General features: G+C 44.2%; 6 protein-coding genes across 26 annotated transcripts in view; 2 read left to right on the top strand and 4 right to left on the bottom strand.

Moving 5' to 3' along the window:
* Positions 1–21,213, top strand: part of LOC119171402 (aminopeptidase Ey-like) — a 43,351-nt gene extending 22,138 nt beyond the window's left edge. The window contains exons 16-21 of the mRNA XM_075893080.1: positions 8,959–9,035; positions 9,114–9,227; positions 13,269–13,436; positions 15,165–15,299; positions 18,068–18,140; positions 19,398–21,213. Coding sequence (XP_075749195.1) covers positions 8,959–9,035; positions 9,114–9,227; positions 13,269–13,436; positions 15,165–15,299; positions 18,068–18,140; positions 19,398–21,197 — 2,367 coding nt within the window. The 3' untranslated portion in view covers positions 21,198–21,213. The remainder of the gene's footprint in view (positions 1–8,958; positions 9,036–9,113; positions 9,228–13,268; positions 13,437–15,164; positions 15,300–18,067; positions 18,141–19,397) is intronic.
* A 3,373-nt stretch (positions 21,214–24,586) lies between these two features.
* LOC142814362 (uncharacterized) lies at positions 24,587–28,487 on the bottom strand. The gene is made up of 4 exons (XM_075893071.1): positions 28,453–28,487; positions 26,684–26,827; positions 24,856–24,928; positions 24,587–24,766 (listed from the first exon to the last, which is right to left on the bottom strand). The coding sequence occupies exons 1-4, from the start codon at positions 28,485–28,487 to the stop codon at positions 24,596–24,598; spliced, it is 423 nt and encodes a 140-aa protein (XP_075749186.1). The 3' UTR covers positions 24,587–24,595.
* Positions 28,488–30,946: 2,459 nt separating this feature from the next.
* Positions 30,947–35,586, bottom strand: LOC142814361 (aminopeptidase N-like). Its single transcript, XM_075893070.1, has 10 exons — positions 35,458–35,586; positions 34,836–34,901; positions 34,676–34,741; positions 33,275–33,438; positions 32,561–32,655; positions 32,287–32,417; positions 31,610–31,665; positions 31,367–31,514; positions 31,018–31,097; positions 30,947–30,962 (listed from the first exon to the last, which is right to left on the bottom strand). Exons 1-10 carry the CDS (start codon positions 35,497–35,499, stop codon positions 30,947–30,949), a joined length of 864 nt encoding a protein of 287 aa, XP_075749185.1. The 5' UTR covers positions 35,500–35,586.
* Positions 35,587–36,996: 1,410 nt separating this feature from the next.
* LOC142814360 (aminopeptidase N-like) lies at positions 36,997–41,007 on the bottom strand. Its single transcript, XM_075893069.1, has 6 exons — positions 39,988–41,007; positions 39,107–39,262; positions 38,470–38,572; positions 37,814–37,937; positions 37,489–37,646; positions 36,997–37,146 (listed from the first exon to the last, which is right to left on the bottom strand). The coding sequence occupies exons 1-6, from the start codon at positions 40,938–40,940 to the stop codon at positions 36,997–36,999; spliced, it is 1,644 nt and encodes a 547-aa protein (XP_075749184.1). The 5' UTR covers positions 40,941–41,007.
* A 13,031-nt stretch (positions 41,008–54,038) lies between these two features.
* On the top strand, positions 54,039–125,372 carry l(1)G0196 (inositol hexakisphosphate and diphosphoinositol-pentakisphosphate kinase). 21 transcript variants are annotated; one of them, XM_037422940.2, is made up of 33 exons: positions 54,039–54,479; positions 54,606–54,723; positions 60,349–60,525; positions 60,829–60,974; positions 61,426–61,511; positions 62,352–62,506; positions 63,250–63,351; positions 63,539–63,700; positions 65,057–65,280; positions 67,646–67,732; positions 67,810–67,885; positions 69,525–69,634; positions 70,434–70,519; positions 71,582–71,704; positions 76,498–76,542; positions 79,168–79,289; positions 82,334–82,446; positions 86,648–86,723; positions 87,062–87,203; positions 93,236–93,459; positions 94,945–95,087; positions 95,693–95,807; positions 95,891–95,998; positions 97,084–97,203; positions 98,215–98,352; positions 99,325–99,463; positions 100,276–100,341; positions 101,512–101,622; positions 120,360–120,461; positions 120,561–120,617; positions 121,551–121,640; positions 124,195–124,392; positions 124,940–125,372. In XM_037422940.2, the coding sequence occupies exons 2-33, from the start codon at positions 54,619–54,621 to the stop codon at positions 125,143–125,145; spliced, it is 3,954 nt and encodes a 1,317-aa protein (XP_037278837.2). In that variant the 5' UTR covers positions 54,039–54,479; positions 54,606–54,618; the 3' UTR covers positions 125,146–125,372. The 21 variants fall into 21 exon arrangements, with proteins under 21 accessions (XP_037278837.2, XP_037278841.2, XP_037278839.2 ...); XM_037422944.2 differs by lacking the exons at positions 54,039–54,479; positions 54,606–54,723 and adding an exon at positions 55,204–55,460 and having other exon boundaries at positions 71,582–71,683; positions 79,189–79,289; XM_037422942.2 differs by lacking the exons at positions 54,039–54,479; positions 54,606–54,723 and adding an exon at positions 55,204–55,460 and having other exon boundaries at positions 71,582–71,683.
* Positions 125,373–127,120: 1,748 nt separating this feature from the next.
* LOC119172003 (uncharacterized) lies at positions 127,121–134,397 on the bottom strand. The gene is made up of 3 exons (XM_075892811.1): positions 134,258–134,397; positions 129,418–129,530; positions 127,121–127,410 (listed from the first exon to the last, which is right to left on the bottom strand). The coding sequence occupies exons 2-3, from the start codon at positions 129,455–129,457 to the stop codon at positions 127,175–127,177; spliced, it is 276 nt and encodes a 91-aa protein (XP_075748926.1). The 5' UTR covers positions 129,458–129,530; positions 134,258–134,397; the 3' UTR covers positions 127,121–127,174.
* Between the last annotated feature and the right edge of the window lie 9,782 nt (positions 134,398–144,179).

Below are 144,179 nucleotides of genomic sequence, written 5' to 3'. Positions count from 1 at the left end.
CCGCGACAGCAGATGTCGGACAGGCTATACTCAGCGTAAGCTTTTTGTGGCAGCACAGCCAAGGCTACGAGGCCCTAGCACGCCCTTTTAAATGCGAAGCATTTCTTAGCAAACTTCGGCAACTTTGAGCGTATCTATCTATCTATCTATCTATCTATCTATCTATCTATCTATCTATCTATCTATCTATCTATCTATCTATCTATCTATCTATCTATCTAGCCACCTAAGATTTTTAGCTCTCCTGGCCCAGTGTTACTAGTTCTAGTAACGTTGTCCTGGCCGTTATGATGATGGTATCGATACCGAACTTGGTATGGCATAACAAGTATGAAGAACATATTCGACTAGTCGTAACATGAAAATCGTGACATGTATGTCATGAATGTTATGATTTACATTTCACGGTCCTGCAGCTCTCGCGGTGGTTTCGTTCACATGACATGTTGCAAAAGTGGTATGGTATGACATGAGTACATGGCGAACACAAGAGACAGACCATAACACGAAAATAATGACATGTTGTCATGTAACATGACTACATGCCACGCTCATGATGCGCTCACGGCCGTTTCGCTAGCGTCACATATACCAAATTTGGTATTACGGGATGTGAATGGATGACGAAGGTTTGTGACTGGTGCAAACATGATAATCATGAGATGCGTGTCATTTAACAACATGACTACATGCCACACTCATCATGCGCTGGCGGCCGTTTCGCTATCTTCACTTATACCAAATTTTGTATTATGGAACGTGAATGGATGACGAAGGCATGATACTGGGGCAAGCATGATAAACATGAGATGCGTGTCATGTAACAGCACGACTGCATGCTACGCTCATTATGCGTTTGCGGCCGTTTCGCTAGCTTCAATGTACCAAACTTGGTATTACGCGACGTGAACGGACGCCATAGATAAATAACACATCCAAATATGATAATCACGACATGTGTGTCATGTAACAACATGACTACATTCCACACTCATGAGGCGCTCACAGCCGTTTCGCTAGCGTCACATATACCAAATTCGGTATTACGGTACGCGAATGGATGACGAAAGTATGTGACTGGTGCAAACATGATAATCATGAGATGCGTGTCATTTAACAACATGACTACATGCCACACTCATCATGCGCTGGCGGCCGTTTCGCTATCTTCACTTATACCAAATTTTGTATTACGGAACGTGAATGGATGACGAAGGCATGATACCGGAACAAACATGATAAATATGAGATGCGTGTCATGTAACAGCATGACTGCATGCTACGGTCATTATGCGCTTGCGGCCGTTTCGCTAGCTTCAATGTACCAAACTTGGTATTACGCGACGTGAACGGACGCCATAGATAAATAACACATCCAAATATGATAATCACGACATGCGTGTCATGTAACAACGTGACTACATTCCACACTCATGAGGCGCTCACAGCCGTTTCGCTAGCGTCACATATACCAAATTCGGTATTACGGTACGCGAATGGATGACGAAAGTATGTGACTGGTGCAAACATGATAATCATGAGATGCGTGTCATTTAACAACATGACTACATGCCACACTCATCATGCGCTGGCGGCCGTTTCGCTATCTTCACTTATACCAAATTTTGTATTACGGAACGTGAATGGATGACGAAGGCATGATACTGGGGCAAGCATGATAAACATGAGATGCGTGTCATGTAACAGCACGACTGCATGCTACGCTCATTATGCGTTTGCGGCCGTTTCGCTAGCTTCAATGTACCAAACTTGGTATTACGCGGCGTGAACGGACGCCATAGATAAATAACACATCCAAATATGATAATCACGACATGCGTGTCATGTAACAACATGACTACATTCCACACTCATGAGGCGCTCACAGCCGTTTCGCTAGCGTCACATATACCAAATTCGGTATTACGGTACGCGAATGGATGACGAAAGTATGTGACTGGTGCAAACATGATAATCATGAGATGCGTGTCATTTAACAACATGACTACATGCCACACTCATCATGCGCTGGCGCCCGTTTCGCTATCTTCACTTATACCAAATTTTGTATTACGGAACATGAATGGAAGACGAAGGCATGATACTGGGGCAAGCATGATAAACATGAGATGCGTGTCATGTAACAGCACGACTGCATGCTACGCTCATTATGCGTTTGCGGCCGTTTCGCTAGCTTCAATGTACCAAACTTGGTATTACGCGACGCGAACGGATGACATAGATAAATAACACATCCAAATATGATAATCTTGACATGCGTGTCATGTAACAACATGACTACATTCCGCACTCGTGAGGCGCTCACGGCCGTTTTTCTAGCTTCACATATGCCAAATTTGGTATTACGTGACGCGAATGGATGAGCAAGGTATAGTGCAAACATGATTATCATGAGATGCGTGTCATGTGAGAACATGACTACATGACACAGTCTAAGCGCCAATACATTTCAACGTGATGCGGTGCGCGTGCTCGCCGGCGTTCGTTTCGTCGCGTCACGCCACCCCGGCGCCACCGTTGGCACGCCAGGTGCCGGTCCTGCCATATACTCGCAGGCGCACGTCGCGCTGCGTTGCTTTGATGCATGCGCGTTTCAGGACGTTTGGCGTCCCTCCGTCACGAAAATAGGGAGACGCATTGTTGTCTGGGTAACGCATCGCCGCGGAATTCAGCACGTCGAATTTCGCGCTGGTTGCCGTCGGGCTACGCCCAACCGACGCTGGTCGCGCCTGGCGTCATACTGTAGAGTGCTCGCGTTTTGCTAACGTAGCTTCGCTGGGCCTAGCGCCCGCGCGCGTCAACGCTACATTGGAGTATATCGGGCCCCTCTTGATGCGCTCGAGGCTGCTTTTCTAGCTCCACATGTACTAAATTTGGTATCACGAGACGTGAATAGATGACGAAGGTAAACGACACATCAAAACATGATAATCGTGACACGGAAGTCATGTACGGCATAGCTTACCTCCATCCGTAACGTTGTGCTGAATTTAAAGTGGCATATCAACATTTGTCATTCGTGCTTCACATATCATCGATTCCCAACGTACGTGGGATCTGCCAATTTTTGTCTCGGAGGAATCTAGAGGTATGCCAACTTGCCGTCACGTGCCCATCAAAAACTGTATCATTCATAAAATGCAAGGAACTCCTTAACGCATGATAAGTATTGTCAATATGTGTATTTACTCGAGTTCGAAAATGTTACAGTAAAGGTTAACATGAAAACGAGAGCAACATTACCACAAGGCACCTATTGTTCTCAATTTCTGAAGTTGTAGCTAAACCTTGAATTTAAATCTGGAGGCAAACCAGACAAAATATGTAGGGTTTTAAATATGCCTTTTTGGTCGCGGCGCGTGAAATCCTCGGCTTTAATGAAAAATGCATGGTTCTAGATAGAGTGGTGCAGTGTAGTATGTAGGTACGGTCTACGGGACGGCTCAGTGCTCTCCCCTAGTTACGTAGTACTCGAAATTGTTAAACATTATGTTCTATACACAGTTCTTGGTTTTAGCAGGGACGGCACACAACTCTCCCATAGTAGAGCACGTATAGTGCTCTAAATCGTTAAATACTTTTTCTAAACACATCCATAGGCAGTATAGTATGTTTAGGGACGGTCTATGGGACGGCTTTATGCTCTCCCATATTAGAATACTGAGTACTCTAAATCGTTAACCGCTTATTCTAAACGCACCACTGCCCAAGTGTGAGGCTCAAGGGATGGCGCTCAGCTATCCCATAGTAGAACACCTAGTACTCTCAATCGTTAACCTCTTTTTCTGAACACACGATTACTGTTACAGTGAAGCTACTGATAATTCAGATGGATTTCTGCTTTCCCATAGTACAGTACAAAGAGTTCTAAAGTGTTGAACACTTTTTATAAACAAACGGGTAGCTGATGTCCCAAGTACATCCACATTAGGACACTAGAGAGCAAAATGATTTCAAATGCGAAGTATTTCTTAGCGATCTTCGGCGAGTTTGAGCGTATCTATCTATCTATCTATCTATCTATCTATCTATCTATCTATCTATCTATCTATCTATCTATCTATCTGTCTATCTATCTATCTATCTATCTATCTATCTATCTATCTATCTATCTATCTATCTATCTATCTATTTATTGATCTATCTATCTATCTATCTATCTATCTATCTATCTATCTATCTATCAAGACGCCAACAACATTTAGCTCTCATTGCCGTTTCGATAATGGTATCGATACCAAAATTGGTAAGGAATAACGTGACGGTATCGCAAGCATAACTGACTAGTCCTAAAGATAAAATCATTACATGTATGTCATGAATCTCATGATGTACATTTCACGGACTTGTTGCTCTTGTGGTGGTTTCATTCACATTACATATTGCAAAACTGGTACGGTATGACATGACGGCATGCATGGTGAACATAAGTGACAGACCCTAACGTGGAAATCTTGACATGCATGTCATATAAATCATGACTGCACGCCACGCTCATGGTGCGCTCGCGGTCGCTTCGCTAGCTTCACATATACCTGATTCGGTATTACGGTACGTGAATGGATGACAAAGGTGTATGGCTGGTGCGAACATGATAATCACAAAATGCGTGTCATGTAAAAACATGACTACATGCCACGCTCGTAATGCGCTCGCGGCCGTTTCGCTAGCTTCACGTATAGCAAACTTTGTATTGCGTGATGCGAACGGTCGTCAAAGGTAAATGACACATCCAAACATGATAATCATGACATTCATTTCATGTAAAACATGACTACACTCACGCTCATTGTATGCTCACGGTCGTTTCACTAGCTTCACATACACCGAAATTTGTGTTACGTGAAGTGAATGGGCGAAGTCCAAACACGATAATCATGACATGCGTGTCATGTAAAACATGACACGCATGTCATGCCCCGGTAAAACATGACTACATACTACGCTCATAATGTGCTCGCGGCCGTTTTGCTATAGCTCCACATATACCAAATTTAGTATTGCGTGACGTGAATAGACGATGAAGGTAAATGACACGTCCAAACAAGATAATCATGACATCCTTGTCATGTAAAACATGAATACACGCTACGCTCAATAGCAGGCTCCCAGCCGTTTCGCTAGCTTCACATATACCGAATTTGGTATTACGTGATGTGAATGGATGACGAAGGTAAATGACACGAAGATGATAATCATGACGTGCAAGTCAGGCCCAGAATAATTTACGTCCGCCTCATGACATTGTGCCGATTTCAAAGTGACATATCAACTTTATTCCTTCGTGCTTCGCATATCATTGTTTTCACTGTACGTTGGATTTGCCTTTTTTTTTTACTACGCTTCTGCATGTAGTCCACGAACGCTAACTTTTGTATACTGCGTAGCATAATAGGAAATAAAAACAGATAAGATGTGAAGTAATATGTTCAATATTATTCGCATTCTTAATAGAAAGGATCACCCTTGTAGGTTTTTCGTTCTTTGCTGTTTCTAGTTTTCTGGTTGTTTGGTGCCATTTCACCTCTTCCCTGCCCCGGTAAACAGCGATGGCGTCACTCGGTTGCAGCAAGTTCACGTCGAAGCTTGTGAGCGAGCATGAATGCATGTTCATTAGGTGATCTGTATTCATCGAGCAGGGAGAAACGAAGACAGTAGCACGTCGTGAAATATTCTGCTTTCTGCATATGCAATCGCTAAGAATTTGTGTGCGAGTGATATCGCCAGTGAAAGTGGGACTATAATCGCTATAGCCACCTCGAAAGTGACACCAGCGACCTGCCAGTCTTCAGCAACACCGGCGCTGCCTGGAAGAAAACGTGCGATTGGAAACTGTGCGTAAAACTAATGACTTTTTCTAAATTGCGTTGCATACGTCGTCGGTGTTTCTTCTTATTAACATTGCTGATACGATAACACTGAAGATCGCGTACCGTAACACCGCTCCCGTCAGCGTCTACAGAGGGAGCCATTCCTTGCGCTCTGCCTGGGTAACAGACGCGTTCATCTATATAACCATTTTGACTGTGCAAAAACAGCATTCGTGGCCGAGTAAAGATTGCGTTTCACCCACTTGGATTATTAACGTCAGACGCCTTCTCGTGAGCGGTCGGTGACAAGATTTCTGTTCCCCGTCATTGCCTTCGTGTCAATTAAAAAATATATATAACGTGAGGGTCTCCAGGAAGTCATTGCATCTCTAAAGAAGGAAAACAATGATGCCGACCAAGTATATATGCACTAAAATTCAGGAAACGGTCTTGCCCCGCCGCGGTGGTCTAGTGGCTAAGGTACTCGGCTGCTGACCCGCAGGTCGCAGGCTCGAATCCCGGCTGCAATTCCGATGGAGGCGGAACTGTTGTAGGCCCGTGTGCTCATATTTGGGTGTGCGTTAAAGAACCCCAGGTGGTCAAAATTTCCGGATCATTCCACTACGGCGTCTCTCATAATCATATGGTGGTTTTGGGACGCTAAAACCCACACATCAATCAATCAATCAAGAAATGGTCTTGGCTTTGCGTTGTTCCAATCGCCCAGTACCTGCTTGGCCGTACCCCCCCCCCTTTTTTTTCTGAAATAAATCTCAACCCTTCAAAGAATCAGTAAAATTCGTGTTCTTTCCCTTAAAAATAAACAATTTATTTATTTCCTCCGAGATAAATGTAATATTTATTGCATGGTGATCGTGCGAACAAGTTCATGTTGTATACGCCTGCGAAACCGAAATCACGTGAAAACAGACTACTTGGCATAGTAACACCTGTGCACAAGCTCCGCCCATGTAGCTTTGGCTCTGCTGCCACAGAAATTGTCGCCGAGTATAGTCACTGCACGAGGTAATAAAACGGAGGCAGCTCTACCCCCCCCCCCCCTGCTATAGTGCCCTGACTGTCCACCGCAGCGCCCTCGGCGCGAACAAAGTGGAATAAACATGGTTTCATTCATTCACGAGGGTCACACTCTCGGGTGGTTTTACAAACGCGTATTTTATGTCCCGCCTTCCTCTTCCAGTTCTCTTGGTCGGCGGTGTGCTGCCGCCCTGTGGTAGTGGTAAATGAAATAATGCATCATAACCGCTACCTCCACTATTGGGCCTTAGAACGAGTATCTCCTCAAAGGGAATCGTGAGGAAATGCAAATGCATTGCGTAGCGTTCATAACGAAGTTTCGCACGTGAGAACCCAGCGTTAGAAGAATATTGTTTTTTTTCCTTACACCGTGCAGCCAATAGCAGCGTTCGCCGCACGTGGCGTTTTTCTGTCAAGAGAAACGTGGTATACGTTTTTAGCTCTAGTAGCTAGCATGCACGGTTGAAAAATACTATGAATGAACAAATCAAACAGCGTCCTCGGCGTTTCACAGCGGCGTCTCGAGCGCAGATTTCCGGATGTTCTTGAGAGGCGCCACCCAGCTAACGATCGAGAGTGAGGCGCGAGTGAACGGGGAAGTCTGCGCAAGGAGGAGAGAGCGAACGTTGAGAGAAGGAGTGGCGAAGAACTGCACCTACCCTCCCCTATGCTCTCTCGCAACACATGCTCCAGTTCGTAGGGGCGAGAATAAGCGCGCGCGCCCACAGCTGTTGCTATGGGAGAGTGCGGTGGACGGATCCCGACGGACGCCTGACATAGCCCGGCTAAGAAATGCATTCGCATTTAAAATAATTTTGAGACGCGCGCCTGCTTCGCCTGGTTGTTACACCTCGTTCTCCGCTCAAGGCCTCACCATACACTAACAAAAAGAAGTATTTGGTGAGTAGTTCTGCCACACAACAATAGGGAGCTTTCGAAGAAGACCCCAAAAGTTTGGGGCCTCAAAGCCCTTTCCGTATGGATGCTTTGGGTCAAGCATGATCGATGAGTTTTCGAATAGGGTCTGCGGCGCTTTGGACACACTCCCTATTCGCTGTCACTCTAGTTTTGGCCGAGAGTAGTCACTTCAGTGGGTGCCGCCACGTTTTTCAGACATAAAACTTTTGGGGCAGGCTTTGGGGTTCCCGCTAAGTTTGAAAAATAGCGTCCCCAACCCAAACGCGGTTTGCGTTTCGCGCATGCGCAGTGGTCTTGACGCTATTTCTTCGGGGCCCCACACTTCGGGGGCCCCTATTCGAAAACTCCCTAGTTATCGTCATCTGACTTGCTCGCGTTTCTTTTCTTAAAAACGTGGCTCTCGTCACTTTACTGTCGAGAATACAATGTCACACTGATAACGCGCGCGCCGTTCGTCACCACGAGCTACCTGAACCGTGGTGGTAACGTGAGGAAAGCAGGTGAAGTAGATGACAATTATTGTTGCATGGCGGAAGTATTCCTCAAATACTCAGGTTATATATATATATATATATATATATATATATATATATATATATATATATATATATATATATATATATATATATATATATATATATATATATATATATATATATATATATATATATATATATAGTGTACGCACCAGTTGCAGCGCGTGTAATTTTGACACGGTCCAATGGGCACGTGTGGTCAGACGACACGATACGCGTTGCATTTCCCGCTAGTCCGGCCGAGCTGTATAATTCTTTAACAAGCGGTGGACTGGTGATTTTAGCTCAAGTTCTGGGTTGAGTCGGCGACGATTTTCTGGCTTCACACCTTTTTTTTTTTGTTTGAGCTATCCCGGCTAACTACTAAAGCTGCCGCAAGGGTTTGTTTATTCATTGATGATGGACGTTAGTCGTCGTGATGGAAATGTACCACGATGCGTCAACGGGGGGGGGGGGGCACCCACGCTAAACGGTGCCATAGCTGTCAAACACTAACAGACATTGTGCAAGCCCTCTTACATCAATGTACAGTAGCCATTCAAATACTTTTGTAAGGACACGTCTCTCTTTCGTGTTATACTGATTCCTATGACTGAGGGATCTACTATGATTTCTCTCTCTCTTTATTGTTCCAGCTGTTCATCATTAGGATTCTCATACATCACATCCACAGCTTCAAGTGGTCCAACACACAAGAAGACAGCGCGAAAAGGTGTGCAATTTGGCAAGCAGTTCGTGGCACCGATGACACGAGATACCTTGAATAACAGCGCTGAAAACCGTGTCGCAGGCAACTGAGGATAATACACTACGCGTGGGCCTGCAGATACAAGTACGGGCCCTGTCTCATCGAGGCAAGGCACGCCTTTGAGAGTTACAAGTCGCCCGAGTCGACCGCGAAACCGTAAGTGCTTTTTAGATCTCCTTTTTTAATCCAATACTGCTATGAAGACACGCATTTTTTAAGCTAAGGACCAAGGAATGTTTTTTCGCAAATGTTCAAAACAATTTGAAATGAAAAAAATGCTCACTTAATACTCTTAATTTACTACTCATAATAACGGATTGTTTATATTGTAGACTTAGGTGAGAAAGCTTATGTGCTGTGATAGGTTCCTTTTAGAAATTTGCTTCATATCAAAGAAAGAAAGAAAGAAAGAAAGAAGCAAAGAAAGAAAGAAAGAAAGAAAGAAAGAAAGAAAGAAAGAAAGAAAGAAAGAAAGAAAGAAAGAAAGAAAGAAAGAAAGAAAGAAAGAAAGAAAGAAAGAAAGAAAGAAAGAAAGAAAGAAACTTATGATAACTTTGCTGGCAGGAAATAAAGTGCCTAAGCGGCACACATATAACAGGACAGGCGCTGACACTTAACTGGCGTTCTTATCAAGAATGTCAAAAAATGCGAAAAAAACGAAAATGATCTTTGGCGAACAAACTCAAGACATTCTTCTGCGAATCTATTTAAAAGTACGCTTAAGAGCTTTTTTTTTTCTCACATAGAGGTGCTTTATGTCGGGATCCATCCACCACGACTCCACTGAAGTATTTCCGTCTCAGACATGACGTTGTAAAATAAGTGTTATAACCCCGATATCAACAAAGCGAATGTGAGTAGGGGCGTGACTTGCCTTTTCGATCTTAGTGAAGAAACCTAAATCTAGAAAGGTTTCGAGCTTTGCAATCCTTATGACTTAAGTGAACCTTAGCCAAAAGTCCGCTCTGAAGGGGTTTAAGGACGTACCTCGTACTTATCGTGGACGTTTCCCTGTACTTAAAGGGGCCCTGCAACACTTTTTGAGCACGGTCAGAAAACGGTGCCGATCGGTAGAAGAGGCTCCCGAGAACACGCGAGTCCAATGTTATAGCGCAGCACGTGGTCTGAAATTCACAATAAGTTATCAAAGTCAGGTAAAAACTGCTTTCTCTTCCCTCGGAAAATGACCGGAGACGCTCGAAAATCACACGTAAATTACCCATCTATCAGCCATTGGCTATTTGAACATGGCGCGCTCGCCTATTACAGAGATCACCGCGAATGGCCGTCACTTGTCCACGCGCGCGCGCGCGATCTTACTAAAAAAGTCGCGTATTCGAAGAGAAAAAATGTGCTAAAGGTCACGAGGCGCGAGTGACCTTTTTTTTTTTTTGTTTGTCCGTCCCATCCCTCTCTGCTTAGCTTCCAGCGCTCTCGTCCGGACGGGAGAAGGGAGAATGCGATTGCAGCGTGTGACAAATTTTTGTAACTCTGTTCGTACTGGACGGATTCTTGAAATCTTTGTGGCATTGAATTTGTGGAGTAATACGCTTTTGCAGCAAATTATTTCAATGGTTACTCAAAAAATTGTTTTAGGGCCCCTTTAAGTAAGGCTCGGTTTAAGTTGTCATGACCTAGCTTAAGGCTACTTTAAACAACATGGCAGGGGTGAACAACTTTGCGTATTCCGTTATTATGTCGACCCCAAAGAAGAAATATTGAACGCCACAGCATGCGCATACAGCCGCATGCTGTGACTGACTGTGGATTCCTTCTATGAGGCACTGTGCCCCCCGCAATAATGCCTAAGATGGCGCTGCGTATAGTCTTCAAAATAAATAAATAAATACACGTCACCGCCGTGGCAAGTCCTCGACGATCGACAGAACCTGTTTGAGACCTACGACAAGCAGGAATTTTTGGGGGCCATCACCACTTCACAAAAAGTGCCGTGAAGAATCTGTCTGCTGAGATGTTTCTGCAGGAAAATATCCGCGGTCGTGGGCTCACTGCGCCCCGTCTCATGCATCTGCTCATCGAATCACGCTTTCATTGAGTTGGCACGTTTCAACTTGGGAGCGACGGCCTTGTCATTGTCTCGTAGCCGACTGTGTCACAAGTATACAGTCCAGTGGATATCTGCTAGGGTTGCAAACTTTTTCCTGTACCGGTTAATCTTCCCGAAGTGACGCGAACACTTTTCTAGTTGTTTGGTCAGCCTTACATGGACGCACTTTGTGTCGGATGTTGAATTTTATCGCGAGTTCCTTCCACGTTTTTCATTTTCTCTGAAGGCACACGGCGTCTGTCTTGGTACTTGTTTACAAAATCGGTCGGGACGCAGCCACTTTTTGTCAGGGAAGTTCACTTCAGTGCACCGTTACACAATAAATGCAACTTCGTAAATAAATAAATCTTAAAAAAGGAAAAGGACGACGAACCCAGAAGGGATCCCGATAACACCACCAAACACAGCAAAAACATACAAAACGACAAAATAACAAAAGTAACCTGATCTCCCCCACTGCGTCGACGGGTGTTGCAGAAAAGTGGACCAACAAAAAACGTGTATTTACTAGAAACTGCTGGTGCCTAAAGAAATTTCTGCTGTTTACGTTCGGCTGCTTCTGTGCATACTGTTGTTGGTTTCTTGCAGGAAAGGTAATTTATTGCTACTCGAGGTACTGTTTTTGCAGCAGAAATTCACCTACCCTCGCCCCCAAGCGATATGCTTGAGCTTGACGAGTCAAGTACGACTTTTAAACGCACACTTATGACAGGATAAGAGAGGTTTCACAAACTCGCCTTGTACTTTTCTCGTTCTTTCGTAAGTAGCCTTACCGCAGTAAGTTAAGGCCGGTTCATCAGTACAGCGGTAAGATTGTAAAGAAAGAACTGAAAAAGAAAGGTTTTGTCGGGGGTTGCCGAACCAGGGACCTCTCGATTCGCAGTGCCAGGCGCAAACCACAAGACCACGAAGCGTACGTTGTGAAGTTTGCTGGCTGCAAGAGAACTGGATACAGCATATATCGTGTGACGGTCCTCAGAGCTCCGTAACTTCGGTGCGTTTTTGGCATCAGTAGCCAGATGGCGCGAAAGTCTCGCGTTGGTAGTGCTCTCAAACTCGTCTTAGAGCCGCCTCCACGGAGCGTGGTCTCTCCTGCGCACGCGCTTATCAGACTCGTGATTCGGAAGAGATTGAACGTCACTTCACTTACTGCCGCGGCCACGTTTACGAAAGGAGCACGCTGCTCACGCACGAAGAAGTAGTAATTGCGGTCGTTGTTCGGGCTTGTCCTGTGTATACTTGTGCATTCGTTTTGTGCGTCTATCTTTGTTTGAACAGCGCACTTCAAGGGCCCAGATGTGACGGTTGTTAGTTCGCGTACGTCCTGTGTATGTTCATTATGCACGTGCTTTCTGCTTAAGGTGCGTGCTGCAAGTTTCGAGCTTGTTAATTGTCGTTCTTCACGCAATTTTACAATTTGTTGATGTAGCATTCGTTCCTTCACCCTTCTGGTGAAACAATGCACAATAACGCTAAACTACCTGTGTTACAACACGTTTCACTTCCGTGTCATGCAGACTCTCAAAAAGAGGAACCCGCCATGTTTTTTTTTAATGCTTCAACGTCTTTTTCATGTTCTATACCCTTTTGCTTGGCACGCTGGAAGGCAGCACGCGTCAGGCCACCACCCTTCTTGGCTCACCTCGGCATGCTGTTTTTCGAGGAAACGGCATATGCAAAGTGGGGCGTGATAGGACCTTATCGCACTTGAAATATATACGATATATAACAGACGCGTTGTTACTATAGGCGTGCGCACAGGGAGGGGGGGGGGGGGTCGCGATGGACTGCAATCGAAACAACAAAATGTCATGGAGGCCTCCGCAATTTTCTCCAGTTGCACTCTATCGAAACAAATCCCGGAGGCAGTAATACGAAAACTTGAGATAAGAAGCGATCCAGAACAAAATATAGAAAAATGAGTAAATAACGGGTGTTGTTTGCCTATAAGGCACAAAGCGTCATATTACTCGGCTTTAGGGCGGAAAAAGAAAGGTCACGTTACAGGTATTTTAGGGAACTATTTCTTAGGGCAAGATGTTATTGTTACGCCTGATGTATGCAGCTGGGTATACGGTGTTTTGATGTCATTGCGTTTGTCGTATTGATTGTGCTGAACATTACGCCAGGATCCTCCCGGAGCACCAGTTCACCGTGTTCTGCACCGTCATTGAGGATGGCGACGAGGCAGCGTGGATCGCCCTGCGCACGCGCCTCGACCAAGTGAGCAATGGCGTGGAACGGCGAAACATCATCCTTGCACTCGGATGCACCAGGGACACAAATAGGCTTACCAGGTAAGCGTACAGCGGACACAGCGTCCTTTCTTCATTTTCAATGTGTCAGTTTCACTGTGTGAGTAATGCTCGTACGGTTGAATCACGCTTATCTAAAGCGGTCACAGTGCCGCTTCAGCGGCCATTTTGTTTACAAAAAATGCAGATACAGACGCCGTAATGGTACCAAATGGTGAACCAACGAGAGGCGCATCAAAAGTGGCGAAAGTAAGGCTCGGCGGAGGAATCAAGCCGTTTTGCGAGATGTATTTTCGTGAGTGTATCTGCTGAATATGACCGAAGGTACTCGTTCCTTTTGAGTTTGAACTTTCATGATGGACAAAACTGCAGCTGATCAAGAAACTGCCCGATGTGAACGCCAGCGATAACGAACGCGGGAACGGGCATTTGTCGTCGCCGAGCAATACCACATCTCGGGTGGTTGTATGTCAAGCTTGAAAGGAAACTTGTAGCTAACGTAGCTAAAGCAATGTAGCAGCTGCGGATGGCGTCAGCCTCCACAGACACACTCTCAACCGTGCTAGACAAGTTTGATTCAGACTGTACTTTATAGTTCCACCTTGTTCGGGTCGTATCACATCGGCATGGTATAGGCTAACATACTTCTACCAGAGGCCACGCCACGCTTAGTGGCCAGATTTGTAATGACACGGCGTGGTGCGGGGATCTCGAAAACCTGACTATGCAGCTGAATACGCATATAAATTGAGCTCACCAAAAAAACGGGAATCAATTTGATATATTGGGTAATTCGACATAGAACTTTTCACGAACACATTGTATTTACGGTGCGTAAGTTGGCTTCACACCACTGAATGTTTTACTCGGTGCAGTCGTAGATGGGTTGACATTAAAGTATATTCGTGATCAAAAATAGTTCGATGTAAAGGCCACTTTGATTTACCTTAGTTCAATATTGTTGATTTCGACTGTACTACATTTGTTGTACTTAGAGTTATGACGTCGAGTTTCATTGCTTCGAAAATTCGTACGTCTTTTCGCCTGTCTTACTTTTCTTTCAAAGTCATGAGTGGTGTTTTTGCTAGCCTTCATTAACACGAAATACGAATTTGGCGCGTCGATACTAACAAATAATCTGAGTACAAAAACATAACCAAAACATAACCTCAGGTCCCTATGTGGCACACTCGCTGTTTTTGTGGGTTTTCATGTAGTCAAAAATGTTCAAAAAGTGTCTAATGTTTTGTCATTTGGGGAATATACTTTCACAATGATTCACAAGTAGGGGAGTTTATTAAACCAACAACAAATTTGAACTTTTCGTGTACCACGACCACTAGAACGGGTACTAAATTTCGCGTTATTGAATAATATAAGTGGCAGCACTAGTGGCCTGTTCCTTTGCTGTTTAAAAGCGTCTTCATGACAAGCAGAATGAGCGAAGGAATTTGTTATGCTGAACATCAATAAACACAACTTATTGTGCCACTTTGTTTTTTTCTTTCTTTTTGTGATTGCTGCAGTCAATTATCACAAGGCTCTTTCACTATACTAAGCTGAAGCTCAACTTCTTCCACAACAGAAAAAGAATTTCCGCGTGAGAAACTGCATGAGACATTCGATGTGACGTTATATTCGACCGATGGTAACGCGCAATACGTTAACAGTAAAGTAAAGCTAGTAAAGTGAAGCCTACCGTAAGTTCGATAAGACGTTGGCGTGTATATGCGAACGCAATATATTTATGATTTCGTTCGTTAATTGCAGATACTTTGAAGAGTTCTCAGTGCCCGCTATGAAGATGGTGCCACTATTGTTCACCGAGGTTGCGAAGCGCGGTAACTTCTGGAGACTGCGCACTGCCGATTACGTCATCGCCAACTGGCAAGGCCTCAAGTCAACGTGAGCATGTTTTCAGTGCACGTTACTGGAAGCGATAACCTGCATGCGTATACTACAAAACTTGGACAGCAGAAATAGCACGTGGTCACATCTGCTCGCTACTTACAGCTTCGTCTGCACCTTTCAAGAAAGAAAGAAAGGTATCTGCTGTTTCAAGCACGAAAGTTCTTAGCATGGTTAGAAAACGCCGCCGGTCGGTATAGGCGAGGCTCCAGAGAACACGCGACCCAGATATCGCAGCACAACACACGGCCTGAAATTCATAATTCTCACTCCCGTATTCAAGAACACCCCTTCACTCAACGTTACATCTTCACTTGAGAAAGCCGATGGGAGCGTCATCTCTAGGCAGAACAAGTCACTGCATATCAGTGATAATTTGCTGCTATTCTGGAGTAGCGCAGCGCCATTTTCAGCCGAACAGCGGCGCAGTGCACAACTTTGTCAAGAGAAGGGTTAAAGTCGAGTCGAAGAGTGTTTGTGAATACGGGGGTTAGTCAGCTAGAAATCGTTTCCTCGTCTTTGTGCAAATGGTACCATATACCCAAATGACCGCGCCATATATCCATATTTACGACCGCATGATTTAGGCATCGCTGGCAGCATAGGTACCGAGGCCGCCGCAGGAGGTCAGCACGCGTCCGCGCGCGCCGTCGCCATCACCCTGAAAGTAAGTAACGCGTAAACAAAGAGAGAGAGAGAGAGGTGCTCAAGGTCATTAGTGCGTGTGACGTAACTTTCTTTTCTCGGGCCATCTCTCCCGGCTTAGCTTCCAACCACGGTGTACTTCCAACGCGCTCCTCGGTCGAGAGAAAGCAATCACAGCGCACGACGAATCTAACTCCTGTCGTGCGAGTACTTGACAGATTCTAATCATTCTTGCTGTCGTTGACTCGTGAGGCAATAAACTCTATTAACATAGCCATTTGATGGCGCTCTTTGACCAAGTATGGCACTTGCGCCATTAAAACCCATATATCATCAACATAGCCATTCGATGGTTAATTGGAAAAATGTTGCAGGACCCCTTTGAACCTAGTTTGCCTGGTATGCCCTTCATCTATAGGTGCGAAAAAGTGGAAGCAGCAAGTGGCCCGAGAAAGATGGTGGAAGCCACTTATCGTGCTGTGCTTCAGTGTTTGTACTAATGACCTGGAAGCTGCCTTCAATGGCGATCGCATGTAGGTTGATGCGAGATGCCATGTACGCTTCTCTGGGTAAACGTTAAGAAATGTTAAACAGGCTGCCACGCTGAAAATGATTCCAACGGCGGAACCAAAACGATTGCGGTGTGCCGCAATTTCTGATCGTCGATTGCCTGAACAAAATTAAATTCATAATTGAAAAGAAACTTCTTGAGTATTTTGCAGGAGACGTACACTCGTGTTCGATATACAAGCCGCCAAAAGGCAGGGGGCATTGATCGGTGATTATAATTAGTGATTTTACTATGCCGTTTTCTATTACCTTCATTAAGAGCTCACTGCAAATCTGTAAAAATGTAAGGGCCGAAGGAAAGAATGCCACCAGAGCAATGTGAAGTGTTACCCTGAGCGCATTTAGCTGAAAATGTGGTTAAATTGGCATCCTTCGCTACAATATACTGGTTTTAAGGCGGACATAAGGCGTTATAACGGGAATCATATCCCGATACTCCTAATGTTGGTGCGGAGGCTTCAACCCCCCCCCTTTTTTTTTTACTGCGTCTGATGGAGTCTTCGAAATTGCGTGCCATGGCTTCGCAGTGTCGTGAGAATGAAGCACCAAAGGAAGGGTAGGGCCACTGCCGAAAGTGGTGACGGTGAGGTTTGACGGGTGAACCAACGAGTGGCGCGCCAGGAAGAGTGAGAGTGAGGACTTGCAAAAAGAGCGAACCAATGAGAGGCGCGTCAGGAGGACTGAAAGTTAGGCTGAGTGGAGGAATCTCGCTATTTTGCGAGAAGTTGGTTCGTGAGTGTAACGGCGAAGTATAAAGAAGGGTGCCGATTCTCTCCCGAGTTTGCACTTTCATGGCGCTCAAGACTGCACCCAGGGAACGATCTGTCCGGCGTGCGCGTCAGCGAGAGCAGACGCGGGAACGGGTGTGTCGTCACCGAGCCCACCGCGATCTTCAAGCGAGAGACCGAATCTATGCAACAACGTAGGGAGGACTTGAAAAACACGGAATTGCAATCGAAGGGAAGTGTAAACTTAAGGGTTCAATATTCTTTGTTGGACACAATATTAAGGAGAACTAACAGACAGTAGTGCCGGGGAAAGATTAGGGGTGTTATCAGAATGAATTGTTAGTTAAGTGTGAAGAAATAAAAGTAGACTAAAAGATAACTTGCCGCCGGCGGCATCCGAACCTGCCATAGTGTGATGACTGATGAAGCTTCGCTTTTTTGGCAGTGTTCTCAAAACGCATATGGCAAGACTTTTTTTTTTTACTTACAAAATCTCGCGTTTGGCTTCGGATTCACCAAAAAGCATGCGATAACCTGCGCATAGCATATTGTGTGTAAATAATATCCAGAGAGAAGGCACAGCTGGTCATATCGGAGGCCATGCACTGATGAAGCATTGGGAAAAAAAATAGTGTATTTTAAAAAAGTTGTTAACTCATCAGCGAGTTGTTCATTCACAACATATATTGTTGGGCTGGTTTGCTCGTGTCCTATAGTTGTTAGTGAAGTTGGTCAACAACGCCTTGTCGCCTCACAAAACGCGATTATGGTTAATGGCCCCACGCATTAATTGTTTTGGATGTGCACTCATTTCACACGCAGGTACCCACGCCTCTTCCCGGGTATAATCGCGTCTGTTTTCAAGTACGTTTCCAGCTATGAAGAACTCTCAGAGGTACACACTATTTTTAGAGTTACCCTTGGTTACTGAGCCGAAGGTTGCGGTTGCAATACCGGGCGCTGCAAATGCGTTTCGGGGGTGAAATGACAACCAAGTGCTGTGCGCTATCGGTGCACGTTCAAGAACAGATGGTCAGAATTTCCGGAACCCTCTGCTACGGCGCGCCTCGTAATCGCACCACGGTTTCGAAACGTACAACCTCCGCGAATATTTTGTTTTGTAGTAAAGACCCCAAACGCGCATGAAGAAGGGAGTAAATACAAGAGTTCTTTTGTAAGATTGAAGCCCAATACGTTGAAGGTAAAACAAAGGTGAGACGTATGTCAGCAAACCTAAAGCATCAGCGAACTGGGAGCGCGGGGGTAAACAAAGACACAAAGCAAAGAGGAGGCACACAGCAAGAGCGCTCGTGCTGTGTGCCTCCTCTTTGCTTTGTGTCTGTGTTTACCCCCGCGCTCCCAGTTCGCTGAACCATCGTGAATTACCAACTAGCCTGCCTTTTCGTTATATTGCAATTTAAAAGCAATAGATAATAATAATGAACAACGTAATATGTAAGTGTATTATTATTACACACATAACAAGTATAACAGGTATAAGATCTATATTCGATCTTATATATAGTCAAACTTAAAACAAAAGATAATAATAATTAACAACGTAATATGTAAATATATTAATATTGTTACACACGTTACAAGTATAACAAGCATAATGTAAATATTCCACCTTATCATTACAAATTTAACTATATGAGGAGCAAGAAGTCTTATTGCGGTACTCTTAATATTCACCGGTTCTTGTAGTTCCAAGTTTTGTTGTTATTTTTTCATATATAATCCAATAATCTAGTAATCTCTAAGAACTGCACGTTGAAACACGTCCACTGGCCTAGTAAGCGGCTGCATAAATGATTTTCAACAAATACTTTTTTTTTGCAATCTTTGCAAAAACGCCCGGCATGAGCGCCCGTAAAACATCTAAGCGAAAATATTACGCCTTGTAACGGTATAAATCATCGTGCACGCGCTTGTTGCTTTGCTCGAAATATCTGCTAGATGGGTACGCTTTCTTCCGTGCCTTTATCTGTTCATAGCGCGCGAAGCAATCTCCTCGCACCCGCTGAAGCAGGACTTTTTTTCTTTATCATTTTTTTTCGCAACAAAGGGCAACATACTTGCTACCTGCGTTGTCATTTCTCGGCAATGTGCCAACGGCAACGCTTTCTTTTTCTGCTTTTCTGAATTTCAGGTAAGCAATCTGGTAAAGCGCCACCGCTGGTCCTTGCTACGTTACAGTGGGACTTTCGACAAAATTCACGAGATAGCCAAGAGGAACATGAAGTGGGTGGCTTCGTACTACGACGAAGTGGCCCGCTGGCTTAAGCGTGACGTTGCGGAATTTATACTGGACGACCAAGTGTTGCACGGCAACGGCACGCTCAGCGGTAACGACACCAGGAACGAGGAGGACTCTGACAATCTCGAGGTCGGAAATAGCGATGACTTCGAAACGAGGGACATTCCCGAGCATGGCGTCAGTGACGGCGACATCGCCGAGAGAAACAGCTCCTACTCTCAAGAACTCCGAGACAGGCCATTCAACCGTGACCACAACGAGCGTGTTTCAAAGTTGTCGGAAACTACGACAGGGATGAATTACGGCAACGAGTCACTTGTCAAACGCAACGCTGACAGTCACGAGGCTTCCGACAATGCTGACATTATAGGAACGAGGTGGAGCCTCAATCGAAGCATCGAGGCGAGCTATCTCGAAGCTGTCCAAATCCAAAATGATGTGCGGAACGGCGCTAATGAAAGTGATGCCCCGGTGTCTCCAGTAGCCGAAGAAAGTTCGTTAAACAAAATCGAGCCCTCTGAATCATACTCGCAAGGTTACGCCAAGCAAAGTCGAGAAAGTAATGCCACAAAAAGCGTAATGACAAGCGCTAACGTCACAAGTTCAGCTGTTTCATCTCAAGAAAGTGCTACTGAACGCCTGACCAGAAAAAAAAAGCTGGATAATGCATCATTTGAGACAGCGGAGCAGAAACGACCTGAAGATGTCTATACAGACACTACCAGAACCATACAGGATTTTGAGCACGTATTCATCACCAAAAATTACCGCGACAGTCTTGATGGTCTTGGAGCAAGTGAACCAACTATGTCGAGTGTAAACGTCAGCCTGAATACGAGAAATGGTGGCGTGGCAGAGAAAGCCGAAATTGTTTTTCCATGCGAGTACAGAGACGAAGGTGCCGCCATTAATGAACGTGTCGGAGAGGGCACCAGGATGGACAAGGAAACTGCAGAAGACGTATCGAAGAAAGTTGAGCGCATCGAAATTTCGGCAAATTCTCAAGACGAGGACTACTCAGACACTACCGTAATCATAAAAGATTTTGAACACCTATTCATCACCAAACATTTCCGCGACAGTCGTAATGATTTAAAAGCGACTGGACCAGCTGTGCCGAGCGTGAACGACAACGTCAGTCAGAATACGAGAAATAGGGGCACGGCAGAGGGGGCCGTACGCTATTTCACCAGCAAATACAAAGACGAAGGTGCCGCCGTGAACGGCGGTGCCGGAAAGGACATCAGGATAGCTAAAGCAACTGCAGTAGATTTGTCGAAAGAAGCCGATTACGTTCAAATATCGGAAAGCTCTCGGAACAGAAGCGAAGGCAGCGGTGACAACACGCGGAGAAACGTGGCTAGAAATGTTTCTGCGAGCATGAAAGCTGCCGATGTTCCAGCTGTAAAATCCAACGCCTTTTTGCCGGAGCACTTGAACGAAGACCTTGGAAACACCGTGCATTATCCAGACTACATAGACACGTCCGTGATTATAACGAGGTTCGAGGATATCTTCCTCACTAGGCACTACATCGGCAGCCTCGGAAATTCCGCGCCTGTTGATAATGTACCAGCGAGTAAAAAGCTCAGTGGCAGTAGCGAAGCAAGCGTGGCAAGAAAAGCCAGAAGACATGTCGGTGCCGGTAACAGAGACGAAAGAGTATCGCAGATCAAAATAAAAACGCCGTAGCTGTCACGTATAGTTTATGCCTCATTCGCCTGAGTATAGTTTGGTATGATGGCGCAAGGATTTTCGACGTTTCCTTGCGGAGCATAAGCCACACAATATATCGTCAATGAACGAATTAACGTTGACAAAACCTCATTTATGAAAAGACTGCTATTACAACCTGTAATTTAAACCATTTCTGGACAACTTTTATATCGTATAACATCTAATAGCACAGGCTGGTATTGAGTAATTTGTTAATGATGTGTATATTGTGTAACCATCGTGTAACTAAAAAAAGCAAAACAGCATTTCTCAAAAGTGTGGTACTAGAACCTAAAACTTGAACAGTTTCTAAACGAATTGTATATTGTATAACGTCAAGTAGCAGAGGGTGGTATCGAATAATTTGCTAACAAAATGTATATTATATAATTATCATGTAACTAAGAAACTACGTATAATTGTATATTGTATAACGTCAAGTAGCAGAGGGTGGTATCGAATAATTTGCTAACAAAATGTATATTATATAATTATCATGTAACTAAGAAACTACGTATATTTTTAACAAATTTTACTTCGCACAATATTTATATTTTTTATGGATTGCATATTATGTAATTACGCGTTTTTAGTGTCTCAAAATGCCCCCCCCCCGCCCCCGACGCGGTGGTCTAGTGTATAAGGTACTGATCCACAGGTCACGGGATCGAATCCCGGCTGCGGCGGCTGCATTTCCGATGGAGGCGGAAATGCTGTAGACCCGTGTGCTCAGATATGTGTGCACGTTAAAAAACCCAAGGTGGTCGAAATTTCCGGAACCCTCTACTACGGCGTCTCTCATAATCATATGGTGGTTTTGGAACGTTAAACCCCACGTATCATGTCTCGAAATACTGAATTATACATAAATCGCAACCTAACTAAGCGCTCTGAACATTTAATAAGTAATCATGAAATAACGTTACGATCAGATGAAATGAATTAATAACGATTAATCAAATTACCTGCAAGCAAGATCAAATTGTCTTTCAAATCATACTAGCTGAGCGCACGATCGGGAATATGCAGCTAACGCAATAAAACAGTAATTAAAGAACTGTCGTTTACATTATCAATCCTGCTTCTGTGTATTATTTTTATTGTTCACCGTATTCCTTGTTTCGCATTTTTAGTGTTCGTTTACCAGTTCATAGATTCAAATCGTATGTATCCCCTTCGTGCGTTTTTCTTGGCTGCCCATGGGCCCTTGACGCGTTTAATAGTTAAATAGATACGAAATGCTGGTCTTGACTTCTTCTACCTCTGCCTTTCTCAAACTGCCCGCGAGCACTATATATATATATATATATATATATATATATATATATATATATATATATATATATATATATAAAATAAGGGAAAGAAGTGTATACCTAAGGGCTCGTTTTTCCGTGTTTTAACACAATATTAATGAGATATAACAGACAGTTGGTAATTTTTTCATCCACTTTTCTTTCTTCTTATTTGCATTCCATTGGCATTACTGCCTGTATATATATATATATATATATATATATATATATATATATATATATATATATATATATATATATATATATATATATATATATATATATATATATATATATATATGTGTGTGTGTGTGTGTGTCTTGTTTTCGATTAACATACGAGGAAACCTAACATGCAATTCCTCTAGTGTTGTATACCTACTATAGTGCAACATGTGTGGTATGCAGTACATCGGACAAACAGAAACACCATTTAGGATCCGCTTCAATAATCACAGAGCCCATGCGAAATCAGCCCCAAGTCTACCTCTATCAAAACATCTCAATCTTCCCGACCATGCATTCGACAAACTATCAGTAACGCTCTTAGAGACGGGATTTAAATCAAATCGAGAACGTGAACAACGAGAGTCATACCTTATCCACCGATTTAACACCCCCGATAGAGGAATAAATGAGAATCCTGGTACACTTGCAGCAATCAAAGCATTAGAAAACAATAACGGCAACAATGAAAACAGTAACTGAGTTCACGGCACTGCAGCTGCGAAGGGCACTGGACAACCCAAAACAATTCGAAGTGTAACTACTCTTCCTAAATGCAGCTGTCGTTTGTTTTCTGTTTTATTTTACTACACCATCAATCGTGCCATGCATGACATGCCCAACAGCAACCCTGTGCACAGCCGAGAGGCCCCCACTACACGCGTAATCCAGAAGCGGGCAAGGAATTCGCATTGCACCCGCTTGCACAGCCAACCGCAATACGGGGCACCCCTCTTTTTACGACGAAATGTTGACAGGGCGTGGAGTAGTTAAAGGCTTAGAACTTCCCAAAATGCCCGCTTACCAGCCTCTGCCACAATACGCGGCACCCCTCCTTCTACGACGAATTGTTTACGGGACTCCGAGTAGTTAAAGGCTTAAACTTCCTAAAAAAGCTCTTTTTTGCCCCACACCGAACTGCCAGTGCCAGGAGGGACCGTCTGATCGGGAGGAATGCGTTAGTGAACGGAAACATATACAAACTGCTGACATCAGAAAGGTGAAAGGAAGAAGGGGGAGAGAGATGAGGGGGGAGGTGGAGGGAGGAGGGGGAAGTGGAAGGAATAGTGGAAGGGGGCACCCGATGGGCGTCCACCGTATATTATTTTTCTCTTCTTCTTCTCTTTTTTTCTTTTTCTTTCCTTTTTTCCTTTTTTTCCTTTTTTTTCTTTTCTGTCTTTTTTTTCCTCTTTCCTTGCCCTCTGATTTGAGATTGTATAAAGCTGAGCACCGACAAACTGTATATTTAATCCTGATGAAGGCCGGACTCTAGGCCGAAACGTCGAAATAAACCACGTTGTGACCGCTCACGGAAGATCTACTGGACTATATATATATATATATATATATATATATATATATATATATATATATATATATATATATATATATATATATATATATATATATATATATATATATATATATTGCAGGCTTTAGAGGGACAAATGGGCAGCCAAGAACGTATGAAGAGGATACATAGTATATATGTGTACATATATAATGACCTATCGTTAATAGCGTTTCTTCGCGTTTAATTTTTAGTGTTTACCAGTTCATACATTCACTGTATAGATCCTCTTCGTACATTGCTCTTGACTGCATTCTCTGTACTTTTTGTTTCTACTGTTCTCCTCCTGCCTGCAGGCCCTCAAACCCGGCAGTAGTTCATTTTCAATTGTATATGTATACAGTCAGTGATTTGTATTGTGTAAATAAGCGTTTCGAGACCGTTTTAAGACTTTGCTTCCCATTTTAACCAAACTGGGCGTTATAGACACGAAATAAATAAAGCCGACAACTTCGCCGCAAGCGCCACCTCTTGCCTCCACACGATCTGCAGATATCGTGATTTTTAAATTTCGAGATTTTTTATTTCTCGCTCATCATCAGCTAGAAATTTGCTGATTTGCTTGTACTGTGACGCCACCCAAGCCCTGTTCGCAGCGGCGTTCTTGTCAAGCTGCTGGAATGCCCAGGTAACCTCGGCCGAAGTCCCGTTGAAGTTGTAGAACAAGTTGCGAACCTTTAAGTGGAAGCGAACATAAACGATACATTTTTTTCGGAACTGGTTAAGCCTGTTTGAAGGGTTCCGAAAAATGTGACGAAACTTACTTGGTCGAGCTCCTGATCATTCACCATTCTGGCTGCAATGCGTACCAAGATTTCCACGAACTTCGCCCGCCACCTGCGGGGTCATGGCGGTAAAAATTAACGTATCTTGGTTGACAGTACAAATAACTCAAGCCATAGCAAAGGGGAAAAAAAGGTAAACTCAAGGGCTCGTTTCCTTTGTTAGAAACAAAACGCCCCTGTACTTGTTATCCCCTGTACTTGTTACCCCTGTATTCTGTAATATCCCCTGTACTTGTTAGAAACAAGTACGGGGGTAATATTATAAGTAATTGTAGCGTAAATTTGAAGGAAGAAAAGTGGATGAACTTGTAGTTTGTTTTTCTTGTGTCCCTGGTCGCGTTGTGTTATACAATAATGTAGTAATAAATTAGAAGTTTCGATAGTGTTGTATGAAGCAATACACTAATCCTCGTGTTGTCGCTTCAAATGTTTCTACGCTCATGTGTTTGGAAGAGCATATGAGGGGTTTGAGAGTGGTGCTATTTATTTGCGCCAAAAGTTTAAAAGCTTGCATAAAACACCGATGACAAAAGCATGGCAAACCGATGAAATGCTTGTGTTAAGTTCATCATCATCATCATTACCAGCCTGACTACCCCCACTGTAGGGCAAAGGCATATCTTATGAACCGTCAATCAAACCGGTCCTGTGCTTTGTGCTGCCACGCTATGCCGGCGAACTTTTTAATCTCATCGGCCCACCTAACTTTCTGTCACCCCTTCATGCGTTTGCCCTCTCTGGTAATCGAGTCAGTTACCCTTAATAACCAGTGGTTATCCTGCCTATACGTGCTACATGTCCGGCTCATGTCCATTTCTTCTTCTCAATTTCAATCATGATACCATTAACCCTGGTTTGTTCCCTGACCCACTCTGCTCCCTTCTTGTCTCTTAAGGTTACACCTATCATTTTCCTGTTCATCGCTCGCTGAGTCGTCCTCAGTTTAAGCTGAACCCTCTTTGTAAGTCTCCATGTTTCTGCTCCGTAGCTAAGTACCGGCAAGATACAGCTGTTATATACCTTCCTCTTGAGGGTTAGTGGTATATTACCATTCATGCTTTGAAAGTGCTTGCTGAATGTGATCCATCTTATACTTATTCTAGTTATTTCATTGCCATGGTTCGGCTCCGCGGTTGCTACCTGTCCTAAGTAGACATATTTTTTACGGCATACAGCGTCTCTCCATCTATCACGAAGCACTGTTTTCTGCCGAGACTTTTGCAAATTACTGTAGTTTTGTGCATAATAATTTTCAGGCCTACTCTTCGGTTTTTCGTGTCCAGTTCAATAATCTTGAGCTATAATTCGTCGCCTGAGTTACAAATGTCATCAGCGATTCGTAGATCATTAAGATACTCTCCATTAACTTTTATCCCTAACTCTTCGCAATCAAGGGCCCTGAAAACCTTCTGTAAAAACGCGGTTAATAGCATTGGAGAGATCGCGTCTCCCTGCTTTACACGCTACTTTATTGTTATTCAGTCGCTTTATTTATGGATAACTATGGGGGCTGTGGATCTCTACTGTAGATTTTTTCCAGTATGTTTATGTAGGGTTCGTCGATACCGTCATACCGTAGTGCCTGCATCACTTCTGATGTCTTGACTGAATGAAACGCCTTCTTGAAATCTATGAAGGCTATGCATCGTGGTTGATTGCATTTCACGCATTTCTCTATCGCCTGATTGATAGTATGAATGTGGTCTCTTGTGGAGTAGCCAGTACAGAATCTTGCTTGGTCTTTTGGTGGATTTACCTCTATAGTGCCTTAATTTTATTAACTATTAAATTTGTGAATATTTCTTACATGAAGAACATTGACGGCCAGTTCTTGCGGATGAAGTCCAACGTGAGATTCCTTCCTTGGACGCTACGCTCAGCGACGAACGTGAATATGCGGACGCAGTCAAGCACATTCAGCAGTTTCTCGTTCAAGGTTTTCCTGAGGAGCCTGCGCACGAATGGAGACAAGCGCGGTTGTGTTTAAACTTAGAGACATGCAAGTTTAGCGCACTGAATGGCGAGAGTAGCCTATGCATTACATTTTTTAATATTTATATAAATAGCGAAGATTATCTTCAGCGTAGTAACCTGTTGCTTATGTCGAGCAATACCCTACATAGCTTACGCTGTTTTTGAACTAGTGCGCAGTTTATACTCTAGTTCCTAAGCACGCACCTAACTCAATATTCATGGATTTTTTTTTGCATTTTGCCCCCAAATATCTCCGAAAGGCCATGCATGCGTGCGAAGCATTTCATATTCTGAATGTGGCGTTTGAGGTATTGAACCTTCATCATTGCGCTTAGCAGCACAACATGCCAAACAAAGTCACCACGGTGTGTAAAAAGCAAAAGTGCCATCGTAGGAGCAAAAGTGTAACTGAAACTAGCCGTTTACGTTCCTCGAAAGAGAGAGAGAGAGAGACCAGCTGCTCCATAGAATTATCTTCATATTGGTGCGTAAGGCCTACTCCCGTTTTCTTGGACAGTGCGGGAAATCCCCGTTTCTTGAATACGATCGATCGAGCGAAAAATCGATTCGCTGCACTCCCGTATTCAAGGCGCCCATAATGATGCAGGTCAGCGGCTGTGTTAGCCCACTATCCCAACGAACGTTTTCTTTTTCTTTTTTTATGAAGAAAAGCGCCAGTCTGAAAGCCAACTGAAACACGTAAAAGATTACTTGCGCTCGGTCTGGACCCTCCCCTAGCTGAAGTGCTACAAAAGCCTACAAAAGTTTCTGTATGACAACGTTTTTTCTGTCAATTAAATACACTCTTAGGGATAAAAAGAAAAGAGTGTGTGTGACGCCTACGGATAGTCCTGACGTGCTACGTATACGACTCTGATTGAAGAGGCACGTTATCTCTTTTGGGTAGCACGACTCTCTGAAGAGAGTATAATGACAACCCAAAAAAGAGTTGATGTGCCTCTTTAAAGAGAGTCATTACGTGGTATCTCTGGGTGCTCAAAAAATAGTCGTATGATTTTTTGCTCTTTCTTAGATGGAATAGGTTGAACATCGACTACACAATGGTCCCAACTTCGAGGGCTGGTAAAAACATTCAGCTTTTTCATTCGTTTTGCTCATCGAGAATCGACTTTCTAGAGCTGATTCAAAGGATGTTTCCTGGCTTATATGCTGTTTTCATATTTCCACTGTCATGAGTCACAGATAAAAATTGCCCTCTGCGAGATTTTCAAAAACTTGCTTTTACGAGCAATCGTAGCATATAGGTGCTTTTGTGAAGGTGAGACTTTTTTTTTCGTACCGACCGTTACATACTTGTCCACAACACCGCAGCATAGCGAGCTTCGTGAACGTGTTACAGTGTGTGCCCCCCCCCCCCCCAAAAAAAAAAAGTGGTTAAACATTATTATGTTCAATGTCACATTTTCGTTCCGATCTCTTTCGTTGTAGGATTGGAACGAAAAGAAAACTACGCAGTATAGGCGAGACGATACTTTATTCGAGAGCTGAAAGGAGAACAATAATGACGATAGTTATAGCGCGAGAACGGAACGACGGCAAAAACTATCGTCATGTCATACCAACTAGCCCAAACTTCCACACTTGAATGGAGAAGCTGTAGCCGTGTCGAATCCCATGATAACTGCCTCTAGCAGGTTGACTGTGAATGATTAGATTAATAGAACGGTTACCGTGACAGGAAAGCGCATTCCAAATGGTATAAAATAGAATGACATGATTAGATTAGATTAGGATATTTGCGGTCGTAATATGCAATCGTCTGCCGCGAAACATCGGTAAGCGGAGATCGATGGGACAAAACTTTGATATACAATGGACATGAAATAGTTCAATGGTGATCGGGCTAACACCCTAGCACTCTCTCTACATCAGTGTTTGCGTGCAAGCTGTAATTTACTGAGCTGTCTCAAGACGGAAACGCGCCCTTACGTTCGGATGATCCTCTGATTGGTGGAGCAGCTCAGAGCCCAGATGATCTCGGTGCGCTCGAGTCCCGGTTCATGCGCGTGCTGCACGAAGCGTTCCCAGACGAACTTCCAGTCCGAGTAGTCGCCCCGCTGCACTGCCGTGCAGTACACAAAGCCGCGCTGGTTGCGAGGTATCCTGCGGCATTGGTACCCACAGACACCCGTTGAGTGCACTTAGGTGTGCATGGCTGAATGCTTCGATGCGAAACTGATTGATTGATATGTGGGGCTTAACGTCCCAAAACCACCACATGATTATGGGAGACGCCGTAGTGGAAGGCTCTGGAAATCTCGACCACCTGGGTTTCCTTAACGCGCACCCAAATATGAGCACACGGTCAATGATAAACTGCACCTAGCGCTCTGAACACATCTGAACTTCGTGTAATGACTCACAAACATAGAAAAAAAAAGCCTTAAATATTTGCTTAATGTATTGCCATTGCGCATTTGTCAATTAGTATATCAACTAAGTGTGTTAAATAAGCCCTACAAATTTTCATAATAATAAACGGAAACCTGGTCTTCATCATATTGTTATGTAAAATGAGACGGGACGTGACAATTTGCCAGTGTATTTACACTGTGTAAATGCACGTATTGCTACGTAGCGACAGCTACGTAGCAATATTATGCAACTCGACAACGAACACAATGTTAGCACGTTAGATGTAGGAAAGATGCATGTGTCGTTAAGCGTAATGCAATTGTAAGGTGCAGAGTTTTAAAGTTACAAAATAAATACAATCTAATTCGTGACATGGTACAGTTTTCTGATTATGACCTCGGTCACAAGCGTTTACGACGCAGTAGAGAAACGACATATGCTGCTTATGTAAGCCAGTGATTAAAAATAAACCAGATGATAGACACGTTCGCGCCTTAATTTACAAATGGCTGGCAGCACTTAAAAAAAGGGGGGCGCGTGGTGGGGGTGGATACGAAACCAATTTGCGGAGTGAATGAGCTTGCGCTTTACTCAACTTGTTGGGCTGCCCACTGGTACTTTTTAACGCCTTGAAGTAGTTGACTGCAGCTGATGCGCACGGGACGTAGTCGTAACGACAGGCGAGCGCGTAGATGTCTCTGCGCAGTAGCCTGCGAAAAAGATGAAGACTCGCATTCGTACCCATTTCTAGACTTAAAATCTCGAGCACTAGTATCAGAGTGTTCAAGATGAACCTTATTTGAAGACGTACATTTTTTTTTATTTAAGTATACTGCAGACCTTCTCGGTCCAAGCAGGAGTGGTACATAGGATATACAAACAATGATGTCACGTACAGAAAGACACCGACACAATCCAAAAAAAAAAACTATTGAATTCCAAGTATCCAAAACAACAGTGTCATAATGCAACGTTCAGAATCATGCTAAAAGGACAAACCAGTCAAAGGGAAAGAAACTGCTCACAATAAATCCATATTCGTACATTTGCGTCTATTGTTCAAAACTAATAGTTTTAATCTTTTCAATAAAGGATTCTACGGTGTCACAGTTCACAGCTATTAATGGAAGTTGATTCCAATATGTAATTGATGACGGAAAAACAGAGTTTTTGTGAATGTTGTTGTGACTTGTGGGCAGTCGTATTGTCTTATTGTGGTTAGTTCTCGTGGAATGCCTGAAAAGTTCAAGAAGATAGTCTGATCTGGATATTGTATATTTCCCATAATAAAGATACATATATATGATACATATAGTACATATATATGATAGAGTAAGTGAGCAGAGTAAGAGTAAGTTGAGCGGGCCGTAAATGTGGGTCAGTGTCTATTTCACTTTTTTTATGTACGCTTGAATATCCATTGATCTGGCTACAGACGTATGTTAATATTCAGTGGCGTTTGCCTCGTTGAAGGAAGCAAGACACAGACGTGAACGTGACGTTTACATGGCTATAGAGCGTGCACATCGAATAGAATGTGCGATACTGCAATCTATGAGCAAACGACAAACTTTAATTTTACTGCATCACATTTTATTGCTGGGCTTGAGTTTCTTATTGTTGCACGCTTAATTAAGCCTGGTGACAAAGATACGAGCACAACTATTTTTACATGATAGCAGTGGTACTCTTATTATCTGTTAGTTAGCGAACACTGTTTCTAGTGATACAGGAAGCTGTTAAGAAAAAAAGAATTGAAGTGATTGTTCAAGTAAAAGAAATGCAACTTGCGTTTTCTGAACATCGTCTGTAGGCTTCTCCTCCCAGTTTAGTGCCGTGTAAGCCGGGGTGATGAGACGTACGACAAACGCCTAAATTCAAAAGAAAAAACATAAGAATGTTAATGTATAGAGATACGATGAGCAACTCAGATAAGCGAGGATCTAGTATAAATAAATATGTGAATAAAACTACGAAGAATCTATCATACGACTGTAGTGTACGTTCAGGAATTTTGTGAACTCAGAAAGCGTAGACTTTTATGCTCCACAACGCAGGAATGTTTGAATATAGGCATCGTCAGGTACTGACGTTGAAAGTGTCTCGAGCATTAAATACTCGCTGGTACACACAGACCCACCTTCCAGGACGGGAATATGTTGGTGCCCGACAGAAGATTCTCGATGCCTTTCCAGGCATTGAAGACTGCTTTCCACGGCAGAAACTCTCTTTCCTTTGTCAGATAGCGACTGGCAGAGAAGGCTAGGCTCATCTGAAGTGCACCCGACCTGAAATCGAACGCGAACGCAAAAATCAAGAAATCGCTTTCAAGTTGACGAGTTTTTACGGATAAATACAGAGCACCAGACAGTGTCAAACTTACCGGGCCAGGTCGTAGATGTCGCTGAGCATTTGCGCCCTATTTTGGTGTGGTATGGCCTGCAGTGAATATTATACGCCGTGAAAATAAATAGACTCGAAATAACTTTGGAACACAAAGTATATGCTTAATCGTACGAAAAGCGCTTTCTTGTGGCCAACGTACTAGAAAATCCGAAAAATACGCATCTGAGTAGGTTCAGCCACGGCACAAAGGAAGATGACAGTAAATTTTCATTCAACTTGAGTGCACCTGATGACATGACGTCGTAAGTAAACACATTCGGTCATTGGTAATAACCGATCAACTCAACGACAATATTGTAAAACGTACGCAGTTCTTGGGCAGTTTGTAAACATGGAGCATTTGTTTATAATTTTTACAAAGTCTGACGAGAAACGAACAATGACTGCAAGTTTAGTGGGCGATCCTGTTTAAATTCCATGAATTTATTTTATCCCTCGCTTCTATTTGGTGCCAAACTTGTGAAACCACATCCTACCACTCTAGAACCTCGCCAATCGCATATCGCGTTCCTTCGAAGTGGCGGCAAGAAAGCAACACACTTCGATGCAACCTGAGTAACAGAATGTTGGCTATGATTAAAAGGGAGCCACGCGAGGAAACATGAACTGGTGACCACACAAGACAATATAACATAAAAGCGATGATTCACTAACCGTGTGGTCCTTCTTCAGTTGTTCGATAAGCATCATCCAGTTTCTTTTGTCATAGTTGACGCGGTAGAAGCCCTTGGCTTTCAGGTTGAGCAACAGCCATGACGTGTTAGAAGGAACATCAGTCAACTTGCCTGCGAGAAACGGCAGCCACCGTGATTCGTTAGATTGTGATGCGTCCTTCGCGGTCGTTTTTGCGACTATTGTGAAGTGTTTCTCAAGACCATGCGCCCTTTTTGTACAAGTGGTACCCCGTAGAGAAAGAATGTCTGTTTACCATCAGGCTTTGAAAGCCACACGACCGGAGAGTGGTCCTTGAATTGCGAGAATGGGCCGCCGTTGGAAAACGTGATCGGAATGTGCCACACATTGCTGAAATAGAAAATTATAATAATGAAGCGACAACAAACTTTAGTTTATGCAAATTGAGGGAGCATCACTACATTGAGACTGAGTGAATAGCGGGAATTCGCACTTCAAAACTCTGCATCGAATTTGAAAACATCGCGCTGAAAAGTTTTTGGCTTGCCAAGTCATTTCTGGTTACTTATTGAGTGATTCAAAAGTTAATTACAGAAAAAAAGGCAAAGAATACGTGAAATAGTTAACAATTTGTTGGGTTTTACGTCCGGAACCCATGATATAATTATGAGAGACGCCATAGATGACGACTCCGAAAATTTCGATCATCTAGTATTTTTCATACTGCGCCTAAAACCTTAATACACAGGCATCTAACATTTTACACCCATGGAATAGTACGGGCGCCGCAGCGTATACATTTGATTGGACTGTCATCGGGTAAGCAGCATTTTCATTTACCACTCTGTTGTCAATGCTCAAATGGAAATCAATGAATCAAATCAATTCAGTGTCCGTGGAGCCCTATAAGCACTAGGCCACCATTGCGACGCGGACTGATTGACGTGTATGCTCACGCGTTCACTTGTCGCGTTATCGCATTATAACCGAGTCGGTCACGGTCACTGACCTGCTTTCCAAACGTGGTTCGTTGAAGAAGTAGCGGCACTGGGAGACCTTTGCAGTGCCCGAAGCGTAGAATCGTTTGACTGTCACCAAAGGGTAGCCATCTTGCCTCGTCCACGAATGCATCACCGAGGTCAGGTCCATGGGACTGCCCGACATGTTTTCGGCCTGTCGGAACATCACGCGCACATGTATATTCAGGCGACGGTGCTTTTACCAGTTTCCTCGAGGGCAGGTTTCAATCGAGCATGTGATTTATACTTCATGCTATAAGCTACGCTAACGCTACACTCACCTCCTTTCCACACTCTATCTCAAAAAAAGGTCAATCGGCATGAACAAAGTGTGAACTTTCTCACGTGCAACGTATTGGCATGTCACAGCGGTATATTTCTGAAAACTTTCCGCTCTCAGATATTGATGGTAAAGGCCAAAAAAAAAAGAAACTCGCTTATTTTTCTTTCAAAAAAACACGTGATATATACATATTCGCATTAATAAGACAGAATTCTAGCGAAGGAAATTTGGTTTGGTAGTAGCAGAGAGCGTCCAATATGAAGATAATTTGGCAGAAGTTTAATCATTTTCCAACCACGTTCTATATTTATTTAGCTGAAGCACACGGATACAGATGAAAAAAAAAACGTCTGTAATGTTAAACCGATTCCATTTTCTGCGGGTTCTTTAAAGGCTTCTATGTGGCGTATGCGACGACATTTTAACATTACTGACACTTACTTTTTGTCGACATCTGCATGCCTGTAATCACTGCAGCCGGGATAACGAAAACTTCGGAGACAAGAGACAAGGTATTTCAATTCACAGTAGCGCAAACAGTGAGCGGCAACACCCACATAAACTTCATGTGGCTGAATGTCAAAACAAGTTTTTTGCTGCAGTCCGCCATCGCCGACAGAAAATGCATTATATATATTATTATAAGTACTTGTGCCCAGCAGGTATTGCACCGCGAATGCTACTGAAAAAGATGTAGATAAGTTAGGTTTATTTGGACTAGCCTGCTGAAAGATGAAGTCCATTTTGAACCATAGCTTACTGCGATGCTTCCTGCTATGTGTAAATGTGGGTGGCAACGCTGCAAAACCTGACTGCGAAGCTGACGCTGTTTTGTTCTTGCTGTTGTTCGCCTTGGTTATGGCAACGCATTTCTACACAATTCAAGGTGCCTAAGGTGTTTTGTCATTGACACGATCATGTACATCCGTAAAATTATCATATTAAAGGAAATATTAACGGAAAAACAGCCACACGTGCAGTTTTTTTTTTTACACTAGCCACAAGAGACGCCTTACGAGCGTTCGCACAAACAATCATTGAGGGCCAGCTCGAGAACAATGAAGAATACGAAGCAGGCTGAAAACATTTTCGCAGTGCCGTGAAGTACCTTCTCCAATGCCCTCCACACGTCGTCCTCGTGTATGCGTTCATACCTGTACGACTGGAGGAACTCCTGCAACAACAGTACACTAGCATTGATGTATCACAGGGGCACACAGTTGTCACTAATACATAAAGTAGCGCGAGTTTTCGCAGTGAGTACTCACGCTCAGTCCTTTACGGAAGCTGTTGTTGCTCAAGAACGCCTCTACCATCCGCACCAGAGCGAGTCCCTGGAAGTAATGACAGCATACTCGCAGAACATTTCACCACGGGATGACACTCCAAATAGTTGAAGGGCCCCAAAACTTTTCTTAAAGAGTGGTCTTTTTTTTTCGCCTTCACTACACATTCTTCAAGCTTTGTCTTGTCCTCGCCACTTATTTAATTCTAAAACACGTGTACGATGGGGGCAAAGATTTAGCTATATCAGGATTTTGTGCTTTTCGTCTACACGCTGTTATTTTACCTTGCGTGGCCTGAAAACGCATAAAAAGAAGTGAAATCGGTGGATCGCTCACGAGTCATGCGATACGGTGAAGAATGGGCGTGATACCGCATGGCTAAGCAAAGTAGGAGGCGATTCACAGCCCATTCCCCTCAAATGTGGACCACTTGAAGACTTGTTTTCTAATAACGTCACGTGAACAGGTTGCTGGCGTCACTAATTCTGTCAAAAAGACGTAAAAGATGAGGAGATAATAACGCGCTTCTTTATGGTATCTTCAGGGGTCGTTTATGGGTCCTTTAGTGATGTGTGTTCAGTAAACCACTTGTGATGTTAAGTACCTTCTTGAGATCGACGTTGATCAGAGGGTTTTCGCCGAGCATATCGATCGATTCCTCGTCCGACAGGGCGTAGTGAGTACCCAGGCTGTCCGAGTACAACGCGTCGTGAACGTCGTAGATGAGCTCCAAGTCAGCCTGGTTTGGAGGAAGGACGTTAAAAAAAACACAACCTCCCGCTCAAGAGAACCATGTGTAGATGCGAAGCAACGGGCGCTAACGCCTACACTGGCGGCGGTGTTGCACAGGAGAGAAAGCTGGGGAAACGAAAAGCAAGCAGTGATGAGCAGTGTTTCTTATTAAAACATGCTAATCGCTGCTTATGGGCACTGAGAGACAGAAGACTTCGACTGGACAGGGGGACCCTCAGTCAGATTTTAGTCAACGCACACGTTACGCATTTTTATTGTTCAACAACGCACAGGAGAAATCCTACACCAGCACTACCTTTGAGGTCAAGGTGCAGTGCATATGGACCTTTTTTATGGAGATCAGGTTTTTCTCTTTTTTGGGCTGTTGCACAAGAGTATAAAAGCCGACGTCACAGCCTTGGCAGTGCATTTTTGGGGGGTCAGATGCACTAACAACAGCTCAGAGAGGACTATGGTGGCGCCCAGAGAGCCTTGAGTGAAAATGTGCATACGGGGTGGCCAACGAACGGTTTTGCAACGCGAGCAGTCGGTGTTTTAGGTGCGGAGCATCTCTTGCTCGCGCGTATGTCACGCGTCAACCGGCGTCCGCACTCGCACTACGCATGCGCGACTCTACTGCTCCACTCTCTCCGCATTACTCTCTCCACTTCCCTCCTACCACCTGCTTACGCTCGCTCCCCCATTGCGCATGCGCGTTCTCTCCACTCTCTCTCTCCTATCCTACGCTCCCCTTCTCCTGCTTCGCAACGCCGACGCAGGGAGCGTGAGCTCACGAGTTTTTTCATTGAAAAAAAAAACCCCGACTGGTCCCGCTGCACAACCGTTCACTGGCCACCTAGTATATATAGACACTGGATGTTGACCTCCAAGGTAGTGGTGGTGAAAGATTTCTCCGCGGAAGTTTCCAACTAAACGTTTACGGAATGTGTGGCAACGAACCAAGTTAACAACGTAAGAACACGCAAGGTTCATCGCAAGGCAACACCGCAAACCGCTTAAGGAGAGTTGCGCATGCATAATGTGAGTGCGGAAGCCGCCGTCGCCGCGGGACATGAACCCGAGCAAGAGATGCTCCGCATCTAAAACAAAATGTCGCATTGTCATACTGTACTTTGTTGTTGCTATTGTTGCGTCCTCGAAACGATTACACGATATAGAAAATAACGCATCGGTGGTGTCGCCTTCATGGTACCTCACGTTGAGAATACTTGTCCTGTCAAGTATTTGTTCTGTAAAGCTGGCTTTTTTGCGCAACACAACTGTTTAAGGTGCGGCCATTGCGCGGTATTCAAGGAGAAACCACGATCGCAGTATATAAGCATAAGCGGGAATGACACCTATTACTCGCGAGGGCACTCTATAAGCCAACTGACGTACACTTCAATGGCAACTATACTTGCTGAGTAGGATAGAACTGATTACTCACGGAATCCCAGTAGGAGTCAATTTTCTTCAGTGCCGAGTACTTGTTGAACCCGGCCAGTGCTCGACTCAGCCAGATGTTATTCCATCCAGACAGCGTCACGTGGTTCCCAAACCACTTGTGTTGGCAAAATACAAAAACAGTGATAAAAATTCTCATGTTAAAGAAACTTGAGTGCGCAAAATATATAGCCGTTTTACTGCAAACATCCAAGTCTTAGTGGGTCAAATTTTGTCCTGTGTTTGCTCAGTTACCCATTCTTTCGGTCCCCTCTACTGATCCAGCACATTGCATGTAACGGCGAATTTTCAGTGCAAGCGTGATATATCAACGAGTTTTTTTTTTTACTATTCGAAGTTGTCAATCAACAGCAGACACCCACATTTGAACATCAACCAAGTACAGCACGGCGAGTGTGCACTAATATGGATGAAAAACAATGTGAATGCAAAAGCTCACCTGCGCCGATATGGCGTAGGCCAAAGCCGACAACCTATGCAAAGCATCCTTGGCCATCGTTTTTCGTGGATTCTGAAGGATGAACGTCGGCTCCTTCATGAAAATCAGCCCAAAGTAGCCGGACGTGTCGATTGAGCAGTTGGAAAGGATTACTATATCTGAAATGGCGAACGCCAAGTTTTGACTGTCCGATTTTCTTTTCAGTCAAGTAATCCGGCGAAAAGCACGCTAACTAAAAGCAGCGAGGTCACGGCTCTTACAAGAACTACTGCATATATACTTATTCAAATCGCGTCAATTCGTTTCACTAGGTGTTTGTGCTTACCAAGTTTCGGCATTGGATACTTCGTTTCGTAATAATCTTCGTAATGCTCGAGTAATTTTGGCACAACGTCCAGAGCCAGTTTTTGTGCCAGGGCTGTAGCCGACGCACGAGTCCAAACCCTCATCTGAAGACAAGTGAACGAAACATTACCGATCTTTACAATATATGCAAACTATACATGCGCTAACATGAAGTGCAGGAGTGAATATTTGAGGTAAGGCTGACCTGGGGAATGCGAATCACCGTATTTCATAATGAACGAAAGAAGCGAATTTTCTTGCAGGAACTAGTTTACATGTGAAACTCAACATGATTAATCGAACAGACAATAAGGGCCAGGGGAAGCGTAGATTACAGTAATTATTGTGTATATCTATAGTGTACTAGTAGGGAGGTAAACTGGAACCGATTGATGTGGACGAAAAATCACCCTTTCCGTAAATGGCACCTGAACCCACTACCTTCGATTTGTGACGTGAATTGAAATTAGTTGAAGGGGACGAAAAAGCACTCTTTCTAACGGTGGTGTCTGAAACCACAACATTCGAATGTTTTGGGTTCCGATTCTACTGACGCTGACGGTAATCGCTGCGGCTATCCTCGAGGATTTCGAGCTAATCACATGACCAAGCACGTGGTTACGTATTGATGCTCACCGTGCCCTTGCCGAAGGATGGAAAGTCGTTCAGTGTCAGTGCGATAAGCAGTGTTGGTATCCTCGGCGTCCTGGCAAAGGTGTCGGCCACGAGGTCCGGAGTCCTAACAAACGTGAAGAAGCAAAATTTACGGAATCGTACAGTATAGTAATGGCATACAAATGGGACTAATCAGTATACGATACGCGAACCCTAATCGCAGCGACGCCGACACACGCTTCCTGCATTAGGAACTTTGGATTTTTTTTTTTTGGCGCAATACAACATAAGGGGCCTCGGAGAGTTATTCACCTTTACGCATCTGCCTCAGAACCCATGGACGATTCCTTAGCTTGCCACGTTGGTACAGCCAATATAATAAACAAAGCACGACATAAAAAAAGAAAGCTAAAAGAGCTCTTTCAGTGCACTACTATGTAGACTAGAATGAACATTTTTCTGAGAGTGTATAGTACGGCTTTTCTCCTTTTTGTTCTTTTTCTATGGGCCTGCGTTCACTATGGTAAGCTTAATTAAATTATGAAACAACGCGTGTGCTGCACTCGGTTGGGCAACGTACTCTCCAGAACCTGACGTGCTGGTCCACGCGAAAGTTTACAAACTTTCAGCCCAGAAATGCATGCATGGCACTTAGTACCTTCTTTCCGTCCTATAAACTGGCATGTTGGACAAGACGTTGACTTCCTTCCTGTGCACGACGACGATATCGAAACTGGCCGTCACTGAAGGGTCGTCGAAACAAGGAAACACCCTTCGTGCGTACTTGGGACGCATATTAGTGAGAAGAGCCCACCTGCACATGTGAAGTCCTATATCGGTACTGCATGTGAAGTCCTATATCGGTACTTGATTGGCTTATCGACGTCACCACCGTCGAATATTTACTACATCACCGTATAGTCACTGTAAAAAGAAATTAAATCACTCGGAGAATGGATGTGGCAATGTGTACAGAATTATTACGTGGGACGTCTTGTGTTCGTCCAGGAATAGCAAAAAAAAAAAAGACGGCTCTCTGTGTATCTCTTCAAGACGACCTAAGCAAGCTGTATAGTTAAGGCCGTAATAGCTTTCGTTAATTTGCACTACTCAACTTTTTAAAAACACACTACGCTATTATTACCCCTGTAGTCGTCACTGTATTTGTTACAGTAAAAAAATTGCTATAGCCATCACAAGCTCATTTCTGTTTGGCAATGAAGTCCGGCGTCTAAAACAGAGCGTACATTATGCAATGAAATCAAGAAACGGCTCTCCAAACACTATGTTGGTCATAGTGCTTAATTTTGGAAGAAGGAAAAAAAGCGACAGCTTCTGTTCATTTTTTTTCCCTCTTTTTCGCATTCACTTCAAGCAGGTTGAGTAAACTGTTGTGAAAACCGCGTAGCAAGTAATTTATTTATAACTCAAAAGAGAAAATGATAATAAAACTAAATTGTTACTATTAAAACTTACAAATGAAGCTGCGAGCTTCGTCCCATCTAAAATTTTTTTCACCGCTAATTTTAGGGCACTCACTTGTGTCGCTTTCCGGGAACATCGACGTAGCCGACCCGGTACAGTCCTTTGGGCTCCGTACCCACCGTACCCGAAAAGCGTAGGGTCAAGTTGTAGCGTTCGTTTCTGTGCAGCTGCTCTCTCAATCGGATGTGGTACAGGTCTTCGATCACGTTGCGAGACGTGTTTTCGACGCGCAGCGGCTTCTGCACGCTCCTAAAGGTGGCTACGATATTGAGCACGTCCACTGCCAATCCAGGAGCGGCGTGTAGCGCAATCCTGTCCGTGCGCTTGCGGCACACGAAAGTGAGAGTGACGGTTCCATTGAACGAGAAGTTGGTCGCTTCGTCCATGCTGGGCTCGATCTCCAGAACGTAGTGGATGGGTGTGGAACCTTCCAGTTCAACGCGGCGGGTCCCGCGCACCGTCGGTGTACTTGGAAGGCCCGTGGTCTCGGCACTCGTCGCGTCCGTGGTGTTTTTTTCGGACACCTTCGCGCCCTGCTGAACACCGGCGTTCGCTGAATCGGGCGGAAGCAGCAGGTGAGCGTTGTCGGCGCGCTTCATGTTGCGCAGCGACCCGATCGACGACTCCTGGTCGGAGGTTTCTTCGTCTCCCGATAGAAGCCTCGGTAAGACGTTTCCGACGGTCGTGTTCGTCGTCGTCGCCGTCGCCAATCCGGAGTGACTGTTCGTTCTGAAGTACCACCACGTGAGCGCGCCTCGGGCGCGGCCGACGCTACGTCGAGGCACGGCGCTGGTGGACAGCGAGCGGTGCGGAGAGCCGGAGACGGACGCGGCGCCGAAGCCCATCGTGACGACCACGCTGATCACGAAACACGAGGCCAGGCAGATCAGCTGCCAGGGCTGGTGTTTGACGACCAAGGTTTGGGCGCTGTCGCTGTCAGTAGAACGAAAGCGCTTGCTGCCCGAGTCGCTCGACTCGACAGCTGCTCGACGCACAGACGACGCCATCTTTGCGGGAGCCTGCACTTGTCGACATGTATGAACTCATCAGCACATCAAAAGTCTGATTTCATGTTTCAGCCAAAGACCTATGATGTAGGAATGACTGTGCCACCACAGCAATATGACATCTTTTTGTTATGTTGACACGTAGGATTGCAAGATCCCCACGAGATTGCAGGGTGACTACGATTCATTCACAGCGCATTATAATGAGTTATGATGCAAAGTTTTAACAGACAATTTCACAAAAGGCTTCCTAATGCACGGCTGAAAAGAACGGTTGCTTTATTCTTCTCATACACGGAGTGTCGCGATTTCACTTTCAACTTGGCCATGCTTAAATTTGCTTAGCCGTGCACAACACCTTCGATTTCAGCCCCCCCCCCCCTCTTTAATAATTACACCAATTTAGCAAAATAAGTATGCTTACCTTGCGTTGATCGTGCGCCCTTAAGCTCTCCTTCTTCTTCTGGACGATCTGCACGTGCCTCGAGCTAGACTGTCGGAAAATGATACCCGCCTCGTTTGTGTAAGCTGATATTACGCGATATTGGCGCTGCTATATGCACACGGAAACTTCTCACTCAAGTGTGTTTTGAACATTGCATTCGCGAATGACCAAAGACGAGCTTTTAACTCTAAGTCCGTATCCTATAGGAAGTGGTCCACTGACTTGTTGTGCATGGTCACCGTACCGAAACGTGCTCCTTGTGGACAATGCACATACATATGTGGTTCGTATCATCATCCGACCATCTCTTTCTGCTTAGACTGCCTCTGTCAGTAGTGGCAGACTATCATGAACTCTCGATATACCTCTTGTACAGCCACGTACAAGCGTGTATACACCCGTGAACATGTACAGGGTTGCCCTTCAGAAGGTCGAAGGTTCGTCGCAACGATCTCCCCACCCCTTTCCCATTAAGACAAAGTATTACTTGACTATTAGGACAAGTGGGGCAGACCTGGCGCTCCGACTTCGGCTACAAAGATGGGCGGCTGTCCCCCCTATCCCCGCCGTGCGCACATCTATGCATGAACCACAGTTGCAATAAAAGTAAGTGTACTCCAGAAGAATAAGCAATATATTGTTGACTATTCAAATCAGGACACCAATCCAAGGGCTCGGATGGTGCTCTTAAAGTCGCTTTGTATGGGAAGTTTCAACAAATAGGGGAAGCACCTTCTTTTTGAACTGTGGCGTCACTGACACGTGGAGTGACGTGGAACGTGACATTTTTGGAGATGTCGTGCACACTTACTACAACCCAGAGAATATTATGGTAGAGCCCAGGTAGGCTTCGTTGAAAATGTGCATAACCGTTAAACAATTACACGGTACGTAACTGTTCAACCGTTATAAAGAGCGGTTATACAGGCACTTTATAATAATTATTGGGAATTACGTCACCAAACTAACATATGATTTTGAGAGACGCCGTAGTGGAGGGCCCCGGAAATTTTGACCACTTGAAAGATTTTTAGCGTGCACCTTAATCTAAGCACACGAGCTGCCCGTATATACCCGTAGTGGGCATACACAGGGTGCCCCACGTAATTTTAGCCAGAGTTTAAAAATATGCCGGAACACGAAATCACGACGCGACCAAGTGCATGTTGCTCACCGTTGCCTGGAGTTAGTTCGACTATTTTTTGTGTTCTCAAATATTGTTTAATTATATATGTTTACTTATTCATCGTGAGCTTATTTACAGCGCAACACCAGAAAAAACACAGGACAGAGAAGGAGCAAAAGAGAAAGAAAAGATGGCGCTGCTCCTTCCCTGTCCTGTGCTTTTTCTGGTGTTGCGCTGTAAATAAGTTCACGATGGATCCTAACCAACTGGCCCAACTTACCATCTTACTATGTTTAATTAACTAACTTTTCAAGAAACGAAGATAGATAAAAAATTCAATGAGAAAGTTGTAGATCGGTTTGCAAAACATCCGATTAGACAGTTTTGAACTTTATATGTGTTAGGTATTAGTGTTTTTCTGCTAATCACAAATTCCCGTGAAAAACAAAAAAAATACCTCGCTAAAGTTACGTGGGACACCCTGTACACATGGTACTTTAGAAACCCGCCCTCAACCACTGGATCAACCATAGCGGTAGCTCCCCGACAGCGGGACAGGGGTATAGTTTGTGTTAGAGTTACAGGGTACTTTTATATATGGTAACTCAGTTTGTGCCACTATAGCAGTGGCTGATTCAGAGGGAAAGGAGGTAGGTGCGATCGCCTCCCCCCCCCCCTTTCAAAGCCTATCAGCACCCTCGCCCCCTCTATTTTGTGCTTACCGTCCATCTGTTATAACCAATATGACAAATAAGTGGCACCCCTTTTAACAGTCTTTATGCTCCGATAAAGTCTTTGTGCTAGTAAAAAGAAAAAAAGTACGGACCATGTTTGTTAATTTGTTACGTCTTCTGGGTTTCTTCAAACCCCTCTACTAGAGGCGTGCGGAAATTTTGACAGTTTCTATTATGAGCTGCAACAATTAATGAACGTCCACGTGAGATGGCCACGAATATTGTTTTCTTGCAAGCAATTATTCGCAGATTGCAGATTTTGCAATGTGAGAACTAATTACACTAACAGGACTGCACTGGGCCAAGAAAAAAAAATAAAACGAAACGCGCACCTGCCTTTTCCGTTTCTTCCACACACAATACGAAGTAGGTGCGGAAGAAAAATCGAGGCTTGTATTGTACCCGTCACTTGTATTCGTGCGCATGTTAATTGGTATCGTTGAGCATGTAATCAAAGCACAGTGAAACTTCGATGTAACAAAGTCGTAAATTTGCCAATTTAGTTTGTTATTTAGGAACTTTGTTAAAACGAAATTCGACCATTTTAGGAATGCTTATCTCCAAAAACTTCTTTTTTGCACTGGAAGTGCCAGAAGAATATTCACACAATACGGCAGCACAAAAAAATAATAATAAAATGAAGAAGCTGGCACTACCGTGCAAGGCTTGACACTACGAAGCTGATCGATTCATTGGCGTTTTATTACTATTAATAATTGAATAATAATATCATTATTATTATTAATTTTAATCACGTTCATTTTGTAGTCAAGATAATGGCTATATTGTCTGGTCTGAACGACAGAAAAGCAATTATTGCACTGTTTTCGTTCTACGCACGTTATTTTTCTCATAAATATTCAATACTGAAAATGCCTCACTAACTCTAATAATAAACTCTTGGCCTATCATTCTGAGTGGTTACGAGCCATAGTTGAGACATCATGATCATCATATCATCATCAATGGCGCTTCTTGTCTGGTGCTATAGGTTTTAACTTGGCTGATGTTAGGCTGGAACTTGACAATTCCTATTGCCAGGCTCGAACTTGTCAATAGGTCTAAACGTGGCCGATGCTAGGCCTAAGCTTGGTTTATGCCAGGCTTTTTCTTAGCCTATTACGGCCATTGGATTCACCAACTTCACTGTATCTGATCTTTTGAGGCCAGTTCAAGCGTTTTATTTATTTATTTATTTATTTATTTATTTATTTATTTATTTATTTATTTATTTATTTATTTATTTGTTTGTTTGTTTGTTTGTTTGTTTGTTTATTTATTTATTTATTTATTACGAAACAGCTATAGTTGATAGGCGACACCAATTTTGAAGTTTGTGTGGTCCCTACGCAGCTGCAGCGCGGCGCGAGGAAGTCATACTAACCTCCTTAGCGCGCCGGCTCCTCCATCCATAGAGGTTCCTAAATATACACAAGGGGGAACTCCAGCGCTGGTGTCTATGCGTTATGCAACGGATGGCACTTCAGCCAGCATGGAAATTATACATGGAGGAAAGAACCCTGGCGTCCAGAAGCCAACCTCCTGTGAAACCACACGCTTCTCGCATTCATGCTCATTTCCCATGATGCTACTGTTTAATTTCCTTTTTGGTGGGCTCGTGAACAAAAAATGGCAGCATATCCACGGAGTGAATGATGGAGAGTGGGGCGAAGCACTCGTCCGTCCATGCGTCCGTCTGTGTGACCGTCCATGCGTCCATTCGTGCGCCCGTCCCTGCGTTCGTTCATGCATCCGCCCTTGCGTCCGTTCATGCGTCCATCCATGCATCTGTCTGTGTGTCCGTTCGTCCATCTATTCAACACTCCAAGTCCCACCATCTCGCATCTTTTTATCATATATTCCCCATATAGAAGCACCGCCATTCAGTGGACATTCTAAGGACTCCCACCATCTCGCATCTTTTTATCATATATTCCCCATATAGAAGCACCGCCATTCAGTGGACATTCCAAGGACTAAACGAGAGGTGGCACACGCACACTTTCTTACGGCTTGCGCTTCGGGTCTACTTCCCACCTTCAACCACGTTGAGTTCATGGTATATACTAGTTCACTGTATTCATGGCACTGCGGCCCAATGCTCGCTAAACTTTTCTAAAACCAAGGAGGTTACGCCCAGCGAGTATAACGTAGCAACCTTTTCCTGTTCGATAGTACTCAATGTACATGCCAGTGGCTGCTAATGTGAAATGAGAGACAGGAGGATTCAGCTTTTAGTTTCTTACGGCTTGCGCTTCGTATCTGCTTCCCCCTTTAACCACCTCGAATTCATTCATGGTATATACTAGTTCATTGTATTCGTGGCCCTGCGGCTCAACGCTCGCTAAACCTTTCTAAAACTAAGAAGGTTACACCCAGCGAGTATAATGTAGCAACCCTTTCTTGTCCGATAGTGCTCAATGTACATGCCAATGGCTGCTAATGGGGATCGCAGCGTGCGCGTTGACTAAAAGCCGAATGCTCCTGTCTCTCATTCCCCATTAGCAGCCATTGGCATGTACATTGAGCACTATTTTTTATTGTTAAACAACGCACAGAAGAAATCTCTCACCGGCACCACCTCGGAGGTCAAATGTTATACTTATTTCGGGTATGTGCCACTGGTGGTTACGTACTGCGAGAAACGCCCAAGCCACGCCATAAGGAGCTTCGCCCCTAAAACGAAAATTGATGTATGCGCGCGCGCCTGGCACCCTTAAGCCAACCTCAGCGAAGCGAACCAGGTGGTGCACAGCTGTGGTGGTTGCTATAGCAACAACACAGTCAGTTTTTTTTTCTTTTTTTTTGGGGGGGGGGCTATAGCCGTTTTCATGATTTGGCTAACAGCGGTTAATATAATACCCATAACCCGACTTGCTTCAACTTAAAATCCGGCAGCTGCTGCTTGATGCTGACGAAGAAGTCCTCCTCACAACGCCCGAATGTCACGCATTAACCCGAAAGAAATGCAGGTCCGAATGGAATGGAATGGAAAAACTTTATTTCGGTCCTGCAGGACGCGCTTAGCGCGTAGCGGGCGTCCCCCACGTAGGGACCGACAGGGAGTACCTGGCGGCCGCTTCGTGGGCCTGCTGGACGGCCCATCGCTGGTCGGCGAGAAGTGAGCTCCTGAGGGACCTCTCCCACTTGCTTGAGGTAGAGTCGGGAGGAGTTGTTCTACACTCCCAGAGCATATGTTCGAGTGTCGCTGTGTGTCCACATGATGGGCATGTGTCGCTGGGGTATGCATCGGGATAATAAACGTGAAGCGTGGCAAGGTTTGGGTACGTGTGTGTCTGTAATAGGCGTAGGGTTAATGCCTGCGGTCGGTTAAGTTTCGGATGTGGGGGTGGAAAAATGCGGCGTTCCAAGTAAAAGTGCTTTGTAATTTCATTGTACGTAATTGGTGCATCCCGATTGGTATCCAACCCAGCAAGATGAGGTTGCCCTGTGGCAGTGCGGTCGGTAAGTGCGCGCGCTGCATCATGGGCGATCTCGTTGAGGTTGGGTAGGGCACCCGGCACCTGGCCGAGATGGGCGGGGAACCAGATGACAGTGTGGTGCTTCAGGGCACTCGGGTCCGCATTGCGCAGGATACGTAACGCCTGGTCGGAGATGACTCCGCGTTCGAAGGCTTTGATGGCCGGCCTGGAGTCGCTGTAGATGAATTCCCGTTTGCTGTCGAGCATAGCTATAGCTATAGCTACTTGCTCCGCTACTTCGGGGTTTCGGGCGAGGATTGTGGCTGAGGTAAGAGTCTGCTGCGCGGATGATACCGCGACCGCAGCGAAGGCTTGGTTGTTGCGATAGGCAGCGGCGTCCACGAACGAGACGTTGTCCGCTTCCATGTCTATGCGCTTGAGAATGGCGGTCGCCCGCGCAAGGCGCCTGCCTCTGTTGTATTCGGGGTGTACATTTCGTGGTATGGGAGCGATCGTAATAAGGTCGCGGATTTCACGGGGAATTAGAGTCAACTCTGGGGGGTCCCTGGCCCTCGAGGAGAAGAAGCCGAGCTCACGCAGAATATGGCGGCCCGCCTTGGTTGTAGTGAGTCGGGTCAATTGCACACGTTCCTGAGCTTCGGCGATCTCTTCTAGCGTGTTATGTACGCCAAGCTCGAGGAGTTTGTACGTTGGAGTGGTGATAGGGAGGCCAAGGGCTCGTTTGACCACCTTGCGAATAAGCGCATTGAGTTGATCGCGCTCAGCACGTAGCCACTTGTGTATAGCGGCAACGTACGTAAAATGGCACAAAACAAACGCGTGTACGAGACGCAGCAGGTTGTCTTCTTTGAGGCCATGGTGCCTGTTGGCTACTCTACGTACGAGTCGTATGGCATTCTCGGTCTTAGTCCTGAGCTTGTGTACTGTTTGGGTGTTGGTTCCGCGGGACTCGATGATCATGCCGAGGACCTTGATGGTGTCTACCCTGGGTACAGTACGACCACCTCTGGTGTGGAGGGTGATATTGCGTTCCGCCGGAGGTTTCCATCCTTTGGGCTTGGCACCCCGGCGTTTGGGCAAATATATCAACAGCTCCGACTTCGCAGGTGAGCACCTGAGACCGGTGTGGTCGAGGTAAGACTCGGTGGTGTCGATAGCCTCTTGCAGGGCGGACTCAATGAAGCCATCCGACCCTGTGGAGCACCATATGGTTACATCATCCGCATAGATAGTGTGATTTAGCCCGTCTATTTTTGAAAGTCGTTCGGAAAGCCCGATCATCACGAGGTTGAAGAGCGTGGGTGAGAGGACGGATCCCTGAGGAGTGCCCCGCTGTCCGAGCTCCACTTCTTCCGACACTAGGTCTCCTACGCGGAGGACGGCTCTGCGCCGAGTGAGAAAAGAGCGGATAAAGTAGTAAAATCGAAGACCTAGGCCGAGGGCTGCGATCGCTTTCAAGATTGACGAGTGCGTTATGGTATCGAAGGCCTTTTCTAAATCGAGACCGAGTATTGCACGAGTGTCCCGAGTGTTTCCGCCATCTAGAATTTGATGCTTTAGGAGTAACATGGCGTCTTGAGTGGATAACCCTGGTCGGAAGCCAATCATGTGGTGCGGGATGTAGTCGTTATCTTCGAGGTACCGACCAACCCTGTTGAGGACGACGTGCTCAGCCACTTTGCCCACGCACGACGTGAGAGATATGGGGCGTAGGTTATCTAGGCTCGGCGCCTTTCCCGGTTTGGGTATCAGAACCGTGTGAGCTAGTTTCCAAGCATCGGGTATCTCACCCTTTTTCCATATCTCGTTGATAGTGTCAGTGAGGTAAGTGACGGAAGAATCGTCCAGGTTGCGTAGGAGCTTGTTGGTGATGCCATCGGGGCCAGGGGCTGAGCGGCCATTGAGCTCATGGAGAGCTCGGCGTACATCTTCAATAGAAAACTCGGCGTCTAAGTTAGTGTTGTTGCTGCCAGAGTAATCAGGGTGAGGGGTCACAGGGCCCGTGGGGAGCGGGAGATATTTTTCCACGAGGTTCTTGACAACATCTTCCGGTGACACTGTTTGTTTAGCCTGATGAAGTATCTTCACGATCGAATGACGCTGATTTGTGCGGGTGTTGGTTTCATTGAGGAGGTGTTTGAGTAAGTTCCACGTTTTGCCATTTCGAACCTGACCATCAATCGAATTACAAATTTCGTCCCACTGCTGTTTTGAAAGGATGCGGCAGTGATCCATCATGGTCTTGTTCAGCTGAGATATGCGTTTGCGTAACCTCCGATTAAGGCGCTGGCCCTTCCACCGGGCCAATAGAGACTGTTTGGCCTCTAGTAGGTGGGCGAGACGACTGTCCATCCTTTCGGTTGGAAGGTCTGTGGTGATAGTTTTCGTTGCCTTGTTTACATCAGCTTTGAGCTGGGCCGTCCACGTCTCGAGGCTCGGTGGGGTATCGGGAGGAGGTCGTTCTGCGCGGGTCTTACGAAGGAGGTCCCAGTCGACCCACGTGTACGACTTGGTCTTCCTGCTTACTGTGGGGAGGTGTACAGCCAATATGAAGTGGTCACTACCGAGATCTACCGCGAGGTTGGACCAGTGGGCGTCGGAGATATTCTTGACGAAGCATAGATCCGGCGTAGTATCTCTTTGCGTGGACGTACCAGTGCGAGTGGGGAAGGCCTTGTCCGTAATGAGAATAAGGCCCATGTCATTCGCACTTTTCCAAAGCTCGTTACCTTTGGGTGTGTCGTACGTGTAGCCCCAGGCGCTATGCGCAGCGTTAAAATCGCCTGCAATCACTAGCGGGTTAGGCCCCGCGAGGCGGACAGCTTTCTGGAACAAGCGTGTGAATCTTTGTCTATGGTGGCTGGGACTACTGTATACATTGAGCATGTATACGCTTTGTTGTGATATGTTTCCAGGGAGGATTTCGACCATAACGTGCTCAATTTCGGGCACATTGAGACTGTGCGCTGTGCAGGTAATCTTGTTAGCGACCAAGGTGGCGATACCGCGTCCTCCCGAGGGGCCGGGCAACCACTGGTATCCGGAAAACGTGGCGGTTGGTACTACAGTCTCTTGTAATAGCATGATGTGAGGTTTGGCTTCGTGGCTACGGAGGTATTGCTGCAGGAAAGCTTTCTTGTGGGTGAAGCTCCTGCAGTTCCATTGCCAGATTCGCAACTCGTCAATTGGCCTGGCCATCTTGAAGCATTAAGAGTTGGCCTGAGCACCCGGCGGGTGCATAAGGGCCGCGTGATGCGGTGGACTGGGCACGGCTGTACGTTGCGACAACGGCTTATCCGCGGCAACGGCAGGGGCGACGACGTGATCAAGATATTGCTCCACTTGGCCCAAACGATTACCGTGTACCGCGAGAGTAGACTGCACGAGAGCCATGCTTTCGCCAAGAAAGCGAAGGCTTTCCTTAATCGCCGATAGCGTGCTCTTAATGTCGTCTAACTCTTCCTTTAAAGCTGGCTGGTCGTGGGCGACCGCGCGTTTCTTGGGTGCGCTCTCGCCGTCGTCGTTACCAACGCCTACGGGTTGCGGCTGCAACGGAGTGACTGCATTGTCGTCGTTGTCGGTTGGGGGCATAGCAGCGCGTGCGTTTCTGTCAGTTTTTAGTTCGGCAATTGCGACTGTGAGTTTGCGTATTGTTTCTTTCATCATCGCATTTTCCTGCTTTAAGATCGCTATCTCAGAGGTGTTGTGTGTATCATGCTCTGGGAGTGATCCCGACCCTACCTGTGATGTAGTGTTTCCTTTTCTCCGGACGGCGTCCGCCCAAGTGAGAGGTCCCCGCTTATTCTTGCTGACGTTGCCTGGCGATGGTGGTGCCGATGGGCTAGGCGATCGTTGACGCGAGACCCCGGTGAGACTGGGGTGAGGCCTGGAACTGGCATGAGGCCCGGAACCTGAGTTGGAGCCGGAGCGTGATCCGTGTCGGGAATCTGAACGGGAACCGTGACGTGAACCAGAACGAGACCTGGAGTAGCCTCGCGATATAGATCTGGTTGGGGTCCCACTTCGCGCGCTGCGGGAGTGGGTCCGAGGGCGGCTCCGGGACCTCGATACACGCATTGTGCGGTTCCTGGGACGACTCCGGGATCGGGACCGGGATCGGCTGCCATTGGGTCGACCATCTGTAAAAAGCTTCGAGGCCTGGTCGTCGTCAGTGGTTGCATTGAACTCATTCATTGCATCGTAACTGTTGTGTCGCATCGAGTGTGCTCGCTCCCATCGTCGTCGGCGCACCACGTATGGAATGTGGTAGCGTTCTTTACATTCCCTGTCGGCAGTGAGGTGGGTTCCTCCGCAAAGCTTGCATGTTGGTGTGCAGCGGTGTTCCTTTTCGGGGTTCGGCACGCTGCAGCCTCTGCAGATAACGTCTCCAGGGTTCGGGCACACGTCCGCTCGATGGCCGAGCCGACCACAGGTGTAGCAAATATCTATCTGTCTACGGTATAGTGTACATTGAAGTAGCACTGATCCGTATCGCACAAAATTGGGCACACGATGTCCATCGAAGGCCACGATCACTGCAGTGGTACTTCCGATGCGCTTGGCAGCCAAAGCTAGTGGATTGCGGTCGTTGACAATCTTCGCATCAATGTCCGCCGAACCGTCTTGCACGGGAATCCCTCGAATGACACCTTTGCATGTAGAATGTGGTGCCGCTTCGTAGGCACTAACTTCATAGGTCTAGGTCCGACTCACAGTGAAAATAATAGGATAAGCGTTTGCGAAAATCACGTGCAACTTAACTGTATGGTTACTGGCCCAAGCAGAAGTTTCAACTTATGCCTCGGTCTTTCCTGGGGATAGTGCTGGAACCTCCTTATGTTTAAACGACAGATGACTACCTCATTTTCGTTACATTGATGTTCATAGTACATGGTGTTTTATGCATGAAGTAAATAGTTAATTATTTCGTTATATCGAGAGTTTCGTTATAAGAATGTTTAACCACGCTTTATTGGATGCACAATGACAAAAAAATGTACAGGGAAAGGCTGAGGGGGCTGAAACATCTCGACCTTCCGAAAAACAAACCGAGCCATCCCGACTCACCTCTCCCCACTGGTTGCGCCAATTCTCTCGCTCATTTGACCAGTACACTTTTTTCTAAGCTCCATTGAACGTACCGAAAGGTCACAATTTTGTGTCGGTTTCTCATTTCAGCCTTGTTGAAGCAATAAGTGCAATATTCATGATTGATTCAATGTTTTCGAATATTTCACTTCTATCAAGAACTTCATTGTATGCAACAAGTGCAATTTCGTGGACTGCCCTCTTGGCTACGTATTAGTGCCAGGCCAGAAAATTGATTCAAGCCGACTTGTCACCTTTTCTTTCACAAAACACACACACACACACACACACACACACACACACACACACACACACACACACACACACACACACACACACACCTTCAGTCTACTCCCCGTGCCTAAAGCCCCTAGAGGCTTTTTCCGGACCAAGTAGCGCTTTTACATGTGAATGCACTTCTTAGTCGGGCAATGTCTGGCATCCGGCGGTATCCGCAGCGGTGTCCTCGCGCCTTCAGGTGTTATTTCTCTTCTCACTCCCTCTCCAATAGCAAGCTGCGGGCGGTCGCGCGCTTATCCTCGCCATTAGCAACTGGAGCATGTGGTGCGAGGGATTGTAGTAGAGGGTAGGTGCTGCGCTTCGCCGCTCATTCTCTTGCCGTTCCCTATCTTTCATCCTTGGGCCCCACTTTCCCGTCCGCTCGCACCTCACTCTCAACCATTCACTGGCTGGGCGCCTCTCAAAAGCATCCAGAAAAGTATGCTCGAGACGCCGCAGTGAAACGCCAAGTCGAGAACGCTGTTTGTTTTGCTCACTTCAAAGTATATTTTAACCATTTACGCTAGGTACTAGTGCTGGAAACGCATACCACGTTTCTCGCGACAAAAACGGTCTAAGAAAAAAAAGAAAACACTATTTTTCTAACGCTGGGTTGTCACGCGCGAAACGCCGTTACGTACGCTACGAAATGCATTCGCATTTCCTCAAAATTCCCTTCGGGGAGGTGGGGTATTTTTTTTTTTCATGGCACACCGAAAGCGCTCCAAAAGAAATCGCGACCACGACCTACTCTACTCCTGACCTGCCCAGAGAGCCCCTCCCCAGCGCCCATGCTCTATTTCACACATTCTGCCGCTAGGGCCGTAACCTACGAGTGGTATGGCGCTAGTCAGCACCTGTTCGCTGACGTCACCTTCACTGGTTGAGGCCAAATTTCGATCAACAAAGCACTTACAGTGTGCATTTATTACGCAAAACTTAAAATTATTGAGAAATAATTATATTAAAAGTAATTCAGAATTTTTTTTTGCAATCAATTGAACGTGACGTTACATAGGCTGTCCTACACCATGTAAATCTACGTGTTCCCCCGTTTGTCGACTAGTGTGCTATAAATACTTCAGTGCACTGAACTGCTTACTTGACCAGCAATATAAGTGAAGAAATAGTCACATATATGCCTGCAGTTCACCACAAATGCAGGCATTCTAATTCCAACACCGTCAAAACAACTGTAAAGCAGCAGACAAACAGGTTATAAGTAGCGCCACCAATCGTGAGTGGTTGAACGAGAGCGGGGACACGCGCTTCCATAGGAACCCTACTACAGTGTACACTTCTAGTACATTCTAACCCTTCTTCCACTGCTCAAATAATCGTTTTTCTCTTCTTTCCACTTTCCTCCCATTTCTCTTCCCCGCAGGCACTGCGCCGTGCTCCCGACCGGGTTGCAGAAATTAGGTGCCTTTTCTTATCTTCTAACCACTACCACCACTACCACATATCTGAGCATGTCAGGAGTAGTTGGTCGTGACAAGGCCTCCTAGATTTCCTGTGCCTGCCGGATTATCAGCGGTCACTTGGGAAGCGGCGGTCGTAGGAACTACGGTGGTGGCGCCACTCAACTATAGAGTGTTTTCAAATAGGTTTTTACAATTTTGGAGCTTATATGCAACAACAATAACATAAAAAAGTTTTAAAAAGGTGTAAACGTAATTATAATTAACCCTACGTAAGTGACGCCGTCATTTAACAAGCAACTATTTTAATTCAAGGCATCCTTTGAAACCAGTAGCAAACGCCAAAACTGCCAATCTCAAAGGCTGAGTACAAAGACCCTTATTCCGACGTAGGCAGCGCCTTTTTAGATGACTGGTGTTTCGCGCTCATCCGGCAGGCACAAGAAATCTAGGAGGCGTTGGTCGCGATCGCAACTTTTTGTTTCGGTTTCGCTTTTGAAAGAGTGGCGCTAGTGTTCTCAATTGCGGTGGCTGCTGGTATTGTAATGGGAGCCTAAAGATCGCCTAGAGGACGTCCCTTTTTTTTTCTTTCCCATCAGTGTGCGTGTGTGTATGTGTGGTGTAGTCGCGTAATGCAACTAGTGCAGTATCTTGTAAATACTTAGTCCTTCCTCACCGTTATTTTGTTTCTCCTGTCGTTATAGTAACCCTCAAAGTAGTTCCTTTCTTACTGCAGCCCGGCCAAACACCCAACCATTTGTTACGAGACGACTAGCTATCGATTATTTACGAAGATAATTTAGTCATTTCATTCTAGCCTAGTACTCGTGTACCGCGAGTTGCTGCTAATTGTCCTTGAAGTTAGGTCTTTGAAATACCAGAAAACCACCCCCTGACGTATTTCAAGTGTTAGACGCTATTACTTTCTTATGGTGAGCTGACACCATGCTGAATGACCTGAACCTTCCTGCGCGGATCTACCTGGCTACAAGGCTTCAGAAAGGTATGTGGCGGCCGTATGAAAAACGAAAACGACCCCAGTCCCGTTCAAACGCTCAGCTTACTCTCTTTAGGTTTCGTCGGTCGCGCATCCTGTGCCTGACATATGTTTGTTTTGATATTCCTCTAGGCGATGACCGATAATGTCTTACAATGAATTGGAGCAAGGTTATCTGGGCCTGACAAGTCAACCACTGTTCTGCATAGGTGATGACTGTGGTTATATTAACTGGAACAAAATAGAAAAGGTAATGCATTCTGTCAATCGCATGAGCACGTGCGTGCGTTACTTTCTACGTTACTGAAAATTTCCAAAATCGCTATCATTCATTGCATGTCGATTTTTCGTAGTTCGTTAGAAAGCTTGCTATAACCGTTGTGGGCTGCTACCCTGAGTGCTTTCCCGGTAAGCATTTACGTTGCATTTATTACTGTGAAACAATATCCTTCTTAATTGCGAATGCCAGCTTGCGTAGTTTTTTTAGCTTCCCCTTCCCATTTTTTTCTTCATGTGCCACAAAAAAACAACAACAGTGAAATGGCTGAGAGGTATATTACACGGAAGAGCACGAACTCAATTAAACATTGCTATGGGACAATTTGTTCTAAGGTCTTATATGGTTTTGGGGCATGTGCTTATCGTTGCACAGTTGCCAGGAAGTTGCACAATACTGTGTGGAGCTCAATATACATGTTTCAGCAGAGCGCACAGGCTGGACACGTACTACCGCACGGGCCCATTGGTGTTATGTGAAACCAAGAACCGTGCCACGAGCTGTCTCCATGGTTTGAGGAAACAGGAAACGTTTCTCACTCCTTTATCGACTGTTCTCCGGTTGCTGCCGCTGTGTGCGTCCAGCTGCCCCCAAGCTCTTCAATGTCTTACTATGGCTTTCCCTTGAATCTCTCAACAAACGTGTCCATTTTTCACCCTTGGAACAGACCTGCTGTGGATATTGCCGCTTATTGGAGGGCATTAAGATGTGTATGTATGCTTCTTTTTTTTCGTTTTTGTTTTCCTTGCTTTGTGTTCTGTACTGATGCAGCCATTTCTTTGTACCTCACTTTAGCATTTATTTCCACCTTGCTTCTCCACTATGTTACTGTCATATTATTATACAAGTTTGTGTTTCACGCACAAGGCATTGCTGTTTTTCAATTTTTCTTAGGTCAATGCAGCCTAATTTGTAATTGAACTTTGTTTTATGTGTTCATACATTCAAATTGCATCAAGTGCCCTGTATAAGAGCATGCATCTGATTAAAATACGATTTTGCCCTTGTAACAGGACAGATGCATTGAAGCTTAGATTTATTAAAAAGGTTTGGGCTATAATTCAGTATTATTTGTTACATGCACAACTCTATTGCCTCACTTCATGATATTAGCTCTCATGTTGCAGCTCTCCTACAGCATGTGCATCATCAGGGCTCATATGCGTGGTGTCTGATATGCCTGAAAATTTTCTGAGTCTAATATGACTGTCCATAAAAGCTTTGATGAAGTATGTTGACAAGAGTCAAAGAAGATATATTAATTTGTTTTTTCTGTACTTTTACATAAACGTTCTTTGCAGCATGTTTGAAAGTAGTAGTCTCTTGTAGCACGTACTGCTTCTTATTTGCTAATACGAAAAAGCTATTAAACTGAATATGGATGTATCGCACAGCAGCTATCGGCAAGGAAGATACAGAAGCCTCTGCTACTTAATAGCTTTTTCTTTTGTATATGCATCCGCCCGTCCAGTTCTTGGTCATTCATGTTCTTGAAAATATTGTTTGGAGAAACTGTGGGATATTTGCTGACACATTGTTTGCCTGTCTAGGGAAGACTTGTACGATGTTTACGTATTATAATTGAAAGTGCACTCTGGCTTGGCCCGTTACTTTGTGGGCACCATGAGCTTAATGTGATATTACAGTAAAAGATAGGTCATTAGAAAAACCGGATAATGTATACGTGTTCTCTGGGCACAGCCAGCATATGCATTGCTTAATAGCATCAAATTCTTGTCGATTGTGTCATATTTGGCCGCAATTTGATTGATTTGAATCACCTTTTCAATGTGCCGACCGTGAAGTGCTACGCAAAGGAGCAAGAACATCATTTACGGCCAGCGGAAATGGCCATGGGCTTTCAGAAAGGCATGTTTGCCACCCACGATTGCGCTGTTGATACATAATGACCTGTGTGCTCAGAGCACATTTAAGATTAAGACTTAGGTCAGTTGAGCCACATTTACACTGTGAAAGGTGTTGCAAATTACTAAATTGCAGCTTTTCCATTGCTTGTATGCTAAACTGCAGGGTTTTTTTAATGTCAAGAAGTTTAGTGTACATTCATGTAATAAACATTTGTTTATTGTTTTATTCATGCTTTCGATAAATTGGCATTTGGTTAATTCGGACAGTTTCTTTTTGGTCCTGAGAAATATGAATGAACGAGATTTACTGTATATGAAAGCTTCAATGTTTAATTGGCTGAAAAAAAAAAAAACAGCAGAATTTTTGTTTGCACTATCGAAATAAACTGATGAAACATGAGAGCATGGAAAAAATGTATTCGCTTCATTTGAACATGGCACTTTCAGTATGACACTGTGGGCATGAATAAAGGTGAATGCATGGTTTGTTGCATGTAAGCACTTTGAGCATGTGTTAAAATATGTAGAGCAAAACAGTGCAATGTGGACGTTATTGAAGGAGCACCGTGAACCTCCACGAAGTGTACATGCCATTTGACACTTGGGGAGAAACACTGAGCACATTGTAATGCACTGTTATGTTTTTTTTTTCTTTTTTTGCCGAACTGAAACGTCCTGTATCTTGAGTTGCATGTGCAATGTACTTTTTGTTTATAGTTGAGCTCATTTATTGAAACCTCTGCATGAACAAATTTTCTATTGTGAGTTTTTTTTTTGCTTCTTTTATTGGTGAAGCTACAATACTGTGAGTTTCTCTTTGGTGTCTGGTTTGCAGTCTTTTACATAATAAAATTACAGCTAAGCAGCATTCACTTGCTTCGTGTCTTTGACACACTTGCTTTTTCACTGCATTCATCACCTCTCTCGCTGTGTGCTATTCGGGTTTCTATGGTGTTTTTTTTTTTTTTTGCATTGATAGCGATGTCATCAGATTCAACTGAGTTTTCTTTAAAACTTTTGTTTACCTAGCATGATTAGAAACTAAAGTACTGTTTTCTTTCAGATCCTTTAGGCATCTCTTGCTTACTTGTCTACTTGATGATCGGGCAGCGAAGGCTGCTTGCCCACTGAGCTGATATGGTATACAGACTGCTATAAGAATGTGCACCTTCGACTTACGAATGTTCACAAAATTCCCCGCAATACCATCTTAGACTAGAAGTATTAACAAATAGAAAAGCCCTGTTCTCGTAGTGTTATTCCAGTTCCCGTACTGTAAATGAGTGGTACAAGTATGACTGTCGCTAAGGAGGGAAGCGTCTGCAAAGTATAATGTATTTTTGATAACATTCAACATCAAGAAGACATACAGGCACGTGAGTGCAGAGCTGTAGTGAAGATAAGCATAGATCACTCAGCACAGCTTCACATATGAAATGTGGAAGGGGATGCTTGATTGAAGGCTCCGGTAGACTACAGAGTACCAGAAATTTTATAGGACTTTTATTGCAGCACATTATCTGTGGCAGTTACAAATAGGATGTACATGTTAGCTGCTTACCGTGGTTCATCAATTCTTTACTAATATCACGGGACGTCCAAATGTAATGTTGAAGCTGCACGAATGCGGGGGCTTGGCACCCAACCACAGCACTTGCATTTCAACTCTAATGAGATGTAAAAATACTTGTGCACTTGGAGTTCGTTAAAAAAGAGAAGCCACAGTGGTTAAAATTCAAGGTTCTCTGCTATGGCATGTCTCGTAATCGTATTGTGATTTTTGCTTAGAAACCTCTCTAACCTTTAGCAATGCTAATCACTTTTTTTGCAAGGTGGTCTGTACATGACACTATTTTTGAGATATGTGTTTTAAATATTCAAAGCAAAATGCATTGCCATTCAGGTTAACACTTATGCGACACATCTTTTTTTACATATGCTGACAAGCCTTAACTGAAAAAGATAGCAGTGTTCACATTGCAAACTTCTAATTTATGCTGTGCTAGATTCTTACTTTAGTCCTTTCCGCAACATCCAACGCTTGCACTGGACTCTGGATAAACAGAATTCAGTGTGGGACATGGAGAAAAAGCTCTGCCTACAAAATGAAGCTACAATATAAGGCTTATGACAACAATATGTATCCCAAATTTAGCAAAGACTTTCGTAAAAATGCAACAGCAAGGTGCACAAAATCAAATGGAACACTATTGCAGGAAGCAGGCAAACTAGGCATGGAACGATATTTCACAATTTCTAATATTCACAAACAATGTATAAATAAAAGTATGTTTGAATGGCACATGGCCAGTTTTGTGCACATATTTTCTGAGTGCAGAACTCGAATCCTTGCCTCTATGGATAAAAGGATCATGCTAAATATCAGGCTTATTCATGTACCAAGTCAAAGAGAGCCACAATGCTTCAAAGGTTGAATGAGTGTATTGTTTTAATCTTCAGTGTGTTATTATTCTCTAAATACATGGGAACAATGTCACAAATACCTTAACTCTAATGTAAAGTAAACGTTATTCATATAGTACTTTGTACTGCTTCACATTAGCCAAAAGTGCAGATTAAACAAACTTTTAGTTCCTTTGAAACCTTCTTTAGCAACTCTTCTGTATGGTTGTTGGACACAAGATTCAGGTGCCTGCCTGCTTAGAATACATTGATAATACTGAGAGATCCCCAAAGTAGTGTTGCTGTTTAGAGAATGTTTTAGTGTGTAGGATTTGTGATGCATGATGAGTACTTTCTTGGGTACTATTTCTTGGGTAATACACCTTTCTCTAGTCTATGATGTGAGACTGTAATCGCATTGCGTCGCATTGGTTCTCATTGTGATAGCATGATGTGTTTTGTCACAGTGCGCCTTGTGCAGCTTCCAGACAATTGTGAGATAAGACCCCTGTTGTAGAACACATTTGATTCACATGTCACACATACCTCTTGTAGCGCCCAGTATACTGGTTGGCATGAATATGGGATTGCATTGGCTTTACATTTCTTTAATTGGTCTTGGTTTGTAGATGTAGTTCAAGTATCTTTTCATATTGTACCTGTGCGTATGCGGGTTGGTTTAGGTTCCTTTAGGCTGCGTTTCATTTACTTTAGCAGTGTATTTTGACTGCCTATTATTGTTTGTGTAATCAACTTTTCTATAAAAATAGTGCTTTCATATTATTGCTTAGAGCAGTATGCATGCCCTGATAACTGCCTCTTACCCTTTATGCATTTAGTTCTGACTTTTTTTCTTATCTGAAAGGGAGTTATGGCTGCTCTATCAGCAATGTGATGCATATCCAACAGGAAAAACAAGTAATGCTCAAATCATATTCAAGCAAAGCCAGAATGGACACTGCTTGTTGGGCAGTCCCAGTCCAGAAAATTATTAAGATACAACTGCCAGCTTTTAAAAAGCTTTTGCCTAAGTGCATATTCAAAATGTCCCCTATGATTCACCTGTTGTGCACTTAAATTTTAAGTTTATGTTAAGAGAAAATATTTGCTCTGAAGGCTTATGCACACATTTCTATGGGAATCACGGAGCACATTTATTATTGAGCAGCACAGGTTTTAGGGAAAAAAATAGTATCTGTATTTTCATGTGTACTTTCATTGTGGCTGTCAGTATACTTTATCATAGTGATGTGAAGCGTTTTCTGTTGCACTGCCTGGAACAACAAGAAATATTGGTGTACTTGATACACGCTTGTTTGCTCTTTAGGATACCGAACATGCAGATTCGGAAGATGAAAGCCCTGCTTCAGGGAAGCAAGTCCTGGTTGGCATTTGTGCCATGGCCAAAAAATCTCAGTCCAAACCGATGAAAGAGATTCTCACGAGACTCGAAGAGTTTGAATACATCAAGACTGTCGTCTTCCCCGAGGAAGTCATTTTAAATGTGAGTCCTTTGGGGCCGGGAACTGGGAGAAGTTATTTTGTGGCTACGCATAAGTGTTTCTCGCTGGTGTATTCTCAGTGACTTACGACATCCTGACGGCCGAGTGTTGGCACTTGAACGGTTGTAGTTCTCCCGTATGTTAAAATAGTAATTTAGTAATAGTTTTTCTTTTTTACTTTTGTTACGCACTATATTAGAGCAGCTGAAAGAAACGTCTGCATGTAGCTGTGACTTCTTGTGTTCAAGTGAGTTAATTTTGAGAGAACATCTTGCTATTGTGTGTTTTCTGTTATATTCACGCAGGAACCAGTCGAAGAGTGGCCCTTATGCGACTGCCTCGTGTCCTTCCATTCCAAAGGGTTTCCCCTGAACAAAGCCATTGAATATTCTGAGCTCAGAAATCCTTTCATTGTCAACGATCTTTTCATGCAGTATGACATCCAAGACAGGTATGTACTCGGCTAAACTTTGATTTTGTGGTCTTAATTTTGAAAAAAAATGGGGGTAGGGGGTAGGTTCTCAATTTTTTAACCAAAATTTATGTAAAAAAAGTGAAGCAATGAAAGAAACTTGGCAGACTTAACAATTATATAGATACTGTTGTTTTTTAAGCATGCTGTATTGTGCATCGAAACCTGCGGTTGGCTATTCAAAAGTTCCGAGTAGCCAACTGCAATTTTCTAGGACGTGCTCATCTACAGGCATGCTGCTTAGTTATGTTCTAAAAACGTTGGGAAGACCAATGAAGAATGTTGTTCAACACCGTTTGCAGAAATTGAAGTACTGCGAGAAAAAATATTTTAATAACAGCACCCCTTCTGGTTCCTAGTATATTTTTTGAGCTTCTGTATCCAAACAGTAATGTGCCATTACTGACGAGCTTTGTTTTTGTTCATGCAGGAGAAAAGTGTACAGCATTCTTGAAGGTGCTGGCATTGAATTGCCGAGATATGCAGTCCTCGACAGAGAATCAGCGGATGAAAGACGTACGTTCTTGTTTATATTGGTGTCTTTGTCACTTGCATGTTCAGCGCTGTGTGCACTTTTTCAATGCTCAGGTCAGTTTTTTTGTATTCAATTCATAGTAGTACAGGCTTTGTATTCAATTCATAGTAGTACAGGCTGTTAGAGGTAACATGAAAAGGGTGGCCCTGTTTCATGGAGTGCTGCAATTGGCACCGTGCAAAGTTTTGCAGCGCAAGCGCAAACGCTGCCAGAGGTGAAGTTAGCTGCGTGTCAACTTAGGCACAACGGGCGAAACCTAGGTTGTGTGCGCACTTGACCAGAGCATGTTGGTGGAAGTGGGACGAACTGTAGTAGACGATGCGCTGCTAACCCCGGCTCTGGCACTGATTGAGCTTGAGCCGCAATACTTCGCACACAGCACCTGCTTGGTGATCCTAGGAGCATGGCAATGCGCGCCGTGTTATATTTCTAACAGTGGGCTTACCTGTACAAGTAAATGTGATATGACTGTCCCATGTCGTTATTCCGATGACATGACAGCTCTATGTGGTTATTCCAAGCAGGGAAACTGGGTAAGTACGCCAGCTCCATTTTAGCCTTTTCACTATGTTTTTTATACTTCACATGCCTGTAAATGTGTTGATGATTTAAAAAGCAATCAGTGCACATTTTATAACAAGAACAACACAAAGAGAAATGAACAGCACTCTGTCAATCCTGTTTTTCTCACCGTTTTTCTTTTAACACCGTGTATCAACTGGCCTAACAGCTAACTTCGCCATATTGTCATTACTGCTGCATCGACGAAAGGTAAAAAAAAAAAATACTCCTCCTTCATTCTGATCTCTCTCACTATTCAGAACGAGAACTTGTTGAGGGTGAAGATCACGTTGAAGTGAACGGAGTGACTTTCAACAAGCCCTTTGTGGAAAAGCCCATTTCAGCCGAAGATCACAACATATACATTTACTACCCAACAAGTGCGGGAGGAGGCAGCCAGCGCCTTTTTCGCAAGGTGAGTCTCATTGTCTGGCCAATGCTTCACGAGCAGATAATTCTGTTTCATGCATGGCTGTATCATTTTTATGTTTAAGTAAGCAATGGTTTTCATCTACAATCATGTCATGGAAACATTTATACGTTACCATTCTCAAAAAGAGAAGTGCATTCTCATCGGTTTGCCATCAGAATTGTGTACATTACCTCAAAATTTTCTGTCATTTAACCTATAGAAATTTGAATATTGAAACAGCCTCTGCAGTGTTTTTGATCGCAAGAGTATAACGGTGAATCTTGTGAACCAATGTACACGAATCATACTGCATGTTTGTGTTGCATCGATATGCCTAGACTCTTGATAGAGTATAGCAGTATTGAACCTAAACAACAGAATGCCACTTCAATTTAATAATTAGCTGTACCTGGACTATTCTATGGTGTCTTTTCTGAACACTTTGCTGTGTTTACTAATGTGTGAAGTGAGGGTTTTTTTTTTTTCAGGTTTTTGCTATCTGAGGTTGACCCTCGCATTACGATTGCATACTAAAATTCAAGTAATTTAAAAATTGCAATGACCCACATCATTCCTTTATTTTTGTGTAATTGTTTTCTGGCAGAAATTTCACCCGTCGTGATACAGTCGTGGTTGCATTACAATAGAGTAAATACAGTGCTAAGTATGTTGTAAGAAAACTAGTATGGTATGTGTATGCATTTCTCTGATCAGAATATCCTCGATAATTTTTCTTTGCTTTTAAGATTGGTAGCAGGAGCAGCGTCTACTCCCCGGAGAGTAGAGTGAGAAAGACTGGATCGTTCATCTATGAAGAGTTCATGCCCACTGATGGCACCGATGTCAAGGTAACCGCTTTTATCACATTCAGTTTACGCTGCGTTACTACTTGATGAATGCCGCTCGGCAATCGTACGGCCAGTATTCCGTGCCAGTAATCGGTGATAGGACGAATAACAGCTGTGCAAATGAGGCGCTGCCGTGTTCTTACTGCTTTGTCATGCTACACCTTGTGAACTACGTATAACATTCCAGGTGTACACAGTTGGGCCAGACTATGCGCACGCAGAGGCACGCAAGTCCCCTGCGCTGGACGGGAAAGTGGAGCGTGACAAGGAAGGCAAAGAAGTGCGCTACCCTGTCATCTTGACCAACACTGAGAAGCTGATTGCTCGCAAGGTCTGCCTGGCCTTTAAGGTAATACTGCAACAGTTGCCTGGTGCTTTGGTCATGCTGTCTTCCCACTTGGTCTATAATTCCTTTCGGTCCTCCAAACTATACGTTTCAGCAGATAGAATCCATTTTGTGCCTGTGCTCACAACTAGTGTTACATTGTTCTGAAAAGGAGAAAAATAAAATCACTGGTAGTCCACTCGGTAAAATGTGCCCAACAGCCGTAAAAGTTATAGAAAAGCTTGCCAAGTTTCGCTTACAAAAAGCTTTGGTTTTGAGTGCTTTCGTGTTGCTTGTTTTTAGTGCTGATTTTATAACCAGGACTGGGAATGTCTAGCTACCAAACTGCAGCTATTTTAGTCCGCTCCAAGTACAGTCAACCACAAAAGTTTACAGACCACACGAGTGCATCACCAAGAGCCTGTTCTTGACACTTTCACTACGTCAGTGGTAATCAACAGCAGCGCTGGGCCCGAAATCCACATCTCTCTATATCGATGGCCTGACTATTTTCACACTTGGCACAAATATCTTTTGCCTTCAACTTCTTGACACGACGCCCTCTTCAGCAGCCGTGGCTATGTACTTATATCTCTTGAACACACTATAAGCACAACTGTGACCAGTCGCTATCTTTCATGCGAACTGTTATCTTTTGAACAGCACACCATTCAAAGCGAGCTGTCGTAGTAATAATTTTGCTATCGAAGTGGAAGTGTGGTGCTCATATTGCAGATACTAGGTGCTTTGGGTGAAAACGACGAACAGTGTTCTTTGTCACTGTACAAAACTGATACTATACACTTGAACCCCTTTATAAGAGACAGCTATTTTTGTCTTTTGTATGAGGCATCTCTAATAGGTAGGGTACCATCCATGCCTTTTCTTATCCACCCCTATTTCAGTATACGCGCGCAGGTGTCTTTTATACCAATTTTTCTCTTACATCAATGTCTTATAAAGGGGCTCAACTGTACCAGTGACTAACAAGAAGACCAGTCTCTGGCAAAGCTCTGCGATCGATGGTAGATGGCAGAGACAGGCAATGTGGCATGCGCTCACTTGTCCATAAAGTTTTGCGGTCAACTGTATGTGTTGTGTACTCACGCCATAAAGTAAAAGATCTAAGTGTCAGATCTAAGTATTAAATTGTTGGTCCTCTCAGTTCAAGCATGGTGTGGTTGCCTCACATCGCAAGTTGTGTCGCAGTAGAGCCACAACTAAGATTTGTACCTAACCTGTGCGGCAATTTGATGGCTTTTAGAGGTCGTTGCTAAAAAAGTTGTAAAGCTTCTTCATAGTCTTCTTTGTGTTTTAACAGTCTTTGTGTTTCTATTGTTGCCCGCTGTGTTCGAGTCCTCTGTCGAAACCTTGTTGCAGCAAACTGTCTGCGGCTTTGACCTGCTGAGGGCCAACGGCAAGTCGTATGTGTGCGACGTGAATGGCTTCAGCTTTGTGAAGAACTCGATGAAGTACTACGACGACTGTGCCAAGATCTTGGGCAACATGATTCTGCGGGAGCTGGCCCCACAGCTCCACATCCCCTGGTCCATGCCTTTCCAGCTGGACGATCCTCCAATCGTGCCCACTACCTTTGGGAAAATGTGTGTGCCCTTCTTGTCTTGGCTTCTGCCTTGCACTGTACCCGCATGCCCCGCCGCGGTGGTCTAGTGGCTAAGGTACTCGACTGCTGACACGCAGGTCGCGGGATCGAATCCCGGCTGCGGCGGCTGCATTTTCAATGGAGGCAGAATTGTTCTAGGCCCGTGTTCTCAGATTTGGGAGCACGTTAAAGAACCCCAGGTGGTCGAAATTTCTGGAGCCCTTCACTACGGCGTCTCTCATAATCATATCATGGTTTTGGTACGTGAAACCCTACAAATCCATCCACTGTACCTGCTGCGGTGGCCAGTAGTTATGGTGACCCAAAGGTCGAGAGGTCGAATCCAGGTCGCTGTGGCCTCATTTTGATGGAGATGAGATACTACAGACCAATGTACTTGGATTTAGTTTAACGTTAAAGAATTCCAGGTAATATCTAAAGCCATCTGCTCCGGCGTCCGTCAGTCATGCCATAATTTTTTTTGTATTAAACCTCAACAGTTATTATTCTGCTTTAACCATAGTTACGTACACAAATTTGATGTCATTGTGCCTGTGCACTCGCTGTTAGTTTGATTTACAAGCTTTGACTGAAAATGTCAGCAACACTTGGCAAGTCTTGACAACGGTTCTTTGTGAATAAAAGGTTACTCTGTGCGAAGTCAACTCCAATTGTGAGGCCGCTTTTATTGTTTTGGATTTCAAAAGTTATAAGCATTTCGTTGCCATAAGCGAGCAAAACCAATTCGAAAATGTGTGTTTCAAAAATGTCCATATTTTGTGAAATGTGCACCGCGGCACTGAGGAGCGACGAAGAGTTGGACGATTAAGTGCCAATTATTTGTGCTTTGTTTGTGCTGCATTGCTCATTTATCTGAGTACTTGACTTTCCAACTTGCCAAACTTGCCATTGTAACCTTTACCAAGAAGAAAGTCTATTATTCGGTTGGGAATTTGGATATGATCATAGCTTGTACTGGCACAGGCATGCTAAAGTTGGGCACTTCTTTTCTTTAGTTCAAGTGGTATTGTAAATAGGTATCTCCTTTCATAGTAAGGAAGCACGGTTTGTTTTATAATAAACTAAATGGTGAGAGTCAGGCTAAGGCTTATGGTTTCATGGATCGTCATTGTCATCAGTCTTGAAAAATAAAGCCTCATTTTGCCATTTAAGAATATGCTGTGAAAGTGATACTACGTTAGACAAAGTTAAATCGCTCAAAGGGACGCCAAAGTTGACAATCTGAATGATCTTTATGTTGGCTATACATCAGCACTAGTTATAAAATTGGTTACATGGTAACAATAACACCTGTGTCTACGAAAGTCATGAGGAGTTTATTTTTTAGAAGGGCCTGTGTAAGATGTGAAGCTTTTGCACTGCTGTTCACTGCCAGCAGCACATCAAGAAAAATCTGGTCTTACAGATCTGGTGTGAACATTTTTCCATGCTTGTGAAATCGGACAAGCTCTCAAGATATTATGCTGCATCACACTTGAAGATGTAATCTGCCGAAAAATGAAGCTTCCTAGGATTGCATTTCAATAGCAGCTCAAAACATAACACTAGGTACATCCCCGCCCTACAAAAGCAGTGAGCTCAGTCGCATAATGGTATAGGTGTGCAAGAAAGAGGGCTTCTATTGTGTTACATTTGTGGACGTGGTAAGTAGCAGAAGTGTAGTGTTTAATTTCCCTTACATTGCTTATGTGTGATGTATATAATGGTATTGTCTCTGCCATGCTTCCGGATGTTTTTAGCACTAGGAACGGTAGAAACTGTTGTTATTGCGTACATTGTTTCTGAATATTCGAAGGGGGTGGGGGGAGTTCCATTAAAACTATTTGACGTGAGCAAATAAAAAGAAATGCTGAATGCTTCTAAAGTCTTCAGCAAATTTCTTGCAAGGAAATTAAATGGTAGACTGTGTTCTCCTTTTTTTATGGTGTGGCCAAAGTGGACAGACTGGTGCAGAATTACCGAGACAGTGGCTGTGTTGTGAAACCACTATTTTGAAACAAACATTGAAAAATAAAACATAATGAGTATAGGGGAGACAGGGAGTTTGGAAAACCTTTAGTAAAAAAATCAATACGAGATACCGCACGCTTGATCCACAGCTAGGGTATTAGAGAGACTGAAGTACACCGGTTTACCATCAAAATTGTGTAAACTATATGCATTATCACTCCAATAAAGTTACATCTGATGAGATTTTCACGCCCTGAGCTTGGATGCTTGAAGTCACATTCTCTGCTTGAATTCGCCTAGGTAATGTGTATAGTGTTATTGAGCACATGTGGGTTTTGGCCCAGTGCTCTGTGTGGAAACGTCATACAGATTTGCAAATATTCTCTGCTCTCCAGGATGGAACTGAGATGTGTCATTGCTGTCATTCGTCATGGGGATCGCACGCCTAAGCAAAAGATGAAAATGGAGGTGAAGCACCCAAAGTAAGTGCATTCTTATCAGCTGTGTTCTTCATTTTGCGCCCAGTGCCGTACCAGTGTCAAGTCTTTTGTTTTTACAGGTTCTTTGAGCTTTTTGAGCATTACGGAGGCTTCAAGGATGGCCACATCAAATTAAAGAAGCCAAAGCAGCTGCAGGCATGTGGCATACTTTATTTCTCTTTACTAATAACAATATTTACAAATTACTTCTAAGGCAAGCTAAAAAAAAACTATAAATTAGATTAGGCCAATGAAACACACTTTCCATACTGTCTTTTTGTTAATTTTACAATCATACATTATTTGAAAAGTAAATTATTAGACCAATGTTTCAGTGTTTAAAATTTACCTGAGATCTCATTGGCAGCACTTTAGTGCATATTTTTACTACTTGGTCTATTGTTGCTTAGTGAAAATTCTTTCATCATGCTATGTTAATTCATTGGGTTTTTTTATACTACATAGTATGTTTTCACCAATAAAAACTGGTCTAAGCTTGATAAGATGCCATCCACAAATAGACATGACAAGCTGATGCGAGAGCTTCAAGGTGGCTTCACTAGCGTTTTGTTTTTGAGTACTTCCTTGTATCCCAAGCCTGTTTTGTAGAAAAAGCAGCTTTTCCTAATATTGTGGAAATGTGATCTATCAATACAAGTGAAGTAAGCTTGCTCTTTAATGCCCTTTTGAAGGACGCTTAGAAAATGATTGCTTATATTGGCAGTCTACTCTTCAAGAGTGCCAGCAAGTTGCTTCTAACGGAAGTGCAAATTCGGTTATTCTCAAAATAGGATCAAATTGAAAGGCCGATTGCTCTGCTTCACATGCAGAGTACCATGCTGTGTATTGCAAATGGATATAACCACCGATTACATATAACTTAATTAATTGTATAAAATGAAAGGCTAGCAGTGTCTCCTCATAAGGAATGCGTAAGCACACATCAATTGCCTTGAACATCTTGTGTTCCTATTTTATTTAAGATAGTTACCCTGCTCTCTGTCGTCGGCATCATGAGCTTTTCCACAGCAGTTATATGCCCCCATGGCTAGCAGAGGGTATACCTCTCTGCCTTTGGCAGTGCATCTTCTCAATAGCAGTTTTGTTCACGTAGTGGTAGGCAAGCCAGCTCTTTATAAAGCTAACTGAACTGCCTCTTTGATAATGTTCCTATTGAAATGTCCTCTGTGTGTGCCTTCATGCTATGTGTGCCTTCATGCTATGTGTGCCTTCATGCTATGTCTGCTGCGTATAGGTTTCTTACTGCTAGACTGGGAAGCTACTACACTAACGTTTGTGAAAGCCACGAAGCTGTTTAATTTTTGAAGTGAAGAGGGATAGCGATAAGAGGCTGGAAATCTTGTGGGAGGAGTTGAAAGAAGCTAATTCTTCAGGTTGTACGTTAAAGTAATCACACTGAATTCAAAAATCAAAGCAAGGTTCATTACACAATTGTACGTTTGTTTCTTTTCTTCAGAAAAATGACCTGATTCTTCGAAGGAACGATAAAATATGTGACGTAAGCAATTGACCTCGTTTGTTCCGAGGTTCAGACATGCGATAAACTTACGAGGAGAAAAGAAAATAATATTGACTTTCTATTCTAATTTACACTATCGTTAATCTCTTTCTATTGATGAAATGTTGAGTGTCCTTTAAGAGTAATCTACTAGTGCAGCCCTTATTGGTTGGCAGAGGCATTGCCACATGCCACCTTTGTTTTAGATTCTGTGCTTTTTTCTGCAAAAGACATTGCATCCAAATAAACGTTTGTCTGTCTTCTTAAACCTTTCAGGAGATCTTGGACATATCACGGTTTCTTCTCAGTGAAATTGAACACAAGTCTGATCCTGAAGTCGAAGAAAACAAAGTGAAGCTGGAGCAGCTCAAATCTGTTCTTGAAATGTAAGGGTTTATATTTTGATTGGTGTTGTTACTACACTAAAGCCTCGATGTAACAAACATGAATATAACTAAATGTCGGTTGCAATGAAGCAAATGAAAAATAGTCTTGCAATAAACAGTGTTGGTAACAACCTTTTATAATGAATTTTTGGATATAACGAAATTGTTTTCTTGTGAGATGTAACTTTGTTCCAATGAGGTTAAAGTGTTTAGTCGGATGAAACTTGGAAAAGTTCGGAGGGAAGCCCCCCGCCCAATCGACCAAAGCGCGACAGCCAACCACCTTCGCGATTTAAGAAATAGTCCCGCTTACACACTCGGCAATGTTCTCTGAAAGAGGAGTCGCCCTCCGTCCATCTCGTGACGACAGTGTGGAGTGCGTGGCCATTTGTGCAGGCGTGTGTGCATGTGCTTTTGAGGTGAAAGTTCTGTGGACTTTTAAAGTCGTAACTGACTCTAGTACATTGGCGAATCAAGAGGGGGGACGGTAGGGGCGATCAGCCCCTCCAAATGTCTGTGTCAGCACCCCTTCCCCTCACTTTTGTGCTTGTCGTCCACCTCCAGTCACCAATCAGCACTAATGAGTGAAACACTGTGACCACACATTAACAGTATTTATGCTATATAGGGGTATTTCTGCTAGAAAGAACAAAGTCATGACCACGCCCCCCTCTCTAGTGTTACTTCAGGGGACAGCCCCCCCCCCCCCCCCCCTAAAATGAGTGGCGGGATCCGCCCCTGCAGTAGTACGCTGATGTTTCTAGTGTATGTTCTCCTGACCCGAATTGAATGCATGCAGGTATGGACATTTTTCTGGCATCAATCGTAAGGTGCAGCTGAAATACCAGCCCAAAGGAAGGCCACGACATTCAAGCAGCGACGAAGGCAAGCCTATATACTAAGCGGACTGCTGTCAAGCCTGTCGTTACAGATGAAGCTGCATCTGATGCAGAATTGCTTCATACCTTTTATTTCTTCAGAAATGCATACCCACAGTAGACCTATATTGGCAAAAACTCAATTTCTTCACTATGTTAAACAATTTATAACTGTTTTCATTATGATAAGGGTCCGACAGTGTTCAGCAATGAACCTTACTCAAGTTAACAAAGTTATGCTTTCATCCGAGAATTCCATTTCTTTTCTTGGGTAATTTGAAGTTTTCATGCACTAGTGTACAGATATTAATATACAATTATCGGCACTCAACAAATGAGCGTCAATCGGCAAGGGTCTGCAACCAGGGCAATAATTACAAGCTCATGGTCTACAAACTGTTGATCAATGTTAAGGAGTGCAAACCTGCTTGATTAAAATATGTACATGCACAATAACGCTGTAGAAATATGTGGCCAGAATGTCGTCATGGCTGTCATAGGGTAGGCTCAGCAATACTTACAAATCTCTTAATGGAGAGGGCCTCGTGGGCATCATTGCTGATCTCATATATTTTCATACTTTACTACTGCTTAAAAGTGCATTCAGTGTGCAGTTGTTACAACTTGACACTCGCTTTCATTCGAACGTGTTTTGCACTAGCCAGACATTATTTTGCTCCCTCACGTATTTGTGTAGTTATAAGCCCTCCAGTTTGCAAAATTATGCATTTATCACAACTGTATTCTGCAAGTCTCCTTGTTAATTCTGTGCAGTGCAGTAAGGGATCACGTCAGCCACTGAATATTTGGCTGCATGTTTTGGAAAAGGGAAGGCTGAAACATAGTGTGCTACTAAGCATTTTTGTACACCTATATTCAGAGGGCGTTCAATAGGGGCACCCTTTTTTTGGTCCTGTTTCATGCTTGACTGATGCAACTCGCGTCACTCGCTGCACTATGCAGTAGTTGGCGAGACACACTGTAACTTACACGGATAGTTACGGTTCACCTTTCATTTATGTTTTGCTTGCAATTTTCGCCTGTTGGTGCGTGCATTGTTCCTCCTCAGACTACCCTAGGGAACCCTCGCTGGTGCTCATTCTGAAGTGGGGAGGTGAGCTGACGCCAGCGGGCAGGGTGCAGGCTGAAGAACTGGGCCGAGTCTTCAGATGTATGTACCCAGGTGGACAAGGTACGCTTGGCAGCTCGGTCTCGCTGGTACTGGCACATTGCAGAGCTCCCAGCACGCAGCCTCATACCCTCCACGGCTCTAGTTGATCCCCACAGCATGTGGAAGCTGACGATAGCACCCGGGGTCACATCAGAATGACATCAGTGTGCCTTTGTTGGCATCTGTTAGCATGTTGTCAACAGCTAGGTGGTAGCAGCTAAGAACTAGCAATAATTGCCAGTAATAGTTAATAATGAATTAAATGCTTGATTGTGGCTGCCAGTTATTGTATCTCACTTTTTATGGGGTAAAGTCCAGAATTCTTGTTTTTTTCCCCCTAAATTGTTATAGTTGGTTTAATTTAATGCAACAACAGTTGTAACCTTATTATTAAGGTGCTTGTTAAAAGAGCTAAGGTAGTTGAAATTAATGTGGAACTGTCCGCACCCATAGCCATGGTGTCTTCACAGTGCACTAGTTGCTTTGGGACATTGAACGTACAATTGTAAAAAATTTATATCCTTAAAAGATAAGTTGAAACCTCTGTGAGAGCAATAAGCTGAAGATGGTGGCATCATGAGTTTTAACCCCTAAATGTTCCCTCACAATGAGGGAACATTTATGGTTTAAAATTAACAAGCAATCATATTTTTTAGAATATTAATTCATATTTTACACGTAACGCATGTTAACCTATCTTACAATCTTACATTTTATAGAATTGTAATGTATCTTTTACTCGTAACGTATCTGGACCTATGTTTTCAAATGCTTTGGAATCTTAGAACTTTTTTGCATAGAACGAACGATGTGGCCCTGGGTGCTTTCTTTTGACTGAAATAGTGTTCCTGTTTGGCTTTTGTAGTTGTAACTGCCATTGGATGCCACTCCTTAAGTTCTGCCGTGAGCTGTAGCCCACGAATGCTAGTCACCGTAGTGCTGTTCCCATAGAACTGGATGATTTGTAGTCGCATCATTTATTATTTGTCCTAAGTGTGCCAGTACTACTTGACCATTGTGTTCGCTTGCCCCCTCTTTCGGTGTTTACCCGTCGTCTTTGAACTACTGTATTTACCTCTAGTTACGTCTTTTAAGGGCATTAACTTGAAGGCTTGAAATAGCTTTGATAGTTCCTTTAAATTGAATCTTGCCTTATTTTTGTCTAGTACTAAAAATTACTTCTGCTCAGACCATTGTTTCATGCTAGAGAGGTCTCCTAACCCTTCGATAAATACATATTGAATTGAAAAGCAGCTCTCTCTATATTTTGTTTTGCATCGTGAGCTGTTTTAGATGCGGAGCATCTTATACTCGCGCCTTGTAGTGCGCCGTCCGCACCGCTTCTCGAACATTCGACAGCTGACGTGCGCGCATGCGCCGTCGCGCCGTCGCCCACTCTTCCACCATCTGTGCATCCCTTCCTCCTCTACACACCGCGCGCGCTTCACTCCTCCACCATCTGTGCACCCTTCCTCCTCTACACACCGCGTTCGACATCTACAATTCTCCTGATTCTCCAGTGGACGCGCATGTGGCGTCGCGCTTCGAGAACATTCAACAGCTGACAGTGCATGCGCCGTCGTGCTGTATATAAACTCAAGGTCGGCGCTCGCTCGCTCAGTTGCCGCTCGTCGGTTGGTTTGTACGGCGCGTCGACGTCCAAGGTCGCGGTGAAATGAATTCCAACGAATCCACAAACACAATGATCGACGTCCCTTCGACCAGCGCCGCCCTTTCGCATACGTGTGTACGTGTTCACTCATTTAACACCCCCTCCTACAACCACGTTAACCAATTTAGCCATCGACCCAAGTAAGTCGCAATTTAACACCCCATTTCACAACCACGTTAACCAATTTAGCCATCGACCCAAGTAAGTCGCACTTTAACACCCCGTTAACCAATTATATGCTCCGCATCCTCCTCAGTGTTCCCCCGAGGGAAGCTGTGGGCAATTTTTTTTTCATCATAAAAACAATAAATTAAGAACTTAAGGTAATGGCTATCGTACCATTCTTAAGAATAACTTCGTGTTGGAGTGGATTTCTGACAATTTATTCGGTAGCAAAGTCCCATCTTGCCTCAGTTCTGCTTCGTGTCTGTAGAAGTGTGCTATGAGCACATAATTAGTTGCAAGTTTGTTTTGCTGATAATAGATGTTTGTGTGTGTAGCAGTCTTACGTTGCCACCTGTGCTACAAGAGTAAAACAGAGAGGGGGAGCCATCTTGCGTTTTCTGAAAAGCACTGTATGGAAAAATTGAAGCACTGGAAAAACAGCAATACACGAAGTAGCGTATACTGAGGCTTTTTGAAGTGATTTATACGCATAAAGTTTATTACTCTTCTAAAATCTATTGCTATTGATGTTGGAAGTGATTTATTCATAAGAAATGTTAGTGATGCCACACTTTTGCAATAACATAGATAAATATTTGCTGCCCCCCTTTCTAGTTGTTACTAATAAGTGCATACTATACTGTTAGACATGATTTAGCTGTATTGCCGTGTATAAGGCTGATCTGGATGTCTATGGTGTGAAAATAAGGACCAACAGAAAATTAACCTTGTTGCACTAAAAGTTAGCCTAGCGTGCCCAAAAACAAGCATAATATTAAAATCTTTCAACTCTTCTTCATAGATGACGACACTATTTAACGATTACCTCGTATCAGATCTGGCTCAAATACTTGGACTTTCAAAGCGCACTTTAGTTATTCAAGCCTGCAACATTTGGAGGCTGCTTTGTCATATGAACAGTGACCATCAAGGGGTTAATAGGTTGAACCACGACCGAGGTGTTATGGTCGGTAGCATGTTTCCGCCTAATAGTTCAATGTTGACGCTGGCACCCTTTCTTTCTTTTGGAGACCGTTCTAGTGTGGACTAATTGCAGTTATAGTGCCTGTATTATATCTCGATGTTACTAGACCAGCTATGACAAGTTAGATTTTTTATGTCTCGGGAGTACTACTGTCAAGTGCTTGTCTAATCTCCGCTAATAGTTTGCTGAATAGGCTGCATAACAAGCCCAATTCAAAAATTTTTCAAGTAAATACAGTACTGCACGAGTCCTTGTCATGTGTTCATAAACTTGTCAAGCTGTGCCGTAAATTTATTATTGTTCTTGTTTGTTCGAAGTGTTGTCAAATTCCCTACCAATTGCTGCTGTGGCTTTTGTTGCTGCTGATGTGTGCTTGTTCTTTGTGCGTTTTTCTTTATTTTTTGCTTGATTGTTGTGCCACTGCAAGGTCTTTGCCGCTCACTAGTCTGACACACATGTAAGCTTGCTAGTTACTTTGTTATCTTTTCACATATTTTATAAATAATTCGCCACTGTGGTCTAGTGGCTAAGGTACTCGGCTGCTGACCCGCAGATCGCGGGATTGAATCCTGGCTGTGGCGGCTGCATTTCCGATGGAGGCGGAAATGTTGTAGGCCCGTGTACTCAGATTTGGGTGCACGTTAAAGAACCCCAGGTGGTCGAAATTTCCGGAGCCCTCCACTATGGCGTCTCTCATAATCATATGGTGGTTTTGGGACGTTAAACCCTACATATCAATCAATCATTTATGAATAATTCGTAATTGCGCACACATACTTCATCGTAACAGCCACGCGAAGCTCAGTCGCTAGTAACGTGCTTCTCTCCAGCTCGCAGCCAGCAATTCAGCATGTTGTCAACAGCTAGGTGGTAGCAGCTAAGGACTTGCAATAATTGCCAGTAATTGTTAATAATCAATTAATCATTGCCACTGAGAAATACAGCTTCCTTCCCAACAAACAACGCCACTGCACCTTGCGCTACTGCAACTTACTCCAAGGCATCCAGTCAGCCTCCAGTTGCACCTGTATTCTTTAGAAAAGAATTGGAAAATTACATTCTCGCTTTCTGGAATGTTTTAGCGATACAGGACGTTCGAGAAAACGACTGCTTGTAGAGAATGTTCGCGTATAAGATGTGAGATGACAACTGAATACATTATCCTGCTATGGCTAAAAAAGCCATTTTACTTGTACATGAAACTATGTTACATACAATTAGAGGTAAACAATCACCAGATTCAGCTTCGGTGTTTTGAACTACTATGCACTTGGGCAGTTAAATGCAGCTAATTATTGTAAATCATTTAGAAGGAGAGTAAGATAATTTAACCAGCCTTTCGTTTTTTTGGTCTCAGTGATATTTAGATTTAGAAACGTGGCTAAATATTGAACCATTGAAATGTATATTTTCTAATTAACACATTTTCTGGGAAATAGGCCATTGACAGAGCTATCTTTGGTCAGTACCTGTAAGAGCCAAAGTAGCGACGAACTTGCGTTGATACAAAGAAGTATGGTCTATCTAACGAGAACTCAAGCTTTAAAAAACATCTAATGCAAGAACATATTGAGATCTTTGATCTTTGTAAATATGGTTGCTCTTGAAGCACTACTTATGGCTTATCAGTCGTAACGGTGTTATGCTTTGGCACTTAGCTACTTCACACAATGTGCCATGTTCAGTTTCAAGCCACAGCTGATTCATGCAAATTTTTAATTCGTACAATCAAGGTGCATTGCTTTAAAAATTCTAGGGTATTGAAATTATTTCGTCCTAGTGTTCTTTTTTTTTTTTTGCAGCCAGCTTCACTTATTAGGGGCGCAGAACATTTACAACTTCACCAATTAAGCTACCTGGCTTGGCAGCAGGCGGTTAGATAGTGAGCGAGCAAGGGCCCTGCTTCAGTGCACAGCGCAATTTTTCTACTTTGCCAGCATTTGTTTGAAATATTCAGTTGCTGCTTGTTCTTCGCACGCCCTTCGTGAATAGTGGAATGCCATCAACCATTCTCAACGGCTTCGATCGAGGAAACGAGTGAGCATGACTAAAGGCTTTTCTCATGCTTCCGTAGCTTCATTAATGCTGAATTATCTGTATACTACTTAATGTGGTATCTCTTCCAGATATCTTTTTTTCAACTTTCTCTTTAGCAAGGATTAAATGTTTTGTGTAAAAAAGAAAAAAGGTAATATCTTGGAATGTATTAAGAAAGTGTGAAGAAAAAGAAAGTATTAATTATCAGCGGTCATTAGGTTGGTGGTAGCTCTCAGTGTGACGGCGCTGATTTTTTTGGAAGGCTGGTGTTAAGGGCATCTGTATTGCCATGGATTGTGTCTAGATTGCACATTCTACCATAAATGATTTAGCGAATTACAAATCTTAACTTTTACAGTAACATTCAAAGGAAGCATTACATTTTACATGTTAGCTTGTTCTTCTTTAATCTCAGACTTAGTGCCCAGAAGTGGGTTTCAACTCTAATTTATAATTAAAGGAGAGCAAAAAAAATTCAAAAACTTGTGACCAATCACTGTGTGAATATTAATTTCATAGGGAGAATTTATACTACCTACCCGTGTAAAGTTTCGTGTCTAAGTGTTTTGTCTGAAATAGAAATAGGTGTGTTATTCACTGTACAACATAATTTCGCCCACACTATTGAGGTGACATTTTCTAAGCGCATTTGCCTACTGCTTCTAAATAATGCTAAGGGTAACGTGCATTTATAGTGCAATAGTAGTAGCTAACCATAGCACTCCAAGTTTTTCTTTGCATAGCGATCTGCTTGCATGCAATTTATTATGCTTAGGTATGGGAGTATGATATCAGTGAAGCCAATCAGGTATTGTAATTTTTCCGTGCTGTCTTATTTTTCGCAGCATTGTTCATCACACCTAAATATAAACTGGTAGCAAGAGCTTCCTTCTTTTTTTATATTGCAACTTTCTAAAGGAAAACTGATCAATACAGATGTCATTCCTGGAAGGTCAGTCAAATTGACTAAAACAAAACAAAATTAGCTACCTTAAAATCCCAAGCAAGGGCCCCTCCTGCAATAAGTCGAACTTATTGGCAAAGTAGGGGGTACCAGTTTTATTAGCACCAAAATGCAAGATGGCGGCATCGAAGTTTTCTTGCTGGGGAAAAAAAAAGAAAAGAGTGCATGTGGACTTCTTCAAAAGCCTTCTTGACCTAGTTAGTCGCATAACACATTGGAACAACTGCTCACAAACCCAAGAGACAAAATGGCAATGTGATCAGATTGCGGAAGGCATGGCATGGAAGCACCTCGGACAATGAGTCTACGCAGCAGCGCTAAGCAACACAGATCTTGGTGGCTTTACTCTCGCTGACTGCATTTTCGTAGGTATGATTGTGGAGTAAAAGTCTCAAAGGCCATGCTTTCACTTGTGGGACCCTAAAAATCATCATGTGTCGTGCTAATTTTGGTGCGCAGTCATGTGGAAAAAATATGAAAATGTAATGACAAATTTCAAATGCAGGCGCTCGGACGTTGGGCTTCTAAGCAGGATTGGATGGGATTCAACCAGTCCAGTTTTGCATCGATGCGCAGCATTATTATGATGGGTGTGGAGTGAAGGAGAGAGGGAGGGGGTGCACTCTTGGAACAGCCTTGAAATTTGAAATTGGTAGGGAAGTTGGAGGTGGTGCTTGCTGGGAAATTCATTGTAGATATTTAGAAAGAATATGATGCCAGTTTATCTTTAGGTAGCATCAGGTAAATGCTTGCAGTTGTTGTCACCTCAAGGAAATCGATCAAGTGTTAGCGAGCAGCAATAGACATGTTCACGATGTTGTTGTCCATGGTTCGATGAGCTGTGCTTACCAAAAAGCGATTCGAAATCGCCTTGTTGTTCTGAACTTGTCATTAGTGTTTCAAACGTCAATGTTTTAGTCTTGAAAGTCCTACGGGCAGAGTAATATGCAATTGTAGATGAACACAAAATTAGCAAAGGTTTCTTTCTTTGCTGCTTTTTCAATTTGGTAAATATTTATCTGATTGACAGTTCTTGTGCACCAATCTCGGTTTGCAGATTGATCTGTCAGTGATGCATTACAATCTCACGCAGTTGAGCTGTTTCTCAAGAGGAGTGTATTAACTTATACTTTATCATCTTCATTTAATTTGCCCATGATAGCACATTTGCCTGCCATTAAAAGCATGGCAAGGCAATGTGCGTAGCAAAATATAAAACATAGGCATAATAGTATTGTAGGGAAACTCCAACAAAATGCAAGAACTGATTTACTAGATTTCTAAAAGCGCAGAGTAGCCAGCAGAAAAGTGCAATTAATATTTTTTTTTTTCTGACGGCTAATGCATAAATTGACAGTATCTCACCTCATTAAGTTGTATATCATAGGGTCTGTCACTTTGTTCAGCCGCTGAAATATTTTTTACAATTATTTAGAGAAACATTAAATGTTGCAGAATTCAGAGAGTTACTCGTTATATGCAGACCTATAACATTGTCAATTTCTACGTTAACCGCTCAAGTGTTGAACATTGTAGCCAGGAATTAGACTCTTCGATCTGACTGTGTGGTGCCATGACGTTGAGAATGGTTTTTGTCTGGACAAACCACTAGGGGGCTACATTGTGCTGTTATTATTTTATGATGCGCTGACCGACTCTAGGTGAATACGCTGGCACTCGAGGACTGGGATTACTGCGCCTGCACAGCACCTTCCGTCATGACCTCAAGATTTACGCCTCAGACGAGGGCAGAGTGCAAATGACGGCTGCAGCTTTTGCCAAGGCAAGGAGCTATTTTGGTATTTCACTTGTATACCTTATGTATAGTACTAGTCAGTAAATGTAAATCTCTTTAATGAAACTGCTGCACTAATACGATTGACTTGACACTTGGGTTCTGTGCCTCTGCTCCTCTCTCAGCAAGCGAAACTTCTCTTAAACAGAACACATTTTTTCTGGTCCTTTCAGGTTCTCTTTGTTCTGTTTACTGTGCTTATGCAATGGCTGCTAGCTTTTTGTTTGAGATGTGGGTTTAAAATTGCAAATACGGCCGTTATTTAGACTCAACATTAGACAGTTATAGTATACCAGGCTTAGTGGGATGGCAGGCTTATCATGATAGCGGAATCGAAGTGTGCATGCACAGATATGTACGTTACTCTTGCCGTTTTCGTACGTGTGCTATTTCATCGAATTTAACGTTACCGTGATGTACGTGGTGTACGTAAACAAGGCAGCGCTTTCGGACGCCCGCTTCGAAGCGATTTTGGCGTAGTTGTGGAAATATTCAGTTCGTTCACAAGCCAACGACTGTTTAAAATGGATTTGCTTGCTTTCAGTTAGCTTCGATGACCGAGTATTATGGATAAGCTAGCGTAATTTTTGAGATAGCTTCCCATTTTGAACATCTGAAAGCCTAGCTAGAAGGTCGATGTGAACAAATGGGCAACATAAGTGTTAGTGCGTTTTCTACGTGGTTCATATTTATTTATATTTATTGTTAATAAATTAAACTTGTAACAATGCTTCATATGGTGACGCAGGCAAACATTCTCGTTTTCATTTCCTTTTCACTGTTCTTTAACTTATCAACCCTCTGATAGGTGGCACCACCATCCATCCCAGCTGGGGCACGTAAACCACGTACACGCTATTTCGCTAAAGTATAAAATTCTGTCCGTAACAAACGTTTGCTGCATGGTATCGCTATTCCTTTAAACCTCGCTATCATGCTAACAGTATACTATAACTCTCTACTTATTACATTTCTTTTAAAGACGATAGTCTTTCATAGGGACCTTCGACACAAAAACTTTGGTCTGCCTGCCTGCCTGCCTGCCTGCCTGCCTGCCTGTCTGTCTGTCTGTCTGTCTGTCTGTCTGTCTGTATGTATGTATGTATGTATGTATGTTTGTCTGTTTGTCCATCGTTACCGCGATTCGGGTACTCTAAACAGCACCAGCCGATACCCTGAACGGCCGATCCCATTTGCAGCACCCACCTATGTATCTCAAGATTCAACGTTCATACGTGTGCGATTGTCAATTAAAAAGCAATTATTGCGCAGATCTCACGCACCAGAACAACACGTATATATTCTGCATGTTCGTCTTTTACTAGAAAAGGCATACATAAGTAATTCTAAAAACCGTAGCGCTTATCACCCTGCGCTGACCATGCAACGCTTGCACGAAGAAGCGAGTGTTTCCAACGCTTTGCTAAGACGACATGGTGGTGGCACCTACCCGTCGCCTTGCGTTCTACACCTTATCACCTCTGAGACAGGCCCGCATGTCCGTCTAAGGGCTACGGGCTTTGTTTTCCAAATAAAACTGCCAGATGGCGCTCATGTCTCACAAGTGACGTGACTTGATGAGCTCGTTCGCCTCCACTGCACGCTCGAGGCACTAACGAGTGCCTCCGGAATACCATTCAACAATTTTCTTGCGCAGAACATCAAAGAAATGTTTTGTTCACTTTCTCCACACGTAAGACTACCATCTTTCGACGACATTTGCAGATTACAAGCAGATACGGGGCCAATTTTTTCATGATCATTTATAGCGATACTTGTATGTGCTCTTTCAGGGTCAATGGCCTGTATTATCTGTGTCAAATGAAAGGCAAACAGCGGCAAGCCTTCGCGATGGTATAGTGCGTGCCGTCCACTTATCACCGTGGAAAGGCACGCATATATGCGCAGAGCTGCCGAACAGGACGTGCGCGCCTGTCAATCGTGATAAGTGTATGGCGTGCATTATACCATCGTGAAGGCTTGCTGCTGTTCGGGTTTCATTTGACGCTGATAGTACATGCTCTGCATGTTAAAAAGAACTCCAAGTGGTCGAAATTTCCGGAGCCCTCCACTACGGCGTCTCTCATAATCAGTGGTGGTTTTGGGACGTTAAACCTCGCATTTTTCTAAAATAAATAAATAAATAAAAATAAATAAATAAAAAATAAATAAATATCAATCAGTACATGCTCTGCGAGCACCTTAAGGATAGTTAATGTGTGCAGGTATGTCATCACTTGTATGTTTAAAAAGCATGCCCCTTTCATTACTCATGCTTGGCCTGTGCTTACAATTTGCAGGAATACATGGGATTTCTTTATTGCGCCGATGTCTCACTGTTCTTTTTTCGCTTTACTGCTGTAGTGTGCCGGCTCATTTTAGTTTCATTCTTTGGGTCGTTTCCACTTCTCACGCCTGCAAAACCGATGACTGTCTCATTTAGATTCTTTCAGGGTGTGACTATTTTGTTACTCTCTCGTTTATTGCTCCCAGGGGCATGATTACACCTGTTTTTATGTAGGTGCTAACTGACACAATTGATGCCACTATAGTTGTTTTCCTTTTTGGGGACTCTCAGACACTGCTTCTGTCTCGTTGGCAATGAGACTAAGGATTATTGTAGGTTTCTGGTTTGTTTTGACTTTTCGGATGCGCAAAGCTGTACAGTTTTCTTCATTTTTCTTCACGTTGTGGAAGCGCGTGACAGTTTCTCTGCTGGGAGTCTAGCGGCGATTCCCCCGAATCGGTGCTTTATTGTGAATCACAATCTGATTTATTGGATGTGAGCCTGTCATGTGAGGACAGTTTCATTTTGGACAGTTTATCAATACGTGGCACAGTCGTGCTTACAGAGTTGCCTATGTAATTTTCTTTAAAATGTGAAAAAAAGCAGGCGAGGGTTTGGCGGATCATATAAATGGCTTCGCGGACTCCCTAGGATCCGCGGATGCCCATTTGAGAACCACTGACTTACGCCTTGCAACTGACTGCTTAACTTTTAACATGCTACTCACGCTATTTTACACTTCTAGGGTCTTCTGGCTTTAGAAGGTGAATTAACGCCGATTCTTGTCCAAATGGTAAAATCGGCAAACACGAACGGGCTACTGGACAACGACTGTGACTCCAGCAAGTATCAGAACATGTGAGTTGAAAACTTTTGCTACAACATCAGGCAGGAGGTCAGTGGGGGGATGATCAGACCCACATTTTTTGCTAATTGCACAGTTCGAATCCTAAAATATTGTTGAATTCTGTCATGTTTACATTCTAAGATAATCATACAGGGCTTAGCTGTGACCTTAACCAAATCAGAGTTGACAAAATTGACAGAGGCAGTCTTTGAGAACATATCGGAATCTGACAGTGCCTAGGAATTAGCACCAATGGTTGGTGCTTGGCCATGTTGGGTGCTCCCTTGAAACCAACAAACCCCTTTATGGAATGCTTTTGGTGCATAGAAACTTGCTGTATATTTTCTTTTGTGCAAATAAAAAATATTAAGGGGCTCTCAAACTGGAACATGATGCCACCTAATTTTTGTGGTTCATTGCAGGGGCCCGCTGTCATGGTAACTTTACGAGTGACTTGATGGTAGCTTTACGAGTGACTTGATAGCCAGGAGAAGCAGTTTCCACAGCTTACTATTGCACCAACACTATGCTTCAGTCATTATTTGTTTATAATATTGTTTTGTTCATAATTGATTGTGAACACTTTTTGCATGCTGTATTAGTTATGACATCCTGCTTAGTTGTAGTATAGTTGCATTTTTTACAACACGATTGTGCATGTTTACTTCTACTAAAAGAAAACTCTTGTTGCATTGTGTTTAGTTGTTTGTGCCCCTTTGAAATCAATTATTTGTTGACAATACTGCAAACAGTGTCCATCTGCAATTTATATTTGAGGTAACGGTGGTGTGAGAGTGGAACAAACATGCTCACCACTATCACACTATATGAGTTTGAAATTAATGGGTGTAAGCTATTCTCAGTGAAGCTCACGGAGCTTTGGAAGTTTACATAGCTAAACCATTTTTACTCTCACAACAATGTGGAGGTTTACAAAATTGACTGTGAAGTAAGTACTAGCACGCAACAGTCACTTCCTTTGGTCTGACGATTCAGTTTATATATTCATTTGACACCCTCCCCCCCCCACACACACGCGCGCGCCTGCACACACATGCATGCACACACATACACACACAAACACACGCACACACACACGCACAGAGAGACAGAGAGAATTTTGGCTTTGCTCAGGCTACATTGAGCTTACAAGCAGTATGACTGTGGTATTTACAACTTGGGGCAGATTTACTTGAAAATGACAAATACAATTCAGCTGACAGCACTAAAGAAGTTGCCATGTAAAGCATTTGTTTTTAGGATTAGATAGTACTAGTTGCTAGCATAGGTCGGCGAACTCATTCATCAGTCGATTCTCTCGGACTCGCTGAGACTCAAATCAAGCCGCGAGTCTGAGTGAGTCCGGGTGAGTAATATTTTGGCGAGCTTGAAACCGAGTGAGTCGGTTTGAAGAAATATTTAGTAAGTCTGAGTGAGTACAAATAAGAAATGTTTTAGCTAATTTGAGTCCGAGTGAGTCCAATGCGCAATATATATTTGTTAAGTGAGTCTTGAGCGAGTTTCACTTTTGTTTGCAGACTTGTGCTCTTATCTGCTCATCTTCAGCATTACTACGAGGCTTACCCAGATTCATGTTTATACTCACATTTAGCCACAAGTATCCCAAAACAGTTTCATTCATATACCTTATGAATATTTAATAATTGGAGGCATAAACTACGTAGGTGGTGCCTTTCACTCTCCCTCCAGCAACTCTTCCGGGAAATTCTTGATAAATATATTTTATGCTGTCATCTCTTTCAATAAAAATGTGCTTGCTGGTTTGCAACCACTCATGAATCGTATTTGAAGCTACTATATTAAATGTCACCAAGAAGAGCACCGATTATGTGAGATGTTGGTGTTAAAGTGCGTGGACACCATGATCGAAAAAGGCTAATTCTAGACTTACGGACTCATCGAGTCATCTCACTCGGACTCGCTCAGACTCAGATCGAGCCGTGAGTCTGAGTGAGTCCGAATAAGTAATAATTTGGTGAACTTGAGTCCAAGTGAGTCCTGTTGAAGAAAACTTTTGTGAGTGTAAGAGTGAGTCCGACTCAGGAAAATTTCAGTTAGTCAGTGTTCCAATGAATCCTAAGCGCAAAACATGTTTCATGAGTGAGTCTGATTGAGCTCCACGATTTTTGCAGACCTATGGTTGCAAGTAATTTTTGGTTGCAGTGCCAGGGGCGCAATGTAGTATCAAGCAATTCTGAGCTCTTTATTTCACAGACGGGTTGTAAATAAATTTCTTTTGTGAAGGCTAAGACTTATGTGTGCTACGCTTTCATGCACTCTCTGCCACAGTGTTTAGCTTGTGTTAAGATCACTTAATATGGTAACAATTTTGAGATAGCTGAGTGAAGAAGGAAAAACAAGTTTTGTGTTCAGTTACAAAAGATAATTTCAATTGGTCAATTTTTACATAATTGTGGATGGTACAACAGCTTTCTTTGCACGGTTACCTGCATTTTGTAGGTGTAGAGCTGCAAGAATCTGCCATAGTATTAATGCCCTTGTTAATCAATCACTCTGGTAATGAAATTAAGCACGTCTACTCTTACCTGTTCTCACTTGAGGGCATATTCATGGCTTTTTGTGTTGTAAGCAGTATACCTACCTCAGCTTCAATATGTGGCCTCAATTGGTTGGGTAAACTTCTGCAGATATGGTTATGGCTATCTAGCGCTTGCTGGTGGCGAGATTGGGACAGTATTTTTGTACTGAAGGTTTCTGTATGTAATCGAAAATGTATTTGTGCTATCGAAAGGCTCTATTGATTACACAAGGATAGCACATCACAAAAGAAGGAAAAAATGAGAGCCTTAGAATGGACGCATGAGGTTTAGCTTTCTTTATATTTTTAACACTTATTAATGTCTGACTGAAAATATATAGGCACTCTGGATGGGTTTTCGCCATTTCCGTCATGTCCCATGTAAAGTTCAAACTAATAAAATCACCCCTCGCATCGTACATTCTACTTTCGGGTAATGGCGTACGAGCGATGGCTACGAATGCGGCTGAAGCAGAGATCAAATGAGCCAGCCTATTTCCATCGCTTGCATCGCTTGGAGGGCTGGTGCGATAACATCACCATGCTTGGGAGGCCTGCCATTGAAGAACAACACCCTTCCTGTCTTAGACAAGTATGAGAAGGCCCGAGGGGGGGGGGTGCTAAAGCAGCAACATTGAACTTCGATTTTAAGGACATGCGCACCATCTCGCTACCTCAGCAGCCATCGGCAGGCTGTTCGTATACCCTTCTATGTGCTGCGCTCTCAAAGTGAAGACGCCATGTTTTTTTAATAAGTGTGCCTAAAGCGGCCCTATTGAGTTGTGAAAGATCTGATCCAAGGGAGCTAGCTACCAGCCTCACTTCGTATAACATTACAGTTTGTTGCTATCACAATCATTGCTTCGCCCTGGCAAGGAAACTATGACCTTTATTTTTTTATTTATGTAAAGCCCCATAATGTCCTTGTTCCCCCCCACCCTTTCTTCTTTTTTGGTTTTGTTTTAGCACTAGCTTTGCATTCTAGTCACAGACTTTGTCTCCACGTTTTTTTGTTTGTTTTTAATCAAGGAAGGCTTTGTCACACTTTTAGCGTTTGAAAGTATTGCACCTGTTTTGGTCTGTTTGTGCAAATATATTGTTCACATCATTATATGCTACCGGTCCACGTAAAATTCTGGTGAGCGAGTCAAGCAGTCATGCAGCCAGATAGTCTTGTGTTTGCTGCAGTACGGCATGCCACAGCCACCTTAGTTTCAGATTCAGTTTTGTGGAATTATTTTGCATAATATCTTAAGAAGAATTTGACAGATCAAATTTTTGGGAAGCTCAGTGGAGATACCATGCGAACAGTTGTGAAAAATTAAATTTTTTCAGCATTACCTTTTCTTTAACAGATATAGAAAAGAACTTGGTAATTATGTTAAATTTATAAACACAGAAGGTCATAATTATGTCTGTTAGACTCATACTTGGAGTCGATGCATTTTCTGTTATGTTGTTTCCTTTGACTACCAGTCTGAAAACTTCATTTGTCTGCAGTAGCCATTACCATGGGGAAAAAAATAATAAAAATGACAGCATGCTGTAGGTGATTTGGGCTGCATATCCCTGACGTCTCTGTACGTTTCTGGGTCACTGACAGCCCCGAGAGAAGCATGCTTTTTGACAAAAGGTTCTTTATACATTGAAAGTCATTACAGGGTGAAACAGAGACTGCATGAAGCATTCCAGGTGGACCATGACTTCACAGAGGAGGACTTTGAAAAGGTATGGGCACAGCGGCGTCTACAGTGAAATTTGTTTCAGGGGCTGTATAAGGTAGCTACGTGTGAGTAACGCTCTGGGCTAAACTGGTTGCTCAGTAGTGCTCGATTTTCTCATATGCATGTCATGATACAGCGCAATTTGTTTATTAGCCATAGTTTCGTGCAGCAGTTGCCTTCAGAGACATGTTGGGCTATATTGTTTAGTAGCGTAAAAAATTCTGGTTAAAGTACCCTAGGAGCTGAGCAACAATGCTAATGGCTTACTTTTGGCAATGCTCATGTAAGTGCGTAATTATAGGGGAGGATTTGTCGCTTTTTCTACTTTATTTTAATTTGCAGCTCAACCCCACGCATGCACGATCCATTCAGAATGCTCTGCAGTTCATCAAAAATCCCGTCAAGGCATGTCAGCACGTCTATGAGATCATACAGGACCTGATCAAACTGATCAAATGCCGCAAGGACGAAAGTAAGACCCACGGTAAGTTGATCCACTAGCGCAAGGATGTTACGGATCGCACTGCTGTCATTGAGGGTCACGTGAATGTCATTGCTTGATGTAGTTCTAGGTGAGGGAGAGTAAGAACTAAGCGGTTAAATGTGCAACAGATGGTAGGAGACAACAAGTAGTGGAATATTTTGGTGGCATGAAAGATTGGAATGCTTAGATAATCAATTAGTATAAAAGTATGAAATCTAGGCTCGTGCAAATATTCTAATGCTTCGAATATTCAAACAAATAGTTGAGTATTCCCAATAAACAAAGAAATGTATATTAGTTTGCTTGTAAAGGTGGTTTCATTGCAATGTAGGGGTGTTAGTTTGTGAAAGCATCTATTTAGAAAAAATTTGCTTTGCGGCGAAGCCCCCCTTCAAATTTAAAGGGGCCCTGCAATACTTACTGAGCATGGTCAGAAAACGCTGCCGGTCGGTAGTCGTAGCTACCAAGAACACGCGAGGCAAATATTATAGCGCAGCACGTGGCCTGTAATTCACAATAAATCTTCAAAGCTAAAAATTGCTTTCTTCCTTGGCAAATGACACTATACAAGCTCAAAAATCACTTGTCACAGCCAAAAAGGTATATACGGTTCTAGTCACAGCCATTGGCTGATAGGATCATGGCGCGTTCATTGTTACTGGGGCCGCCGCTTGTCCACAAGTATGTGCGCGATCGCACTGAAAAGCGGAGTATTTGAAGAAGAAAAAACGTGCTCAAGTTCACGAGGTGCGTGTGACGTATTTCTTTCACTGTGACATTCTTCCCTGCTTAACTTCCAGCTATTTCCTCGGGACGAGAAGAGAGAATGCAATTACAGCGTGCGACAAACTTTAGGAACTCCGCTCGTACTAGACTAATTCTAGAAACTTTGCGGCGGTAAATTAGTGAGGCAACAAGCATGTTTACTGGCTCCATGGCTACTTGAAAAAGTGTTGCAGGGCCCCTTTAAAGGAACATGTTACGCTCAAATGAATTCTTCATTTTATTAAGCTTGTTATGATAGCTTAGAGGATCCAAGTATAATAAATTTTAAAACGTTAAGTATCTTACAGGTTATCACTCGCATCCTACCCATACTTCTACTCAAGGTTGTTTCAGCTTCCTTTCAACGAAAAAAAAAAAGGAATTTGCATAGAGCTGCTATTTCAATTGAAAAGAAGTATTGTGCAGGTTAGTTAGGTCATGATAAATATTCCTTTTTTTATATGTCATACATAACATTCGAATTCGATTCGAAATTATTCGATTAAAATCCCTATTCGCGCCGAAGCTGAAATTCACTATTCATATGTATACAATTCATGTATACGATTTTATTGAAATCATGTACATGAAAATGCCAAATGATGAGATGAAAATTTGGGAAGTGATCTCATCATTAAGGTGCTCAGTGCGATGCAGAATGCACTGAGTCATTCGTAAAGCAAGTGAACCTCTTTAACCCTTATGTACTGAAGATCTGCTAACTCTGTCTTCACTGCGAAAGACTGTGATGTTAAAGGTTAATAAATTGAGAAAATATACATACGTATGCATACCTATATACACACACACATACATACATACATGCATACTGTCATACCCCTAGTAACGATAACACTTGTTATCTGTGTTAATCAAAAGCTTTGTCATTGTCCTTTGCAGTAGTCCTTGCTGCTGTGTAGCTACTACCTGCGCTCTTCGTATGCCAACCAATTTTGTGATGGCACACATCTTAAACACTGGAATCTAATCATTGATTAGTATATGTAAATTAAGAGGTTTTCCTAAGCCGCGAGTGTGCTTCTCTGCTATGTAGTTTGCCCTACTAATGGCAGCTAGCCTCTTACTAAAGGCAATATATTCGAGCACAGGTTGCTTGCGCTATGAGGAGGAAAATGTTGACTCGGCTGTCTTGATATAGACATAGAAGTAAGCAAGTACGAGCTTGTGCAACTAAGACCTCGTTTTTACTTGAAACACCACCAATGCCTTCATGAGTAGGGCGAATATGCATCTCAAAGAAGCGCACTTGCAGATTGGGAAAATCTCCTTTAATGGACCAGGACAAAAAGCTGAAGGATTACTTTTACCTGACGTAATTGCAAGGAATCCTGGATATCTAAATACTCGTATGATCAGTTATTTGAATAGTTAAGCAAATCTATGAGGTTTCTTGGCAATGTCATAGACTAATTCATTATGTGCTTGTAGCGAGTAGTGTATAAGATGAACATATTTTTCTCATAGGTACTGCTTTATGCACACATTCATGCGTACGTACGTACATACATACATACATACATATATACATACATACATACATGCATGCATGCATGCATGCATGCATACATACATGTTCTAGGGCGTAAGTTACCGTATATACTCGTGTAAGGGCCGCACTTTTTTTTCGAAAATTTTGCTAGGTGCGGCCCTTACACGAATCAGGCCGATTTAGTACAGGCAGTACAGGCCAAAGGTCTGTACTGTTTATGCAACAGTAGCAGAGTGCAAGAGTCACAAATGACATGCCAGAAATGTTTTTATTCGGATTCCATTTCGCTGTCCTCGTTCTCGGAGGAGCTCGCCTCGGCGTCCGCGTCTTCCCAGAGACGGTCATCTTCGGTGCCGTTCATGGAGTTCGAAATTCCCGTTACCTTGAAGCTTTTAGCAACTACTTCTACTGACATGGCACGCCACGCATTCAAAATCCATTCACACACCTGTTGGAGCGACGCCCGCTTCAGCCGTCCTGTAGGGGTCTTCTCGTGGACGCCTCCAGCCATCCATTCAGAGTAACATCGGCGAAATTCCACTTTGAATGGTCTGTTGACGCATACGTCGAGCGGCTGCAGCACACTCGTCAGGCCACCGGGAATGACGGCCAAGTCCGTACGAGTTGCGGCAACTCGGTTCTTGACGCGGTCGGTCAAGTGGCCCCTAAAGCTGTCCAAAACAAGGAGGGCTTTCCGTTGTAACAGCCCTCCAGGTCTGTTTGCCCAGACGGTCTTAATCCAGTCAACGACCAGTTCCTCGGACATCCAGCCCTTCTCTTGCGCACGTACGACGATTCCCTGAGGGAACTTCTCTTTTGGGAGAGTCTTCCTTTTAAATACGACGTACGGCGGAAGCCTCCTGCCGTCTGCCGTGATGCACAACATCACAGTGCACCTTTGGCGTTCTGCACCAGTCGTGCGCACAGACACACTTTTCGCACCTTTTAAATCCACTGTGGTGCTTTCCGGTGCATCGAACCACGCAGGTGTCTGGTCCGCATTCCCAATTTGGGACAGGTCGTATTCATGCTCCCTCCTGAGAGCATTCACGAAGCGATGAAACTTAATGACGTGGTCTTCGTACTCGCGCGGCAGTTTTTGGCAAATCGTCGTTCGGCGCCGAATAGAAAGCTGGTTACGGTTCATAAACCGCGTAGCCCAGCCCCGACTTGCCTTGAATTGTGCCGGGGGTATTTCCATGTGGCGAGCGATGCTGAGGGCTTTGACGCGTATCATGTCAGTCGATACGGCGTAGCCGTCCCTTCGTGTGTCGACGACGTAGTTGACGAGCTCGCTTTCGAGTTGCGGGTACTTGCACTTTTTCCCGCGAAACGCCTTTCGGCTCCTGTTAGTAGCGGCGAGGGCATCTTTCTGATTCATCCAGTAACGCACGCGCTTCTCATCGACGTCGTACTTTCGTCCAGCTTCCCGCTTCCCGTGCTCCTCGGCATAGTCAATCACTTGCAGCTTAAATGCTGCAGTGAATGATCTCAGATGCCGGCCCATCGTCCGTCACGTGCGCTGGCTTCTGCAGGGTTCACTACAACCAACAAAGTGACACCGACGACACCGATCTGAAGTCGCGCTGCCAACGTATCGACACGATGCTAGGAACGATGCCAACAAAGAGGCCGCACAAGGCAAATATGGCGGCGCGCTGTCAACAGCGTGGTCGGCGCGTCGGCGGAAGTAGAATAAAAGCGGAAAAGCGTGCAGCGCCATCTGGCTGTAAATGAACTAACTACACTTTTCTGGCGGGACATTTTGAACTTTTGTTTTTTTTTTTTTCGAAATATCCGCTTTCAAAGTTGGGGTGCGGCCCTTACACGAGGGCGGCCCTTACACGAGTATATACGGTAGCCTTTTAGATTGCAAAGATAGCATGTGTGCACTGTCCGAAAAAAAATGTTCACTATCTCGCTTGTGGGACTAGCTTCTTCCTGTGCTAGACTAGCTGGACATGTCTGCAATTCCTTGCTCATAAACTTCAGGAAATGTAAAAAAAATAGATAAACTGCCAAAAATGTTTAAAAAATTTGCCTTGTGTATTGTCACTTTCTTTCATTCACCCTCTTTCACATTGTGTAACTGTACCGTGGCTATCACAGTTCATGAGTCTTTTTTTCCTTGTGCATGCAACACACATCCTTTTTGTTGTTTCCTTCATTTTTTCTAGCTATTTGTTCCATAAAAAATAAAAACAAAAATACATACATTTCATTAAGAGATTATGTTGAGTTTACTAAAAAACACCATGTGAGGTTTTGATTCTATAGCATCACCACCCATGTTTACAGGCATTCAACCATTGGTTGACAAAAGTTTGCAGAGTCACTGCCATCTTGCACGAAGCACTGATAGAAATTTTTGGATGATTTTCATTTACTCCTCACTTACCTTTTAGAAGTGTGCTACTGCTTATAAAACAGGTGTGGTCACAAATTCAGTTTGCAGCCACAACAGCTATGTTTTGATGTGACTGTGATGCAAGAAACCTCGTATAGTATTTTTATGTAAGCATGCGTTATCTGATGCCGAATGCTCGAAATAAATTCTATCTCTTCATATACAATATGTTTTGAAGTTTATGTGATGGTTCAGGATGCTCAAAACTCCACAGCCTGGCTTCAGTTTGCAAACAGAGGCACACAGCTTCAATGTCATTCTTACACATCATCAGTGACTTACGAACATCCGAATCATTAGTGTGCTGTAGTATTCAGTCTTCTATCAAATCTGCCTTAAAAAACTCACCAGTTTCCCAGCCCACTTAAAAGTGCATGGCTTGATTAATACTCGTGGCAATGTTTTTGATTTATAATTAGGTATCTCTAGAGTTTGCGCAAAATTCTACTTTTGTACTTTTGGAAAATGGAGAAAAAAAAAGAAATTGCACAAGTCTGGAACTTTGGTGTGAAGTTTTTCTCATGTTCTGTTAATAGGTTCGATGAAGGTATCACCGAGATGTGCATATTTTTCATCAGGAAAATTGTCGCATCTTGCACACAAAGGAAGAAATATTTTGAAGGTGAAACACCCGTTAGAATGGGCGTCGGTGGGCACCCAGGTGTTGAAAAAAAAAAATTACAGAAGTAACATGCGCCAAAGTAGGTACTTGAATTGGCAGCGCCTTGCATTGAAAAGCTACAATCAAAAAAAGAAAAAAAAAGAAAACGCTACCAGGGGGTTGATCGTTCTGGAGAAAATGACAGCGTTGTTTACTTGAGCGAGCATGTCTTTTTTGTGGATTGCCTTTACAGTAACAGCCCATTGTTATAGCTCACGGCACTGCCTGAATGAGCGCTGTAATAGCACTGCTATGCTTTGTTTCAATATTTGCTAGCCTATGATGGAACGCAGGCTTGGAAACTTGTAACAGTGAGCACAAGCCTTGAAGGTAAAAAGGTGGAACAATAAATGAATGCGGCCAAATAGGATTGGCGTCCACGCTTCGTGACTGTAAAGGAACGAAAGCAACGTGCTCGGCTGCTTCTCTCGAAAACTGAATCGGTGGCACTTCCATTGCCTGCTGCCAGACACTGCCACCATGAAGTGGCTCTCCAACATTGCGACATTATCTGGTCATCTCAAGTAGCAGAGTTGCACCTCCTGAATGTTCCTTGCTCAGTGATCTTGCATAAGTTTTCTTTCAGTTGGATGCAGCTCTAGTCTCAACACACCTCTGGTGATGTGAACGTGCATCTCAGCTGCGATGCCTGTGAAAAGTGACACAGCCATTTCGTACCATGATTTCAGTTCCCCTGTACCATGGGGAGACGTGGGAGCTGATGCTGCGACGCTGGGCCAAGCTGGAGAAAGACTTCAAGCTGAAGAACGGCAAGTTTGACATAAGCAAGATTCCCGACGTCTATGACTGCATCAAGTATGACCTGCAGCACAACCAGCACACCCTGCAGTTTGTGCATGCAGAAGAGCTCTACCTGTATGCCAAGGCTCTGGCCGATGTTGTCATACCCCAGGTAACGATAACAGTCATTATTGGCATTAATCAAAAGCCTTGTCGTAGCCCTTTGCTGGTGTGTAACCACTGTTTTCGAGCAGTCTTTTTCCGCATGTGGGCTGTTGAAGGGGTGCAGTGCACCAGTGTTGTTCGTCGGGCAGCTCACCGAACAACGCGCGAAGGGTCAAGAGTACTTCGTTGTCCTAGTCGTTTCACAAGTTTTTTTCTTAGAATAAGAGGGGGGAGTGACTCCAAATGTCCTAAAGAACACCAGAAAATACCTCGCTTCAACACAGTAGCTCCCACTACATTTCGGCAAGCCAGGCATCAGGCACCACATTTGTTACTGTGGCAACAAGTTCAACATTACTTTAAAAAAAAAGCGACAATGGGTTGCAAGCTTCTCCGACGTAAGCACTTCGAGCTTGTTTCGTTAGGCAGCCCTCCAATGTCACGGCCGAGTAAAATGTTGTCAAGTGACCCTGCAAAAATAATCGTCCGTGAACGAAAAATCGAGAAAGAAGCAAATAAAATAAAGAATAAAAATTTCGGTCTCGTTGAGCATGGAGGAAGGATTGAGGATTGAACCCGGGCCATTTGCGTGGCAAGCAGGTGTTTACCACAAAGCTACGATATTATTTGCAGCTGCTTCGGCAAAAACCACTACATAAATTCCATGTAGTGGAAGGAGTCTCCTTAACGCATTTTGTTCAACAGGTGTCACGACGAAAACGAGCACGTACGGCGATTTGTAGGTGCATTTGGGAGGCCATCAAACTACGTCGAAAAATGCCGGGATAGTGCAGCCATCACCGCTAAAAACACACAGGAACTTTCAAACAGCTCTAAAAATGGACAACTATGTCCATCTAGTGGGAAAACATATCATGCCTTTCTAGAGGTGTTGATCAAGCAAACAGCAAACGCTAAATAATGTGCTGCCATCTGTGAAGCATAGTGAGATTTTTATGGCCTCCGAAATGGCAAGCGTGCAGCGTGTATTTTGGAGACCATGCGACTCTTGCTTTAGATCAAGAACCTGTATGTACCATTCGCACGGCCACACACGCGTGTGTATGCGTGTCTGTGTGCCATCTGTGAGACATTATGAAAACGTGTCTCGGCTACAGCAGAGTGCTGTTCTAGCAGAGGAAAGTGGCCACACTGCACAGTCACTGCATTACTATAGATACGTTGCGCTTGTGCATGCATTTGTGTGTGTGTGTGTGTGTGTGTGTGTGTGTGTGTGTGTGTGTGTGTGCGTGCGTGCATGTGTGTATGTGTGTTTGTTTAACAATATATATTGATAAGGATGCACTTAGCAGTTGAAGGGTGCACTAAAGGCCGGATCCGGATTTCGCTATCGCATTAGACTCTTAAAGGCAATGTTGAAAGGTCTCCCAATTTTTTTTTCTGTATTAGCTTAAATTTAAAAAAAAATTTGCAAGCAAGTTGTTTTGTGGATGACAATGTCTCATACTGACTGGAAGAAATTCTGCTGCAGGAGTATGGTCTGACCCTCCAAGAAAAGCTTACAATTGGTCTGGGCATTTGTACACCTCTGCTGAAGAAGATCCGAGCAGATCTGCACCGAAACATCGACCCTGCAGCGGATGAGACTGAGAGTGTGAATAGACTCAACCCGCAGTGAGTTTGCGACAAGTCTTCGCCGAGTCTAATCACAGTGAAAGCAAGGGGGTTACGAGTATCTAATTATTTGACACGTTACTATTGGTCACGGGCTAATGTGAACTTGTCTTAACATGCAGTGGTATGCCCTGAAAAGTTTCATTCCAGCCCATCGCTGGCCACTACCATTTTGCCAGATCATGTGTGAAGTGACATACTGCATGGAACAGAACCTTCGTCTTTTAGCAAAGCTTAGGCCACTGGAAAACGTTCAGTTTCGATGCCAAGCCGACGAACAAAAAGTAGCTCCATTATACACGCAGATGAGCACGAAACAAAACCGTATGCTGCAGTGCAGACGCTTGCGCAATGAGCACATTGTTAGTGCATCACGGTTCGCGAGTACGTCAGTATTTGGCAACCCTCATGCCACTTGGATGTTCAAAAAAAATATTCAATTAGAAGCTAAGTGGTGGACCAAATGAGCTAAATTTCGCTAGTTTGTGAATTATCGAGAATCAACCCAAATAAAACAGATTACAATAAAAAACTGATGGTCATAGCCCTATTAATTCGGTTCTGTTCAAGTGTCATGCAAAAAAAGTGAAACTTTATGTTCCCAGGTACTCTCACGGAGTCTCTTCGCCTGGTCGACACGTCCGCACACGGCTGTACTTCACCAGTGAAAGCCACATCCATTCTTTGCTGACTGTGCTCAGATATGGAGGTCTGCTAGATGTAAGCAGCGTCTTGCCACTGTGCACTTTTACGCAGTAAGAGTAAATTTGCACCTGCGATTCATCTTTACATTTTTTTCATAGGAGACCAAGGATGAACAGTGGCGCAGAGCCATGGAATACGTGAACGCAGTCACGGAACTGAACTACATGACGCAGATTGTGATTATGCTGTATGAGGATCCCACGAAGGTATGTATGCTGGCACTCGGAAGCAGAGCCTATTGCCTTCAATGAATAGGCTGCTTGCAGTATCATAATGCTGAACTTCTTCCGCACATATTACTCTGCCACACCTATTATTTATCTTCAATGAAAGAGTGGAAAGGCTTGCATGAGGTTGCAAGTGTGTCTGGCCACACTCCTGACTTTAATTTGGAGTCATAAATGGAGATTGGGCAGGATATTTGCCAGTGCATGTGCCACGCAGAAAGTGTTGTCTGTGACATTCATTCTAAATCTTAATACCTATTTAGTGTTCTTGCATTTTGATAGAGCAGGCATCCTGCCGCATCGATACCAGTGAAATTCCACAGCCATTCAAGCTGCCACGACACGTGAATGGATATTAAGATAAGAATCTCGGTCACAATGCTGCATTCGTTCTGTTTTTGTTGCAGTTATCTCTGATATACTGGCTCGTTTACTTGCTGTTGTGTGATCCAAGACTGCTTTTTAATATAGGGTTTTTACAATGCATTTGTCTACGCATTGTTTGCACTCTTTACCTGCTTGCCTTTCACTAAGATTATTTCATGCTGAGCTCCCATTTCGTGGTTTTGTAGTGAGTCCACAAATTTCACCCATGTGTTGCAAATCTTGAGACTAAATCCGGATGTCCTAACCTTGCACAAAATTCAATGGAAACGAAAAGCTAGAGGCCCATGAACATAGATTTAGGCACACGTAAGATAACACCAGATGGTCAAAATTTCTAGAGCCCTCCACTGTGGCATTTCTCATAATCATATCATTGTTTTGGATCATAAAACCCGAACTATTTGTATTATTAACCACTCATAAATTAATTTCACAATTTTTGTTGACTGTCCCAATGCAAAAAAAAAAATTAAACAAATAAGAGTCTTAAAAAAAATATGTGAACCATCGGGAGGAGCATTCTAGGCAACTTAGTAATTCATTACTTCAGTATGACTGTGCAGTAAAAAAACACGGATAGTATAGGATGTCTTCAGCCCAGTGTCTCTTGGGTTGTACAATCATACTGAAGTAAAGGATTGTGGTTATAAAAGCCAAAACGCACTGCAACCTTTCAGGACCAGCACTCAGAAGAGCGCTTCCACGTGGAGCTTCACTTCAGCCCTGGTGTTGTCTGCTGTGTCCAGAAGAACCTGCCGCCGGGTCCTGGTTTCCGACCGCAAAGTCGCAGTGGACCGGTACTTGCCTTTACATGCCTTCATGTATTGTGAGATTGATAAAAACAAAGTAAAAACAAAGATGTCGGTGCATGACATTGATTTTTTTTTTATTTAAATTGTGCTGTTCTTTGCATCAATTCACTCTGTATGATGAGCTTGCTTGAGCTTTAAGTGGTGCATTATTTCTCACCATTTGCAGTTGACAGTCGTTGATCTTCATGGTTTATCTGCAAGACTGATCTTCATGTTTTGCGTCGCGAAGCATCTTAGACCTTGAGGGATGTGTGTGTATATACGTGTGCATTTGTCTCGCTTCTTTAAATAGCTAATTTTACACCACAAAGTTTGCCTCAGAAAAACAGTGTTAAGGCTGTTTCACATGACGCAAAAAGTAGCGATTTTCAGTCCGTGAGTTCGCTCGCAGCGAAAAAAAAAAGGCCAGTTCGCTGCCGCCGCAGCGGTCCGTGGCGAGCTTCCAACATGTTAAAAATTTTCCCTCTGATCGCAGCGGCGGGAGCGATTTTTGGTCGGGACCCATTGAAATATGGCTGGGCCGGCCAAGCCATCAAAATAGCGTCAACGTGTTTGTTTTAGTAATGGCCGATGCTGTGCATTTTAAAATAATTTAGATTGAAAAGTGTTCTTAAATGACGGAACACAAGTGTTCTTTGTTGCTGTACATAGAAACATGATCATATTATAACGCACATATTGTTACATCAAATATGAAAAATTCTAGTGTCTGCCACAACAAAGGGTGACCAGAAACGGTTCTCGCCGCTCCATTCACAGAGTGAAAAACGCGGATTGTTCGTGGTCCATGTGAAACAAAACCACCATTAGTGGCGGTTGCGAACAGAGCGATTGGAGCGAACGGAACAATTTTTTTCGCTGAAACAGCCTTTATTGAAGGACGTCAAAGCATTGTTAGTGACAGTGTTGTCCTTCCCCGAATTATACACTGCAGTGAAATCCAGATGCCAATTACATTGGCACTTTTGATGGCATGCTTTATTTTTTTTTTTACAGAGAGAAAAGTCATCGGAAAAGGGTATGCTCGGAGCAGTGTCTCACGAAGCAGGAGAAAAACATGGCTGCATTGAAGAGGAAGAAGATGAGCTTACGTTTGATGATGAGGGAAGGTACGATGAAGTATGGTCAGATCATGTGAGTTTATTTCTTCTCATCATTTTGTTCTTACTTTAAATTGGCGCGTTAAGTGCCAACCTACACTGGAATTCGACAAACGTTTGGCAACAGGTTGTTTTTAAAAAGAGTTGCTTTTAATGCTACTTCAATGTTGGGCTGTGGACATGATTAGAGCAACTGAGGGATTAGTAAAGCTTTTTGAATATGCAGGGAGGCAGATAACTGTGTAACTGTAACTTCAGTCACGCTCACAGAAAGAAGAATTAAACTTCTTGCGAGGATGTATGCAAGTGACGTAGCTTGGCACTGTAGCTTTTCACGCAATGGTTAAGCTAAAATTGGTTGTTACATTGTTTTGTAGATCTTGATACTTCGTGTGTTGTTGTTTGTCTAAAATAAAATTCCAGTTGAAGTCTAGCTGGCGTACTGTGTGCATCTTTCTTCATTTCGGTCTTATTCTCGTTGGCTAACTATGTTCAAGTGAAAACAGATGAGCCCAACTTTTAACACTAACTGGCACGTTAAACTCTTCTTTCTTACCTATTGGGAAAAGACATGTAAATTCGAAATAATTTTTTGGCATATTTTGTTGAACCATTATTTGTTTTATGATGGCACAGTTTTGTTACGGGTGTAAGTTTTCTAATTTCATGACTTGAAACTTAGAAACACTGCTATTTCATTCAATAGCTTATTTAATTGCATTGCATTAACAGCGTCTACTTCACAGCTTTGGTTATCTGTATCTTTCACACAGACTAATGCATTTTCATTCTTGAGCGCCACTTTTGTCATCTATGAAACCTTTCTTTCACGAAATACTTTTATTTTGTGCAGTATCTTACTGTGATAGCTACATTAACCTTGAAAATTGACTGGTGCACGTATGAACTGTTGTTCTCATGGCTGATGTCGCATACTTTTGCTGATGCTGCAGAGTGTTAACTTCTGCTTTCTCACATCATTTGCATGCTTTATTGCCCTGCACAGGAATCTCCCACCATTCTGGATGATGGCAATTCAAAGGAAGCAGCGTCTTCATCCAGGGCTTCTGCTTCAGTGGTGCCGCCATTTCTTTCATCGCAGCCAATACCAATTGGAAAAGTTCTGCAGTGCATGGCCATGGAAGGTGAACATCAATTTTCTGCCCACCTTGTTCAAGCAAATTGAACATAGCAGTGAGTGCATTCACATTAGCAGCCAAGTAGATCATTAAGGGTTCTTGAAAAGGCTTGTCCTAGTTCGAATTAGGCTAGAGAGGCTCATTGAGAATTTCTGTGTGACGTTTTGTGCAGTTGATCGTTGTTATATGAGAGTCACATGTGACATTACTATTTTTGTTTAATATGGAAACAAATTCAGCATTTGGTATAAGTGTATGCACTGATATGACTGGAAGGAAATGTGATGTGAGTGAAATGCAAGCATGACACCTTCGAAGGTCTGGCAAATGGTCTCCTGCTGATTACGATGTCTGGTTAGTGACTTGTTGCGTTTGTAACATGGCACGTGAACAAGGTTGAATTTGCACATGAATTTTATGCAGTAATTAAAGTGGCAAACCGGGCAATCAGTGTCATCCCACGACAGTAACACCGGTAACTATGGCCCACTCAAACTAGGTTGTTGGCTGCAACTCGCATGTGTGTCGAGAACAAGTGGTTCGAAGTTGCTCTTGTTGATCAAGAGATGTTTCAACTGCTAGAGTATGCACCTTCAGCTTTTTAGGGAGTAAATATTCACTTTAGTATAACTTCAGGTCTTATCTCTTCAGTTTGAATCTAAGCAGTGAGAATGGAATATTGGTAATTCACCTCATCGTATCAGGTTGCTGTGTTTTCATAATGATGCTTCTCTGTAGTACTTTTAATTTTGTTTATGGTGTATCATTTTGTTAGCAGCCAGCACTGCAACTTGTAGCTATGTATTTCATTGTTGTAGTGCACGATAATGCTGTCATCACCGCACCCAAACCTGCAGCTACCCATACTGTTGCCCTCGTGAAAGGTAAAAAGTCTGATGTTTTTGGAAAAGTAGTGTGTGTGTGTGTGTATTTGTGTGTGCACCTGTGTGTTTTTGTTCATGTGCTTTTGTGTCACCTGACATGTTACCTGTCATTCTCTAATGCCTAGTGCATATCAGCGAACTAATACCTGAGGAAGCATTTACCTATTTTATTGCACTTGCTTATTATAAACTGGCGATAAATCTGGCAGAAGTAATATAAAATACACTACTCCGTCCTGTCTGTATGTATGTGCAATGAATATTAACAAGGACTGGCAAAATAATGTTGGCACATCGCATGTCGTGCCACCTGTGATGTGCAGTTCATCTTGTATTCTGCTGTAGTATGAGCCGGTGCAGTTACTTGGCATCGCAGAGCCACTTCTGAAATGCTTCTAGAACTTGCTGTGTGCTATGGTTTAACGTTTTTGAGCTTATTACAGCATTAAAATTATTATGGCTCATGTTTTAAGGTAGTTGTATAATAAGCTCTTTAAGACTCAAAGGAATAGTGCTCATATTATCTTAGATTGAAAGCTTTAGTGGCAAAGAACTTGCCACAATATAACTGAGAAATATTTCTTATGAGGTAGAGAAAGAAAAGGTGCAACAGTGGTCTGGTGGTTATGGTGCCCCACTGTTGACTGCAAATGTTGCAGGATCAAATCCACAAATCTACAACTGGGATTAAATCTTAGTCGTAGTGATTGAAATTTGACGGAGGCCAAATGCTGAAGGCTTGTGTACATAGATTTAGGTGCATGTCAAAAAACACCAGATAGTCAATATTTATGGAAGACCTCTACAGAAGCATCCCTGATACTAATCATATTGTGGTTTAAGAACATAAACCCCCACAGCTGTTATATAGGAAAGCAGTAGTCAAGAAACTATTTTTATGAAAATGATGGACATGTAGCATAGTTACTAATTAGTAGTGAGAGAGATGATTTATTAGAAGGCAGATAGGTTGGCATGAGCTAGTTCACTCTATCCTGCTACTCTGCACAGGGGACAGGGGAGAAGCGCACCACTGACAGTACAGTCTCTGTGTGTTGTTGTGCTTCAATATATGTAGCTGGCCCTGTGTAGTCACATAAACTGTTAAAGTTAGCAAAGCATCGCAACTAACTCTCAGACTTTCTGTGTGCTCACTTCTTGAATTTTCAGCACCCGGAGATGAGCATCTGAGGCCATACCCAATTGTGCGATGCAACTCGGACAGCCAACGACCAAGAAGTTTGGACAGCGATGCCGCAGAGCCTCCAAAGGTGGACAAAGGTGAGCCAGGCCAGCCTTGCATTGTGCACAGTCTGTGCACCATCTCATTTCTTAAAATACAAATATCTTAATATTGCATGAACAAATACACAAGCAATATATTTTGTAGAGAAGTACTGCTACACTTTTAAAGAACCCATAAACCACCCAGAGGTAGAATTTATTTGTGGTGTTGGAGTAGTTTGTGCTCGAATCTCCAACAGCTATGTAGCAGGGAGAATTCTTTGAAACTGTGTCGTAACGGCATAGTTGGCGCGTTTGATGATCCAAAAGTAGCCCTTGCTCGCTTCACTCTTTTCTTCACTACACTTCATTCATTGGCCCATTTCTCCTTCTGATCAAGTACTCTTCTTCCTCATGCAACAAGGAAAAGCAGCAAGCATACGTAGCTATGAGCAGACAAAGAGGTTCTTTTTGTTAGTGACATGAACAGACACAAGTGGTGATGTCACGGCCTACACTGCGAATTCCAAAAAGCCCATGGAGGACAAGAAAATGGTTCTTGGGAGTTGTTGCACACTTGTAGCACAGCCACAAGCATGTCACTTTAAAGCCAGAGCTTTACTCGTCTAGTCAAGCGAGTTTTCCTGTGCGTCTCCTCGTGGCCTTGATGCGAAAGACGGCTACCCTGTGACAAACCACGCTTCGTCGCGGCTGCTGCTCTCAACGCTGCTAGGATGACTGCCTCACCAGCTTTGTGCACGTGACTAAACAAGTGACTCACCAGGCCAGTGGGCTTCAGTTCAGCTACTGTGCCATGACCGTATCATAGAGGGAGTGAGGACGCTGGCCCATTGTGCTCTGTGGTCACACTGGCAGTGGAGGCAAGCCACGTCAGACCATTCTACGGTTGTTGTTTGGCCTGCTAATGAGCTAAAGCAGAAACATGAGTACAAGTGTGCAAAGTGGTAGGCTGAAACAAGTGTAGAACGAGAACTTTTGCAGGCAAAATGTTGGGAAAAGGATGTAAAAAGGCGACAGCGATGAGCTTCAGGGTCGGCATAAACGCCTCGCTGTCGACGGCGGTGACTAGTTCGGGAACCGACAAAAATACGGTAGTGAGTGCAAGCAATACAGAATTTTCGACTAGACATATCGTTCAGCCGGCAAAATTCGCTTCGGCTACGAAGGTAGGCTAGCATATCAAGTGAACAAGCTTTCCCTTGCATCACCGGGCTTACTTGAGCTAAGCCGCAACCATTTTTCTTTATCATGGTGCCTTTCTGAGCTCGCGCGCACTTGCTTCAAATGTTAAAAATTCTACATTAATAGTTTGGGGGCCCTTTAAGATACAAAGTTTGTGGCTATTCTGTTGTAGAGTTGTAGTTAACGAAATTTCCAAAATGCCTCCATTTTCTATGAAAAAGCAGCAGCCATGTAGTCTTGTGGTGAAGACAATGGTTAATTTGTGTATGTCACGAATAGTAAGTTATTCTAACTGGGCCGTGCTTAGCATGCAGTCGCTGTAGTTCAGAGCTGTCTAGGTTTTGGTGCAAGCACTATGACTTCACACCACAAACACTAATGTAATCTATGTAACGCATTATTTTCTGCTAAGATGTGTACAGTACTTACACGCATAATTTGCGCAGTTTCTTTCACGATTGTGGGGCCCAGAGAAGGGGGTGCACAAATTACGCAGGGATTTTGTGAGCTCATAGGAAATATTTTGTCACGGTCCTAACCCATGTAGTATATACATTAAAAAATAATAAAATAAATTGGCACACAAACAAACTGTACCTTCTAATTTAATGTAATTGGCACACTTTAGCATGTCAGATCCGGTCATGCGTGGTCTTGTGGGAATCAATGATCGTGAAGTCAGATTGGGTATCATCGTAGCGGCCGCTGCCACCGCCCTCCCTAAGTGTATCGTCCTTGGTTCCGTAGAGAACGTTCGAATGCCCCATTTCTTTTAAGCTATTCTCGACAATGCTGGCAGAAACTAGATTTCAAGACACGGCAGTGCCGGATGACTTAATCGTTCACACATAATTTACAACGCCTTCTTCAATGGTAGAAAACTTGCATTAGTAAGCACGCACACTCTTGCTTTCTCACGTACCGATCACGCCGACCATCACACGTTGAAATACTTCACCTTGAAGTGCTTTATGGCAGCACGGTTCCTGTTATTTCGGCAAAATTTACAACAGCAAGCTTCAATTTCGTTGTATATATTGTTACGTACAATCAAAATGGTGTACAAATAACTGTTTATTGGGGCTAACTTGTGCCTGAAAAGTAGAGGAAAATGTAGCGGCGTTTCCAACAGGTGATCAGCAAAAGGGGATCAATCTCCAACAAAAACCCGCGAGCGGTGCACCACTTCTTTTTCATCAAAATTCTGTGCTGAGGAGGCGCGCGCCGTCACGGCCTTTTCTTGTTTCATCATCAAGCCGCTGGTCTCTTGGGGGGCGCACGAACTAGCGCGCGTAGTTTGAATACTGCGTTTGCCTTGCGTCATTATCCCTCCTCCAAAAACGCATCGTCCCGATGCGTAAAAGCAGTGTTGCTGAGATGGTCTGAATGCATGGTTTTTATTGGAGAAATAGGTATTCCTCATGATCAGGTGTTTATAGTTCGATGTTCATTGCCTGTCATAGTATGGCTTCATTCTGACTACATGCATGATTTCTGTGCTCCTTCGGCATCTTGATGAGCTCACTTGTCCTTCCGGTGAGACCTCGTAGTTCAAGGAGCTGACGCGACGAAGGACTCGGTAAGGGCCGAAATAGCGGCGCATGAGATTTTCGGAAAGGCCAGGCGTCCGCACGGGAGTCCAAATCCAAACTCGGTCGCCTGGTGCGTAGTCGGCTCCTCTCCGACGAAGGTTGTAACGGTTTGCATCCACGCGTTGTTGCTTTATGTGATGTCGCGCCAACTGCCGTGCTTCTTCGGCTCGCTGAATGAATTCGCTGATGTCAGGCTTGTGCTCTGTATTGTCGCCTACAGGCAGCATTGCATCTAATGGTGTGGTAACTATTCGACCATAGACTAGCTGGAATGGCGTCACTTTAGTAGTCTCCTGCACAGCAGTATTGTAAGCGAAAGTGGCGTACGGCAGTATCTTGTCCCACGTACGGTGCTCCAAGTCAACGTAAATGGACAACATATCAGTTAGAGTTCTGTTGAGTCGCTCGGTTAGCCCATTCGTTTGGGGGTGGTAAACCGTTGTTTTCTTATGACATGTGTGGTAAGTTTCATAATGGACTGCGTCAGATGGGCTGTGGATGCAGTTCCTCGATCCGTGATAACCACCGTTGCGGCACCATGCCATAGTACAATGTTAGTGACGAAAAATTCAGCGACTTCTATAGCCGTGTCCCTGGTGAGAGAGGCTGTCTCGGCATACCGGGTTAAGTAGTCTGTCGCCACTACTATCCATCGGTTGCCCATTGATGACGTAGGAAATGGATCATGTAGATCCATTCCTACTTGTTCAAACGGAGATTCAGGTGGTTTGATTGGTTGGAGAAATCCTGCAGGTTTCAATGGAGGCGTTTTGCGTCTCTGGCAATCTCTACATGTCCTTACATAATGCTGTACAGCATCCAGTAACTTTGGCCAGTAGTACTTGGTGCGGATGCGAGCGAATGTTCTACTCACTCCGAGGTGTCCTGCTGCTGGGTCATCGTGACAGGCTTTCAGGATTTCGGGTCGCAAGGCCGAAGGAACGACGAGTAGGAATTTCTCCTTGCTGTGCTCCATGTTTCTCTTGTATAAAACGTTGTTTCTCATCAGGTACGAGGACGATCCCCGGACGAAAACTCGAGGAACACGCACGGGTTGCCCTTCCAGATGCTTGATCAGTTTAAGCAACTCCGCGTCAGATCGTTGACATTCAATCATGTCTGCGGTGCTGACGGCCCCAAAAAACGGAAAGTCGTCTCCATCTTCCACAGGTGCAGATTCCATTGGTGCACGTGACAGGCAATCAGCATCGCTGTGCTTGCGACCCGACTTGTATACGACTGTTATGTCGTATTCTTGCAACCTGAGGCTCCATCTAGCAAGTCGCCCAAAAGGGTCCTTTAGGCCTGCGAGCCAGCACAGCGAGTGATGGTCGCTCACTGCTCGAAATGGTCTACCATATAAGTACGGTCGGAATTTCTGTATGGCCCATATTACCGCCAGACATTCTTTTTCTGTCGCCAAATAATTTATTTCAGCTCTCGAAAGAGTGCGACTAGCATATGCAACCACTCTTTCCTCTCCGTTTTGCAGCTGCACAAGGACGGCGCCTAGTCCCAAATTGCTTGCGTCCGTGTGAATCTCTGTTTCGGCTTCTTCGTGGAAATGTGCCAGGACGGGGTGGTTTAGGAGTCGCTGTCGTAGCTCATTGAACGCGTCTTCTTGCTCGCTTGTGCAGGCGAAAGGCATGTCTTCTTTCGTCAGTCGGCTTAGTGGTTCCGCAATCTTTGAAAAATCTTTGATGAATCTTCTGTAATAGGCACAAAGTCCTAAGAATTGTCTCGCAGCCCTTTTATCCGTCGGTCTAGGATATTTTTGTACAGCTGCTGTCTTTTCGGAGTCAGGTCGAATGCCTTCAGAGCTAACCACATGACCGAGGAAAAGCAGTTCATGAAAACCAAAATGGCATTTCTGTGGTTTTATCGTCAGCCCTGCTGAACTAATCGCTTCAAGCACAGTCCGTAGTCGTTCCAGATGCTGATCGAAGGTGGCCGAAAAAATCACGTCATCGAGATAAACAAGGCAGGACTGCCATTTTAACCCGGACAGCACAGTACCATCATCCGCTGAAATGTGGCGGGTGCGGAACACAGGCCAAATGGGAGTACCTTGAACTCTTATAACCCATCTGGGGTCACAAAAGCAGTTTTCTCGCGATCTCGTTCGTCCACCTCTATCTGCCAGTATCCGCTCTTGAGGTCTAGAGAAGAGAAGAATTTCGCGTCTCGTAGTCTGTCAAGGGTGTCATCGATCCTTGGAAGGGGATAGACATCCCGCTTTGTGACGCCGTTCAATTTTCGGTAGTAACCGCAGAAGCGCTAGGTCTGGTCCTTTTTCTTTACCAGTACTACAGGTGAGGCCCATGGGCTGGCCGACGGTTGAATTACGTCGTCCCTGAGCATTTCTTCAACTTGGCCTCTGATGACTTCTCTCTCTTTTGATGACACTCGGTACGGGTGCTGGCAAATAGGTCTAACAGAATGATCGATTATGATGCGGTGTTTGGTGATAGATGTTCTTTGTACTTTCGATGACGTGGAAAAACATGAGGCGTACTCCCGTATAAGGCTCTCGATTTTTTGTTTCTGGTTTGGTGATAGGGCTGCTTCGATGTGGATAGATGCGAGTATGGAATCTATACCGTCAGGGTGTAGTGGTGCAGTCTCGGAAGAATTCAAATTTGTAATCGAAACGTAATCGTGCAAGTGACCAACAACAGTTCCCTTCGCAAGATGCTGCACCTCATTTCGGAAATTTGTCAGGAAGACACTCGTACACCCATCACGCAGTCGTACAATACCTCTTACTGCACAGATCCCTTTCTCGAGTAATAGCCCAGTATTGCTTTCTGCCATTCTTTCATAGTCGTTGTACACATTGCTTTTTACGGTGACAACGATGATCTGGAGCGCATCGAATCGTTTTTCACTCTCAAATGTCGCGATGGCGTGTTTTGCGCGAACAAGACGCATGTTTCCTGCACGTTTATCACTGTGCCATTGGCCTGCAAAAAGTCCATTCCGATAATTGCATCTCTTGAACACTCTGACAGGACAATGAAGCTGGCGACGTAGGTGAAGCCGTGTATCCCGACTCTAGAGGTACACATGCCTGCCGGATCGATAAGGTGTCCCCCGGCGGTTCGCACTTGTGGTCCTATCCAAGGGGTCAGCACTTTTTCAGCGTTCTGGCAAGTCCCCTGCTCATGACGGAATAGTCTGCGCCTGTGTCTACCAAAGCATTCGTTTCGTAGCCGTCTTTAATTACCGACAAATCAGAAACGACGTTACCGTTTCCGCACGTAGTCTCGTGTCCATCATCACATTTTTAAATCGGCACTGGAGGTTGTTTTCTTGTGTCGGCAGCGGCCTTACCTCCCCAGGTCGCCGATTCTAGTTTTCCCGAAGCGGGCTTTGGGGAAGTCGCCTCGGAGAGTTTGAAGATGGGCGCTGTTATGCCAGCGAGTCCTCGTCAAACGTCCGTGCCTCTGAAAAAGGCAATCTGGGTCAAGGCCAGCCCGCAGTCTGCCTGGCGCGAACGGCGTAAACACGCGCGGCGCGTCTCTGGCCCACGTGCATTTAGTCAGCTCCGCACGTGACAGCGAGCCGGCGTTCTCGTGTCTGGTGGTCTGACGCATGGCGCGGCGACCCCCCATTGGAGGAATCTGCCCTGGCGACCAGCGGCGCTTCTGATTGGACTTTTTGGTTGGACCCGGTGTAAATAAAAGAAGCCCTGCGGCGCGTCGCGAGCGGCGGTCCTAGAGAGAGGAGGTCCCGTGTCGGAGAGCCGACATGTGTGCGAGTCAGCGGTCTTAGGCGAAGGGCTGACCTATGTGTTAGAGAGGAGAGCTCGGCTCTTCGAGTCTCTGTCGGCCCCAGTGCCGAAATTGTAACGCCTCTGTATATATGCTGTACATAAACCTTGTTTAACTCACCGTCGTCTCGTCCGCTCGTCTTATCAGCTCTGCGCAGAAGCAGTCGCGAGCTGATAAACCTACGCTACGCAACAGTGGTGGAAGCGGCGGGATTGGTCCGGTTCTCAACAGTGGTGGCATCGGTGGCAGCCTCGGAAGTGGCTTCGCAACAGTGGTGCCATCGGCGGGATCGGCCCGTCGTTCGCAACAGTGGTTGGCAGCTGCGGGATCGGCCGGCGTCAGCGACATCGATGCGGTGAGTGCCTGACGTTTTCCCCTCAGTTCACCAGACTACTCTAGCTCAGGTTGTAGTAGTTTAGAGAAGGGCTGTGTGAAGCATTCGAGTGAGCTTTGATCGTTTCAAGCCAAGTTGAAGTGCTTTGAAACCGAAGTTAATGCGGAGGGGGTAAACACGGGAGTGTGAAAAATTGCTTGCGCGTCGTGCTAGTAGGCTTATAGTGGGTACGGCAAGTAAATTGTTAACAGGGGCAAACAGCAAAAGGCTAGTGTGAACGATGGAGAACCTTAAAGTGAAGGAACTCATCGAAATTTGTGAGGAACTCGGCATTACTTTGGGCCGTGCGAAACGAAAGCAAGCAATCCTTGAGATCATGAAGGATGAGGGAGTGTCGGCGGAGGAAGTCGATGAGGCCTGGGAGGATATCAAAGCACGCCGCGAAGAAGCTGAAAAGCGCGAAGCTCGCGAACGTGAGGAGGCTGAAAGGCGAGAACGCCGCGAGGAGGCCGAGAGACAGGAGCGCCTAGAGTTGAAACGACTAGAATTGGCAATCCTACAGTGTTTGCAAGCACGGAAGCTTTCGCGGCAGCTTGATCTGGTTCAATGCGGTGAACTCTCAAGTGACCTTGTCGGCGGGTCGACGGAACCCCAGAAAGAAAAGTTTCCGCATGAGTCATGTCAGCAGTCACGCGAGCGGCGCGTCGCGGGAGCGGCCGGCGCGGTATGCGCTGGGGGAGACGACGTGGCGCCATTAGATCAGAGCGAGAGGGCTGCAACGCTCTCGCCCGTAGCGGAAAGTTGGAGCGAGCTGCCGAGAGTTGATCGAGAGACGCTCGTTCGGGAGCAGCGTGAGGATCTCGCGATTGAAGCGCTAGCGGAAAGCCAAATTGAAGCGCTAGTGGAAAGCCAGAAAAACGCGGCAAAAGTGCTGTCGAAGGAGCACTACGAGGAATCGGTGAAGAAGCGTGCTTTTGAAGTAGGGAATCAGGTAATTCTGCTGCAGCCGTCCAAAAGGAACAAGCTTGAGGTTGATTGGGAAGGGCCCGCAAAAGTAGTATCGAAGCTTTCTGATACCAATTGTGAAGAGAAATTAGGAAGGCGGCCGAACAAAATTTATCACAGTAACTTGAAAGCGGTCGTAAATCAGCTGTTGAGTGTTTCCGAGGAAGGAGCAAAAATTTTGACCACTAGTGATGTAATCGAAAGGGGATCGGAGGTAATCTTGGAGAAGTTGAACCTAGAGCCTAGGTTAAGTGAAGTCCAGGAGGAGGACCTGAAAGGGATTGTTTCCGAGTTTGGATACGTGTTGTCGGACCGTCCCGGAGACACGACGGTTACCGAACACGATATAGAGCTAACTTGTAAGGAGCCAATCCCTAGCAAACCGTATCGTTGTTCCCCTGTGCAACGTCGAAAGTGTGAGCCGCTCTTGGTGCCGCATAGGTATCGTCGCCTAAAAGTGGCCAGTTGAGATGAGATGGAGCATGTTGCTCCACAGCGGAACTTTGACGTTCGCTATCAAAAAAATAAAATAAAGGAAAGGTAAACGCTAATGCAGGTGCATTGAGCAGTGCGTTCTAGCTAGTACCTTCTCAACCTTTCGGTTACTGGCTGGTGATTCGGGGCAAAATTTTGACCTCATCACGACCTGGGCTGAGCGCTCTCGTTTAGAGTGATCTCAAGGGGCCAACTTTATGTGGTATTCTAATTCGTTACGTTGTTGTACGTGGGAAAAAGAAATTGAGTTGTCATTTTAAGAGTCTTGTGTCCCGCATGTGCCTCTTGATGTAGAGGGAGGGAACGAAATTCTGATAGACACGTAGATAGGTATATGTTGAACTATACTTTGTCTGGTGTTCTGTCGGGTGACCGAGGGCACTTGCTTGTGTCGTGTGTTGTTTGTTGTCGATCCGTTCTTGGCAAGTTGCAGAACCATCGACAAGTGCTGAAACCGAAGATGGTCAGAAGAGACGAGCGAAGTTGGCCAGCAAGTTGTGGCGACAAGCCAGTGGAGCTGGGATCCGTCGTCAAGAATGGGCTGTATTCCCGGAACAGTCTGGAGCTGTATTCTCCCCATGGCCCTGGAGGCGAACCTGGAGGGACCTGGCGAACGAGCGCACCTGACATCCGAGCCCCGTGGAAGCAGCTCGTCTTTCCGGTGCATTGTCTGGCGGCGGGGGTGCTGTTATGCCAGCGAGTCCTCGTCAAACGTCCGTGCCTCTGAAAAAGGCAATCTGGGTCAAGGCCAGCCCGCAGTCTGCCTGGCGCGAACGGCGTAAACACGCGCGGCGCGTCTCTGGCCCACGTGCATTTAGTCAGCTCCGCACGTGACAGCGAGCCGGCGTTCTCGTGTCTGGTGGTCTGACGCATGGCGCGGCGACCCCCCATTGGAGGAATCTGCCCTGGCGACCAGCGGCGCTTCTGATTGGACTTTTTGGTTGGACCCGGTGTAAATAAAAGAAGCCCTGCGGCGCGTCGCGAGCGGCGGTCCTAGAGAGAGGAGGTCCCGTGTCGGAGAGCCGACATGTGTGCGAGTCAGCGGTCTTAGGCGAAGGGCTGACCTATGTGTTAGAGAGGAGAGCTCGGCTCTTCGAGTCTCTGTCGGCCCCAGTGCCGAAATTGTAACGCCTCTGTATATATGCTGTACATAAACCTTGTTTAACTCACCGTCGTCTCGTCCGCTCGTCTTATCAGCTCTGCGCAGAAGCAGTCGCGAGCTGATAAACCTACGCTACGCAACAGTGGTGGAAGCGGCGGGATTGGTCCGGTTCTCAACAGTGGTGGCATCGGTGGCAGCCTCGGAAGTGGCTTCGCAACAGTGGTGGCTTCGGCGGGATCGGCCCGTCGTTCGCAACAGCGCGGACTTAGTGACCGATACCTCAGTGGCGCTGTCGCCCGAGACTGATGCTGCTGCGAGGAGTGAGCACCTTGACGCGTTGACAAGTACTCCTCGATTTCAAAAGGTCGCTCCCCATTCCGTGGACAGGCAGCGTTAACAGAAAAACCCCGAAGTCCAGCTCGGCGATATTCACACATCCGGTAAAGATGGCCAGCTTCGCCGCAGTGATAACAAAGCGGAATTCGATCAGGAGTGCGCCATATATCAGCTTTTCGGATCCTAGTCTCGGCTGGGGACGGCGTTAATCGAGGTTTTGGCAGATGCGTGCTTGCTGCGGCGAAATAAGGTCCAGGGGCGACGAAATGGGGTACAGGGGCGCCTCTCAGCACCTCGGCGTACGAGACTGCGGGCTGCATCGGAACCGACGCTTGAACAGGCTGGGCTGGTGGCTGCTGCTCACGGACTGCCTGTCTCACCTCCTCCCGAACAACTTCCGCTAATGACGAGACCATTTAGGGGTTGCCATTTAGCTTCTGGAGCTCTTCTCGAACCACCGATTGAATGAGCTCTCGTAATACGTTGATGCCATTCCCGAAGACTGCTGACACCGCGTCTACGGATGCGACGTTAACATCTCGATTGTAGTGCCTCGCTCGCTGTTGCAGAGTCTTTTCAACCGCTGTCGCCTCAGTGCGAAATTCAGCGACGTTCCGCGGAGGGCATCGGAGCAAACCAGCAAAAATCTCCTGCTTCACCCCACGCATCAGGTGCCGAAGTTTCTTGTCCTCGCTCATATTTTGATCAGACCGGCGGAATAACTGGCACATGTCTTCCACATACATTTCATTGTTGCGCTGGTTTCTTGCTTGCAAGGCAGCTTCAGCTCTTTCCTTGCGGTCTGTACTCGGGTATGTGGCCAGTAGCTCCCGTCGGAAATCATCCCCTGATCGAATGGTACCTTCATGGTTTTCGAATCACGTTCGTGCGCTGTCCTGCAATGCGAAATAAACTCGGCGGAGCTTCCGTTCTTTGGTCCATCCGTTGCAGTTGGCGACGCGCTCAAAAACCCTCCAGCCAATTTTCGGTGTCTTCATGAGGATCCCCACGAAAAGGGTCCGGCGTCCGTGGCTCATCGATAATGACGTGCATGGCAGCGACTGGAGACGAAACGACGTGTGGGGCAGCGGTTGGAGATGACATTTCGGCACTCTCACCGGAGACAGCTGGAGACACTCTGGGTTCTGGTGGCAGGGGAAATTCCGGCAGCTCACCACGTAGACGACGGCTGGAGCGCTGATGAACTGGCGTGAGCTCAGTTGGTTCGACTGCTTGTGGTTCCGGGCTGCTTCCTCGAAGTCCAACTGGGTTTGGGATCATTACCCGGCTCCTCCACCAGAACTGTTACGTACAATCCAAAGGGTGTACGAATAACTGTTTATTGGGGCTAACTTGTGCCCGAAAAGTAAAAGAAAATGTAGCGGCGTTTCCAACAGGCGATCAGCAAAAGCGGATTAATCTCCGAGAAAAACCCTCGAGCGGTGCACCACTTCTTTTTCATCAAAATTCCGTGCTGAGGAGGCGCGCGCCGTCACGGCCTTCTCTTGTTTCATCATCAAGCCGCTTGTCTCTTGGGAGGCGCACGAACTAGCGCGCGTAGTTTGAATACTGCGTTTGCCTTGCGTCAATATAATTACTGTAGCACACCACGAGGGAACCGTAAAAACGCGTCGGTCGAATGGCGAAACATAAACTTCGAAAATCGACCAAGTGTGCGCTGCAGCTCAGGGGCAGAGAACAAGGGGAAGAGTTGGCGCAAAAGGCCTTCACACGCCTCCGATGCAGAAAGTTGTGCATTGCCGCGGTAGTAGAGATGGGGACATACGGGGAGACAGACACTCGAGCAGTTCCAGCGACCCATCAACAGTTTTGAGTGTTCGGGTACGGTATCCCAGAGACCCTAGTTCGATGGAAGTCTTCGGAAGAAGGGACTTTGCACTTGCAGCCCCTTTGACTGCACTTGTCTGCTCGGCGATATGCGCGCCCATCCAAAGCATCGAAAGATCCTAAGTCTCTTCGTGTACGCGCTGGTGAGCTGGCTAGGGTGGAAAGGGGAGCACAAAATATGCGAGTAAATATATATTTTTTAGCAAAGCCAGCAAAATATTTGGGATGCACAACGGTCTCGTCATTAGCAAAATATTTGGGGTGCACAGATTATGCGAGCGTGCAAATTTTGCAAGTAAATGCGGTAAATTTGTTCATTACACAATTTTGCGACTGTTTGAAACATTCACAGCGAACGGAAGAATAATGCATTTTCGATTTTGACATTTTTCATGTAAAACATTGTTTGTGTTCCAGTTTATTGACTGCCTGCATCATGTGTTTTTGCCTTCCTTTTCAAGCAACATCAAACTGACTTTCTTCTGTTCTGTCGGACGATACTTCCACTGTGTTCACGCATGTTTGCATGATGATATGCGAGCCCACTAACCAGCATGCTTTCTGCTTCTGTTATGGCGGCTGCATTCACTCTGCCATTTCTGCACCACATGTTACAATAATTTCTGCCTGCATACTTTGAACTCATTTCCTTTATTTGCGTGAAATAAAACCAAAGTATGCCTATGGTTCTTCGCTTTTCAAGCGTCATTTTGCGCAGTACTTTCTTAGGCTGATTCTTCAATAGGAGACCAAGTAGACCTTACTATTTAATTTTGAATGCTACTATTTCTCTCCGAATGCATGCTGTTTTTTTTTTTCCAAATGATTCTATTATTTCATGATTTTTATTTAATTCTGGCTCGAGCTCACGTTTTGTAGTTGCATAATCTGAACTGTGTAGACGACTCATGCTGCATTGGAAAAAATAAAAACTGACACAATGCTGCTGGCGTGTTATGGGCCATCTTAAACATATTAAACACAATCTCCTTTTTTCTATCAGCTTTCGAAGCCTATAGGTTATGCTTATAGGACAGTTTTGTACTTCTTGCTGTATTCCACTGATTTTGCATTCTTAATGTATGACACCAGAATTGCACGGCAGCACTTCCTTCGTCCATTGTCCGTCGTAAGTCATTATATGTAGTAGAATTGAGCACTCTTGTAAGTGTAGGTAAAAGTCTGATCACAATTAGCTGTAAAGAAATCAGTTTTTCAATTTGAGCCAACAGTCTTGCTTGTAACAAGCATTATAATGTTAATATCGGTATACTCTCAGTAAACCAAACTCCTGTCAAACGTAAAATATCTTTTTTATCTCTTTAATGTTTTCTTTGACGTGACCTTTGCTTGCTAACTGCGATTGCATCCATTGAGGAAATAGGGGGAAAATGCGACACTTGCAGTCAAGGTTTCCTACAATTTAAGCAAACTCAGCGGGTCATCCACTAATAAAACAAAGCGAAATCTCTGCAGTGGGGATGCATTGTAGGGAGCACTTCAACCTTTTCCTAAGAATACAAGTGCGACCGCATGTGGGAGCATCTGTTGAGCCAAAAACAGCGGGTTACGTGTGGTATAGTCGCTCACTTGGTGCTAATATTCTGAATCAAAAAGAATTGATTATGTTTTGTCTGCAAGACTGAAGCACCATAGCCAGAATACACTGCTGGCACTACCTCTCGCACTCCGTTATTAACAAATTTGCGTGGTGAATGGAAGCAAGGTCATAAGCAGTGGCATCTTAGTTGGTGCGAACAAGTCATTGTACCAATTTCACAGAAAGCAAGGCAGTAGCCTAGTAGTGAGAGAGAGTTGTGCTGTATAAAACATGGATTGTGTTCTCCTTTGTAGTGGTCCACCAAGCATTTTGAATAGAAGTAAAACAAATGGTACATATAATCATTCTTGAACGGAATAGCGTTAGAGAGCTCGTGTCGCAGACATTCTGCCGTCGGCGTTGGCACCGTTGGTTGTGAGCGAAAAAGTGAGAAAGAAGCAAATAAAATAAAGAATAAAATTGAGGACAAATTGAGGATTGAACCTGGGCCGTTCTTGTGGCAAGCAGGTGTCCTACCACAAATCCGCGATGTTACTTGCAGCTGCTTCGGGAAAAAATGCTGCATAAATGCCAAGTAGTGAAAAGAATTTCCTCAACACTATAGTGATCGTGAGAAATTTGGCCGTTCTTGGGTAGTTCAGAAAACCTTATTTTTTATGGCACCCAAAGTTACTGATGTCAGTGTTTATTGTGTCAAATTGCACAGCTAGGAGTTATCTTTTAAACACAGCCAGTTTGAAACCACAAATTTATTAACAATAATACGAAAAAAAATCATCAAACAAAAAACATTGTAAACATGAACAAAGAAACTTCATTGAACCATCAACACTGCTCTGAACAGGCTAGGCATAAAAATAAATGGAAATATTCATTTTAAGAGCAAGGAGCACACACAATTATCCTGTAAATATAAGCACTGTAAATACAAAAGTTTTTTTGTACATAAAGTAACATTACCCGTAGTGTCTTTCATGCCACTGTGCGAAGCAGTTTCGCGATGCGTTAGAACACAGGTTTGCTACACATGTTTCACAGAAAACACTTTTTCTGTAAAACTTTTTTTTGTTCATAACATAACTGACAGTTCCTGATTTTTTTATTTATTTATTTATTTTTTTTTGACTGGTGCCATTAGCTTTGAGGAGCGTTTCGTGTAGGAGCATCAAGATGGACTTTCAGACCTCCAAGAACCGTATCTCTCGCTGTACGTCGGTTTCTCAAAAATATGTGTTGAAGCATATTTATTTGTGCTTTTGCATAGCTCTCCAATAACTATAACAGTAAAAAACAAAAAGTGGACAGCACTCGCGAAGCGCTGCGCGACACTGTGTAACGCAGCTCCAAGGTTCGCTCCCTGTTGCTTGCCCACACAAAACCGCACTCCACGCGCTGCCACCGGCAAGTAGTCCCGCCCAAAGGAAGTGGATGCCCTGCAGATGAGAGCTTTAACCTTCAAAACACATCGGGTCAACTTACACCGACACACGTCGACAATCATGCAGCCTGAGCACTAAGCTAAACTCATTGGTGGACGACCGCTAATTTTCTGGGGCGGTTTGACAAACTCTCGTCGTCCGCGCTAAAATCAAAAGTGTCGATGTCATCTTCCGAGCCTGTGCTGTTGTCGTCATTTGAATATTCCAGCCCAAATGCACGAGAATCCCTCAAAATTCGCCGTTTTCGGGAAGCGGTCACACGCGACGTCGACACCATGATGGAAACTGCACGCTCACTCGCGCACATCAAAAGGCGTTTTAAGATCACCACACGGTGAAAAAAGAGCAAAACAGAAGTGAAACTGATAAAATACTTTTTTTTTACTCGTTGATAGCGCAAGGGGTCCAAAAACGTCCAAAACATACTATCGATGGGGACAGGCGCGGTCACGAAAATGTTAACGCATTTTGTTCGACAGGTGTCATGACAAAAACAACCGCATTTGGCGATTTGTAGACTCATTTGGGAGGCCATCAAACTACGTCGGAAAAGGCCGAGATAGTGCTCCCATCGCCGCTAAAAACACACAGGAACTTTCAAATGGCTCTATAAATAGACAACTATGTCCAGCTAGCGGAAAACATATCATGCCTTTCCAGAGGCGTTGATAAAGCAAACAGCAAACGCTAGATAATGTGCTGCCATCTATGAGGCATTTTGAGAATCTTTATGGCCTCGGGAATGGCGAGCGCATGGCGTGTATCTTGCTTTTGATCAAAAACCTGTATGTACTATTCATGCCTGTGTGTGTGTTTGTCTGTGTGCCATTTATGAGACATTGTGAGAAACGTGTCTCGACTATAGCAGAGCGCCATTCTAGCAGAGGGAAGTTGTCACACTGCACACTCATTGCATTACTATGAACACATCCCGCTTTTTTTTGTGTGCATGTGTGTGTGTGTGTGTGTGTGTGTGTGTGTGTGTGTGTGTGTGTGTGTGTGTGTGTGTGTGTGTGTATGTGTGTGTGTGTGTGTGTGAGAGAGAGAGAGAGAGAACAGAACATATTAATAAGTAAGCACTTAGCGGTTGAAGGGCGCACTAGGGGCCGGATTTTGCTATTTCGTTCAACACTTAAAGCGAAGCTTAAGGGTCCCCCAATTTTTATAGTGGTTTTTAGTCATTTTATTAGTATTGTTGATGGTGATGATGTTAGAGGCCACTGTTCATATAGGAAGTGTATTGTCATATTTTTCCAGTGGTACAAACTTGGTAGTAACAAACCTCAGTTGAACGAATCTGCAATTTAACTGCATAAGCGTGTGTGTGTGTTTGTGTACCAATGATTACAGTTTTAGTGCCATTCCTACGTAAATAAGCTTAGAAAATTTTGGCGATAAAGATGTGCTCTAGAGTGAATGAAATAGCATGCATTGATGAACGGTCACTTCTCTTAATTGTTATGCGCTATCGCTCTGAATACAAAGACGCACTCTCCTGCATGCTTTCCCTCAGTCTCACAGTGTGACATGCGTAGGCACTGTATAATCTTGTCATACTGAGACTTCGTACAGAACATTAAGGCCATGTTGATAGCATATTTGTACTTGCTCCATCCCTCTAATTGTTACTGCAATAAAAATAAGCTGTCCATCAAATCAGTGACTAAAGTTAACACCAGACTATTTGGTGCACCACCTCCTGTAGTATATCTTTCTGGAGCCAGGAGACTTCAGTGAGCATGAAGGATTGTTTCCTTCTCTTCATGAAAAGTGCCACATACTTGGAGCATCTATTAACTTTTCATAGCACACAGGTGTGGGAATCAGCTTTTGGGAAAACCTCATATGAGCTCTTCTTAACAGTATGGGGAAAGGATAGGGCATCCGGGCCTCCTCTGTGATTTTCACAGTGATAGTGCATGAAATGCTTAAAAAAATGTGCCTAGTGAACTATCATGCGTGCAGTGCTTCCTACTAAGCACTACCTTGTTAAACTCCACAGTCAAAAACAAACCAGGTACTAACACGCTGCAGTGCGATCGGCTCATTTGCAGTGAATAGATAATGCCCACATCCTACCTGTCTGACATGTATGTGTTAGTGTAATGTAATTAACAGTCAGGTTGTCAAAAACAGTGCAAACATGCATGAATTATAGACGTGACGCAACTTTGAAGGTTGTACATGGAGCCGGTTTGTCTGTGCCTGCAAGCACCCAATGTGAATACTGTACTGCTCTGGCATGACACAAAGGAGCATTCTCTAACGAGTGGCAATGCCGTCACATATCGCATATATTAGTTGAATGTGAACGGTGAATGAAAAAACAGCATTTGTTATAGCCAGTAGCCAGAGCAACGAAACCATCTACTGCTTCTCGTCAGCCATGAGAAAATGTAATAAGATGGAGGTTAGTTTTCCTGCCGACATATTTTTCAGCATCTCATTTTGCTTAGTCTGAGCAGAACTTCACACGAAGATATGTGAGCGTTGCCGTTACTATCAGCCACCACAGGTTGATTGCCAATTGCCCCTCCTGCTTGGGCCACAAACTGGCCTGCAGTATTCGCAATAAATAAATAAATAATACGCATTCTCCGTCTGTGCGCCTGCGGAGCGCGCTCATCCTTCAACATGGCGGAAATTGCCCACGGTAGCCGCTAGATGGCAGCAGATTTCGCATCAGGTCTACGGCTTATTAATACTCCTTGGGATCATTTGCAGTTGATTACTCCTCAGTGACTTGTTTACGGTGCCACGCACTTATGACATTGTTGCTCAGAGTATTCCCTGCAATGGGAATCTATTGTAGAGATGCACCTCAACCTTTCCACAAAGGTACAAGTGCAAATGTACGTGTGGACACCTGCCTAGCCCAGAATAACGAGTAGCCTGTGGCATTCGCTCCATTAGTGCTGCTCCCAATCAAGAAACAATTGATAGAAGTCGGCTGAGCCTTGCAAGAATCGGGGACAGTTGATAAAAAGAATAACTTTGTACTATTACTGGAACATTTAAAATCGTTGTCACACATTGCTGATGTGCTGGTTTGAAGATGTTTCATTTCAGGCACTTGCAAGACGTTCAGTTTCTTGATGGCTGTTGCAGCAACGATAAATTTTTACTTCTTGAACTGCTGTGACAAGTGTGTGCCAGTGATTCACGGCTTGATGCCCAGCAGAGCACCACAGACACCACTGCTGTACTCCAGATAAATCTTCATCCTGAAATTTTTTTTCTGCCCCCTTTTTCTCTCCCAGCTTTTTGTTGCATTGATTTTAATTTCATGGCTTGCATGTGTTTTCTTGTTGCCGTATTGTTCGACTCAGTGCCTTCATCTCTTTTGTTTCTTTTCCTCTGTTTGTTGCTGGCTCATTGCATGTGTATGTTGCTTTGACCTTGCATGCATTCTTTGTTTGGTATGGCTGGCCCCCAGGCTTTTATTTGTGCAGCCACTCACTGTTTTCCTTCCAATTTTCTTTCTGCTTCATTGCAAGAGAGTTCTGTGGAGTCCCGCAAGGTGGCAGAAGCGTAGTGAAAGAAATATTTCAAACAAAGCTTCTTAATTGCCAAAAATTTAATCATGGCCCGGGGATCATCGCTGTACTAGGTAGTTAAGCGAAGTTAGCAATAGGCAGCATGAGGGCGAAGTAATCGACAATTCTAAGCACACGGACATAGAATATTTCGTATGAGTTCTATGGAGTCACGTAAGGCCGCGAAACTGCTGATTTTCGCAAAATTTATTTGTGGTATTCTATGTCCATATGCTGCAAGTTGTCGATTTATTCGCCCTCGTGTTTCCAATTGCTAGTGTGCTAGTTAGCTCAGTTTGACAGAGCAACTGCCTATGAACGGTGTTGGTCCTGAGTTTGATACCTGGACCAGGACACATTCTTCGGCAACGAAGGAGTTTTCTTTCTCATAAATCCACATGGACTTCCTTGTGGCTTCACGCTGCGAGTGGGTGGCTGTCGATTATCCCTTTCATGATCCACTGCTTACACTTTTTTCTGTCTTTGTCATTCTCTTTTCTTTTTTCTGGTAACTATATTGGCTGCCTGTCAGACTTGACTGCCCTTTTTCTTTTTTGGTTTCGAGGTTAGAGTGCCTCTTCTGCAGCGACGACACACTAGTGCATGACCGGGGCTGCTTTCTTTCCTCTTCTGTTGGTCACTGCTTCGTTTCTGGATACTTACTGGTGAGAGGTGTGTGGTGTTCTGGTTTGACCAAGACCGTGCACTTTTTTTTCTGTCGCTGGTTCCATGCTTTAGATGGCTTACACAGGCACCGTCATTCTGTCCCAGGGCAATTGAGCTCCTATCTGAGGATTTGCAGTGTTGCTGACCTCCCTAAGGTCTTTGGTAAGTGATCAACCTGTGTCTCTGTTTGCTGCATGGTTTGCTTGGCACTCTTTAAAAGTGGAGTTGGCTGTCTACACACTTGTTTCTTGAGCCCCCTTTTTTTTTTTCATCAGCCCAAAGTTGCCAGATTTTGTTCCTTTGATATTGGAGCAACTATAACAAGCCGGAGTCGGAGATATAAGGAGCTTTCTGCAAGTGCCAGTGCAGTCTTTGGGTTCTGGAACCTAGGTCATCAATTCACGGAAGGGTTTAAACTTATTCAGTAGTCTTTCAAAAGTCATTGGTATTCTTGAAACTGAAGGCTTATGCTCACTATATCACAGCAGTACTTCGTTAGTTGGGCATGCATTTGATAGACACCTAAGAAACTAGTGAAGTGGCAAAAAATACTGCGATTACTGACAAAAAAATTATTGGAATAACTTAAGAAACGAGGAGATGGAGGGTTAAATCGAGTGTGGTTGCTTGGCGGTACAATAGCCGAAAGTTTGAGGAGACAGTGTGATGTGGCAAATAACGGAGAGCATAGAATGGTTAGCTGATGTGCTATTAGAGAAACAAATTAGTAATGATGATACAGGAAAAGTAGTTGAGGGTCGCAGTCGTAGATAGTGATATGAAGTCACGCACAGAGATGCAGAAAATAACTGGAAACATTTTGATGTGCAGTGGTGTGCTATTGGGCGCCTGATCACAGTAGCAAAAAAGCACATTGCACAGCTTTACATTTTTTTATCGGGCTACCTACTATTAATGCATGCATTAGAGTAGTGTTTGAGTGCTGCATGTTTCCCTTGTTTCATGAAAGCTTTCTCTAAATGTCATAGCTTACATACGTTTTCTAGTTCTCTGCAGTCTCTTGTTAACCAAACATGCACAATTTACGTGAAAGTTTGGAACAAAAAAAAGAACTCTTGTCTCAACTCATTCTAGGTTCATCTGGGAGCCTGTTTAGTACGGCAGTGATCAGTGGTTCTTCCAGCGCTCCAGACTTGAAAAATCTTTTTCCCACTGCTGTTGCTGGTGAGGACATTGTCACATGACCGTCAAGCATGAAAGTGCATATGTGGTGAAATTTGATGGTGTTTTCAAGCTTGTCTGGTCTTGCAGTACATTTGATTGCAGTCAGTGAGAAGATTTCGAATTGGATTTAAATGTTAGCCTTGGTTCAGTATTTTTTTTCCCTAGCAGTGTACATTCACTAAGTGAAATGCATGCAACGTGAACTGCCGCTCTGTCTTAAAGATTTACCGTAATTACTCGAATCCAACGTGCACCTTTTTTCTGGTTAAGCGAGTTCATAAATCGCATGCGCGTTAGAATCGAGTACGAAAAAAAATGAATACGATCATTCTATTGCCATCGGCATTTCCAAAATGGCCGCCCCCTACGTGCATCGGCATGGCGCGTTGGCCATTTCTGCCTATGTGTTTCCCATGTGCGGCACTTCGTACGTGTGCTGAGGAGTTCGTCATCTTGTAGTGCATTAGCATCGACAGCATGGAAGGGCCGACTCCAAAAACTCGACGAGTGCACCACAATGCCGCTTTTAAAAGAAAAGTCATAGCGTGTGCCGAAACGGACGGAAATCTGGCCGCATCGCGGTCGTTCGGAGTTCCCGAAACGTGCGTGCGGGACTGGCGAAAACAAAAGCAGAATATTGTCGACAGCAAAGATTAACGCAAAGGCTTCAGTGGACCACAGCAGGGTCGGTTTCCACAAATTGAAGAGCTGCACAAATTGAAGAGCTGTGATTAAGCAATGAGCGGCACAGCGGCCCGTGACGACAGAACTGCTCCAAGTGCAGGCTATGCAGTTAGCCTTAGAAAAAGGGCTAATGCGGAGCCAGTTTAAAGCGAGCAGGTGCTGGCTAACTAACTTTATGAAGAGGAAAGGCTTTTTCCTCTGAAGGCGAGCGGGCATATGCCGAAAGTTACCAGAGGAGTACGAAGAAAAGCTTGACAGTCTTCAGAGGTTCGTCCTAAACTTGCGGCACAACGACGGCTACCTGCTTGGGCAAATCGGGAATGCCAATCAGACGCCTCTTTAATTCGAGAGGCCTGGCACCACAACCGGCGAGGAGAAGGGGGCGAAGCAAGTTCGCGTGCCGACATTGGGCCACGGTAAAACTAGAGCGACAGCAATGCTCCGTTGCACGTCAGATAGGCACAAGCTTCCCCCGTACCTCATATTTAAACGGAAGACGTTCCCGAAAGGAGTCGTTTTCCCGAATGGTGTGATCGCGCGGGCCAACGAGAAAAATGGGTGCGCGTTGCAATCGATGTCTTAGTTGTTGTTTGTTTTTTTTCGTCGTGGAAACTGGGCGGGCGTTATAATCGAGGGCACGGTAGAATTGAGTAAATACGGTAATTTTATTTGATAAGCATTATTAAGGTGAAAAAGTATTGCTGCAGGAGGTCCCAGGTTTTAGGAAAGCTGATAGCTGTTGCAGCTTACTGCCAGTATCAGTAGCTAGGCACTGCATAGTGTTTTACCTTGCAACCTATTTATCTGTTGTAACATCTCAGAACACCCTCTGTGGAGGCTGTGTGGCCTCCTTCAGATAAGCAATCTGCATACAAGCCAACAGCATGCAGTAATCCTTACAGTTGGTTTTACAAAAATAACATCTCATGCATGAGTAGAAAGGTTATAATGTGCATCCCTACAAAGGGTAGAACAGGTAAGTGGATTGTAATACTTCATCTAAAAAGGCTAGAATAAACTGAAGAATTGTATTGGGTATGATTGGATTGAGTACTCGCATTACTGTATACATTTATGGAATGTCAAAAAGGCTGTGGAACTGTCGATATCCAGTCAAACCGTTCTTGAAAAGTTCTGCTTTTTAATTAATCATATTATGCTTTCACACACGCACTCCGTCTTGTTGAAAATGCTGTGCGAACATTTGCTTACTGCTCTGAGCAGCAGCAATGAGCTAACATGCTTCTGATTTCTTGTGCGTGCTCCTACGAGTGTAGTATTTATCATTTTACAAACTTATCCCCCAAATCGCATCTTTAGAGTTTGCATGTGTCAGGAAATCGCCTAGTAGTCGAAGATGTCGCTGGCCCTTGCTTCTGTTCAATGTTAAATTGTTCAAGTGGGCAACACCAGAGACATCAGTAAAGATTGCTTATGTATAAAATTTAGAAGCAGTGTTAAACCAAATTTGTTACACTATGTTACGAGTACAGATGTACGTATATTTTATTTATTAGCAAGACCCTGCATTTCGTGTGTAGAGTAGCTTGAGTAAAACAGCTTGAGTGTAGACAAGCTGCAGCTGCATAAATGATGGAAAAACATGCAGCCAAGCAAATCTAACATTCTGTAGGAGTTCATTTTCATGTTCAAGGCCGTTCAGTCATCGTAGCACAGAAATTTAATAGACGTGACTAACTGCATTGTGGTATGCATAAAAAAAAGAAAAAGCAAGGAGTTTGGTAGCAACAGCTTGTTTCAGAAGCATGAGCCGGGGCATTCTGACATGCATAGCTCTTCTTCACTTTCTAGAAGTAAGCACTTGAACAAGCACGAGTGGTAACGTGGTGCGGTTGCATGCGCATTGCAGATGGCATAGTTAGCGTACCATCGATCCGGCCCTTGGAAACACTGCACAACGCGCTGTCTCTGCATCAGTTGGACCAGTTTCTGGGCAAGGTGACTAGTGCAACGTACAGGATGCTCCTGAGCTCTGTTTCCAAAGGTCCCGGATCCACGTATAGCAACAGCCAGTTCTCGGCCCTCCCTGTTGCATCACCTTCAAGCAGTAAGCACACCTCTTGCTCTCTTTAATGTAGCCATGACACCCAATTTTCAATCGTAATCTGCCTTATGTGGATTGGAGAGCGCATTTTTTTCTTTAGCAGTGACTACAGCACACTTATGAATGAAACCTTACCATACATACTTCACATAATGGACATGCAGAGATGAAGTTGTAACCTTACATATTTACAGACTGTTGATGATTTGTGGTGTAGTCCTTAGTGTCACAGGTAAATAATGGCAGCACAGGGAAATGCACTCAGAGATATTTCTGTCACAACTGCAGATACTTCACAGATTTCACAGCATTGCCTCACGAGTATAAGAAGTGTACAGTGTATTCAAATAGGGATACATGCAATATGATCACGGGCTTTTTGCTGGCAGTAATAGTGCAGGAGAATTACACATTTCATGTCACTTCACTTTTCTATTTTGTTACCAGCTTTTATGCTCCAACAGGCCGTAATTGCTGGTGAAGTTTGAATTCAGAAGTGTTCATGCTGCAATATGAAAGCAAGTTTCAGAAGATTCTGGGGCGTTTCCAGGTATGATATGGAGTGGGCCACCCTCGTTTGTGTCAAGCAGCGGTCCATCGACGCCAACGTCGTCAACCCTGGACATCTGGACGAAGCTGCGCCAGATGAATGAGAACGAGTCCAGCGCTGCCGAGTCGTCCGGTACGACTAGCAGAAATAGCTACAGCACGCCACCTTCACCGCACGACCCTCGATACTACAACAACAGTCTCTGATTGCCTCCTGCCCCATTTCCCTCACCATACAGTGGTTAACATCGCCCTGTAAATAATCTAGAAGAAAAAAAAATGTCCTATTTTTTGTAAGTACAGGATTGATATAATGTGTACCATAAGTTGCTTCAAGCAATTTTTGAGTGCCTCCTCAGCCCGCTGGAAGAACCAGTCTCCTCATTTGATTGTTTCATTCAGTTTATTGAATAAATAGTTGTACAAAAGCAGAATTTGCCTTCGTTCTTTTCTTGCAAGCCGCATTATCATGCACCAAATTCCAACACAGTGCTGCACTGAACAAATCCTGTCACAGTACGATTTAATTTTTATAATGTCACACATGTTAGCATATCGTTTGATTCCCTTCCTTGCTGTTATGTTGTGAAAATATCTACTTGGGCTGTTACATATTGCTGCTAAAAATGAGAACAACACGTGCCGTGCGGTAGGTGTCGTAGTTATGCTGAATCGAGCAATTCCATTCAAATGGCTTACTAAACTAGTACTTTGGAAGCTGCTTACTCGGGGTATTTTGCCATAACCTGTACGTTTCGCTCGTCAGGCTATGACTTGGTTACTAAGCATAGCATGATTTCAAAATTTAAAATCTCAATTATTAAGATTCATCCTTATATCGGTAATGGTCTTATTTCACCACCCACAGAGGACTTCACGCGAGTGTGGTTAAACTGCTCACGTGATGTGATTAAATTCATGATAATAGGTTAAACAGTAAAATCGAAAATTCACAAGTTTAAATCACAAGTTTCGATTCCTGGCACTCCACATCGTGTTTTTCATCTCTGGCACAGTTTAGTAGCATTTTCTGTCGGGCTATTTGGTATATGGTTAAAGTTGAGTTGATTGCGCAAATGCTCAGACAGAGATAAAAAAAAGTAGGAAGAACCATGTCCTAGGTTGTTCATTACTGTCCGAGAATTTGTGCCATCGCATCAAATTCAGCCTGAAACAGTTTCCCGCTTCCACAAGTCCCCTTTTCCAGAAAGTGCCAGAAGTGCCTTTAAGATGGGACGCGGCTTTCGTAGCGCTAAAAATAGCCAAAAAAATCGATTTCATGAAAATCACATTTTCAGTTTATGCAGCCCTCCTTCAATCAGATTTCGAACTATCTCCACTAAAAACCGCCTAAGTGCTTCTAAAGACTTGTCGCACTGGCCAAAGTGGCGAGAATTATCGCGGAAATCCCGAAAAAAAACCGATTTTCAAAAAGTAGTAGCTGCGCAACCGAGCACAGTTGCTTTGGGCTCGTTGAAAAGGCGTTTCTCTGTGTTAAAATTCTGCGCCTCAGCTGGCTTCTCTCTAAAAACAAGCGCGCGAAAATCAAATGTCCGAAAGTCATCTCAAGGCCTCTGATTGGCCGCGTCCGCCATGTTGATCCAACATGCCTCGTCATTGGCCAAACAGGGACAGCGTGTTTGCTGCTTGCGCCTTGGTATTGGGCGCAAGGCCCACCACTGCAGGAGCGGGTGCTGCAGTCGTGGTGACGTGCAGGGTTGGATCACGTGATCTCGCCTCACTCTGCCGAAGGAAAGCTGGTGGTTGGATGCGTTGTTTCTGATGAGGCACCAAGCTGCAGCTTCACTTAAAAACAGAAAAATTAAGCACTGAATTTTTTAGGGGCGAAGCTCCTTAAGCGTGGGTCCGTCCATCTCTTGTATGTATGTATGTATGTATGTATGTATGTATGTATGTATGTACTAGTACCTAGCCACTAGTGGCAGATACCCGCTCTAGAGCGGATATGTGCCACAGGGGATGGGAGATGACGGCACTTAGAGTGTTCACTAGATGAACGCACGGACGGACGAACAGACAGACTAGCAGATGGTTGGACGGACGGACTCTCGGAAGGATGCACGGATGGTCGCGCAGACGGACGGAAGCAAAGACGAACGGAAGCACGAACGGGCTGACGAGTGCTTTGCCCCACTCATCATCATTCACTCCATGGATATGCTGTGATTTCTTATGCTTTTATTGGGCTTAGACTGCCAGTGCATTATGTGGTTCATTAAACCACCTTAAAACCAAGCCATGCGCCGGCTGCAGCAGCAACACCCTTTGCAGCGAGGGGAAGTCCAGCTGCTCCCCAGCTTTGGCAAAGTGCAAATAGGCTGCCTTTGGCCACGATGCCCCCCATGGTTGCCTGGGTAGCTGCAGCATATGATCCGGCAGCCACACCGGCAGCTCCGAATCCAGCGGCTGCAAGTACTGCAGGTACAGCCATCAGTGCGCCGGCTGCTCCTGCTGCATGAGTAAAAAACAATGGTGAACAAAAAGTTCTTCCTGACTGGTTTCACTGTAGCAGCCTCTTTGTGCCTCTTCCTAATGCATACTCTAAGTGCATAGCCAAACTCTTGTGCAGCACTTAAAGGGATACCTTTAAGAGAAAAATTATTCAAGCTGTGAATTAGTCTGACATGCCAGTAAAGCCATTCCTACGTAGCACCCTTCATGGTGATATAGTGGTTATGGTATTTGTCTGCAAACCCAACGGTCACGAGTTGAATCACGGTCATGGCGGCCATTTGGGGGTAGCAAACTGCTAGTGGCCCATGCGCTTAGATTCAGGTGCACGTTTAGAAACCTCCAAGTTGTCGAAATTTTCGGAGCTTTCCTCTAGAGCATCTCTCATTATATCATGGTTTTGGGACATGGAAGCACTACAATTATTGTACAGAGGGGGTGTGATATGAGCGAGAAAATATGAAGAATAATAATAAAGCGGTGTGACACCTGCTAGAAGTCACTAAATGATCGTTCACATTTTCTTGCACATTTTATATGAACACATGCATTACATGCAATATCCCACAATTACCATTATTCTTGAACATGGAAGCAACATGCAATACGATGCCTAGTGTTGAAGAGACCCTTAAACGATTTTGGCGATTTTCTATGAATACATTGGGCCGGTAGACCAAGTCTCAAGGGTTATTTAGAGACTGATTTGAGCTCTCTGCGTAAACTGTGTAATTTATTACTAGGCTTTCAAGCTGCGAATCGCAGATCGGTGCAGATTGTTGCGACTCGACCACACGGGTTTTCAAATGGCCGTTCACAGAGCAACATGCTCTGGGCCCGAGTACGTCAGAAGCCACGTCACCATGGCACCTGATCTGACTGGCTCTCACGGGCTGTAGAATGTGCGGCAGTAAGATTGGCTGGTAGGGTGGCGGCACCTGTCGGAGCAGATATCAACCGTTTCGCGATCTTCATCTGTGTTGCTAGACGGTGTGCGTGCTGCCGGGCGACTATGTGATAGCGTTCGAGACTGCGTGCAACCTGTCAGCATGCCATTTCAGAAGTCTAGAATGGTAAAAGCTCAAATTCTCTAGCGGCGCTCAAAGCTCTGTGATTACCAGTGATGCCAGCATTAAGGAGCCCAGGCAGAGTTGAGAAGGAGGGTATGATACAATTGTCCGAAGTGGCCTTGGTGCATGGCATGTCACTAAATTTGTGGTGCGAATGGTTTGGTGATGCTCTAGTCTAAACGCTAAAAAAACTTCAAAAGACCATTTTAGGGTCGCTTTAACAATTTCAACCTAGAAATCCGCCTTTTTCATTTTCCTGTGCTGCCCTGTGTCTCTATAAAGCTTTGGCGGAAGCGGGACAACCGTATTGCCAGAACTATGGCCTCTGAGATGAAGTGGCGTTGCACGACATTTCTGCTAGAGGAAAAGCGCATGCAGTGGCACCGTGAAAAAGGCGGAGTGCAGTAGAAATGCATAAAGATCGGAACAGTAGCAAACTGCAGCATGAGCATGAGGGACCACAAAGAAATGACTGGCACTGTTCAATGCCAGTCATTCAATGCCAGTTCAATGCCAGTCAATGTCCTACAGTAGATATGAACATCTCTCTTCCGATTGCTTCTGAAAACAAAATTGTTTGCAATACTGTCAGTAACTACTGCACAAGCGCAGTCATTGCTTTTACAGTGAGCACAATTTTTCCTTAACACCTGCATTGCGTAATCGGCACGTGATCTTGAAATAGCAAGATTTGTTGTTAGCACACTCAAATTCTTACGACTCACTCAGCATTATTAGCACCTCCACAGGCGACCGCAGTGCTGTTGTGATCTCGTACGTAAGCTCGCATAGGAGTTTAGTGTTTCTGACTACTTATTTCCTCCAGCTGTCATGTTACAGTAGTATTTACCCACTTGTCATATCGATTGGGCCTGTATGTCTACTATAAACAAACTTTTGTGATTAAGTAAATGGGTGACAGAGAGCAAGCACCTACCTACTGCTGCTCCTACAGCAAGAAGAGTTGGACCAGCCATTGCAGTGCAAGAGAAAAGTATAGACAATGTGATGCAAGCTCAATAAATAAGCAAGCGATGTTGATCTGAGTGTCTGGAAAACACACAAAACATTCTCAATTAATGGTGTGTGCTACAGTAATAATCACCCAAATACACTGCTAGAGGATGTAAACGACCCGGGCTATGACTTGTAAAAAGGTTAAGAAGCAATAAGCAGTCTATCGGTACGAACTCTCAAAGTACAAATTTGCAAGAGCCAAGCACCACCTGTGCATAAGCTACTTTCACTTTTGTGTACAGGTGCCACTTATCTGTTAGGTACTTAAAGCAAGCACAAATGCTTCTTATGTGGCCGGTGTGTGAAATCTGCACAGCTGTGCAGCATTCTCCATTATAGGAAGGCAGAGCCAAAAAAGAGACAATTAACAAGTGAAGAAGCACCAAAAGTACTGTCATGTGTGTTTCCTTGCTTATGAATAGTCTTTCGGTGCTTCTTTTTCATCTCTAAAATGTAGAACAAACAAGCCATGCATTGAGATTCGATTCATTTTCTGAACATATAACAGAAAAACGAAGCAAAGGGCTACATGCATAGCCTGACGGAGGCTTATGCTCCGAAATACATCATCAGCCTGACTAGGCCCACTGCAGGGCAGTCCTCTCCCATGACCCACCAATCAACCCGGTCTTGTGCTTTCTATTGCCACTTTATGCCTGCATAGCCTAACGGAGGCTTTTGCTTTGAAATACGGATTGGTACAAAAAAAAAACAGGTCATGCACAACTTCGACTCATTTAGAGAATGTTTTATACAAAGAATCACAACTGGCACATTCTGATAAGGTGTATAAACATAACAAATATAAAAAAGAAAATAGTAATAAATTATCAAAAAAACATTACTGCAATACATTTAAACCTCATTATAGCAAAGTTACACCTTTATGAAAATAAGTTGATTATGGTGAAAAATTCGAAGGGCATATTTTTTACTCTGTATCGACTGCAAGAGTATTCTTCAGTTACTTTGTTATAACCGACATTTCGTGTAGTATAACTCAAATGTGGGCGAGTCGGAACTTATCCATATTTGTCTGTTTCCTTTTGTGCACTGCCGAATTATGTACTGATATTTTGTTATATCTGGGTTTGTTATATTAAGGTTAGAGTGTATAAACATTAGTTCAAGTAAAGAATGCATCTTAAATTCCTTAAAGTTATTTTTGGATGTTGTCCAGTTTGCTGAGTAGACTCAGTATTTTATTGAGGAGACTCTGGCCTGTATTTACAAATGCTTCTCGACTTGAAACTCCGACCTCCAGGAGATCCTAGAGACTTTTCGCACTTCAGAAATCAAAACGCGAAATGGTCCTTAAGGATCTCTGGAGGTCAAGTTTCGAGTCCAGGAGCGTTTGTGAATTTGAGCCAGGGGCGCATCCAGCCACTCATCTTAGGGAGGGGAAGGTCGTTTGAAGTAACACTGGAGAGGGGAGCGTGGTCATTACTTTTTTATTGTTTTTACAAGCACAAAAACTTTGTCATTGCATAAATACTGTTAATGTGCGGGTGTAGTCAAAGTGGTCCTGATCGGTGACAGCAGGTGGATGGCAAGCAATAAAGAAAGGAGGAGGGGTGCCAACAGGCTTTGGGGGGGGGGGGGGGGCAGTCGCCTTCACTGCCCACCCTCTTGATCCACCACTGATACAAGCCTCGGTATGTTGAGGAGACTCGGTATATTGATTACAGTAGACTCGCGATAATTGAAACTGATGATTCATGCTTTTGGTTAGTACAAACAAAATTCAATTATTTAGTTGGCCCTCTATTCATTGAATGTGTTTTTATTAAAAGCCTTTTAATTCAAACTCCATCATTCAGTTAATTCATAATTCTTGCACTCCTATATGAGAAAATGTCTGCTGCTTTCCCACTACCACTTAAAAATTTGCGTATATATATTCCTAACAGTCTAATTATGAAAAATAGGCACCTCAGGCCTCCAAGGAGAATGGCTTTGCTAGTTACCAATGTTTGAAATGAAGCATACGCACGGTAAACTGTGATACTTCTCAAATGGTATAGAGAGCTTTGTGCTGAAGGCACATGTAGCAAGGAAACAGTTGGCAATTCATGATTTCTTTAAAAGGTCTGATCAGCATTTAATGGCCAAGAAACTTGTGGGCCTTACACCTCTGTTTTCTGTTTATTGTGTGAAGTTAGAGTTTAAAATGCTTAAAACCATTTTGAATGTGATGAAATCAGTGCCTAATTATAATGTGTGGTGTCTGAGAACTTCTAGTGAATAAAACTTCTTAATAATTCAAATAAAATTCAGAGGTCTTTTTGAACTTGAATTAATGAGAGTCGACCGTATGTTGAAAGATTGAGACGACTCTGTTGAAAAAAGTCAGTATGTTGCTGCAACATCTTGAATATGATGTACCCAGCCTGAATATCATATACATAAGTACCATTCTGCAACCATACTTATGTACACAAGTTGACAAAAACAAGTGGAACTCACTCAGACTCAACTGCACTTCGGACTCACTTGGACACAAACTCGTTGGAATTTTCCCAAGATAAACTCACTGGGATTTTCACTCTCAAGAAATTTTCATCAGCTGAACTCGCACAGACTCAAATTCCCCAGAATATTACTCACCCGGACTAACCAATACTCCTAGATCGATCCGAGTCTGAGTGAGCAGACTCGTGACTGAGTTTGCCGAGCTATGCTTTCTGTACAAAACATAGGTGCGAGAGGCCACTTGCAAATGCCAAAACTTAACAACAGCACAAAATAAGAAGTACAAAGCTTGAAAAGCAGGCTCAAATACAGAAGGCTTGCTCTTTATATACATCTGATTGGCCCTTGTTAGCCCCTGAGTTTTGGATGAATTATCGAATAGAGGGTTTTCACAATGGAATAGTGCACAAATTCTCTGTTTTTTTCAGCTCGATACAGTTTATAAATTCAGGCTCAGTGCAGCCTCGCTTCATTCCATTAATCAACTTGAGCATACTTTTCAATCAGAATTTTATGTGAATGTGCCTGGTTTTGCTTGCGTATCATTTATTGAAGGCTATACAAATTTCTAGCTCGAGGTGCTTTATTGCTATTGATATCGCAAGTGTGTCTTTTCTTCACTCATTGTTTAATGGCTGACTAAGTTGAAAAAGCTTGTTCGTGTTGGAAAATTGCTAGCGTCTCCACGAGATGCGCGCATTCTTGCGAAAAGAGGCGAAGATGGCGACACTGAGGAGAGTGAACAAGATCACGCGCTGTTTCACCTCTGTGGTGTTTGTGTGTAGCCTATGAGACATGAGAGTTTCAGAGTTTAGGTAAATTATCTTTCTTTTTATTATGCCTTGTGTATTCAATGATGCCCGGAGACAACATTCACTACCATTATAAACCACATCTGCAGCAGCTCTTCTATCGCAGCTTGTGTATGCTCAAACAAATAAATTGAAGATGATAAATAACAAGTGTCAGCTCTCAGCATTGCTGATGGTGATGCATGCGGCTTTCATCCAAAAGGAAAAAAAAAGATCACATCTCCTCGATTCACCTGCACTAGAACCATACAATTCTTTCCCATTCCTTTGCATCAACCGTTATCAAAATGTTTTTTGCAAAAACAAGAAGTTACAACTGAAATAGAACTGTCTGAGAATGAGTTCTGCAACGCTGGAATGGGGTAGCTCATTTGTCGGTGGCAAAGGGGTGTCGAGGAGCAGTTAGGAAACAGCTCTACAATGTCTCGCGGCTAGTGTTTTCTCCCTCGTTAAATACGAACTTTATGAATAACTTTTACAGTTATGTAAGCACGAAAACAATAACCTCACTTTTTATAGGGGCACTGGGTAGAAATCTGTGCAGCCTCAGAATCCAAATGGTGCTGCGCTTGCTTTGCAAATGAATGTGTTTCACAATGCACACAATTGACGAGGCTGAGAGAGGTTAAGCAGGATGCGCAAACGTGCCGATAACATTCATCAGCCTCGCAGACGGTTTTAGATAGGAAGCTATAAAATACCGGTGCACAGGTGCGCGTGCACAAGACTGCTGGCGCCAAGTCTTTTTTTTTTTTAACCTATACAACACTATCACTGCCAGGTTTTTTTTTTTTTTTTATGCGTGCCAATATCTTGTTTCCCTTTGGCTGTATTATTCGCTTAAAGAAGCAAGAAAATAAACTTCTAGCTTCTGCTGTGAGGGGATTATGGCAATCACAATATTAGTATCTAAGGTTTTACGTCCCAAGCGTTCCACAACCACGATTTTAGTAATCATACTCTAGAGATGGCTGTAACTACAGTACTGGAATTCTCATATATTCCTCAACCAAGCAATTTTCCCATTGTACGTAACTACAAAAAAGCTTGCCATATAAAGTCTGTGTGACCAATTTTTGACCTAAATCGTTAATTTAAGCACAGTTACGTTAAGGTCAGATCTTATTTTATTATTACAATTATCTTCAACACTCACTATAAGGGCAGCAGTTGCTTTCACGTGAGGCGCAAACATCTCAAACTAATTTCATAGCAATTGCTAAAAAAAAAAAACACCGTTGGCTCGTTACAAAACGAATATAAGTGCTGAAATACAAAACTGCTCATAATACAAAGGTGGTATAACAAGTACGGGGGATAAATTAACGTTTTACCAAACGGAGAAAACGTGAAATTGCTGTTTTTCCGTAATTCTTCCATAGTTTCGGATCCGCGCTGGGCTGTCTGCTATCTACGTGTCGGCGCGCTTGCCCACACAGCACGACCTGAAAGTGAAAACAAGGGAAAGCGTACTACCTTTTATTTCTCGAAAGTTCGCCACGCAGGAAACGGTTGCTATGATTCCGAAGATAAAGCAGCGAGTCGCTCTTGCTTTGAAGTGGTGAGCTCCGTGCGTCCTACCCAGAGGCAACCACGCGATCAAACGACTACAGCACAAAACACCTACCTCACGCTGCGCCGGGCAACCAATGTATTAGTAGCGGTGGCGTTGTGAACTAAAATTAGAGGTTGCAAAAAAACGTTGCTCAACTCATAGCTTTTTACTTTTTCAATTCTACCAGAACATTAGGTTCAATATTTTGTTGAATTAAAAAAGCCTAACAGCTGGCATACTGACTTTAAAATCAACCCACGTTTAGCCCCCTAGGGGGGAAGGGTGTAATCAGAGATCTCTGTTTACGGCTGGGCTAGAGAGCAAGCGGCGCGCGCGCTTTCATACGGCCTCCGCAGCGGCGGCGAGAACAAAGGGGAGGAGTCGTGACGTACAGTTCCGCCAGTCTCCGCACGGGGGCTACGCAAGCCAACCCTTGCCTGGCACTTGCGCTGCTTGCGCGCTTGCATTTGCAGGCTGCTTTCGACGCACGTGCGGGCTGTTTTCGCAGTGTTTGTGCTTCTGTGATTTAACCGCAATCACATCGCCTTACTTTTTTTCGGTCTGAGAGAAGCTGAAGGCGTGAGTTTTCAGAAATTCATCGCAGTGCGCTGCATGTTGTTCAACATAGTAAAGTGAACTCAGTGTATATGCTTTGACCGGTGCTGTGATGGTGTACTGTTGTGTCCCGTACTGCAAATCGCGTGCCGGGAAAACGCCGGGGGTTTCGTTCCACCAGTTCCCTGTGGATCAAGAACTGTGCTCAAAATGGCAGCGGAACATTTCAAGGCAGAACCTCGTAATAAACGACAGGTCGCCGTCGACTGTCGTATGCAGCAGGCACTTCCGTCAGATCGATTACGCTCCTGACTGCAGGATAAGAAAGCTGCTTCCCGGAGCCGTGCCAACTGTCTTTGAAGATTATCCCGCATACTTGGCGCCAAGTGCGTAGAAGCCCCGGAAAGAACCAGTCGTAAGACAATCTTTGCCCCCTCGCAAACCAACTAAGCGGAAGGCAGAGCCAGCGGAACTACCTGCGGGTTTGGATGCTCCGGAGAGTTTCGACAAGGCGTCTGCAAATGTTTCCACCCAGACCACTAACAATGATGCGCAGCGAGCAAGTCGGTACCTTTCTATGGTTGGAAGACTGCGTTCTCAAGTCGCCTATCACCGTTCTCAAAGTCAGAAGTCTCTGTCTCTGCTGAGAGCTGAGCAAAAGGCAAGCGAGGTGTACCGTGCAAACAGGCACTTGGCTGCACTTGAGGAAATTGTGGCAGACGCTGAGCGAGGGGAAAAAAAGGCCGTTTTCCTTCTACATCAGATCGGAAGGTACGGGAAAAAGCATGACAGTTACCCTGAAGAGTTCATTCGAGAGTGCGTAATATGGCGTTTCATTTCGCCGGAAGGATATGACTACGCTCGCACGTCGGGCCTTTTAACCTTGCCTGCAAAGTGTACTCTACAGAGGTACATGGATCCATCCCCGACGACATCCGGAATGAGCGCCGCGATGAAGGAGAGGCTCGTTTCCGAGGCGTCGATGCTGAGCAGCAAGCAGCATATGGCCTCCTTGATAATCGATGAAGCAAGCATCAGACCCAAGTGCATCTATGACAGGAAGGCCGACGCTGTGTTTGGCCTTAAAGACAAGCCCGGTGGTGATACGCCCAGCAGCTCGAAGGATGTGCTCGCGAACAGAGTTTTGTGCTTTGTATTGCAAGGCCTGTCAAGCAAGTACAAAATTCCCTGTTCGTATTACTTCACAAAACAGCTGAGCGGCAGGTACCTGTTCACGTGGACAAAAGAGGTGATCGCTGCGGTGGAATTGTGTGGCTTCGTTGTGACCCGCATTGTGACTGACAATTACTCAGCCAACGTCACCTTGTTTAAACACTTGGGGAGTGGCTCTCTGCAAACAGTCGTGAGGCACCCACACGATGACAGCCGCATCATTCTGCTCAGCTTCGATCCTTGCCACGTCCTGAAGAATGTGCGCAACCAGTTCCTGGAGCGACAGCTTACGAATGGCTCAGTTGTGATTAGTGGCACCTTCGTACAACAGCTGTACGAGCACCAGAAGAATATGACAATCAAGCTTGCCAGGAATTTGACGAGGAAGCATGTCTACCCTACAAACCTGGAGAAGATGAATGTACTTCGTGCGGTTCAGATCTTCTCCCCACAGGTTTGTGCAGCACTGGAACACCTCGAAGAAAACTCCCGCAATGACCCTGCACTCTCCGCATTTAGGCGAGCAAGTTCCACCGTGCACTTCATGAGGACAATGAAAGATTGGTTTGATATGCACGACACCTCTTTCGGGGGAACGGGGCAGAAGGCCCCCATTGCAGACGTGGACGACGGCCGGCTATTGTGGCTAGAAAATGACTTCACGTGCTATGTAAAGAAAGTACAAGCAAGCTCAGTCGCCTCTGGGAAGGGCGCTTTCACCGACGAAACGTTTGAGGCCCTGCTTTTCACTACAGTCAACAGTGGAAACAACTCGATACCTCCTAACCCAAGGCATCAACTACGTGCTAACAAGGAAGCTAAACAGCGACCCCATAGAAGCAGTATTCGGCAGAGTCAGGTACATGTGCGGTGGAAACGACATGCTCGACGCCCGGGCTGTGACGGCTGTTTTGGACCAAATTGTAAAATCCAAGTTCGCAAGGCCACCTGAAGTCGTGACGTGCGACACTGATGTTGACAAGTTGGTCAGTAGCCTGTCGGTGACGTTCTCTGACGACCTGAAAGAGCTTAGGGAATGTACTTCCGCTCCCCCACTGTCTGTGACATGCTCTGGTTTGGCCTACGTCGGCGGTTACATCGCGAAACTGATCACAGACTTCGGGTGCGAATCTTGCGCCATGCTCCTCACTACAAGCGACAAAGATCAGCCACTGTACGCGCTTTTGAGAGGCCAGGACAGAAGCGGCCTTGCCTACCCGAGGCCAGAGTTCCTTGCACTTTTAAACGGGATCGTCACATTCTTCGAGAAAATGGCAAAACACCTGCCACGCACGCATGTTCTCGATGTTCTACAGCTGCTCGTAGGACCGCATCTTGAGGACGTACCTCTGCTGAACTGCCCCGAAAGTGTTGACAATAGTCACGGAAGACGGTCAGCAAGTTTTATTGCTGACAAATTCTTCAGTATCCTTTTAGTGAATCACTTTACTCGAGTCACCGACGACAATGAAAAGCACATGAACTATACACATAAGCCGTCGAGGAAGCACTTCCGACTGTGAAGCTTCTCCAGCTCGAACAACGTTTCTTTTGTGCAAGACTGTTCTGTCACGCCGAAGATGATTTTTCTGGTGCTCGAACTCGTTTCCATATAATAAACTAATAAACTCGTTTCCAGTTTGCTTGGTGCCTTTCAGTTCACAGATTATCCCCGATGCTTTTTCTTCGGCATGCGTTTTTAAAGATTTCTAACTAACGCTCTGCAAGTTTTAAGTCGTAACCTATGACAATTAGAGTACGCCGCTAAGTACTTCAACCTGCATATGAAACCGAAACATTGAAACTAGCCAAGGCGAATCAATCACGCTGCGCTGAGAGCAAAATTTTGCAGCAATTCAGTTTGTTGCACCTGATGGCGGGCGCCCACGATAGCGGAGTACTTAGGATTTCAGTTCAGAAAAAGGGGAGGGGGGCAGGGAGGGCAGCGTGAAAGACCAAAAAGTACACAAAAATTAAACCACACAACAGAAAAAAGCCAAAGCTTGTAATTTATTCACGATACACTAAAAATTTAGGGCGATTCCACGTTCTGTCGAATTTTGTAATTATTTCATTAATTTCTTCAGAGAAATTGCAAAATGGCTCATCGTCGCTTTGAGAACATACATCGAAGTCGCGTATGGCTGGTCACGGCCGGGCTAGAGAGAAAGCGGCGCGCGCTGGAGCGCGCGCGGCGCCGCTCTCTAGCCCGGCCGTGGGCTGGTGCGTAGCGTGCGACACAAATAATCAGCCGAAGATCAGAAACCATTATTCGGGGATGGGCACGCAGTCTTCGTTTGGTTCTTCCTACCCGGCCCCCTTTAACCCCCTTCTGCGTACGCCAGTAGCGGTGATTGTAGTGAAAAAAAAAAAAGAAGAGCAGAGGCCGCGCGCGGAGTGGTAGACGAGCGCGTCCGCATGGTTGGCCCGCAGCGCCAGCTCCTAGCAGCGGCCGCAGGCAGGAACTAGGCCTCTTGCGAAGGCCGTAAAAGCACGCGCGCCGCTCGCTCTCTAGCCCGGCCGTGCTCTGTTTTGCCGTGTTTTCTGGAGTGGAAATGCGCCCCGATGAGTGACGCAGACTCGTAAGCAGACGACAAAGTGCGCTTCGTAGCTCCGCCCTCGCAGTGGCCTTTGGAGACTGTGACATGCTTTTGTAAAGCAGTTAAAGATTTTACAAGGCCATAATGACTTCGTGCGTCGCTTATGGATGCACAAATCGCATCAAGAAGACGCCTGGGATCCCTTTTAACTTGTAAGTATTCTCGCTTCATCCTCTGACGATCGCCTGTTTTTTCGCGTATTCTGTTAAATTATAAACAATATCAAAGGTGCGCATGCATGTAATAAATGTGCATAGCTGTATGGAAGGTAACTTGAAGCTTGAAATGCTCGCTGACACGACGTCATTCACGAGTTTTAAGTTTATGGACGAAGCACTTGTGGTCTATGGCTGCACATATCAAACATTGGAACAAGTAAGACGTCTGAATGCCCTTTGAATTCCAAGTTTTCTGGTGCTGTCTTACAAGGCAAGACTGACGGCGTGCATGCATATTTTTCTGGCGAGTGCATATTGAATTTTGTGCATGTTTATCGAGGAATTCGCAAACGTAGAGAAAATGGCATTGGCTTAGCTCAGCTATGCCAAGATATACGTAGCGTTAGCAAAGGTTCAGCTGATTATTCTTAGCTTTCCAGATATCGTGCTTACAGCTGTTCCAATGACACACGCACGGTATACGTATCATGTGGCACATGTATATTTATTTTTCCGGGCAACTACTTCGGGATCTGATGAGTTAAGCTTCTCCGCTCTACTGCACCGTTGAGCAGCATTTGCACTCTCCTTCTCCATGGCTATACCACAGTGGCAAACGCCAGTCAGAGGCGCTATCAAGCGGCTCCAGCGCAGTGTCAGAGGGCGACTGCACTGGGAGAGGGCGGCGGCGGAGTATCATTGCGCATGCTCAGACCAGTGCCACGCGAAATTGGCTCAGCGAGGCCAGTGTAGCTAACGCTACAATAATTCCATGCCATGATTATCCGTGTTACAGGTTTCCGAAAGACAGTGCGCTGTGTTCTGCCTGGGAACGTGCTGTTCGAAGAAATAGTTCGAGGGCAACGGACGGTGACCAACTCTGTTCTATTCACTTCAAAGAATGCTGCTTCGACAGAACGGGGTAGACAACCATACTGTTGCTTGGCAGTACACCTTCGATTTTTCCTACTTTCCAAGCGCATCCGCAAAAACCTCCTTGACGTAGCTTCAATAGAATGTAGTCACAAGAATAAGCAATTGCGTCTAAAACAAGATGAGACACCTTTGAAATCTGTTTTATCTTGCCGATGAAACGGAAACCAAAACGCCGATAAACAAAGTTCCAAAATGAGTGAGTGGCGTTCTATCAAACATCAAGCTACCTCGTTTCTACGCTCTGAAGGCTGCGTTTGCCATGACAACCCACGTCGCCAACGGAAGTTGATAAATATTATGCGTAACTAACGCCACTGCAATCGTTCTTATAAACGGTTCATTTGGGGTACGTCTCCTGAAGTTTGTCAGTTGCACGCGACATCGGTGCTTCAGTTTCGGTTCCGCCTGTAAATTGGTTAGAATTCGATAACTCTAGAAAAAATTACTGGTAACTCCCAGTTTAATTAATTAACTATTTTTTTCTAAATTTAGCTTTAATTACTTTAACTTTCTTATATATATATATATATATATATATATATATATATATATATATATATATATATATATATATATATATATATATATATATATATATATATATATATATATATATATATATATATATATATATATATATATATTCTCTGGTAATCTGTCGACACATACACAAGCACATATATGAAAGAGGTGAGCAAATGTCACGTTCCCCTTGATCTTCAGTATCTGCAGGCGCATTTTGTAAAACACCCCATATATACTACAGCCCTTTGACACCGCAGGAGTGCGCCAGCAAGCTCGATATGCGACCCTCGACAACAGATTCATCTGAAAGCGTGCAGCTGACTATGGGTACATGAAATAATTTGTTTCATAAACAAGAAGAGGTATTTATTCGTTGGTGTAACCTAAAAGTGGTTACCATCTCATTTTTTTTTAATCGTGGAACTGCAAACCGACGCGTGCCACGCGCGTATTTCATTGCGGTCTTTGGCGGTTCCGCCCTGTTTTTCCACTAGCAATATGGCCGCTAGCGGCTTCACTTGCTCCCGTTGGCAGCGGCCAGGACTGCCACTCCAGAGGTCCTATAGAACCTCCTTGCTGTGTTCGTTGTCGGTGACACACGCAATTAGCTGAAGCCGGAAAAACATGTCACTCTGAAAGACGCAATCAGTTTTTCTTGTTTTTTTTGTTTTTTTTAATATTTTGTTGTCTCGTCACGTTATGCCGCCTTATATTGAGCATTTCGTCTGCTACAAAAGAAATGAATCGCGCCTGTTCTATTCATGGAGCGAGAATGACGTCATACATTGGCGTGGTCCGCCGTTGTTCTCTTCATCCATGTATGAATAATTTTTTTTCTAAAGCTCAAACATTCTCTAAAACGTGAAGACGTTTTAGTACCCACAATTTCTACTGTTCAACATTTTTTGCATTTTCCCTCTATGACTCTTCTGACATAGCCGCCAGAAAGTGTCGCGCGCGAGAGAGAAAAAACAACAAAACAAGTGACGAGCAGCGCTGTTTTCGATATGTCTCACTCCAACGTCCACCTTGGCTCCCGGGTTTCTGATCGTCAAAGGGAGCTTCTGCGGTTCTCCAACACCAGATTGCGACGCCGCCGTACCCACAGTATCGGTCGCTCATAAGGGAGGACCGGAACAACATTTTTAAGTTGACATAATACACGCGTTAGGTGTTGTGTTTCCGTTTTGTATGTTTTACTTTATTTTGCTTACTTCTGTTCTAACTACACTACTGAATTTTTTTATAGTACGCAGTCTGCGTGCCTTTACTAAGTTGAGTGTAAAAATTTGCGCATTCCTTGTACTCAATGTTTTGACATTTTGGTATTGCATTTCTTTTTTTAGTGTACTATGAGTGCCCTTCCTGCAAGGACCGAATTCTGGTCAGCAGTATGTTATAAATAAAATTAAAAAAAACATGTGGCAGCAGCGGGTAGCGTTTTGGAACGAAGGCCCCCGCACGTGATTGCAGCCTAGATGGGGGCGAGCGCTAATTTGTCGTGGTCGATCATTATGCGCACGTCCCGTTCGTGCTTTACAGGTGTACTCCATGGATGTTTCTCGGGTTGCCGTGACCGCATTCTGCAATTCGACCATGCGCGAGGCCGTGTTTGGGTGGTCGGAAACAGTAAGCACTGGCGCATACGATGCTGTCGTTGTTTGTATGCTTTGAACTAGTGTGCTCATTTGCTTGCATCCATTACGCGTGGTTTTGTTTTACGTTTTTTAATTAATTTTGCGTGGATCGCCCAGTGGTTGAGATCTGGGGCGGATCCAGCCACTCATTTTAGGGGGGTGGTCGCCGAAAGTAACACCGGAGAAGGGGGCGTGGTCATGACTTTTTGTTTTTACTAGCAGAAAAACCCTTTCGCAGTATACATACTGTTAATGTGTACCCACAGTAGTATTGTCCTAATTTGTCCTAATTGGTGAGAGGAAGTGGACCGAGAGCACTGAATAGAGGGTAAGGGGTTCTGACAGAGTTGGGAGAAGGGGAGAGGCGATCACCCCCCCCCCCCCCTCTTGCAACCGCCACTGGTTGAGATGGTTGAGAACGCGTTCTGTCGGCGAGAACAGTGTGCGACACAGTCACAGTTGTTTTGATGACGAACGATCCAATCACGAGAACTATCTCGAAGCTAATAAGAGGACCCTAGTTGTGCATAGAAAAAATTGGGTGTATGTATGGAGGGATAAAGAAGGCAGTGTCATAACCAATATGGATAGGATAGTTGTGGTGGTGGAGGAGTTCTACAGAGAGCTGTACCGAAGCCCAAACAACCAAGATGATAACGTGAGAAGCAATAGTTGCCTAGAGGAGTTAGACATCCTACGAATAACGACATGGGTAGTAAGGAAATACTTAGAAGGAATGCAAAGAAAAGTCACTGGTGAAGACATGGGTAGAAGGAATGCAAAGAAAAGTCACTGGTGAGGATCAGGTAACAACGACTCTGCTAAAAGATGGCGGAGAAATTGTGTTAGAAGCACTGGTCATCTTGTATACTAAATGTCTTTTGATTGGAAGGGTATCAGAACCTTTCAAGGACACAAACACCATTTTAATACATGAGAGACGTCAGGAGGCCTGGAAAATTACACCTCGATCAGCTTACTGTACGGTCTCTACAAACTATTTACAAAAATAATGGCTAATAGAATTAAGACGACATCAACCAAAAGACCAAGCAGAATTTCGTACAGGCTGCTCTACAATAAACCATGTTCATACTATCAATCAGCTGACAGAGCAATGCGTGGAATGCAACCAACTACGATACATAGCCTTCATAGATTACGATACGGCGTTTGACTCAGTCGAGACATCGGCAGTAATGCAGGTAGTACGAAATGAGGGCATCGGCAAACCCTGCATAAACTTACTGGAAAAAATCTACTGCGGATCCACAGCCACCATAGTTCTCCATAAAGAAAGCGAAAAAATTCAAAATAAAGAAGGTTGTAAGGCAGAGACACACCGTCTCTCCAATGCTATTCACCGCGTCTTTACAAGAGGTATTCAGGACCCAAGACTGGGAAGTGTTAGGGATAAGAGTTAATGGAGAGTATCTTAGTAACCAGTCATTCGCTGATGACATTGCCTTGATACTCTGGCGACAAATTACAGCTCATGATTATTGAACTGGACACGAAAAGCAGAAGAGTAGGCCTGAAAACAATATGCACAAAACTACAGAAATGTACAACAGTCTCGGCAGAAAACAGCATTTTGCGGTAGGTGTAAAGACGCTTGAAGTTCTGTAAAATATGTCTACTTAGGACAGGTAGTAACCGCGAAGCTGAAACATGAGAGTGAAATAACCAGAAAAAATAAAGATGGGATTGACCACATTCAGCAAGCGTTCTCAAATCATGTATGGTAATCTGCCACTAACCGTCAAGAAGAAGGTGTATAACAGCTACATCTTGCTGGTTTACTTACCTATCGAGCAGAAACCTGAAGGAAGACAGTTCAGCCTACATTGAGGACGTCTTGGCGCGCGATAGTATTTGATAGGTGTAACCATAAGAAACAAGAAGAGATCAGAGTGGGTCAGGTACTGACCATGGTTAAAGATATCATAGTTGGAATCAAGCAGAAGAAATAGACATGGGCTGTGCACGCCGCACGTAGGCAAGATAACTGCTGGTCATTAAGGGTAACTGACTAAATTCCCAGAGAAGGCAAACGCACGAAGGGGAGACAGAAAGTTAGGTGGGCTGATGAGATTAAATAATCGCAGGTATAACGTGGCAACGTCGTTAAACGGGTAGGCGCATAACACTGGTATCGTGCGCCTCCGTATACAAGCCGTCTATCCAGAATTGAGCGTTACAGTGGGAAAAACCAATACATAGCTCACAGAAGTGAGGTAAGCAGGGACAGTCTGTAAG

This window comes from Rhipicephalus microplus, chromosome 4 (genome assembly GCF_043290135.1).
Source record: "Rhipicephalus microplus isolate Deutch F79 chromosome 4, USDA_Rmic, whole genome shotgun sequence".
Lineage (NCBI taxonomy): Eukaryota > Metazoa > Arthropoda > Arachnida > Ixodida > Ixodidae > Rhipicephalus > Rhipicephalus microplus.
This window is presented reverse-complemented; position numbering and strand designations above follow the sequence as displayed.

Coding starts and splice junctions, on each gene's coding strand:
- LOC142814362 (XM_075893071.1), bottom strand. CDS start 28,487: ATGGGATTCGACACGGCTACAGCTTCTCCATTCAA. Junction 26,828..28,452: donor GCTACAGCTTCTCCATTCAA/GTGTGGAAGTTT, acceptor ATTCGTGCGCAG/GCTCCTCAGGAAAACCTTGA. Junction 24,767..24,855: donor ATGATCAGGAGCTCGACCAA/GTAAGTTTCGTC, acceptor TTCCACTTAAAG/GTTCGCAACTTGTTCTACAA.
- LOC142814361 (XM_075893070.1), bottom strand. CDS start 35,499: ATGCTCGGCGAAAACCCTCTGATCAACGTCGATCTCAAGAAG. Junction 34,742..34,835: donor GCTTCCGTAAAGGACTGAGC/GTGAGTACTCAC, acceptor CTGTTGTTGCAG/GAGTTCCTCCAGTCGTACAG. Junction 31,098..31,366: donor ACATATTCCCGTCCTGGAAG/GTGGGTCTGTGT, acceptor TTTTGAATTTAG/GCGTTTGTCGTACGTCTCAT.
- LOC142814360 (XM_075893069.1), bottom strand. CDS start 40,940: ATGGCGTCGTCTGTGCGTCGAGCAGCTGTCGAGTCGAGCGACTCGGGC. Junction 37,938..38,469: donor CATCCTTCGGCAAGGGCACG/GTGAGCATCAAT, acceptor ACTTGTCTTCAG/ATGAGGGTTTGGACTCGTGC. Junction 37,647..37,813: donor GTATCCAATGCCGAAACTTG/GTAAGCACAAAC, acceptor TCGCCATTTCAG/ATATAGTAATCCTTTCCAAC.
- LOC119172003 (XM_075892811.1), bottom strand. CDS start 129,457: ATGGCTGGTCCAACTCTTCTTGCTGTAGGAGCAGCAGTAG. Junction 127,411..129,417: donor TGCTGTAGGAGCAGCAGTAG/GTAGGTGCTTGC, acceptor TTACTCATGCAG/CAGGAGCAGCCGGCGCACTG.